The 143,752-nt window shown below is 48.4% G+C and overlaps 1 protein-coding gene across 9 annotated transcripts; it reads right to left on the bottom strand.

Annotated features, from left to right (window-relative positions):
- Window positions 1-42,145: 42,145 nt before the first annotated feature.
- ADCYAP1R1 (ADCYAP receptor type I) lies at window positions 42,146-99,072 on the bottom strand. Of its 9 annotated transcripts, none has more exons than XM_079152361.1 (17): window positions 98,461-99,072; window positions 88,220-88,340; window positions 86,609-86,714; window positions 73,351-73,458; window positions 70,995-71,015; window positions 69,902-69,943; window positions 67,439-67,548; window positions 66,805-66,902; window positions 66,242-66,374; window positions 65,270-65,423; window positions 64,876-64,936; window positions 64,234-64,303; window positions 60,513-60,604; window positions 57,632-57,715; window positions 49,944-50,073; window positions 48,299-48,340; window positions 42,146-46,827 (listed from the first exon to the last, which is right to left on the bottom strand). In XM_079152361.1, the coding sequence occupies exons 2-17, from the start codon at window positions 88,268-88,270 to the stop codon at window positions 46,639-46,641; spliced, it is 1,491 nt and encodes a 496-aa protein (XP_079008487.1). In that variant the 5' UTR covers window positions 88,271-88,340; window positions 98,461-99,072; the 3' UTR covers window positions 42,146-46,638. The 9 variants fall into 9 exon arrangements, with proteins under 9 accessions (XP_079008487.1, XP_079008488.1, XP_079008486.1 ...); XM_079152362.1 differs by lacking the exon at window positions 57,632-57,715 and adding an exon at window positions 53,135-53,215; XM_079152360.1 differs by lacking the exon at window positions 57,632-57,715 and adding an exon at window positions 53,135-53,218 and having other exon boundaries at window positions 98,461-99,071.
- Between the last annotated feature and the right edge of the window lie 44,680 nt (window positions 99,073-143,752).

The raw sequence follows: 143,752 nt of genomic DNA, 5'->3' as shown, positions 1-143,752 counted from the left end.
TGATATTAGCCATGGGCTTAGCATAAATGGCCTTTACAATGTTAAGGAATGTTCCCACGATCCCTATTTTTTCTAGTGTTTTGAGCATGATGGGGTGTTGTATTTTATCAAATGCTTTTTCTGCATCTATTGAAATAATCATGTGATTCTTGACTTTAAGTCTATTGATATGGTGAATTACATTTATTGATTTCCAGATGTTGAACCAACCTTGCATCCCTGGGATAAAACCCACTTGATCGTGGTGCACTATCTTTTTAATATATTTTTGTATGCGATTTGCTAAAATTTTATTGAGAATTTTTGCGTCAATGTTCATTAATGATATCGGTCTGAAATTTTCTTTCCTCGATTTGTCTCTGTCTGGCTTGGGTATCAGGGTAATATTGGTTTCATAGAATGAGTTTGGGAGGGTACCCTCCTCTTCTATTTCATGGAATACTTTGAGAAGTATTGGAATGAGCTCTTCTTTAAAGATTTTGTAGAACTCGGCTGAGAACCCATCTGGTCCTGGACTTTTCTTTGTTGGTAGGCTTTTGATGACCTCTTCTACTTCATTACTTGAAATTGTTCTATTTAAATTGTGTATGTCCTCCTCGTTCAATTTAGGCAATTCATATGTCTCTAGAAACCTGTTGATGTCTTCGAAATTTTCTATTTGGTTAGAATATAGATTTTCAAAATAGCTTCTAATTATGTTTTGTATTTCAATCGTGTCTGTTGTGATATTTCCTTGTTCATTCCGAATTTTGGTGATTTGGGTTTTCTCTCGTCTTCTCTTTGTTAGAGTGGCTAAGGGTTTATCAATTTTGTTTATTTTTTCAAAGAACCAACTATTTATTTTGTCAATTTTTTGTATAGTTTCTTTTGTTTCAATTTCGTTGATTTCAGCTCTGAGTTTAACTATTTCCTGTCTTCTACTACTTTTGATGTTGGTCTGTTCTTCTTTTTCTAGGGCTTTGAGCTGCAGTGTTAGATTGTTTATTTGTTGATTTTTACTTCTTTTATTGAATGCGCTCCATGAAATAAATTTCCCTCTAAGTACTGCTTTCATAGTGTCCCAAAATTTTGATATGATGTTTCTTTGTTCTCATTTACCTCTAAGAATTTTTTAATTTCCTTCCTAATATCTTCTGTTATCCATTCATTATGTAATAGCATATTGTTTAATCTCCAGGTGTTGGAGTAGCTTCTGTTTTTTACTCTTTCATTTATTTCTAACTTCAATCCATTATGATCTGATAGAATACAAGGTAGTGTCTCTATCTTCTTGTATTTGCTTACATTAGCTTTCTGGCATAATATATGGTCTATTTTAGAGAAGGATCCATGTGCTGCTGAGAAGAAAGTGTATTCGCTCTTGGTTGGATGGTATATTCTATAAATGTCCGTTAAGTCTAAATTATTGATTGTGTTATTGAGATCTATGGTTTCTTTGTTCAATTTTTGTCTGGAAGATCTGTCCAGTGGTGAGAGAGGCGTGTTAAAATCACCTAGTATTATTGTGTTATGGTCTATTTGGTTTCTGAAATTGAGAAGGATTTGTTTGACATACATGGATGAGCCACTGTTTGGGGCATAGATGTTTATGATTGTTATGTCTTGCTGATTTATGGTTCCCTTAAGCAGTATGTAATGTCCTTCTTTATCCCTTCTGACTAGTTTTGACTTGAAGTCCACATTATCTGAAATGAGGATGGATACCCCAGCTTTTTTGCTGAGTCCATGTGCATGGTATGTTTTCCCCCATCCTTTCACCTTTAGTCTATGGGTATCTCTTTCTACGAGGTGAGTCTCTTGCAGGCAACATATTGTTGGATCTTTCTTTTTGATCCAATCTGCCAATCTATGTCTTTTGATTGATGAGTTCAGGCCATTAATATTCAGGGTTATTATTGAGATATGATTAGTATTCCCGGTCATTTGGTTCATTTTATTTATTTATTTATTTATTTATTTATTATTTATTATTATTTATTTTGAGACGACTTGGTTCTTCCTTTATTTGACAATTCCTTTAGGATAGTTCCTCCCATTGCTGATTTGTTTCTTTGTTTTTCATCTCTTCCTCGTGGAATATTTTGCTGAGAATGTTCTGTAATGCTGGCTTTCTTTTTGTAAATTCTTTTAGCTTTTGTTTATCATGGAAGGATTTTATTTCATCATCAAATTTGAAGGTAAGTTTTGCTGGGTATAAGATTCTTGGTTGGCATCCATTTTCTTTCAGGGCTTGAAAAATGTTGTTCCAGGCCCTTCTCGCTTTTAGGGTCTGGATTGAAAAATCTGCTGATATCCGTATTGGTTTCCCCCTGAATGTAATTTGATTCCTCTCTCTTGCGGCCTTTAAAATTCTGTCTTTATTTTGTATGTTGGGCATTTTCATTATAATGTGCCTTGGTGTGGGTCTGTTGTAATTTTGTATATTTGGAGTCCTATAAGCCTCTTCTACTTGATCTTCCATTTCATTCTTCAGATTTGGGAAATTTTCTGATAGTATTTCATTGAATAGATTGTTCATTCCTTTGGTCTGTTTCTCTAAGCCTTCCTCAATTCCAATAATTCTTATATTTGGCCTCTTCATGATATCCCATAGTTCTTGGAGATTCTGTTCATGATTTCTTACCATCTTCTCTGTTTGTTCAACTTTGTTTTCAAGGTTAAGTATTTTATCTTCAATGTCTGATGTTCTGTCTTCCAGGTGTTCTATTCTATTGGTTATGCTTTCTATGGAGTTCTTAATTTGGTTTATTGTTTCCTTCATTTCAAGGATTTCTGTTTGGTTTTTTTTCAATATCTCTCTTTATTGAAATGATCTTTTGCTTCCTGTATTTGCTCTTTTAACTGTCGATTGGTGCGATCATTCAGTGCCTGCATTTGCTCTTGCATCTTGTCATTTGCTTCCCTGAGCATTTTAATTATGTACATTCTGAACTCCCTTTCTGTCATTTCTTCTGCCATGCTGTCGTTGGGTTTCATTGATGTAACATCTAGATTTGTTTGCAGCATTTTCTTTCCTTGTTTTCTCATATTGTTCAGGTATCAGTTGACCGCTGTGATATTGCAGATTTCCTCTATTGTCTTATAATATCCCTGAAGATTTCTATTATATCCCCTCTTAGTCTTCAGTAGCCTGAAGTCTTGGAGGAAGTTGATAATGCAGTGCTCCACAAGGGAGCTGACTCCCTAGGGGTGGTGGCCTTCTGGTGGGGTATATTCCCTGCTCGTGGGCAGAGGTACCTTCACTTGTTGATGAATGGTCATCCAAAAGGGAAGTAGGATGTGGGCTGATGCAAGACCAGTTTGGGCCTGTGTCTCTGATTTTACAGTCCTTTTGGGAAAACCTCACCCGACAGGGAGGAGTCACCCGGTGGGGAGGTCTCGCTGGTCGGTTTTCCTCCCAGAGGTTCCGTTCAATTCACAACTACTGCCTGTGCTGGGCAGCCTTCTTCTGCAATGTTCCAAGGGACCCAGACCTACCTCCTGGGCCTGGAAGCCTCACCCTTTGCAAACGAATCTCCTTAGGCTGCCTCTCCTCAGAGAAGCTGCCTGCAGTCCTGGAGCCTTCGCTCTGCCCCTCAGCTTGTCTGTGGGGCTCTTCCACCAAGAAGCCGTCTAGGACCCTGCACTGCACTTTTCGCCTGGCTATGCAGCCCCTCCTCTGAGCAGCCACCTGGAGCCCCTTACAATCGCTCCGAGTCCCAGTGACCCGCCACACGCCTTTTCCTCTGGCAGCCACCTGTTGTTCCGTGCGGTCGCTCTAAGTCCAAGTGACCCACCACGCACCTCTTTCTCCACCAGGCAGTCACCCAGAGATCTGGTGCGTCACGAGTCCCAAGAACTCACTGTGCACCTTCTTGTCCCGACTGCCACCCGTAGCCCTGGTGCAGTCACTTCGAGCCCAAGCACCCTGCCGCGCTCCTCCTCCTTCTCCAGACAACCCCCCTGTGTTCAGGAGCGGATGCTCTGGGACCAAACCACTCACCACGCTGTTCCACTGGATAGCCGCCCAGAGCCCTGGCGCAGCTGCTCCAATTCCAAGCGACGTGCCGAGCCCGTATTTCTCCTTCTCCTCTGGGCAGCCTCCTGTGTTCAGGGGTGGTCGCTTTCAGTCCAAACAGCTCACCGAGCACCTTCTCCTTTGGGCAGCCTCCCAGAGCCCGGGTGGGTTGCGCGGAGTCCAAGCGCTGTGGTGAACAGCCACCTTTCCAATGCTCCCAGTTGTCTGCGATCACTGCTCCGGCGGGGGGAGGGGCGTCTCGCCGGCAGCTCTACTTCAGAAAGTTCCCTGCTTTCGGGGCTACCGCCCCTTCCGGGACGCCTGTCCAGTGGGAAACACTCACCCGGCTGCTTTGAGTTGGTCCCAAGTCTCTCAATATCTCCTCTTCTTGTGTCCTGAGTCCACGCTGCTCCTCCGGAGAGCCGCCCGGAGCCCTGGCGCAGCTGCTCCAAGTCCAAGCGACGTGCCGAGCCGGTATTTCTCCTTCTCCTCTGGGCAGCCCCCTGTGTTCAGGGGTGGTCGCTTTCAGTCCAAACAGCTCACCAAGCACCTATTTCTTTGGGCAGCCTCCCAGAGCCCGGGTGGGTTGCGCCGAGTCCAAACGCTGTGGTGAACAGCCACCTCTCCAATGCTCCCAGCTGTCTGCGATCACTGCTCCGGCGGGGGGAGGGGCGCCTCGCCGGCAGCTCTACTTCGCAAAGATCCCTGCTTTCAGGGCTACCGCCCCGTCCGGGGCTCCTGCCCCGTCCGGGACACCTGCCCAGTGGGAGGCACTCACCCAGCTGCTTTGAGTTGGTCCCAAGTCTCTCTATATCTCCTCTTCTTGAGTCCTGAGTCCTGGAGCAACACGAAACGCAGCCACCCTCTAGTCCGCCATCTTGAATCCCCCTTTTTTTACCCTTTTTATTGATATTTGTTGATAAGCCTTTGTTCATTCTTAATACATTTTGCTCTTCCACTGGTTTGGAATTTTACACTCATTTATATTTTGAATCTCTCTTTATAAACTCCATAAATTATGCACTATTATCTATTTAACCAATATGTACTTAGACTTACAAACTTATTTATGATTCTTTTCCTTCTTGTATCTTAGACTAAAGACCTTGTAGGGTCATTTTTTTCTGCCTGAACCAATGTTCTTTTAATGGATGTCTCTTTAAGCAAATTACTTCTGTTTGGGCTTATTTGAAAATGTCTTGCAGGACAATCTTGTAGGTTGGTACTTGTTTTCTATCAACAAATTGAAACTATTCCATTACTTGCTGTCTTCTACTGTGGCTGCTGACATCTGCTGTCAATGAAATTATCTTTCTTTTGTAACTCATGTAGGTTACTGCTTAAATCTACAAAGCCTACCAAGTGGGTAATAAGCAAACAAATTTATACCATAAGATTTAAGTGAAAAAAAAAAAAAAGATTTTTAAAAAGTTGGGTGAGAAGGCAAAGAAAGTGACAGTGAATTGTATTCATATGTCATGGTCAGAAAAGATGTTATTAGCAAGAAGCTGTTTGAACTGAGACTCCCAGCAATGGGGACACCAGCTCTATAGCTCTCTGAAAGCAAGTATCCAGAGAATAGAGAATAGCCATGGCTAAGACTGAAGTGGGAGTATGTTTGGTGTCAGAGATACAGTAAGAAGGTCAACGTGGCTATAGTAAAATATACAAAGTTGAAGAGCTTGCGTACTGGGAGAAAACACCAGTGAGGAAGCACTGAATCAGAATATAAGTATCCTTGTTGGACATTATAAGGACTTGGAGAGTTTTACTGTGAGGATATTATGAACTGAACTGCTCCAAATTCATATGTGGAAGCACTAAGTTGTACTGATTTGGAGATAGGACTTCAAAAGGTAACAGGATTAAGTGAGGTCATAACAGTGGGACCCTAATCCAATATGACCCATGTCCTTCTAGTAAGAAGAAAAGACAGATGAGATTTGCATGCATGGAAAAGGCCTGTCAAGACAGTGAGAGGCAGTCATATGCGAAGCCAAAGGAAGAGGCTTGCAGAGAAACCAACACTGACCACACCCTAATCTTGGACTATCAGTTTCCTAAACAGTGAGAAAAATGAATTCTTGATGATGAAACCCCTCAATGCATGATATTTTGTTGTAGCAGCCTAAAAACCTAATACAAGGAATGACTTGATCTGACTTCATTTTTCCCTCAGTCTATTCGTCCCTGTCTTTCCTCTTAACTTATGTTAATTTACTGTATTCTTCCAGAATCTTCTTCGCTCACATCCAAAGATCTTGTATTCCTTAGAATGGTTGAGATGAATTGATTCTATGCTGTCTTCTTTTAAACAGGCATTTTAAATATTGCATAAAATTCCTGCATGCTTCTGGCATAAAGAAGCAAATTTTCCAGTTCTCAGCACTGTCGAATTTTTGCCCTTTTTTATGGTCAAATAGCCAATTTGTTCAGAATCTGCAAAGGGGCTATTATATAGATGTGCTTACTCCTTCAACCCTCTTGGAACCCTGATGAGCAGCTTTCTTAAATGAACTTGGCTATAAGAACAGGTTTGTTAAAGGTTTCTTGATGTAGCAAGGTTATGCATTTAATAGTCTTTCTAGTTTATGAAAATCTTCTAACCTACCTGGTAATGAAGCAGCAGACAAACAACATCTGGGCAGATATTTATCTTGTTAAGTTAAACATGCACCTGGCCCCTTAATTATCAACTGTAATTGACAACTTCATCATTGCAGAGCACTTTTCTGTCCATGCCACAGTGGTGCAAGTAATTAGGTAATAATTAATGATTCTTTAAGTGCACTATTTCCTGTGAGTTCAATTTTCACTCTACGTATATTTAAAGAGCAACAATTCTGTTTGTTTTACCCATATAGACAAATGTTAGAATGAATGAAAATTGCTGTACTTATCATGAATCTCTCCAAGGATCATCTATAATTATTTCCAACCGTTTTTTCAACTCCATATAGTGCTTGCTTTATTTTCCTTCACTCCATACCAAATAATCATAAAGTATAAGAGCTAATTAATTGTAGGGGCCAAATGTGTATATATTCACAAAAATTCTCATAACAATGTTTTACATTAGAAGGAAATATTTCAATATATAAGTGGCCAAGGCTGGGGAGATAGCTCAGTTGGTAGAGTGCTTGCCTTGCAAGCATAAGGCCATGGGTTTGATCCCCAGTACCGCAAAAAAAGAAGGAAAAAAAAAAAGTATTGTAAATATGTGGCCAATATTGGGAAAACAGTAAAAGAATTAGGATACATGAACCAAACAAAATAATTTGTAAACGTTTAAGGTAATAATTTCAAAGGCAGGAGAAAAAAATATGAGAAATATTTTCAAATTTCTATAGTTTGAATCTTGACTATCACCCAAAGGTACATGTGTTAAAGACTTGGCCCCAAACTTGGAAGTATTGGAAGGTTATAGAAAGTTTAAGAGGTGGAGTCTAGCAGGAGGTCTTTAGATCATTGGGGCATGCCCTGAAGAGAACAGTGGGACCATAACCTCTTTCTCTTCTTCTCTCTTTTGCTCCATAGCCATGAGTAAGAGGTTCTGTTTACCATACACTCCCACCATGATGTGCAACCTTGCCACAAACACAAAAGCAATGGAATCAGCTGATTATGAATCAGAATCTCCAAAACTATGAGCCAAAATGAAACTTTTCTCTTTATAAGTTTATTGTCTCAGGTATTTTGTTGTAGTGACAGAAAGCTAACACATACCAAGAAACCACAAAATTTTCTGGTTATAATTTTATAAAATATGTACTTTAACAAGCAATGCTCATGAATGAAAATTATTTCACAATTATTTTGCTTTTCACAGTAGAAAAGCAAAATGCATGTTTTCTTTAAAAAAAATAATTTCTTCACATTTTGAATAGCTAATGCATGCCCACAATACAGGAGCCAAAAGACACAGAAGTATATATACCAAAAAGTTAATGTTCAGCTGGGTGTGGTGGCACACACCTGTAATCCCAGCAACTCAGGAGACTGGGGCAGGAGGATCACAAGTTCTAGGCCAGGCTGGGCAACTCATCAACACCATATCTCAAAATAAAAAGGGCTGGGGACATAACTCAGCCATAACACACCCATGAATTCAATTCCCTGAAACAAAAAAATAAAAAGTTAATGCTCTTCTTAGACCTGTACCCCAGTGACCTTGTTACATTCCTTGGAAGTACTTTCTCTAGAAACTGGTAGCTTTTACTAGTTTTTATATATTATTCCAAGGATAATTTATGCATTCATAATAATATGTATACATATCCTTTTTCACACAAATGGTAGTGGTAGTGCCACACACATTACTCTACATCTCGCTTTTCTCACTCAATAAGTCTTGGAAGAGTTCCATGTCATTACACAGAAAGCTAACCTAATTATTTTTAATTGCTATGATGCTGTATTAAATGAATTTATCATAATTTATTTAACCATTCTGTATTCATGTACATTTAGATTAATTCCAATCTTTTGCTATTTGAAATAATGTTCTTCGCAATAGCCAGAACAATCCATTTAAAATGAAAATGAGATCAGACTTCTGATTTGAAGACAGCCTTATAAAAGTAGAATTTCTCCATTTACTCTCCTAGAAATCTTTGTAAGGTAAAGACAAGAATGATAGCTGTCAACACAGAAACCATGAACACTTTCTTTATAGCAGTGGCAAACGAGAAAAAAAAAATGAAAGTTATGTGAACTTACTACCAAACCCTGGGTCAAAAAAAAAAAAAAAAATGAATTTTTTACCTAATTTGATAACAAGCCCTGATTACTACTCTACACAAAGTTCTTCTAAAGAGTTAGTCTATTAAATTCGCATATACATCAAAGATTAGTAATCAGAGATGTATGTTTCTGATAATGATAGAGCAGCTGCCTCACTAAATAGAACTAGAGATGCTTAGAAATGTGTTTTTAAATATGCACTTGAAAACAATTGAAAGGTAAAAAAGCAGGAGGACTTGAACCAGGAGGATCCTGGAGAGAAGGAAGTGAGGTTGGTGTTAAGTTCATACTGCCTTCCTGATGAGGAAATGTGAAGATTCATGGTCGGTAGCTAAGAGACAGTGAGCTGAGCAAGGATTTCCCCCACGACTTGAAGGAAATAACTTGAGGACCAAACTCCCCCTCTAACAAAATTCCCAAGATTTTGGTCGAGACCCTTAAAGGGCCAGCCCTGTGGTACAAAGAATGAACCAGAAAGAGAGCATTTCTTACAAAGCTTAAAAACCTGCTTCAAAATAACTGAATATCTGATTGAATTGTTGGATTAAAATTATTGTATCCTACTTTAGCTACTTATCAGAAGCAAAATAAGCTCTTCTAGGTATAAGTAACACTATTCAGAGCATTTGTGCAATATTTTTATTTTTAAAAATAGGGTTTAAGGGGCTGGGGTTGTAGCTCATTGGTAGAGCACTTGCCTTGCACATTTGAGGCACTGAGTTCAATCCTCAGCACCACATATGAATAAATAGAGGTATTATATCCATTTATAACTAAAAAAATATTTTTTAAAAAATAGGGTGTTAGTCCAAAACTAAACTATTATAAGATCAGGGAATAAAACTAGATGGTTTAAATAAGGAGGAGTTTAAAAAAAAAAAAAAAAAAAAACAGACTCATAGGTGGTTCATATTGGTTCTAGCAAAAATGATCTTTAAAGTAAATGATTATATGATGCCAAAAATTAGATGACAAGATGATAAATTTCAGAACTGTAAATTCATAGAAAAAAAGCATTTAAAATACAAAGCTGAAATTTAAAGCTCAAAAGATATGTCTAACAGAAAACCATAGACATAAACATAGATACAGATATAAGTATGGATATTAATATAAATATACATATGGATATAGATATAGATGTACATCATTAGTAAACTAGTAAAAGTTCAGAAGGAAATATCAAAAGTGATAAGAACTGCTGTGCCCATGTGTGATGCACGCCTGTAATCCCGGCAGCTCGGGAGTCTGAGGCAGGAGGATCGTGAGTTCAAAGTCAGCCCCAGCAAAAGTGAGGAGCTAAGCAACTCAGTGAGACCCTGTCTCTAAATAAAACACAAAATAGTGCTGGGGATGTGGCTCAGTGGTCAAGTGACTCTGAGTCCAATCCCCAGTGCCCCCCTCCAAAAAAAAAGATAAGAAGAAAGGATGGAGCAAGAGACATATGAAACATAAAGTCTTTGTATAACCATAATCCAAGCAAAAATAGAGAAAGAAGGGGACTAAATCAATATCTGAAGTGATATTACACACACACAAAAAAAAATTGTCTAAACTAGTGAAACACATTGTTAAAAAGTAAACTAGAGACCAGTAATAAATTAGAATTTATTTGAACTCCTGACAATTGGGCAGCTCCAACCAGAAGTTCCTGGGGAGTCCACAGAGCGAGGAGAGAGGTAAGGCTTTTACGGGATGCACACACAGGAATGCAAAGAAAATGTTCATTGGTTACACTTATATGATGCCATATTTATTTATTCTACCCTGTTGTAAATTTTTTAGTTAACATCTTTATAAGATTGTTGACTACATGTAGTTGCTTAGACTTTAGTTCTCTTTTTAATATAGACATTTACCACAAAAATAGCTCTTTTTGTTTTTTTGTTTGTTTTATTTTTTTATGTTTGCAAGTTAAGCAAGGTTGAGGTCACTTGTGAGGCTCAGCTGGCTTTTTCCACTCAGAGATTCTTTAGCAACATTAATCACAAACTTAAGAAATACTACATACTCCACGAAGGAAAATATAAAGAAAAAACACACCTAGATTTATCATGACAAAGCTGCTGGAAAAAACATAAATGAGAAAAAGTAAGTAAGAAATAACAGCTGACTTATGAATGAAAACAATACAATCCAGAAGACAAGGGAATTACATCTTCAAAGTGCGGGAAGAAAAATAACCACTAAGCTAGAATTCTTTCTCAGCAAAAATATTCCACAAAAATAAAGATATTTCCAACAATGAAAAATGAGAAAATTCATCAGCAGTAGATCCCAAATTATATGAAATACAAAGATGCGAAGAAAATGATCCCTGAGTAATCGAGAATATGCAGAAAAGAGTGAAAAATGAAAAAGGGAACTATGAGAGTAAGTCTAAGTATATATCAAATGTATAAATCAGTAATTGAGGACAGGCATATAACATATTAACAGGCATATAACATTAAAACAAATGAGAGCTGTTTTAGCGTCCCTGCCTTAACAAAAAAAGTGGTAAAAAAACTAATTTCCGGGCTAGGGAGATAGCTCATTTGGTAGAGTGCTTGCCTCACAAGCACAAGGCCCCCTGGGTTCAATCCCCAGCACCGCAAAAAAAAAAAAAGAAAAAAAAACTAATTTCCATTATATTACTATATATACTATAATTGTTCATTAACAAATCATTACTTGCAGATAACATGAGTATGTAGAAAATTTTTTATATTATACAAGTAATGCATAATATTTAATAAATAAACATAGCTTGTTTTATGAAAAATTAATTACTCTACTAAGCAACAATTATAAAATGAAAATTTTAAATAAAACATTTCCAAAATATCAAATTTTAAATATAACATTTTCAAAATATCAGATGTCTAATATAAGATGTTCTCCCTTTATAGGAGACTATAAAACATTATTGAGAATTAATGTATCCAAAAATATATTAAGAAAATCGTGCACCACGATCAAGTGGGATTCATCCCTAGAATGCAAGGATGGTTTAACATCCGTAAATCAATAAACATAATCCATCATGTCAATAGACTTAAGGATAAGAATCATATGGTTATTTCAATTGATGTAGAAAAAGCATTCGACAAAATACAACACTCCTTCATGCTCAAACAATAGAAAAAATAGGGATAGTAGGAAGATACCCGAACATTGTAAAGGCTATTTATGCTAAGCCCATGGCCAACATCATTCTTAATGGAGAAAAACTGAAACCATTCCCTTTAAAAACAGAAACAAGACAGGGATGTCCTCTTTCACCACTTCTATTCAACATTGTCTTCGAAACTCTAGCCAGAGCAATTAGACAGACTAAAGAAATTAAAGGGATACGAATAGGAAAAGAGGAACTTAAGCTGTCACTATTTGCTGATGACATGATTCTACAGTTAGAGGATCCAAAAAACTCCTCCAGAAAACTTCTAGACCTCATAAATGAATTCAGCAAAATAGCAGGCTATAAAATCAACACACATAAATCTAAACTACAAAGCAATAGCAACAAAAACAGCATGGTATTGGCACCAAAATAGACAGGTAGATCAATGGTACAGAATAGAGGACATGGACACAAACCCAAATAAGTATAATTTTCTCATACTAGACAAAGGTGCCAAAAATATGCAATGAAGAAACGATAGCCTGTTCAACAAATGATACTGGGAAAACTGGAAATCCATATGCAGCAGAATGAAACTAAACCCCTATCTCTCACCCTGCACAAAAATCAACTCACAATGGATCAAGGATTTTGGAATCAGACCAGAGACCCTTCATCTTTTAGAAGAAAAAGTAGGTCCAAATCTTCAACATGTCGTCTTAGCATCAGACTTCCTTAACAGGACTCCCATAGCCCAAGAAATAAAAGCAAGAATCAATAACTGGGACAGATTCAAACTAAAAAGCTTTCTCTCAGCAAAGGAAACTATCAGCAATGTGATGAGAGAGCCTACAGAGTGGGAGAAAATCTTTGCCACTCATACTTCAGATAGAGCACTAATTTCCAGAATATATAAAGAACTTCAAAAACTCTACACCAAGAATACGAATAATCCAATCAAAGAATGGGCTAAGGAAATGAACAGACACTTCACAGAAGAAGATCTATAAGAGATCAACAGATATATGAAAAAATGTTCAACATCTCTAGTAATAAGAGAAATGCAAATCAAAACTACCCTAAGATTCCATCTCACCCCAATTAGAATGGCTATTTTCAAGAACACAAGCAATAATAGGTGTTGGCAAGGATGTGGGGATAAAGGTACACTCATATGTTGCTGGTGGGGCTGCAAATTAGTGCAGCCACTCTGGAAAGCAGTGTGGAGACTCCTCAGAAAGCGGGAATGGACCCACCATTTGACCCAGCTATCCCACTCCTTGGCCTATACCCAAGGACTTAAAATCAGCATACTACAGAGATACAGCCACATCAATGTTCATAGCTGCTCGATTCACAATAGCCAGACTGTGGAACCAACTTAGATGTTCTTCAATTGATGAATGAATAAAGAAACTGTGGTATATATATACAATGGAATATTACTCAGCCATAAAGAATAATAAAATTATGGCATTTGCAGGCAAGTGGATGAAATTGGAGACTATCATGCTAAGTGAGATAAGCCAATCTCAAAAAACCAAAGGATGAATGATCTCACTGATAAGCGGATGATGACACTTAATGGAGTGTGGGAGGGGGACAAGAATGGAAGAAGGAGGGACTGTATAGAGGGAAAAGAGGGGTGGGAGGAGTGGGGGAGAAGAAAAAAATAACAGAATGAATCAAACACCATTACCCTGTGTAGATATATGATTACACGAACGGCATGCCTTTATTTCATGTACAAACAGAAACAACATGTATCCCATTTGTTTACAATAAAATAAATTTTTTAAAAAGGCTAAATATAACTTAATTTCAAAATTAAAAAATATTTATAAATATATATAAATGTATATAAATAAATATATAAATTTATATAAATGATTGCTATTGTCATGTTCATGAATTGGAAGACTCAGTGTTGTTAAAGATGATAATTACCCCCATGTGGATTTATAGATGCAAAGGAATTTCAATCAAAATCCTAGTCTGCATTTTTGGGAAAATTTGCAAGTTGATTCTAGAATTTATTAAAAAACACAAAAGGGGAAAAATTCAAAACATTCAAAAATAACATTACTGGGAGACTTGTGATAGCAAGATATATAAAATGGAATTACAGTAAAATCACAATAATGTGATAAAAACACAAAGAGACTAATAGAACAATGCAATAAAACAAAAAGTCCAGAAACACATGTATGACATTTGATGTATAATAGTTGGTGACTGTGGTAAACTGAAAAATGTTCCCCCAAAGATATCAGGCCCTTATCCACGGAACTTGTGAATTGTCACCTTATATGGCAAAGTTTTCACAGTGATTAGAAACATCGAGATGAGAAGATTGGAGTATTCTGTTGGAGTATTCTGAAGTGTTGGAGTATTCTGGTCAGCTCTAAATGCCATCACGTGTGTCCTTAGAGAGGCCAAGGGAGCCTGGGAGACAACTGTCAAATGTTGCAAAACCCAAGTTGAATGAGAAAAATAAATTCAAGAGATCTATTGTGCAACATGGTGCACACAGCAGTAACACTGTATTATACTCTTAAAATTGCCAAGAGAGTAGATTTCAAGTGTTCTTACCCTACCTCCCCACACACAATTGTAAGCACATGAAGTAACACATATATTGATTAACTTGATTAGTCATCCCACAATGTATGCGTATTTCAAAAAATCATGGTGAACTTGATAAAATATGCAATTTTAATTGTCAATTAAATAAGTACATAAACTATTTGAATGAAAAATAAAGACAGAAGCAATGGAATACTACTCAGATTTAAAGAAGAATGAAATTGTGGAATTTCTGGTAAATGGATGGAGTTGGAGAATATCATGCTAAGTGAACTAAGTCAAACCCAAAAAACCAAAGACTGAATGTTTTCTCTGATAGGTAGATGCTAATTCACCATGGGGGGTGGCTAGGGAAGAATAGAGTTACTTTACATTAGGTAGAGGGAAGTAAAGGGAGGGGAGGGGGTACGGGGGGAGGAAGGATAGTAGAGTGAAACAGACATGATTACCTCATGTACATGTATGACTGCATGACCAATGTGATCTTACAATATGTACAATCAGAAAAATGAGAGATTATACTCCATTTATGTATGATCTATCAAAATATATAAATGCATTCTACTGTCAAGTACAACTAATTAGAACAAATAAAAAAAATTTAAAAATTCAGATACAAATACCCTTTGATTTAGCATTCTACTTCTAAGAATTTATACTCCAGAAATAGTACACTCACATATGTGTGAATGAATGTACAGTGTGATTATTCAGTGAGGCATCATTTATAATGGTATAAGACTGGAAAAAAAAAAAAAAAAAACCTAGTGACCATTAATAAGTGACACTTAAAAATTATCTTTTTTAAAATAAAAACTGTCTAGAAAATAAAGAACTCTTTAGTACAAAAATAAAAATGAAAATGAAGACAGAAGCAAAGAGAGATGACACAGGCAGAGGAGATGACCCAGAAGGGCTGGGGATATAGCTCAGTTGGTAGAGTGCTTGCCTTGTGTGCACAAGGCCCTGGGTTCGATCCCCAGCATGGAGGCGGGGGAAGAGGAGACGACCCAGAGAGGAGGCAGAGAATGGGATGGTGTGATTACAAGTAGGAATGCTGGAAGCAGAGAATGGATTCTCCCCTACAGCCTCTGCTCTGGAAGTGGAAGACCAATATGGGTCTTGACTTCACAACCCACGCAAGAATTAATTTGAGATGAGCCAAAAACCTCAATGTAAATAACTTGAAAAAGACAGCAAAAAGATAAAATAAGGGAACATTTTCATGAACTTTGAGTAGACTAAGTTTTCTTAAATAGAACCCAAAAAAAAAAAGAAAAGATTGATCTGTTGGACTATAACACTACGAATTGTTACTCATCAAAAGATTATTTTGAGAGTGAAGTTGGAAATCACAAATAGATGAAGACAGTATCAAATAAATACATAACCCCCAAGAGACTGATATCCAGAAAGGATTGTTTAAAACAGCTCCAAATCAATATAAGAAACACTACTGGCTTAATAGAAAATTTTGCCAGAGGATTTAGCACACGCTTGACAAAAAAAAAAAAAAGAATATTCAAATGTCCAAGTAAACATACAAAAAATTGCCCAATGTCATTACCCAACACTGGAATGCAACCAGAATGTACTACGTCAATCCACTGCACACACACAGGAAGAGCTGGGGTTGAAAATACTGATACAACTAGATGTCAGTAAGAAAATAAATCACTGCTAATGGGAGTGTGTATTTGTACAGCCACTTTACAAGTAAGAAATTCCACTCATATACATGCCCAACAAACATGTATGCATGCAAATGTACTAAAAACTGTGTATATGAGTGTTCCTATTGGTATTTTTTATGGCAGTCAAAATTAAAAACAACACAAAGGGAGTTTATACAACAATAAAATGGAACTAACTACTTACACACAGAAACATGGATCTAGGATATAATCTTGAGTAAAACAATCTCTATATAAAATAATATATATCATATATTTCTATTTGTTTAAATTTCCAGGCTGGGGTGTAGCTGAGTTGCAGAGCAAGAGCTTAGCGCATGTGAAGTCCTAGATTCAGTCCCAAGCACGGACACACACTAAAAAATTTTAAGTCAGAAAAACTCTATCTACTATGTTGAAAGTCATGATAGTAGGTTCCTCTGGGGAAAAGAGAAAGGGAGGTTACTGCCAAAGGGCACAGGCTGTTAATATTCTTTTCGATAATCAAGTGGAGACTTGTTTCAGTCAGCATTTTTGTTACTATGACCAAAAGTCCCGAGAAGAGCAATGCAGCAGAAGAAAAGTTTATTTTGGCTCATGGTTTATCCACGATCAGCCAACTCCATAGCAATGCGCCCAAGGTGAGGCGGAATTTCATGGCAGAAGGGTGTGGTAAAGAAAACTAACTCAGGACATGGCAACCAGGAAGCAAAAAGAGAACTCTGCTCACCAGGGACAAAATAGAAACCTGAAAGACACACCCCCAGTGACCAACTTCCTTCAGTCAGATCCTACCTGCCTACAAGTTACCACCCAGTAAATTCCCATCAGTGGATTCATCCACTGATTAGGTCACACTCTATCATCTAATATTTTCACCTCTGAACATTTCTGCATGGTCTCACACATGGGCCTTGGGCGACACCTCATATCTAAACTACAACATGGCCAATGACTATTCATGACTGAGCAAACCTGCATGCTTAGGATTTATGTTCTTTTTGTTATGTTCACTACATTATAATAAATACATATTATAAACATAAGGAAAAAATGAGTCCTTATGAAAGAAACAGAAGAACACACTAGACAGATAAATAGGAAAAAAAATCTTTGATCTTCTTCTCCCTCCATACATAAAAATTAATTTGAGCAATATCATAGACTTAAACATGAGACCCAGTCGATAACACTTTGACAGAAAACAGAAGAAAGTCTTTACAATCTTGAATGGGCAAATATTTCTTGAACTGGACATGAAAATCACTGTGTTAGTCAGCTTCCTATTACTATCATACCTCCTGAAATAAATCAACTTACAGGAAGGAAAGGTTTATTTTGGCTCACAGATTTGGAGATTTCAGTCCATGACTGATGATTCTTTTACCTTGGGCCTGTGGTATCAGAAGCATGTGGTGGAGGAGGCTGCTCATCTTATGGCAGCAAGAAAGCAAGGACAGAAAGGCGCTGAGGTCCTGAATGCCCCTTCAAGGGCATGCCCTAGTGCCCCAACTTCCTTTAACAGGAACCTCTTAAAGGTTCCACCCAGCCTGTGCCAATCCCTTACCACATGGGTCTTTGGGAAACACTTATGCAAACTATAGCACTGGCCATGAAAGGGAAAAAAAGAGGAAAAAATCTCAGAACAAAAGTTTGGCAAGTCATTTCAACTCATCTAATTATTCTTTTAGTGAAATAAATGGATGTGAGTACTCCTAATTTATTCCTGAAGGCTCATTACATACCAATGTATTTTCTGTGATCTGGACAAGAAGGCCTAGTCCACCCCAGTGACTGAAATGGAGCCTGCTCATTGCTGAATGTTTATAAGCCTCCAAAGTTCCCTCCATTGGCTCCCAAAGGCCCTTAGCATGCAGTCTCCAGGGCTGCCTGGCTCCGTTCACTGTCCACTGGCCCTAGGAGGGAGTCCCACCCTTGAACACGACCCCGCACACTCTGTCTGTGGTCACATCTTCCCCCAATCCTTCTCACCGTAATAGAACTTGCAGTTCCTCAAGAGGAACCTGTTCCCTCTGCTGCCTTCTCTGTCCTGGCATTTCTCAGACTCAGCCCTCATGATACTTGGGGCTGAATAACTCTGTTTGTGGGTTGTCTTGCACATTGTAGGATGTTGAGCAGGATCCTTGGCCTCTCCTTGCTAGATTCCAGCAGCAATCCCCCTTCCCTCTCCAGGTTTTAACCACCCAAAATGTCTACAGACATGGCCAAATGTCCCTTGTGAGACCACATCCCCCAGTTTGAAAAACACTGCTCCATCAAGAATTCATTGACCCATTTGCCTGACCAACTTCAAATCATCCTTCAAGTTTCCACATCTATTGTGTCCCCAAGGACGATATCAGAGGTAGTGGAATCAAATCGATGATCAGATAAAGAGCATTAATCAGAGCCAATGGAGAGGAAGGCGTGAAGGGCAGACATCAAGTCGGTTGGATTGGGTTCAGCATGAGAGTTGGGCAGGAAAAGAGGACAGACTTTAGGTTCAGAAAATAATTGGGTTAAAAGGGTATCATTGTAGTTTGGATATGGGGTGCCCCCAAAAAGCTTCTGTGTGAATGCAGGAAGCAAATGATTCCTTTAGGAATGCTGTCACCTGATCAGTGGCATCCATCATAAAAAGGATTAATACTTTGAAAGGCCTGCTGTCCTGGTGGTAACTGTGGGCACGTGGGGTAACTGGAGAAGGTGGGTCACTGGGGGCATGCCTCTGGGGATGATACCTTGTCCCTCTTGCTCCTCCATCTCTGTCTCTTAGCTTTCTTACCAGGAGCTGAGCAACTTTCCTCTGCCACGTGCTTCTGCCATGACCTCCTCACCTCCTGTCCAGAGCAATGGAGTCAGCTGACCATGGACCCCCACCTCTGAAGCCGTGAGCCCAAAATAAGCTTCTCCTCCTCTAAGTGGTTCTTGTCAGGTATTTTGGTCACAGCATGAGAGATGAGAATGGAACTATAAGAAGAGTAGATCAGAGTGGGAAAGGATGGAGAGAAGGAAGCAAGGAGTTGAGTTTTTAAGTGAAAGGTGGGATGCCTGTAGACAGCCTGGTGGGGTGCTCAAGAGATGCGAAGAGAAAGCCGCTGTTGTAGCTTTCTTGCCTACAGTAAAATCTGGGCCCTTAGAAATCTCTCCCAAGATCCTTGTGAACCGACAAACCCCCCTCACTTTACCCTATCACCACCCCACGCCAAACACACACACAAAGAAGGAAATAACTGCTGCCTGCAAAATTGCTCAAAAACTGCTGCTGAAAAGAAACTAGGTTTCTTTCTTTTTTTTTTTTAATTTTTATTTTGTTCTAATTAATTGTACTTGACAGTAGAATGCATTTATACATTTCGATAGATCATACCTAAATGGAGTGTAATCTCTCATTTTTCTGATTATACGTATTGTAGGATCGCATCCGTCATGGACTCTAGTTTTACACGGCGTGGGATGGGATGGGATGAGGATAGGGAGAGCGCACTTGGAGAGTGAGAAGGACGTGGCAGAGAGAGCAGCTGTCTTCTGAGCCTCCACTCACGCGGGGCCTGTGGGGCTGAGAAATGCGCTTTAAAACGGACAGCTGGTGCCATCTAGTGGCTATTTCTTATAACGGGCGGAACCGTTGCCTGCTGAGAGGATCAAGGGGCAGCCAGGAGAGGAAGGAGGAACTGAGCGAAGCAGGAAAACATAAACTGTTCCCCGGGGACCCAGGTTATGGACGTCCAACTTGGAACAGGGCATGTGACCAGCATGTGACTGCCCATTGGCAGTCCTCATCAGCGACAGCCCCTCTGTGGGCAGGCTGTCTTCCAGGAGCCCATCACAGCCTGAGGTCCTCCCCAACCCCCCAGGCCCTTTCCTTTCCCTGATCAGAAGATCCCTCATGTCTGGTTGATGTCGTCCCTCGTCGATGTTTTTCCCCTGATTATTAGCAGTCTTTATTACCAGTACTTGGATATTTTATTTCTTATTTGGAAATCCAACAAGCTTTTAATTAGAGAAGCAACAGGAAGCGATATTAAGCTATATTAATGCATCTGAAAACCCAGCACAGCTAAAAGAAAGATAATTGCATAAATAACAGCACTGTTGAAAATTACAAGAACAGCTTCCAGTAAATAAGTGGAAAATCCCGGAGAGGGTCAGTTGTTGTTGGTTAATATTTGTAGTAAAGCACAGCACTTAATAACACTGATGTTTCTTATCCTTGTGGGAAGAGAATAACAAGAATTGGGATTTCCACTTTAGGTCTCAATTCTGGTTCATTTTTAAGGTCCCCAAATCCTGCCGTAGTGAATTTAATGAAAACTGTTGTTAGAAATAATTCCTTTAACTGAAAGTTGGTGCAACCACTCTGGAAAGCAGTATGGAGATTCCTCAGAAAACTTGGAATGGAACCACCATTTAACCCAGTTACCCTACTCCTTGGCATATACCCAAAAGACTCTAAAGCAGCATACTATAGTGATGCAACCACATCAATGTTTTTAGCAGCTCAATTCACAATAGCTAAGCTGTGGAACCAAACTTGGTGCCCTTCACTAGATGAATAGATAAAGAAAATGTGTATATATACACACTGGAATATTACTCAACCATAAATAAGAATGAAATTATCACAATTGCCTGTAAATGGATGGAACTGGAGACTCTCATGCTAAGTGAAATAAGCCTATCCCAAAATAAAAAGGCCAAATCTTCTCTCTGATATATGAATGCTGACTCACAATAGGCAGGGTGGGGACAGGGGGGTTCTCTGGATTGGACAGGGCAGGGTGGAGGCAAGAGTGGGAGGATAGGAATGGGAAAGACAGTAGAATGAATCCGACATAACTTTCCTATGTTCGTATATGAACCCATGACCTGTGTAACTTCACATCATGTAAAACCACAAGAATGAGAAGTTATACTCCATGTATGTATGAGATGTCAAAGTGCATTCTACTGTCACATATAACGAAAAAGAACAAATTGTAAAATATTTTTTTAAAAAGAAAGATTTCCTTCACCATCAACTCCAAGAAGAGTCTGTAGGATGCTTTTCTGTCCAAGGCATGTCATAAAAATGACCATGTCTCGGGCCAGAAGATTGGTACTGAAGCTCATTGTTTGCAGCAGTGGTCAGAATCATTTTCCTCCTTTTACTCACTCCTTGAATCTGGGCTGCCTTTGCTTATTTTGCCTAACAAAAGCCAGGGGAGGACGTTGGCCATTTCCAAACCTGAACCTCAGGAAGCCATAGGCCTGCTTTACTCTGTTGGACCCCTGCTAGCTGCTGAGCAAATAACCCAGGGCTAGCCTGGTTCCTGAGCTGGCCTGGTAGAGCTTGCAAACACATGGGGAGCAGAGACAAGCCACCCTAGCCATGCACCGTGGTATAAGGAAAGCTCAGTCAAGCTCAGCAAAGTACCCACAGTCACGTAAGCGGACGCAGCAGAAAACAGGAGAATCGCCCAGCTGATCCCAGCCCAGAAGTCAGTCTTCAGAATCATGAGATAAGTAAATGATGGTTACGACTCTGAGTTTTGGGGTGGCTTGTGATATAGCAATGGCTAAAAAATACAGACTGAGTATTCCTTATCTGAAATGTGTAGGACCAGAAGTGTTTTGGATTTTAGATATGTTTTGGAATTTGTTTTTTGATTAATTTTTATTGGTGCATTATGATTGTATATAATAGCGGGATTCATTGTGACATATTCATCCATGCACCTAACTAATTGGGTCAGTTTCATTCCCTAGTATCCCCCCTTTTCCTTCCCTCCTCTCTTCCCTTGTTCCCCTTCTTCTAATCTACTGGTCTCCCTTCTATTTTCATGAGCTTCTGGCTTCCCCCATTTTTTCTTTTTTCTCTCTACCTTCCCCATATGAGAGAAAACATATGACTTTTGATTTCTGAGTTTGGCTTATTTTGCTTAACATAATGACCTCAGGCTCTATTTTTCAGCAAATGGCATAATTTCATTTTTCCTTATGGTCAAATAAAACTCCATTGTGTATACATATATTTTCTTCATCTAGTCATCTGTTTATGGATACCTAGTATGGTTCCATAACTTGGCTATTGTGAATTGTGTTGCTACAAACATGGGTGTGCATGTATCACTATAGTAAGGTGACTTTATTTTGAACAAATACCAAGGAGCGTTACAGAAGAGTCATGTGGTTATTCTATTCCCAGTCTTTGGAGAAAACTCCATACTAATTTCCAAAGTGGTTTTACTAATCTGCAGTGCCACCAACAATGTCTCAGTGTCCCTTTATCCCACATCCTCACGAGCATTTACTATTTTTTGTATTCTTTCTAACTGGAGTGAGATGACATCAGCATAATTTTGATTTGCATTTCCATGATTGTTAAAGATGTCACACATTTTTTCTCATATTGTTGACCATGTGTATTTCTTTTGAAAAATGAATGATTAGTTCATCTTCCTATTTATTAATTGGGAAGTTTGGGCATTTTTTTAAGTTCTTTATATATATTGGATATCAATCCTCTGTCAAAGGAGTAGCTAGCAAAGGTTTTCTTCCATTTTGTAGGCTGTCTCTTCACACTCTTCTCTCCTTTGCTATGTAGAAGATTTTTAATTTGATGCCATCCCATTTACAAATTTTTGGTATTATTTCCTGAATAATCCCACTGAAAAAGTCATTACATATGCCTAAATGTTGGAGTGTGGATTGTATATTTTCTTGTATCCATTGAAAAGTTTCTGGTCTAATTTCTGGGATCAATTTAGAGTTGGCTTTTATGCAGGGTGAAAGATAGGGATATGGTTTCATTTTTCTACATATGAATATCCAGTTTTTCCATCACCATTTCTCTAGTCCAAGTCTATGTTTCTACCAATTTTGATAGGGATTTCATTGAATCTATAAATTGATTTTGGTAATATGGTCATTTAACAATATTAATTATGTCTATCCATGAATATGGGAAGTCTTTCCATCTTCTAGTGTCCTCTTCAATTTCTTTCTTCAGTGCTCAGATTTATTCTGAGTCTTTTCTGTTTGAAGGCTTTCTTGAATGGAATTATTTTCCTAATTTCCTTTTCAGCAGATTCATTATTGGAGTGTAAAAAAGCTGGGGTTTTTATGTTGATTACGTATCCTGCTACTTTGCTGGATTTGTATATTAGCTCTAGGGGTCTTCTGATGGAAAATTTGCATCTTCTACATGTAGATCATCATCTGCAAAGAGTGATAATTTGACTTCTTACTTTCCTATTTGTATTCCTTTTATTTCCTTCTCTTGCCTAATTGTCGTAGCCAAAATTTTAAGTATTATATTGAATAGGAGAGGTCAGAGTGGACATCCTTGTCTCATTCCTGATTTTAGAACAAATGCTTTCAGTTTTTCCACATTAAGTATGATATTGGCTTTGGGTTTGTCATAAATGACCTTTATGATGTTGAAATTAATTTCTTCTATCCCTAGTTTCTTCTGGTTTTTATAATGATCTGTGCTGAATTTTGTCAAAGACATTTTCTGCATCTATTAAAATGATTGTGATTTTTATCCTTAATTCTATTTATGTGATGAATTATATTTATTGATTTGTGTACATTGAACCATACTTGCATCCCTGGAATTAAACCAACTTGATCATGAGGTATATCTTCTTAATGTATCATTAAATAAAATTGCTAATAGTTTATTTTATTAAGGATTTTAATATCTGTGTTCATCAAGGATATTGGTCTATACTTTTTGTTCTTTGATATGTCCTTATTGAGTTTGGTATCAGGGTCATACTGGTTTCATAAAGTGAATTTGAAAAAGTCCTCGGCCACTCCCTTCTGTTTTATAGAATATTTTGAGGAGAATTGGTATTAGTTCTTCTTTAAAATTCTGAAAGAATTCAGCTGAAAATTCTTCTGGTCCTAAGTTTTTTTTTTGTTGTTGTTGTTGTTGTGGGAAAGTTTATTATTACTGCATCAAGTTCATTGCTTGTTATTGGTCTATTTAGTTTTTCTATTTACTTTCGTTTAAATTTGGTAGGTCATATTCATTTAGAAATTTATCCATTTCTGTATTTCCCAAGTTTGAAGAGTATAAGTTTTCAAAATATTCACTAATTATCCTCTGTATTATTGTGATGTCTATATTGATACCTTTTTTTTTATCTCTAATTTTGTTAATTTGGATCTTCTCTATTTCCTTTGGTTAATTTGACTAAATATTTATTAATTTTATTTTTTCAAAGAACCAACCTTTCATTACATTGATCCTTTGTATTTTTAAACTTCTTTATTACATTAATTTAGGCTCTGATCTTAATTATCTCTTTCCTTTCACTAATTTTGGAATTGGTTTGTTCTTGTTCTTCTAGGGCCTTAAGATGTATTACTAGCTTGCTTATTATAATCATTCTGATTTTTTAATGTAGCTATAAACTTTCCTCTTAGAACCACTTTCATCGTGTCCCAGAAATCATTATATGTTGTATTTATATTCTTGTTTTAAGACATTTTTAATTTCTTCCCTGATTTTGTCTATGATCCACTAATTCTTCAAAGCAGTGTGTTTCAATCTCTGTGTATTTTGCTAGTTTTTGTAGTTTTTCTCGCTGTTGAGTTTTAAGTTCATTCTGCTATGATCTGATGAGATGCAAGGAATCTTATTAAAATATACTCTATTTTGGAGAGGGTTTCATGAACAGCTGAGAAGAAAATGAATTTGGATATCATTGGATGAAATACTCTATAGATGTCTATAAGGTCCATTTGATTGATAATATATTTCAGGTCTGAAGAGTCTTTACTGGGTTTATTCCAGGATGATAAAGGTGTATCTAAATCACCCAATATTATTGTATTGGGGTCTATCTGATTCTTTGTTGAGTGGTGTCTGTTTTACATAATTAGGTGCACCAATGTTTGGTGGGACGTAATTGTTATTGTCATTATATCTTCTTATTGGATTGTTCCCTTTACCAGCAAGAAATGACCTTCTTTGTCTCTTCTGGTTAATTGTGGTTCGAAGTCAGCTTTGTTGAATATGAGAGTAGCTACTCCTGCTTGTTTTAAGGCTTCATTTGCATGAATTATCACTTTCCATCCTGTCACTTTCAGCCTATTGCAGTCTTTGCTTGTAAAATTAGGCTCTTGCAAACACATATAATTGGGTCTTGTGTCTAAAACCATTCTTCCTATATGTGTGTTTTAATTGGAAAGTGTTACTATGGAGAGGTATTCTTTAAAACCTACCATTTCATTTCGTTCTAATGTTTGATTCAGTACTATTTCTCATTTTCTTGGCTTCTCTTCTAATAGTATTTGTCATTTCATGAGCTCTGGGATTATTTTGAATTTCTTCTCTGTGTAGTATTTCTTCAAATCTTCTCTGTAATGTTGACTTTTAGTCATCATTTTTTTTTTTTTTTTAGTTTATGCTTATATTGGAAACCTCTTATTTCTTATTGAATTTTGTAGGATAGCATTGCTGGATATAGCAATCTTGGTTGGCAGTCATCTTCCTTCATAGCCCAGAACAATATTAATATGGATTTTAAGGGTTTTGTTCAGAAAAGTAAGGAGTAATTCTAATTGACTTACCTCTAAATGTGACCTGACATTTTCTTCTGAGTCTTAAAACCTTACCCTTGTGATGTATATTAGGCATATATCACAATTATGATGTGTCATGAAGCTGTTTTCTTACTATTTTGTCTATTTGAGGTTATAAATGACTCCTGTACCTGGTGTGGAAAATTATTCATTATTAATTCCCCAAAAAGGTTAGCCTTGTCATTAGCCCATATCTCAGAACCCTCTTTGATTTCAATGATTCTTAAATTTGGTCTCTTAATGTTCCAGAGTTCTTGTGTATGCTGATCATGGCTACTTACTTTCCTTTAATTTTGTATGAATATTCAAGGTGGGCCATTTTGTCTTTCAACTCTGAGATTCTGTCTTTTATTTTGGTCTACTGTTTTAGAAAGACTTTCAACTGAATTTTTATTTGATTCATTGTGCTACTCATACCCAAGATTTCTGTTTCATTATTTTTCAGTATTTCTCTCTCTTTATTGCATTTCTCATTCATATCCTGTATTGTTATGGTTTGGACCTAAAAATGTCCCCCGAAGAGTTAATGTGTTAGGTAATATAGCAAAGTTCAGAGGTGAAAGGATTGGATTATGAGAGCTGTAAGTCATCAGTGGAGTAATCCATTTCATGGATTAATAATTTCAATGGACAACTTGGTAGTAACTGTGGGCATTTGGGTTGTGACTGGAGAAGGTAGGTCACTGGAGGCATGACCTTAACTGTATCCTTTCCCTGGCCCATTTCTTTCCCTCTCTGTCTGTCCTTCCTCTCTTCTTCCAGGCTTCCACAAGCTGACAATTTTTCTCCACCATGACCTTCTGCCTCATCTCAGAACCAGAGCCATGGAGTTGGCTGACCTCTGAAACTGTAAGTTCAAAATAATCATTTCCTCTTCTAAGTTATTTTTGTCAGGCATTTTGGTCACAGTGACAAAAAGCTGACTAACACATGTACGGATTTAATTCATTCATTTGTTTTTCTGTGTTCTCTGAGAATTCATTGATCTATTTTGTAGTCATTATTTTGAATTCTTTATCTGTTATTTCATCCACTTTGATATCTTTGTAGTCATTTGCTAGTGAGTCACGAGCCTTAGGATTCACGTCATGTTACCTTGTTTTTTTCATATTTCTTGTATGTTGAGATTTGTGCATGGGTTGGCATGAAATTTTCTCCACTTTTAATGTGAGGGTCTATTTATTGCCCAGCTTTCTCTGGTGAAGAGTTCTGAGATACCAGTTATTGTGAATTATTGAATATATTTTGAAGTGGTGTCCCCGTAAGTTTTTTGGTGATGATCAGTGAACTTTGACGTAGTATGTATTGTGTTGAGCTTGAGGAGCTCACTTTTTCTGTAGGTCTCACAAGCATGGGGTCCTTCTAGTGGGTCAATCAATTGTGTTTTATACAGCATGCATGTTTTATACAGCAACCCTCTGTGGTTGCTCTTCTAGACTTGACAGCTGTATGTTCTGAAAGAGCATGGAAGCAATCTAGGTTGAGGCCCCTCATAGGTGTGGTGTCCAATCTTATTTCTCTCTGCTGTTGCTGTGGGCGTGAATATCCCTGAATGGGACCTGAGGCTCCTCCCGATCCATTCTTACGTAGGGCCTGGTTGTCAGTTTGGTTTATTTGTTTTCCATATTCTTTGTGTTACCATATCGTGCAGTTTGAACAGGGTTATGGTGTCTGTGGAGCAAGGTGTGCTGTCTTAGCTGGGTGAGACTGTAGCTCAGCAGCACAGTATCTTCCCCACTAACTTGTAATGCTACAGGAAATCCCCAGCACCCCACAGAAAGGGGGGAAATAACAGAGAACAATAACACAACATAAAAGTAAATACCAGGAGCCAAATATGACATACGCCACACCAATAACCACAGAAACAGAAATGGTGGAGTCGGAAATTAACAACAACAATAACGAACAGCCACGAACTAGATACAGCATTGAAATGAGCACCAGGTGTCAGCTATGCTGTCCACAGTGCTAACACCACAGCACCATGAGGAGTGAGGCCTTTCATTATATAAATTGAAGAATTTAAGAAGATGGTAAAAACACATTTATTTAGAGAAAAGAAAATGGAGAAGGGAGGCAAAATAAAGTTGAGAATATTCCAGAGGTGAAAAGAGAGACAGCAGAAGAGAGGAGGCAAAAAAATCATTTCTCCTGAGCTGGTTGAAACTGTGAACAAGGATGGGTGCTCACTGCCAAAGTCAGACTGCTCTTGTTCCCATTTTTCTTGGGCTGTGCCTCCCTTAACAAGATCAAGGGCTGGGGTTATCGAACCCTTCCTCCTCCTCCTCCTCCTCCTTCTTCTTCTTCACCTTCACCTTCACCAGGGATTGAACTCAGGGGCACTCAACCACTGAGCCACATCCCCAGCCCTATTTTGTATTTTATTTAGAGACAGGGTCTCACTGAGTTGCTTAGCTCCTTGCTTTTGCTGAGGCTGGCTTTGAACTCGTTATCCTCCTGCCTCAGCCTCCAAAGCTGCTGGGATTGCCACTACACCCACCTAAACCCTTCTTATGTTGCTCACCAAACTGCTGGCTGGAGTGGCTTGTAGTCCAGGCTGGTTGAAATGATTCTCAGCTTCTTTGCTCACCTATATAAAGGTGGGATGGAATGAAAAGTATCCTCTATTGAAAGTTTTTTCTGGATGTCCTAAACCAATGCACTCCCAGGGCGAGACTGCTGCAGAGTTTTAATAGGAGTTTGCTGAGGCTAGGGTCTAGTGCAGAATGGAACTTTAGAATTTTATTGGGTGGTATCTACTCCACAGAGATTAGAGCAATACACTCCTAGAGCAGGGTAGATGCAAATCTCTCTGCTGGTCGTCTGGATCTCAGGGTCCTCCTGAGAATTTTACTGGTAGTATGGAGTAGCCAACAACCTTGGGGGATGTATAGCAGGTCTTGTGTACTCTACCACTCACAACTACAGCTTTCCAAGGTTCATCCCCCAAATGTAATCACACCTATAAAAAAATGCATAAACATGTAGGCATTTGTATAAACAGACACATAGGCATTATCAATTTCATTTTAGGAGAGTCCATTTTCCATTGCTATAGCAAAATACTTGAGCCTAGGTAACTTATAAGAAAAAAGTTTTATTTACTTCACAATTTTGGAGACTGCAAGTCCAAATAACTGGCTCTGGTGAGGGTCCCCTGGCTACATCAATCACACTGAATTACTGAGTGACATCATGGCATGAGGAGTATGTATGAGAGAGAGGTCACATGATAAGATAAACCAGATATTGGCACAAAAATAGATATATAGGCCAATAGTACACAATAAAAGACACAGAGACAAACCTGCATGTATACAGTTATCTCCTACTAGACAAAGGTACCAAAAATAATCATTGGAAAAAAGATAGCCTATTCAAAAAATAGTGCTGGGAAAAATGGAAATCCAAATGTAGCAAATTAAATTAAACCTCTATCTCTCACCCTGCACAAAAATCAACTCTAAGTGGATCAAAGACTTAGGCACTAAAGCAGAGACCCTGCACCTAACAGGAGAAAAAGTAGGCCCAAATCTTCATCATGTCAGCTTAGGACCTGACTTCTTTAACAAGACTCCTAAAGTGCAAGAAGTAAAATTAAGAATCAATAAATGGGATGGATTCAAAATAAAAAGCTTCTCAGAAAAGGAAACAATCAATAATTTGAAGAGAGAGTCTACAGAATGGGAAAAAAATCTTTACCACAGGCACCTCAGATACAGCACTAATCTCCAAGGTATACAAAGAACTCAAAAAACAACATGCACAAAAAATAACACAATAAATGGGCTAAGTAGTGCTGGCGATATTGCTCAGTTGGTAGAGTGCTTGCCTTGCATGCACAAGGCTCTGGGTTCAATCCCCAGCACCAATGAAAAATAAAACAATAAATGGGCTAAGGAACTGAACAGACCCTTCACAGAAGAAGAAATACAATTGATCAACAAACATATGAAAAAATGTTCACCATCTCTTGCAATTAGAGAAATGCAAATCAAACCTGCTGTAAGATTTCATCTAACTCCAGTCAGAATGGAAATTATCAAGAATACAAGCAATAATAAGTGTTGGCAAGGATGTAGGGAAAAAGGTACACTCATATATTGTTGGTGGGACTGCAGATTAGTGAAACCACTTTGGAAAGCAGTATGGAGATTCCTTAGAAAACTTGGAATGGAACCACCATTTGACCAAGCTATCCCACTCCTTGGATTATACCCAAAGGACTTAAAATCAACATATTACAGTAACACAGCCACATCAATATTTATAGCAGCCCAATTCACAATAGCAAAACTATGGAACCAACCTAGATGCCCTTCAACAGATGAATGGATAAAGAAAATGTGGTACATATACACGATGGAATATTACTCAGCCTTAAAGAAGAATGAACTTATGGCATTTGCAGGTAAATTGATGGAACTGGAGAACATCATGCTATGTGAAATGAGTCAATCCCAAAAAAACCAAAGGTTGAATGTTTTCTCTGATAAGCAGATGTTGATCCATAGTCGGGGATGGGTAGGGAAGAATGAAGGAACTTAGGATTAAACAGAGGGGAGCGACGGGAGGGGTGGGGTGGATGGGGAGGGAAAGGACGGTAGATTGTGAGGCAGACATTATTGCCCTATATACATATATGAAAAGAATTTTTAAAAATTATCACTGCCAAAAAATGTTAATGAAAATAAGTAAATAAATACAAATTTTAAAAAAAAAGAGGAAACCAGAGAGAATGGGGAGGAGCCAGTCTTGCTTTTTTTCTAACAACCCTTTCTTGTGGGAACTAACTGGGGATCCCACGAGAACTACATTTCTCCCTTCCAAGTGCAGTAGCCCCAGTGACTTCCCTCTAGATTCCATCTCTTAAAGTTTCCAACAATTCTCACATCAGCACAGAGGGAACCAAGCTCCCAACACATGACCCTTGGGGAGACGAACCACAGCAGAGTAAAGTGGACCCATCAGTCACAAGGAGCTACATTGTAATGCAGAAATCCACGCCCCTGTGTTAGTCTCTGTGATTGAAAAGGGCAAAAGGGTCTTTCTGGCTTAAATATCATGTGCACATTGTTCTTCACTCCAGCAGAGGGAACTAGAGCATGACAAAACTCACACAGGCTTTTTAACATTCCAACGGCAAAGTGGCCGGCTCACTGCCGTTCACAGTGCAGTAGCCAGGGCCTGTCACGGGGCCACGCCTGACTTCAGGGACCTTGGGTGGATGCCATCCCACTCTGTTCCTAGAAAGAGCAGGATATTTGGAAAAGCCCTAATGGCAAATCAGTGAGAAAGAAAGGAGGAAAGAAAGAGAAAGAGAGAAAGGGAGAAAGAGGCAAGGCAAGGTAAGGCGAGAGAAAGAGAAAGGAAGGAAGGAAGGAAGGAAGGAAGGAGGGAGGGAGGGAGGGAGGGAGGAAGGAAGGAAGGAAGGAAGGAAGGAAGGAGGAGGGAGGGAGGGAGGAAGGGAAGGAAGGAAGGAAGGAAAGGAAAGAAGGGAAGGAAGGACTAGGGAAGGGAAGGGAAGGGAGTAGTGTACGGAAGGGAAGGGATGGAGAAGGAAGGAAGGAAGGAAGGAAGGGGGGAAGGCAAAAAAAGGAAGGAAAGGAAGAAGGAAGGAAGGAAGAGGAAGGGAAGGAGGAAGGAAGGAAGGAAGGACGAAGGAAGAAGGCAGGAAGTAAGTAAGGAAGAAGGAAGGAAGAAGGGAAGGAAGGAAGGAAGAAGGAAGGAAGGAAGGAACGGAAGGAAGGAAGGAAGGAAGGAAGGAAGGAAGGAGGATAAAGAAAAGGAAATAAGGAAGCAAAGAAGGATGAATTTCTTAGAAGTGGTCATTCTTGCTTTAGGAAGTTTCCATTCCCACACAGATTAGATTGGAGAGAAATAACTCTGACTATCAGGGTTGCTGTGGGGGGCGCTGTGGACCAGGTGAATCGAAGCGTGGGTGCTATTGGATTATGGGAACAGAGGACGATTTTCCAAAAGTAGACCAGCAAGAAGATAGGTGTCTTGGTCCATCCGGGATGCCGTAACAGAACCCAGAGAGCGGTGACTACTAACTGACAAGATTCATTCTCGGTTCTGAATCTGGGCAGTCCAAAAGGAAGGCCTTGGCAGATTCAGAGCCTGCTGAACGTCCATGTCCTGGTTTACATCTTTCTGTGCCCTGCCTGTCTCTGGCCTCTTACAGGGGCACAAATCCCATTCACAAGGGCTCCTTTGTGACGTGATCACCTCCTGATAACATCACCTGGGGAATAGGTTTCTATACCAACTCTAGGGGACACGAGCACTCAGCTACTGCAGCAGGAGAGCTGGAGCATGCAGTCTCTATTTCCAGCTACTCTCTGCAGGCAGGAGCTGAGCATGGATTCCCACGTGGAAGCCACTTGCCCTGAGTTAGACACTGGGGGCTCCAGCATGAGTCTTACTATCCTGAAAGCCAGGGTGGGGGGTCTTTCAATGACACCAGACTGCCACTGGGCTGGGGGAGAGGCTGAGCAGCCCGCACGACACTAGAAAGCAGAGAGGCTTGTGGAATGGAGAGAGGACCCTGGCCTGGCCAGAGGGCAACATGAGGAATGGGAGCGAGTTGCATTTTAAAGGGCCCTCAATTCACTTATTTCCACACAGTTCTCTAACACCCGTGTGATGGAGTTTTTGTGTGTGTGCCCACATAGCATTAGGACGACGAATAAAACACACCCTGCCATGGAGAGCTTACAGGCAGAAAGGAGACTTTAGCTCCTAAGGCCAAAGGCTGCAGAAAAGAGTGTGGAATCAGAGGATTGTGCAGGATGAGTGTACCCCAGGTTCCAAAAAAGGCCCGCTTCCCCTGACCCCAGCCACAGGTACATGCTGCTGCCAAGGGCTGGCACTTGCCTCCTGTCCTGTCCTTCACACAACCTCTCTGCTTGGAATCCAGAGCCTAAACCAAAGATTTTGATGCTTTTCATGTAATTTGGAAAGCCTGAAGAATGTTCCAAGATCCTAAATGCAGTCTTTGGAAGTGTCTGAAAAATGTTTGGTGTCATGCCGTGGTTTAAAATGAGTGTCCACAACAGAAACTCAATAGAAGTTGACATTGATTGAAGTCCTAATGCTTGGAGGTAAAGAATTATTATGTTCTTACTCCCGGCGGAAAGGCTGGACTAAATCACCCGATTCCCCCAAGGGCAAGGGTTTGGAGAATTGTAAGAAAGAGACCTGATAACATTAAGTTGCTGCAATATTTTATTTCACTGAATTCATCTGAGTGGGCATGATTTGTCTTCTTGTTCCTTTCCCTCTCCACTGGAATACAAGTTCCAGGGATAAGAAGATTTTTTCACATTTGTGGCTGTGTCTCCAGGGTTTGAGAGAGCATGTGGTCTCCTGCGTGGAAGGAATGAGTATTTCTAAGGTGCCTGGATCTGGTCTTGAAGGCAGTTTTCCCTGATTCTCAACCTGGACATCATCTTTTCTGAGCCTGTTCAATGGCACATGTTTGTATCTAGATTCCCATCCCAGCAGAGACTGGCATGGAGATTCTTGAGCAAGTCACTTAGGGAGGAAATGCCCTGGGGGTGCTGTGGAAGAGTGGAGGAGGCAGAGGGCAGGAGAAAGGGCTGGGTGGAGATGTCTCAATATCCTGGCCCTGCATGGAGGGCTGGTGTGTGTGCACTGGACCACGGAGGCTGCCCTTCCCAGAGGCCAGGGCCAGGCCTGTCCTACCCATCAGTCCACTCCAATCCCATTGGTCCATCAGTCATTGACTGCAGGGCACGCTGAATGGCCAGGGAGGTGGGAGGGGTGCGCTACCCCTCAGGCTTCTGTCAGCAATCATTTGGATAAGGGGGCTAAAGTCATAGCAACCCACATATGCAGCAACCTGATGGAGAAGGGGGCTGCGCAGCACCAGCGGCATCTGCTAGGGACACTTCCCCATCTACCTTCGTCTACAGTCCTCCCCTGTATCTGCAAATCCACGGGGTACTGGTTCCGGGACCCCCATAGATACCAAACTACAGGTGCTCAAGTCCTTTATACAAAAAGGTGTAGCATTTTTATAGAACCTACACACATTCCCCTTTATACTTTAAATCATATCTAGATTACTTGCAATACCTAATAATAGTGTGTTTTATATATATGTGTGTGTGTGTGTGTGTGTGTGTGTGTGTGTGTGTGTGTGTGTGTGTGCAGTTGTTATACTGGTAATAAATGACAAGAAAAAAAAAGTCTGTACCTGTTGAGTGCAGGCACATAATGTTCTTTCTCTGTAATATTTTCCATCTGAGTTTGGTTGAATCCTCAGATACGGAACCCCTGGACATGAAGCGCTAAGTGCATGTACTAACTTCCCTACAAGCAATAAGCTCCTTGGGAGAGGTTCTTGTTTCTTTCACTCTCATATCCACATTGGATAGGTATTCTCACTGGAATGAGAACTTAGTTAATTATCTCAATGAAAAATCTAAGAAGTGAACAAACTGGTGGATATGAGTATATTGGTGTTTACAGTTAAGTGTGAAGATTCTTAGATGCACATGAACTTCCTAAGTGACCCCAAAGACGTGCTTCTTATATTTGCATATTTTCCAGAAACAAAGTTTCTATGTGGTCCGACCAAAGTGCCACTGTGAGTTTTATCAACAGGAAATGCTCAGGGTTGAATCACTACCAAATCCTCTGTGGGTCATATTTTTTCTAAAGCAACTCAAGATATGTTTCTCCTCCTGATGTTAATTATAGTAAATATTTTAGCTTGTTCTGGCCCCTTGTTATCTCATTTATGAGTCACTGTGTGGAAACAATGCTGATGGGCTGGGAGGGCTCCCTGTGACTTCCAGGAGCTGTGCACAGCTGTTGTCTTCAACTGAGTGGCCAGCAGAGGGCACTGAAGACCTGTGCTCTGATTTTTGCCCTGCAAAACTAAAGGTCAGAGAACTTGCTGGTGGAGAAACGGCCCTCAGTTCCTAGGTATATCGTATTGGCTGCTGCCTCCCTTGTCTGCCCTTCAGGTTTAATACCTGTGGCTGTGTCCTGATCTGCTTGAAGTCTTCCTCTGTCTGTAAAAATAATTGAATGAGAAGGCAGGACTCTCCCCAGGCCTCTGGCAGGGCCCACCAGGCTGCCCTCTGGCCTACAGACCTCAGGCCTTGGTATCTCCAAGAGGGCTCATGCAGCCTGGGTGTCACGCAGGCCCATGCAGACTCTTCAGCACTGAGCGTGGGGTTCCAACCAGGGTGGCCAGCTGGCCCTGGAGGTTCCAGTCAAAGCTGAGGAGAGAGGCACTCTGAGATGCAGGTCTGAAAGCTCAATGGGATGTATGAGTGGACCACAGAGGTCAGGATTTCCTTGAACTTGCTGAAAGATAAAAATCACTGCATCTTCTGCCTGCTCCTTTCCTCTGCATCTCCTTGACTCCAGTGGAAGGGCTCCTTTCTGGCAAAATTCTTTCTTGGGAGCAAATAAGGACTGGGAATGATGGATCCCTTTCAAGGCAAAAGCCTTCCTTGTTTGCAGGGCCTGATTCAGAGGCCTGAAAGCTGCGCCCTTCATCCTCTAAGAGCAGGGATGAGGACTGGTTCTCCTGGGAGAAGTCCCATGGTTTCTACCAGCCCTACAGCTGATCCCAGGCAATCTTGGAGTCAAGAGGATACTCCCAAATGAGTCGCCTCCTCCAAGCCAGCTGCACTTCTTCCCTGTGGCCAGTCCGGTAGCCTCGTTTTTAGTTCTGGAGCCACAAGGCAGGCTGGTCGGGACCTGGGCTTTAGTGAGAGAGGCCCCATATCTCTTAAATGTGCTGGGGTCTGTCCCCAAACAGCTGAAATAAATGAGGACTACAAAGTGACCAAGCCACCAGGCACAGTGGCACACACCTGTAATCCCAGCAACCCAGGAAGCTGAGGCAGGAGGATCGAAAGTTCGAGGTCAGCCTTAACAACTGAGTGAGACCCTGTCACAAAATAACAACATCAAAAGGGCTGGGGGTGGGAAAGCATTCCTGGCTTTAATTCCAAGTACTGAAAAAAAAAATGGCCAAACCTGTTTTGAGTCAGCCCTCTATATTGCCACTCTTAGATGATTTCAAGACCTGGTACTCCTGGGGAGGCCAGAATGAGTCACAGGAGAAGCCACTCTGGTTCCTACAAATACTGAGATCTAGCCCAGGCAAGAGATGACCTATAACTGAGCTTTATGTCCCAATCTTCATAAACTATTAGCAGCACTTGATTCAGATGACCATTCCCCACCTCTTGGAAGCCTGTTTGGCTTTTCTGTCACTGTATTCTCTTCTTCATCAATGTCTTGGGTTTCTGTTGTCCCCTGGCCTCTTTGTCACTTCCTCGATGGCCTCCTCTGTACCACAGAGGAGACATGACCTGCTATCTCAGGACCCCACCTCCCTGAAAGGCAGAGGGTTAAAGTGCACTCACTAGAGGCCCCTGGGTGAGGACTGTGGGGCTGGAGATGAGGAGGGGTCATGGTTCCCCAGAGGCCTTTGCAGTTTGGTGGTAGAGGGACCTGAACAGAGCTGAGAGCCCCAAGTCTAGCCGGGCAGCTCCTGTCCAAACCTGCTTCTGCACCATGGACCACTGAAGAGACCCAGGGCTGGTTCTTGGGGAGCCTTACTGCTGCAGGCAGAGATCATCTGCAGGACTTCCATGGGTCCAGTGACATTGGAATTCAACTTCAGGTAAGCTCTTGGAAGCCACCCATTTTGCCATAAATCATAGATTTTGATTAACCCTATGATTAGATTATATTTCAACTGTCTACATAGAAACTGTTGTCCACTAAAAGTGTTGTCCACGTGTAGGCAGTTAAAAAATATAGGCAAAAACTATCATGAAGTGATCAATACAAACACTGTTATTTTTCTGGAGTTTGTGATGCTTATGATAATTGTCAGCTTTTCTTATTATTAAAAAGCCCTTGTTTTATACTTAATTTGGAAGTTAAAATTTTGTATTTTTGTATTAAAGGGGGCTCCCCAAATTACATGAGTTTCAGATCACATAAAACTTAGCTTGGCCCTTGTTCATCCCAGATAAATAGGCCCATAAATGCCTCAGTAGGTGGGGTATCTCGGAACTGTCTGTGGTGCTGGACCCAAAGTTTGCCAAGCTCTCTCCATGGTACTTACTGCACAAGCCCTTGCCCAGGCGGGTAAATTGTGCCTGGAGATGAAGAGTCTAGTTAATCAACTAAGATATGGTTAATGCCATAGGAATGGATGCTTTTGCCCATGGAGAAAGGGTCTAAAGAGAAGAGGCTTAAGGAGAAACCACATGTGACTCCCAAGTATCAGGGAACCCCCAAGGACAGGGGCACAAACAAGAGTGTCAGCTCAAGGAAAACACTGACCACCAAGCCATGCCCAAGTCTAGGGCAGGGACAGAGAGGAGGAGGACCTTGTGTGAGGTAAAGGAAGTAGCTAGAATACCATGGGTTGGGGAGGGGCTCTCTGGAAGGGAGGAGAATGTGGCAGAGGGGAATGTCCTGAGAGAGCCCTGAGGGACAGAACCGACTTCTTGTTGAGTTGGTGGAAGATGAGCCCACTGAAGCTGAGGTCTCAGCCCCAAGTTACCATCCATTCAAGAGTCTGTATGAGTCAGAATAGAGACAGGTGATGGCTTTGTACAAGTCTTTTGCCTTTCATGAATATCCCTGTCTTTTGTGAATATTGGTTAGTTTTTATGTTTTGTTGTTGTTGTTTGGCAAGAGACACTCAATTCCTTTGAAAATTGGACTTGTTTGGGGCAGTAAGAAAAAGTCAGTGTCCAGTCCACTTGAAAGAGTTTAAGAATTTCATCTAACTTCACGGCTGAGCCTGGATCCCCTGAGGGTCTAGACACAGCTGTGATGGGGTCAGGTGACAACTCAGGAGCTACAAATTTACACAAGAAATGAGAAATGTTCAGAAAGGACCATGCCTGAGCCAAGATTGGAGGGCTTGGAATCAGGATCGCTAAACTTTTTTTTTTCTTTTATTTAACTGCATTGATAGTGATCATGGGTGGGGCTTCAACCCCCTCTTGCCTCACATATTCACCATCAACACCCCATCTCTTCCAAATAAATAATCTCAAGCCAGCCCATGTGTGCCTGCTCAGCCAGTGAACCTCCAAACTCCTCGCCACTTGTCATAGATTGAGTTATGTCTCCCCCAAAGACATACCAATCCTAACTCAGAGTGTCTATGAAAGGGACCTCATTTGGAAATGGGGTCTTTGCAGATGTAATTAATTAGTTGATGTTGCATTGGATTACAGTGGGTCCAAAATCAAATGTGACTATTGTCCTTGTAAAGAAAAGTAGAAGATACAGAAACAGACACATAGAGAGCAAGTCATGTGACAACACAGGAAAAGTTTAGAGTAGTGCCTCTCCAAGCCAAGGCATGTTGAGAGTGATCTGCCAGCAAATCTAGAAGTTAGGATAAAAGCACAGAACCTTTTCCTGTAGCGCCTTCAAAGTGCATGGCCCTGCCAGCATCTTCATTTCAAATTTCTAGCCTCCAGATGTCTAGAGAACAGATTTCAGTTGTCTTAAGCCACCCAGTTTGTAACTGTTTGTTAAGGCAGCCCTAAGAAACTAAGAGAGATTGCGTGTTAGTTCATGTCATGTCCGGGTGCATTTACTGCTGGTGGTTTCTCTGCCTGAGATACCTTAGGCTGTTGCAGAGGCCCACAGGAAATGGTCTAATAAGGCTGGGAGTCTTGGAGTGTTCAAGTGCACACATGTCTGCATCCCTGGCCTTCTCTGGCTGCCTGCCTATTAGAATTAGGATCTGGAATCATAACCTTGCATCTCGGATCTGGAAGGGAGGAGCCATCTCCCTGTTCATAATCAGAGCCACTGCAACATGCTCTCCACCAAGAAGGAGGCTAACATAGCTGGAAAGTCAGAAGCATCTAAATTGAGTTCACTTGGGGGTAACTGATGATCATGAATTAAAGGTCCCTCATTCTGCACCCCCCCCCCAAATTATCTCAGAGAATCCCCCAAATTAAGAGATTAATTCATGTGGTAGTCTCTGGAACACAGAATCCACTCAAGAAAATGCAGCTGTAAACAAAAGCTCAAAGGGTGAAGGGAATCAGAAAGGACATCATTATATTCTCACTCCTTGAAACTAGACTAGGTTTCAGTGGGTGGGAATAACCAAGGAACATCAAGAGGGGCTTAGGTAGCCAGGGCAAGCTGGCGGAGTGAGGAGGCCGGGAGCAGGGCCAGAACAAAGGAGCATGGAGAGGGTCTTCTGATGAGGCCAACTTCCTAGTTGATCGAAGTGCTTATGGACACAAGAGGGGGACCCAGTCGTACAGGCACTTCTGTGCTCATGTTCCTAAGTGGGGGAATCCAGTAGAAAACTGAGAACAGATGCATAAGAGGGGGCACCAGTCAATAATGGTGAGGAGCACGTGGACAGGGGAGGAGATAAGAAAGGAGGAAATCCCAGAGACCATCAAAAGAACAGGCCCAAACTACCCCACAGATTCCCAGCTCTGGGCCTCCTTCTCTTTGGAAAAGTGTATCTCTATAACTCTGTCACTTTACAATAAACCCGCTTCTTGCTTGCTGTGTCTGTGTTCTGTTCTTCAATTCTTTGCGGAGTGGAGATAATGAACCCAGCAACCCCAGACAGTAACATAACCCGTTCCCCCAGTTCTAATCAAGGGATCCTTCAAAGTCATCCTGTGGTCCGATTAGAGACTGTACCCCCTGGTTTGTCATTTCCAAGAGAGTGGAGCATACACATGCCTTTTGACCTCTGTTTTTGCACAGGTGTGAGATGAGCCCAGTGACTACCATGAGACTGTCCAATGATTTGGGGTCTGAGATTATGGCAAAAACCACTCTTTGCCAGTCATATCCACTCTCTCCTTCCAGTTTAATTAAGGGGGCACTACACTGTCTGCCTTGTAGTGAGGTGTGGCCATGTGACTAACATTGACCAAGAGATGCAAGGAGATATAAGGCTTCTTAAGAGATGATGACTAAAGAAAGAAGAGAGATAGTTTCCTTTCTCCCACTTCACTTGAGTCTACTGACACCCAGACCTCCAGGAGCCCTCTTGAACCATGAGGTGACCTTAGGACTCACATGCTAAGGATGCGAAAAGAAAGTTAGAAGTTTGCGTCCCTAGCGAGACCATAAATACAATACCAGTTCTGGATTTTCTATATCTGGACTTAATATGAGAAAAAATAAGCTGCCTTCTTTAAGCCAGTTTTAGTGGGATTTTCCTGTCATAGCTCACTGAACTTAATCCTGATTGATTCAGAGAGGGTCCAGGGAGGCAGAGATTCAAGATGTCTTGGATTCTTGGACCTGAATTTAGAGACAGTTATTTTGTTGAGATTAAATCAACATCTATAGGCTGATCGCCCCTTGGACCTTTTTGCCTCCTGATCCTAAGATATTAGCCTGAAAGCAAAGTAAATTAAAGTCCAAGCTGCTACAATGTCCGTGTTTGTTGTCAACCTCCTAGGAAGCAAATCATAGGCCAGGTCCAAGAGGCTGGGGATCAGTAATTCTGGGAGAGGGTCCAGTAATCTGTATTTTAACAGATGCTCCCTATAGGCAAGCTTTTAGGGTATCTGGCAGCCACTCCCCTAGAATATGAAATACATAAAGCATCAAAGACTACAGAGTAAGTTGCTTCCATTCCAGGACCCAAGATATAGACGTGATCTTGATTCTACTCCAGTTCCATGAACCATTCTCAAGCGGTTTTGATGCAGGCTGTAAAGCTGGAGAATGACTGAGTTCCCAAGAGGAATTACACGAATAACCAGAATAACCATGAATAACATGAGTACCCATGAATAACCAGGCATTATTACCTAGAAATAATCAGGTTCAAGGTATTCTTTAAAGGGGTTTAGGAGAAAAGAGGGCTGGAAGAGTCACTTGATGTTGAGGAGTAGATAAATGAATCAGGACTGAATTTACACGCACTAAGTAGCTTGCTCTTCATAGTCACCAAGAAACTCAAGCTTAATATGTAATTCCAGCCTCTCCACTTGATTCTTGAATGTGTCCTCTTTCTAAGAATGAAACATATGGAACCTCGATTCATCATGGTCACATCCGTGAAAATGATGTTTGTCTAAATACTAAGGAATTTCTCTGTGAAAGCAGCCAACAGAGTATGACACGCAGAGTCATAGCCTCTAAGGGTACTTTCCATTTTGGAAGCAGCTGAATGTGTCTGCTAAATGAGCCATTGGACATAGCCTGCGAATCTCCCTAATGGAGGGAAAAGCAGGTTCAGACTCAAGGAGCAGCACCTCACAGGTTACCAACTTGGGGTACCCCCACTATGCCTGGGTTCATTTGGTGAATGCCTCTCTGGTTTATCCAGTTGTAGGTCTCATATCCCATTGGGTTAGGACTCACGTTTTCATTGACTCAATTCTACAGTGGCCCATCTGGCCACCTGAGGTCTACGTTACTGCCATAGACCTCAATCAAGTCTGTTGGGGACATTAATTATTCACAGGACTTTTTAATACTATTGGAATGTTTAGGAAATCTCCAGACTTGTGAGCCAGACCTCCCCAAGGTAGAATCCAGAGAAGTATAATTCCCAGTCTTCCCTGGGTGGACCACAGGGAATCCAAGGGAGTCATGGGAACTGTTTCAGAAGTGAGCCACTGAGGAAGGAGGCTGCTTGTGGCATCCAGACCTGATTTGTTGATGAGAATGGAAGCAACACTATATACTCTGTATGCTTCGGAGATGGTGGTAATTGGGACAGCTAGTCCCCAGCATGAAAGATACATCACTGGGCTGGTTGAAAGATACATCACTGGGCTGGTTGTAGTAATAGTGGCAGCAGTTTCATCATCAGTTTGGGGTCGTAATACATGGCGTTAGATATCTTTTTTGGTGGCTCTAGCTTTCCATGAATTCTATAACCTGCCCTCTTTTTTTTTTTTTTTTAACAAATTCCTGATTTGTCAGCCAAAATTATCTGCTAGCGCTAAAACTTATGACTAATATAAAAGTGGGCACCACAGTTGTGACCATAAACAGAACTTCTAGGATTGGACACCCAGTCGGGCAGGGACTGATAGCCCTGACTATGCAGGAGGGTTAGGGGATGAGACTCCTGCAAGCAAGGGCACACTGCAGCCACCTGGGATGAAATCCTCTCTGTAAGCAAGAGATTTGAGTACCTGGTGGCCACGCCTATAGAACAATAGGAAGGACATGAAGTAGCAAAGACTACAGGGTAAGCTGTTTCCATTTCTAGGAATCCAAGATATCCAAGTTACCCTGATTCCACTTCGAGTTGCATGAAGATACTTTTGAGACCAATACTCAGCCCCGTTCTTGTACCGCTCCCTTGGGTTCCCAAAAGTCACAGGGTTTTATAGACTGTATTATTATAGGGTGATCAGTCCCTCCCCTTCCACTTCCTCTCCTTCGTGACCTCCTCTTTCATCAATTTACAGCCACCAGGAAAAAAAATGAGAAGACATTTATTGAGTCATCTACAGCAGTTTGACATCCTTAAAACCTGGACAAGGTTGTGAGCACAGCATTAATGGCAGCAGCAGTAGCAATGAGGTCTATGGGGCTCATCTTTATCATGGGAGATGAAACCCAGGCTGATCCAGTTCCCACAAAGGGGCCTGGAGTCACGTCTGGGATGCCAGGGGCTGCACGACTCCAACCCTGGCAGGCACAAAGCAACAGAACACAGACATCAGACAAGACACACATGACTGAGTGCAGACACGTTCCCAGACCTGGAGTTCAGGGAAAGGAGAAGGGATGGGCATATGGCCCACTGGAGAACTTTCCCACATCCTCGAAGGAACCCAAGAGGATAGCATGCAAATGCTCAAAACACCCACATGGTCCTCTGCCCATCCTAATCCCAAGTGCAAAAGGAATCAGTTGAAGATAAAGCTGAGACTGTGTCTACCAGAGCCCTCTGGCTTTCTCTTCATCCCCCAGTGCTGGTGGTTTTACAAATGGGGTAAAGGTAAACCCAGGAGGGCTCAATGCAGTAGATGAACAGCAAGGAGTCCCTTTCAGGGGTCTTCACCCCAGTAATGAGCCCAAACTTGGGGCATTTCTAAAGTTCTTTCACATGCAGAGGGTCTCTCGCTTCAATCTCATTCCTGGCCTGTGCAGCAGATGATTCAGTCACACTCATCCATTTCTCAGATTAGGGAGCAGAGGCCTGGAGAGGGTAATGCTGGCATCACAGAGCAGGTGGCAAAGCCCATCAGTTCTCCCTACACCAGGCTCCTTTGCTTCTCCTGCAGTCTGGAGCCCTAAACAGCTTTCTGTAGCCAGAGCCATTCTGCTGCACAAGGCGAAGTGTTTATTACATGTGGCTGCTTTGAGCGCCATGTTCTGGCTCATGTGCAGGGATGTGTATGTACTGGTGGGGCCATTTCCTCCTTCAGATTTATGCCTGGCCCACCTGTTTCCTCATCAATCCAAAGATGACATTTGATGGCAGATCTCCAAGTTTCTCCCAGTTCTAGTATTTTGTGTTTCCCCAAAGCCATAAGGGAATGAGTCAAGGTCAAATAGCAGTTCAGTGGCAAAGCGAGGAGAAGCCCAAGTCACCGCTCCTTGCTAGGGGCTCTTCCAGCTGGTTTCCATGCTGCCTGGGCTCAAGCAGTTCATATGATTCAGTGTTCACTACTTTCACTTTGGAGTGGCCATGAAAGGGATAAGGGTACTCAAAGAATTAAAAAGAGAGCCTCTTCCAGGAAGAGAAAGGGGCAGATCAAGGAGCCAGGGCCTTGGTATAAGAGCACAGATGCAGGTGTATTTCCAGCCTCAAGCCAGGCTGTGGCTCCCTGGCCTTATTTTCCCAAGGACCAGCTCACAGAAGATGGGGTTAGAGAAGGATAGACATGCCACGAATGGTCACAGGGTTCCCCCCTGAGACAGAGAATGTAGTTTGGCCCCAAGCATGATGGGAGTCATGAGGCTCACAGAGCTGGGGACCATGAGAAGACTGCTGAACCCCTAAATTCCACTTTCTGGTCCTTCACTGGCTCCATGGTAGCCTCAGCTTCCCTAACTTGTGCATCTCCTGACACTAACTTCCTGTCCCACACCTGGACAGTCATGACAGAGGGTGAGATTTCCTTATCCCAAGAGGAATTTCACCTCCCATGGGTGAGGTTTAAGATTGCATAGAACAAAAAAAACCCCTTCCCAGGAACAATCCTCAGCAGGCATAGAACCCAACAACCCTGCTCTGCTCTTCTCAAGCAGAACATTTCCCAGTTGTCTCCATCCCTCTTCGCACAGCAGGATTCCTTCTCTTTTGTGGGTCCACGCAATGATGCAGCCCTTACCTGGGGCCCATTCCAAGGAGATGGCTGGTACTTAGAATTCCAGGATGTGTTGGACTATGTAAAGATCATCTAGTCTTACTGCCCAGGCGACAGAGTTGAAAACAGAAGATCTGGGAGGGAGGGGTTTGACCCACTGCCTGTGACCCTAAACCAGAACCTTCTGGAACATTCAGAACACAGCAAGTACATCTTCTCACAAGACTGGCAAAAATCCATTCAAACAGAAAACAAACCAACAGGACCTGAAACCTCTAGGACTCCTGAGCCCAGGGCTCGGGAGCAGTGCAGTCCATGGGATTCAGGGCTGACTTGCTTTTGCTGTGTTACGATGATGTATCTATAAAGTCACAATTTATTCTTCCACAGTGACACAGCCTTGCTGGTGGGGGTGGTGACAAATGAATGGGGTCCATATGACTGCTCCTTGGTGGCTGCCACCCAGTCAGGGCAACCTGCCCAAGCCAGGTATTGAGCACTGGTGTGCACATCACGCCCAAGGCACCTATTCAAATGTCCATGACCTGAGCCTCCCCTCCATTCTACCAGCTTCCACTGTGGTGTCCAGATGGAAGGGAAAGGAGCCAGGTTTCTAAGGGAAAATAAACAGCATTCCTCCCTCACCTACACACACACCCCAAAACCTTAGATGATACACGTGATCATGCATGCCCTTTACCTGCCTTAGTTTTGAGTTGGAAAACTGCTGAACAGTACAGAGCCCAGAGAAGCATTAGAAGCCACCTCATTTCATGAATGGGGAAACTGAGGCCCAGAAGAGGGAGGATTGCATCCAGAGTCAAAGCAGTCTGAACCCAGCTGGGGCAGAATCTTGGTCTCTGAATCCCAGGCCATGGCTCCTTCCAAGCAACTCAGGATCTCCAGCAGTGACCCAAGTGCAAGATGACCAGAAGACATTTCTTGGGTAATACACCTGACTTCCCAAGCAGAGTGAGGGGATCAGGGGGTCTGGAACAGGGAGAAAGGACCACCGCACACCCCATAGCCAGTCCAAGTCAGTCAGTGTGCTGAGGAAAGTGGGGAGAGTTCCTTTCTCCCTCTGGCTTTGTCAAAGACCCAGGGACTGACTCCATTGCCAAGGACACAAGACATCTCTAAATTAGTGCCACTAGAGCCTTCTCCAGTCCCCTTGAAGGTGTCTCCAGAAACCAAGGGTCCCAAGGTTCCTTCCTCTTTATGAAACCAAGACAAAACACCACCACCCTCCACCCAAACTCCCAAGCATTTCAGAGCATGATCATGAAACCAGTCCACAAACACATAAACAGGAACAAGACCAAGAGCTGACATGGAATGAACTGGGGCACAAGGGCCAGAGCACTCTAGCACTTTCCTCAAGCTTCCCTGAACCTGGTTCTCCTCCATCTGAAATTACTGGGCGGTGGCTGTGCGATTTGCAGCTGGGGGGCCAGGATGGGCATCAGCTCCTCCCACCAGCAGCTTCTGCTAATGCATGTGTAGGCATGGTGTCCCCTCAAACACCCTAGCAGCCCACAGTGATCCAATGTCAAGGGCACACAGGGGGACGTGGTGCAGAGGTCTCAGAGTTCAGTAGTTGAGTTCAGGTCTGAAAACCTGGTGGCTGGGGGTCTTCATCACCCATGGAGGCAGGGGCTGGGGGAGCCTTGGGCCCAGGACTTGGGCACACGGAGGTGTGAGGTGCTCCAGGATTCGCTGACATCACAGGAAGGCGGCTGGTTTGACCTAGTCATGGCTTTGACTTAAGGGGAAGTAGGAAGGAGAGCTTAGGGACTCTGTGGTGGGTGTACTTGGGAGGCAGCTTCTCTGGGGCATCTACTGGAAATAGAAAGGGTAGAAGGGGAGCTACCAGATGAACCCTGCCTGTCTGGTATCAGGGTCCAAAAATGGAGAAAGTCTTCTTCCATGGGTCTCCCAAACTGTTCCACCTCCTTCCCAGGCATATGCACATTCTGGCTCTCAGCTCTTCTTGGATCAAATGAAAAGCACCAGAACTTTTCCTGACCCTCAACCCCCACCCCCAACTGAAGTCTCTGATTGAAAGACATGGAGTTGTCCCATGACCCTGGTACCCAGGGGTTGGGAACCTGGACATCAAGATGCCAGGTGAGTATCAGGGAGCCTTGGGGCTGGCCTGCACTGAAGGATCTGACCACCCCAGCTGGACCTCTGGTTGGCCTCAGGGACTGGGCTCAGACAGAAAAAGGTCCCACATTTGAAGTCAAAACTGAGGGGGCTGTTGGTGGGCATCACGCCAACCACTCCAGGCAGGGTCTCTTCAGCCTCAGCTCACAAAGCCTCATGCCTGGGCTCAGGCCATCACTGAGGCTGGCCAAGACGCAGTGCAATGGAGCTGGGCTGGCTGAAGTGAGTGGAGGAAGGGATGGGACAACTTTCCAAATTCAAGGAGTATTTACATGTCCAATCAGGGCCCAAAGGACCAGAGTGGGCAGGGCTAGTACCAAAACAGGAGGGACAATACCAGTCTGCGTCCTGCCTCCTCCTCCCCCCTTGGGGAGGAGCCAAGATGCCAGCCCAGGGCCTGCTCAAAGAGAGGGAAGAGGTGCTAATGTGCGCAGCCCCTGCCCGCAGCCCCAGCCCGTGTAGGAGGAGAGAAATCGGGGAGGGGTCTCAGGTGGCCAGGTTGTCAGCCGGGAGGCTGGACATGCGGAGTTGGGAGCTGCTCTTGCTCAGGATGGAGAGCTGGGTGCCCCCGTTCACTCCGCTGCTGGCCAGGGATGGGTGCCTGTGCTTGAAGTCCATGGTGAAGTAACGGTTCACCTTCCAGCTCCGCCATTTCCGCTTGATCTCTGCCTGCACCTGCAGGGAGCAACTGGGGCTGTTACCTCTGGGCGGACATCCTCTCCAGGCACCTGATCCTGCCCTGACCTCAGGCCTTCCCAGGCTGTCACTGCTACCTCCAGCACCCCTCCTGCTGGCCACTGCAGCCCTCCCCACTAGTCACTGCCTAGGGGAGGCCTTCGGACAACTTCCTATTATCTATGGGCCACTCTGAAAATAGCGGGATAGGTCTTTAACAAGCAGTCCCTCAGGGCACATGGATCAGCATAAGGATCCCCACTCTTGCTGACCATTCGCATTGAGCTGCACATAAGAATCACCCGGGGAGCTTTAGAAGTCCCACAGCCCAGACCACATGGACGATCATATCCCAATCACCAGGTAAGATACAGATGTTGTTAGCTTTTACAACATCCCAGGTGATTCCAGGGTGCAGTTATGGGTGGGAACCACTAAGTAGTCCACCTCTCTGGGCAAGCGCACCCCCACATAGCCCTTATTATGGTAAGTGGGGGGTCATGCCAAGTGAGCCTCAGCTTCCAACTGCCCTTGAGTCAAGTACCTCTGTACAGTGCATGAACTACAGGACTGGACGCAGCACCCTCTCCATGCCCAGCTGCCCTTCCACCGAAGGCTCCTGACAAGCTACACCTACTCCCACTTTCTGTTCTCCCAGTCACTTCCTGCAGGGCCCTCTCCGTCTCTCCTCATCTGTCCTAATCTGACCCTTGCTGTAAGTCATTCCAGGATCGCTGAGCCCAATCTTTGTGTTTCTCAGATGCAAACAGGGGAAGAGCCTGCTGAGGTCATGTTATGCAGTTAAGACCAGAGCACTGGTATAAAGCCTGTTGCCCCCTCGCCAAATCCATCCCACCCATCCAGCCCTGGCCCCAACCCAGCACCTCTGTTCTGGGTTCTCCTCAAGAGCATCACCCCAACAGGTTAGAGAGGGAGCCCCAAACCATAGGTCTGGAAATGGAGTATTACTGGAAGGTTCCAGGTCTCTCCCTGAGGTCACTTCCAAATCCTCACAGTCCTTGCTCTACCAGGGGACAGATTTGGGTGAAGCAGGGTGGCCTGCTGGGGGCAGCACTGAATGCTGGACAGCTCCTGGCAAGCAGCCCTGCCCATCGCAGCCTCTGACCTGAGGCACCCATTCCTGCACCCTGCCCTGCCGCACTGTCACCTCCTCCTCCCTGAGTTGCCTCTCACAGTGTACGTGCAGGAGCTCTGGGCTCAGCAGAGCTGCTGCCTTCTCTGGGTGGAGTTCTGTGCTCAGGCTGGGCCTCAGCTGCAAAGTGGGAAAGATCCTGGCCCAGGTGGAAGCTGTCAGGAGAACCGAGCAAGACATGACACTGGCAACTGTGTGACCAGCCCCTGCCCTAGGTCCTGGGAGCCTAGCAGAGCCCTTGTCAGGGAATCCACCCAGCTATCTGCTCCCCAGCAAGCCCACCTCCACTGCTGAGAAGCCAAGTGGCCAGGGTCTTACCTCCCCATTCAGAAAACAGTAGAGAACAGCCACCACGAAGCCCTGGGGAGAGAGGAAGAATGAACCTGAGAATGCCACGTACAGGGGTGTGTGGGAGGGGTGTGTGTCGGGGGGACATGACAACAGGAAGCAGAGAAATGCCAAGACCTGGATAGGGGGCCCCACCCCGGGATCTGGGATAGGACAGGATGTGTTCTGCTCAACCAAGATGAGCAGTCAGGAAGCCAAGTGGATGGTGGGCCAGTCCCCACCAGCACACCCTGGCTTTGAATCTCATGTGCCCTTGGTAGAATCTTTCCCATTGCCTTTTTATCATTTTTTTTTTTCAGGGAGTGGGGATTGAACTGAGGGATGTGCTACCAATGAGCAGCATCCCCAGCCCTTTTTTAGTTTTTATTTTGAGACAGGGTCTCACTGAGTTGCTTAGGGCCTTGCTAAGTTGCTGAGGCTGGCTTTGAACGTGCAGTCTTCCTGCTTCAGCCTCCTGAGTCCCTGGGATTACACACTCTTCCCTGCTTTATATAGGGAGCCTTTCCTGAATGTCCCAGAATGTTCTCTGGGCTCTCCAACTAGATGGCAGGCTCCTGCTCTCAGGAGCCCTCCAGGACACAATGGACGTGCGGTGTTCTCTTTAACTGTCACTCTCTCCCCACCCTCCTCCCAATACTCCTTATCATGGCGAAGCCAAACACTGTGTGAAGCAAGCCCTTGGCACAGAGCATGGGTTTAGCCATTCTACATGTATGCCAAACAAAGCAAGCACATTCTCCTGAATGCTGCAAACCAATGTCTTGCAATCCCTGCGCCCTAAGTTGTCATTTGAAGTTGTCACCGGAATGATGGCTGGAATACATCAGCAAGTAAAAGGATGGGAGCCCTGGGTTCTGATTCCTGGTTCTGAACTTTTTTGTCTAGGAAACTCTGTCCCAGTCTGAGCAGGTTCAGAAGCTGAATCAGGAAAAGTGGGCTTGAATGAGAATGGGAGATGCCAGTCCGATGTACAGAATATCGTTCTGACCATCAAGCTCAAATGCTAATTTAAGCAAAGAGCTGAGGGACAGACACTCTACCCCAGCACACCCCAGGGAGCCACCCCTCCCCTTATGGACCTACTGCTACTGCCTGCTCACACTAGGACCACGGCCCCATCCCTCCTCCCTCCGCACGTGGACTCATGACCCCACTGCTCCCTGCATCCCTGGCTCACTTGGGTATGCACCTATGTGCTTGTGTCCCTGCCCAGCTCACTCAGCTTCTGTGGCCAGATCCTGTGCTAGGGACCCCTGTGCCAGAGACCCTGGCATGAGTAAGACAGAACTTCAGCCCTCCAGGGGTACAGGGTCTAGAAGGTTGAAATCAGGATTTGAACACAGGGCTCTCAAAGCCATCTACCCTGCAGCCCAGGCTGAAGGACAGCTGTCATCTCAGATTGCCCAGTGTTGGCATGGCATAGGATACTCAGTCATAGTGATGCCCAGATATTGGTGTGTCTTCCTAGACCAATAGCCAGTGCTTTCACAGAGCGCTTCTATTCTAGTACTTATTTCAGAGACAGAAACACTGAGACCAGAAGGTGAGGTTAAAAGGGTTCCAGAACTATGCCTGGGTCTGGGGAGTTCTTCCGTCCACATGTGCCATGCCTTACCTGGAAGGAGCCCAGCCCCAGCTCAAACACCAGTCTTTCCCTCTTGCTGACGTTCTCTGGGGAGAAGGCGAATACAGTGTAGTGGATTCCAAACAGCGGGATGAGCAGCAGGGTGGACCGGGCCAGCCGTCTGTGGAGAGAAAGGAACACATCTGCTCCAGGGGCTGCCAAGTATTGAGACCAGAGCCACAGAGGACCCAGTTCCAGCCCCTGGCTCTCCCTCAGGTCTCTGTCCACAGATCTGCTCAGCATTGTATCAGTGTGAGGGACCTGGGAAAGAGGTAACTGACCAGTGACAAGGCTTCCGTGACTCCCTGAGCTTTGTGGGGGAGCTTAGTCTGTAAGACACCCAGTCAGTATCCTGCAGAGCCACTAAAAATGTACACACAATTCATAGGACCCCCTGAGTGACGTGTAAAACCCTTGGGGGTAAATAAAGTCAAAGCAAAACACAGGATGGGGACAAAGCATAGCTTCTCCTGTTCTGGAAGAAACTCTGTGCCCCAAGAGCTGCTCCTGAAGGTGACAGAGTTTCTGTGTTTCTGAGTCTGGGCTGAGCTGAGGACATTCTCAGAAAGCAATAGGAGTGCTGAACACAGGGAGAGAGGGCACTGGCTAGACCACAGAGGGATTCTAGAAAGGACCTACAGACTCTGGGCATAAACCATCTCTACCCAGGCAGGAGGAAGCTGCTGCCCAGGAAACTGGATAAAGGGAGAGGATGTTGGCTCCAAGGTGGGATAGGCAGGAGAGCCGCCAGGCTTCCTGTGGCCCACTCTCCCCAGGACTCCCAGCCCACCACTGGCTCCCAGGTCAAGAGTGGGGTGGTGCCCTGCTTCAGGGTGCAGGGGCTTAGAGACCCAGGATGAGTACACCAGGCAGCTGTGCTCTCTAGGGAGGGAATTCTCCCAGGGGCTCTCCCAGAGCAGGACCCCATCTCCACCTGCTCCAGCATACTGTCCCTGTGGGCCCCCCCCAAGAGTCCAGTCCTGCCCTGCAGATGTGATCTGCCCCTCAGCGGCACCCAGCATGGAGGGTCAGACCATGCTCTTCCCACGAGGCTGGTCCACAAAAGCGGACAGGAAGTTTAGGGGTGCCTGTTTGATTTGGGGCAATTGTACCGTCTGCCTCTCCGTCTTCCCCATCCCCGCCTCTCTGGGAAAGAATGTTCTATTGAATGCAGAGGCTCCGAATTTCTGGAAATTGAAACCATGAAATCTGAACAAGGTCTTGGTATCTTAGCTTCTGTAAGAAGGCAGGAGGGAGAAGAAAGGAAAGGAAGAGAACAAGACACACCAAGGGAGGAAGAGGAGGAGCCTGAGAAGACTTGCAGGAGGAGGAAGCTCAGCCCAGAAAGGAAGAGACCGAGGGAGTATGGGGCCCCCACCTACCTCCTTCCTGCCCACGGCCTGTTCTGCAGACCCTGAGGGGCCTTAAACCAGAGCAGGGCCAACCAGATCTGAGCAGTCCCTGCTGGGAGCCCAGATGCAGCCCTAGCAGCCTGTCCTTTCAGCCTTCCTCTTATCTGCCCACCTCTGACACAGGGTGGCTCCTTGTTTGTCTGTCATGTCCTATAGCAACCACATCTGGGCTTGGACCTCACGCCCAGAAATGCCTGCTCCATGAAGGAATCAACAGGCCACACAGGCACAGAGCCCAGAGTCCTTAAAACCAGACGTCTGGACACACGGGTGTTGCTCATCTCTGAGTGCCCGGGGCCTGGCACCAGAAGGCACCAGAGGCTGTCTGTAGACAGATTAAGAAGAGCAGAGGAAAGCAGCTGGAAATGCACATGGGGGGCCGCACTGGGGCTCCATGGTGGTCCTGCCTAACGGGCTTACTTTGAATGCCTGTTGAAGGAGCTCCGGAAGGGAAGCAGCCCTGACACAGGACCGGGGTGCCTGCCTCCCTCCCTCCTGCCTTCCCCTCCTGCAAACAGACAGTTTCCAGGAAATTGGCTTTGTCGTCTGAAAAGAGCCCTGAAAACCAAGATGTCAAACCTCTCCAGCATCAATGGTGGTATGAGATGGCTCGTTCGGAGTGGGAGAAAGAGCAACCTTTCATGCAGGGGCCAGGCCCTTCCCAGGCCCAGGACAGAAGTGGTAGCTGCACTGAGGGTATCCCATGGGACAGGCCATGGGTAGCTTCCCTCCCCAGCAACCCTGCAGCAGCCTCTGTAGGGTCAGGGTCTTCAGGCAGGGACCCACGTGGCGCCAGGGGACCTTTAGGCAGACAGGGCATTGAGGACAGCAGAGAAGACCTCTAAAGCCCAGTGCGGGGGGGGCGGGGGTCAGATCTTGTGGGCCGCTGACCTGCCTGGAGGCTCTGGAATGGGAACTTATGATGTGACCCTCACACTAGGGTCTGATTACCCAGAAAGACCGTGACACAGGGTGTAGGCCTCGGTCCTCCTGCCCTGAGGAGACTTCCATAGGCAGGAGAGTCCTAAAATGCCAAGAAGAACCTCCAGTGATTAGAGCTGTACAAATGGTGGGGGGCTACTGAGGAGGCAGTGGCACCCCCAGTCCATGCAGACATCCAAACTGAGGCTGACCGCTCAGAGTCAACCTAAGGCGTGATGCTGAGGACTCCCTGGGTTCAAATCCTCACCCTGACAATTACGTGGCCTCGAGTGAGTCACTTCCCCTCTCTGTGCTTCAGATTTCTCATCTCTAAAATGGGGAAAATACAAGGACCCACCTCATAGAGTGGTTGTGAAGACAAGTGACAAGTGACCAACATCAAGTGCTCTGAATCGGGGAGTGAGGGTCCCCTCCTGTGTGCAGGGGTTTGGCCCCTATGAACTCAAGTTCTAACCCTTAGAAATAATTCTGCAATTGCAAAGACTAAAGCCCAGAGAAGTGGGGGATTTGGGGAAGGTCAGACACGGGGCAGCAACAGAATCTGCAGAGCTTCCCCCTCAGCACCAGCCAAGCCTCAGGATGTTCCTACAATGGTCGCACCTCCATCCCCACACCCTGCCCTCCCACCTCAGGACCACAAGACTACAGAAAACTCACAAAACACTTGGACAGACGTCAACATGCAACAGCCGGGGATCAGGGTCAGGCTGGAGACACCAGGTGTCTCTCCATTCTCCAACCCGGCAAGACGTAAGCTCGAGGCAGCGGCGGCATGCGTCCCCCTCCCCTCCAAGACACCCGGCCACAGCCACGGCCACGCACACTTACAGAGTAATGGTGGACAGTTCTGACATCTTGCAAGAGTGCTGCTGAGCCCGCTGTGGCTTGCAGTAGCATTTCTGCACGCAGCTGCTGGGTGTGACAAGATTAGCACTTCTGTCAGCTGGGGGCACCGGGCAATGAAGAAACTGAGGAGGGACTTAAGGAGGGAGGGCAGAGGAACAGAAGGGGTGGAGGAGGGCCAAGACACTCATGAGGAGGAGAAGGAGGAAGCTGAGGGCCAAGACTCCGTCAGCTCTGGACAAAGAAATGCACATACATACGTGTAGGTATGTGCTTGGTTGCACACACACTTGTGAGCACTCACTGGGATCACTGACAGGCAGATGGTCTTAGAGGGAAGGTGTGTGTTCAGAAGGTGGGGACTGGGCTAGGCTGAGGCAGGGAGCCCAAGGCTGCCTCTAGGCTCAGCCCCAGGCTCAGCACACAGTCTGCTGGAGGTCACCCAGCGAGACAGACAGCTAGAAACTCACACCATGGGCCTCATAACATGCTCCCTGGTGTGGGCAGAGTAGTTCTGAGCTTGGCTATAAGTGTCACCTTAGGTGTCCCCTGGTCATCCCCTCTACCCCCTCTCTCCTCCAGCCTAGGCCTTCCTCTCAGTGTCAAGAGTACTATCTACAGAAGACCTAGGTCAGGCTGAAAGGACTGCTAATCAGTGTAGTATAGACCTGCACTGTCCACTCTGATCGTCACTACCCATATGTGACTAGTTGGATTAAACTCAATTAAAATCAAATCGAATTTAAAATCTACCTCCTCCATTGTCCTAGCCACATCCTAAGAGCTCAAGGGTCACATGTAGCCAGGGGTGACCATGCAGACAGCACAGACACCAGGTATTCCCCTTGCCGTGGAGAGGTCTCCTGGATGGTGCTGGACTAGACTTCTTAATGAGAATTCAGTGGGCAAGGGCTGAAGACTAAGAGAACAGCTTTTGGGCACTGCCCCATGTCCTACAGAAACAGGTGACTTTAAGAAGGTGGGCCCAGGACTGGGGATATAGCTCAGTTGGTAGAGTGCTTGCCTCACAAGCACAAGGCCCTGGGTTCAAACCCCAGCACCTCAAAAAAAAAAAAAAAAAAAAAAAGAAGGTGGGCCCAGGAACCAGTCTAGCTCTATGGCCTGCAGGGGGAGGCACAGGTCTCTGGGGACACTTCTCTCTCTTTCATTCCTTCCTGATGATGCCTGAGTGGGCACAAGCCATGGATGTTTGTTCTCCTTTCAGAGATGGGTCAACAGCTGTGTCCTCTCACACCACAGGAGTAGCTCCTTCAAAACCCTTCCCAGGTGCCACATTCATGGTCTTGAGACCCCTATACTAGCTGGTGAACTGATAATTTAGGAGTGGATCAGATGTCCATGAAGACAGATATTCAGGAGAGATTAGACCCTTTGCATTCACTGATATGCTCTTTTTGACTCCACCTCTTTGAGTGTAAGTCTGGACACCTGACATGTAGGGAAATGCCATTCTGCGGAGGCAAGAATGTCTATCATACGTTTCTGATGGATTATTACTCAGTCAGAAAGAAGAATGAAATTATGCCATTTGCTGGTTAATGGATGGAACTTGGAGACTGTCATGCTAAGCAAAATAAGCCAATCCCAAAAAACCAAAGATTGAATGTTCTCTCTGATATGTGGATGCTAACACACAATGGGTGCGGGGTAGAATAGGAGTTCACTGGATTAGACAAAGAGGAATGAGGGGAAGGAAGGGGGATGGGACTAGGAGAGACAGTAGAATGAATCTGACATAACTTTCCTACATTTACATATGCATACACAACCGGTATGACTCCACATCACGTACAACCACAAGAGTGGGATCCTAAATGGAATAAGTTATACTCCATGTATGTATGATATATCAAAATACACTCTACTATCATGTACAGCTAAAAATAACAAATAAAAATAAAGAATGTGTGTCATACACTTCAAAGGTGAGACCAACCCCAACCTGCCCACCTTTTGTGCCTCTCTGGGCTTGAGGTTCTCATTTTATAAATGGCCTCTTTCTCTTCCCACTACCTGTGAGTTGGGTACGGTGGGCCCATTTTGCAGAAGAGAAATGTGAGGTGTGTTTTGATGCTTTGCTACTGAAGGTGGTCCCCAGACCAGCAGCAACAGGACCCACTTGAGAACTTCTTAGAAATGCAGACTCTTGGGGCCACCCTGATCTGCTTCAACTCAGAATCTGCATTTTAACAAGAGCTCCCAGCTATTCATGTGTCTAAGTTTTTCATGTGACCTCAATGAATCTCAAAGGTCTCCATTACATATATACAAGAAGACAGATGCAAACAAGGATGTTTTTCTCAATAATCAAGAGGGTTTATTAGGGCATATAGGAATAGTAGCTATTCTATCCTTATCTTCCTTGCATGGACAGAAAGGCTGACCAGTCTCCCTTATGGCCAGTGGCCTCCAGCTAGGGTGGGCCACAGAAACCAAGGCCAGGAGCCAGAAACCTACCCACAGCGGCTGTGCCTGAACCAACGCCTTCACCCTGAATTCTAAGCTTAGGCCATTCTCCTTTGAGACCCCTCCTTCTTTAGTTCCAAAAGTGTCCCTGATCTTCCTGGATTCTAGATATTTCTACAGTAAGTGCAGCCTCCTGTGACTATTTGAAAGATTTTGAAAGTATGCTAAAGACTTTCGCGATGAGTTATCTGGGCCATGGGGTTCTGATGAGGGAAGAGGAGGGCAGATCCACAAGCAGCAAGGGGGACGGGGGTGGTGACACCAGGAGGTTTCTCAGGGGAAGTGGATCTCGAGAAAGAGGGTAAGAGGCCCCTCGCCCCAAACACTGCCCTTCCCCAGACCTTCAAGGGCTGTGCAAACAGACTCACTGAAAAGAAGCAAGAGGCTGGCCAGAGCAGGGGCGTGAGAAAGAAAGAGAAGGCAGAATCTCAGGACAATTAGTGAAAAGGGAAAAGGAATTTCATTAAAAGGAAGAGATAAGGCTAGGCAGACTGATGACATCAATTCCGAGTTGACCCCAGGGAGGATAAGAAACTCAGATGAGGGTGCTGGGCGGAGCTGCCTGGAGCGCAGCAGACGTCTGAATAGGAGGGCCGGAGACCCCTGCTGCAGGTACAGGACCCATTCTGCAAGTCAGGATCCCTTGGCTTTTAGACCAGACCCTGCCATGGCTTTGCTGTGTGCCTGCTGGAAGGTCGAAGCCATCCTGGGTCTCAGTATTCACATCTATCACCCAGGGATCCAGCAAAGGGTTTCTATGGTATCCAAACTCTAAGAGCATTTCAGTGACCTTTGTTCAGAGGGTTGACTGGACTGTGGCCCCAGAAAACACCCAGGATGCTAGACAGAGAACCTTTGCAGGCAGCACCCCATCTTCTTCACCTCTGTGATCCTAGGGATCAGTGTGGTGCTGGGCCCTTGGGGATCTCCAGAAAGTGGTGGTCTGAGCGAGATATAACTCTGTGGGTCTCTTCTGATGCTAAGGTGCTGTGTACACCAGCACTCTGCCCAGTCCAAAGGAAGTGCCCTCCAGCACACTGACCCCCAACTCCACAGATCTTGGAAGCTTTCCTGCCCACTACCATCTCCTCCCCCAAGAAAGGACAGGTCAAGCTCCCTGTTCTCTGTGCTCCCTGCCAGCATGGAGAGGTGCTAGATGGGATCAGGCACTCAAACTCAAAGCTTTGTTCAACCACTGATTTGTTGGGAGATCATAGGTTTTATCGGTTTCTTTCTTCCGGTGTCAGTTTCTGCATAGGCAAAATGAGGGTAACAGTGCCCTGCTGGCCAACCTCTAAAAGGAACTGTAAGGAGGGGCACTTCCAGGCAGAACAGGGGTGCTGTGGAGTGGAAGATGGAGCCCCACATGAACCGGAAGCCTCTGGATGTGGGCAAAGGTCCTGGACTGAGCTTCCTGACTGCACAGCTGCCTTGCCACAGCAGAATCTATGTTGGGAGGGGCACACTGTCTTCTCTGACGGGGCTGAGGAAGCCCCAAGAGGGATGCACATAAGCTTTCCCACCCCTACCCCACACCCAAGATGTAGCTTCCAGTGCCCTTCTTCAGTCTGGAGGCCACTGGGAATGCAGTCAGGCCATGCCAGGGGGGTTCTGAGGCTCTCCCTGTACAGTGGGTGTCTGCTTTGGAAACCTCACCCCTCCCTTTCTGGAACCAGGTAAACTCAGAGCTACAGCCAAAGGTAGGCTGATCCTGCCTGCGGAATACTCAGCACTAACTCCTGCTTGAGAGCAAGCCAACCATGGGCCCATGCTGAGCCCTGACCCAGGCCCTGACTCCATCCCTGGCCATTGCCAAACCCTGATCCCAGCCATTCATTCTACCAGAAGCATCAGGTAGGAGTGTGGATGGCTCAGCACCACCGGCCCCTGCAGGGGCCCCACAGTCCAACAGGTCCTTCTGAGGCTGGGTCAGGAGCGCCATCTTGGTCTACGGAGGACAAACCCTTATCATCTGAGCAGCTGGAACCAACCTACAGGAAAGGGAGTGAATGCTGGTCTGAGGGCACAGGCAGGGGGTCCTCTCGGGTTTTCTTGGGGACTCCCAGGTTTAAATTAGTTCTGGAAACAGAGGAAAAAACCAGAGAGCTGTTGTGGGCAGATATGAAGTGGTTTTACAGCCCAGCATATAATTCTGGTGCCCCAGAGGATCAGGCACAGCCCTGGAATCTCCCTCTCCCACCAAGCCCTGTCTTCTCCACCTCCCCCAAGCTTCTCCCCACCTCCCCATGCAATCACCTCCCCGCTCAGAGCCAGAACCTCTTCCACACCCTCTGGGCTGGGGACACTTTTACACAAGGTTGGAGCCCACCAGGAGCCTCTTCTTCCAGGAAACCTCATTGTATCTGCTTATTGGACACCACCTTCCCGTCTGCAGATCCTCGAGGACAGGAATGGCCTGGAGCAAGGAGCCTGCCTGCGCTGTAGATACAGCTTCACTCCTTCCCTGCAGAACTCATGACATTGCACTGGAAACTAATTCCCTCGGCTCTAAGATGGGAATTCTGTTTACCAATTGTTTACTTACCCACCAGATGTGCTGGGTGTTTGTGAGCATGAAATGTTGACTTGCACGGTCAACCTGCAAGTGCTTTAAAGTGCTCTGCAGTTCTTAGCAGCATAGTCACTGGTTTATTGCTCATGTTCATGGAAAGGGTGTCCTCCATCCTGGGAACACTCCACCACGTTGTTGAAGTCAATGGGATCAAAGTGATTCCCTGTCTAGCATCAGCCCGCCCACCTGGATCACAGCCCTCATCCCCCTGAGTTTTTCATCTGTGGGGCTTGCAACTAGCAGAGGTTTGGCTTTCTCTAAAAAAGGGATTTTTTCAGTTGGCAAGGAGATGCTTTTCACTATAGAAGAAAAGCAATGAGCTGTTTCTTCAAATGTCTTGGATTAACAATTAAGCCATGTATTAATTGCAGGTGGTTCTCACCCATGCATTTATGCTAGGACAGGACTCCATACCTTCTACTGTGTGGACAATTTGAGAAACCTTGGCCCATGCTTCTTTCCCATCAGACTCTGGGGGCTCTTGCTGTCTAGGCCCGGATGTTTGAGTCAGCAAAGAGTTCAGAGCATCCTTGCTTAGGCTGAACTGAACCTCTATGTGTATCCCTGCCCAGGCAGAATGAGGGGAAGCTGGAAGGAACCCCACCCCTGGCCCACAAAGAAGAGGTTCTAGAGGCCTTAGAAGAAGAAACAGATCCTACCAGGAAAGGTAAGAGATGAAATGGCTGAAGCTCATATGAGAATGAGGCTGACTTAGCTCCCGGCCTAGCTACCGCAGGCTTCTAATACCAGAGGTAACTGTGAGTGGGTGAACCAATGCCTAACCAAGCAGGAGAAACTAAGGCCACACGAGGATAAGCTTTCTAACACCACGGGGAGGTGAGGGGAGCAGCAGGGCCCTATTTTGTGACGCCTGAAATAAAGGTAGGAAGGATGTCTCCAGGGCAGGTTGGGTAGTGGCAAAGGGCTGGCCCCACCAGATTTTAAGGCTTATATCAATGAATAATTTTCTACTATGTAATATAGTCACATATAAGTAAAAGTTGGCAAAAACTTATAAAAACATGAAAAAAATTACAGAAAAAAAATTCTATTGGCAAAGAAAACATGGTGAACAACCCAAGCCGTGGGCTAGTCCCCAGCCCCCCGGGAAAGGGCTTCCCCAAGGGGAAATACCAGGGTGGACAGACACACAAGCCAAGAACAAGCTCCACCTCTTCCAGGAAGTTCCCAAGAAACCTTCAAGAAGGATCTGGGACTTGGCCCCGGAGAATCTCTCCCTCTGCCTCTTTCCAGGAGAATGCTGAGGTGCTGGGAGCCCTCTGCTGAGGTCTCTCTGCTTCCACTCTTTTTCCCCTGGCAGTGGTCAAGGCTGTGATCTAAGGCTGGGGTCTCTGGTGAAGGCAGTACTGGTAGGAGCCACAGCTCCTCCTAAACTGCTTGTTCCTGAAGGAACCAAGGGAACAACACTCTTGGCCTCCACTGAGTCCACCCGTCAACTGCAGGGGACCACTGACCTTTCTTTTCAGCATCAAACTGTACCCCCACCTCACAGCCCCAGCTGGTCATGCTCCATTCACAAAGGTCAGAGGTGGCAGATGCCGTATCTGATTTCACATAGGGCAAGGCTGGTAGAAAGGTCAAACAGTGCCAGCAGGAATATGCTCTTAGGGACATGACTATAAAAATAGTAGTAGGAAACCAAATGGCCATGAAAGTAGGAAAGTCTTGTGCTCAATGGAAAGAGCTACACTTGAACCCAATAAGCAGGACAGATATCCCTCTGCTCAGGAAGGAGGGAAGTGAGGAAGTAGGAGCAGGTAGATGCAGAGCAGAGCTGCCCTGAGGGAAGGCGAAGGAGAGAAAGAATCCCCCTTCCAACACCCAGGCCAATGAGAATGTCCACCTGTGTCACCATGGGCACTGAGCAATTTCTACATGTTGGACTACGGGTTGAGCCTACCAGGCAGTAGTGTATCCAATGATGCTCACAAGCTTCCCACAGAACCAGCATCCCCAAAGGAAACCCAGCTTCTGAACAACCAAGTCCCTAAGTACCCTAGGGAATCTGGTGTTTTCCACTTTAGCTTTTCTAGTGTCACACGGGCTCTGTCAGTCTCTTTTTCCTCTTATATGTAATGACATGCAAATTAGGAGCTCCTGGGTTGGCTGAAGTTTAGGAGGGCAACTATATTTTAAAGGTCATGTTTCAATCAGGAAGAAATTTTGCAAATGTCCATATGATGTACCCTATCAGCCAAGCCCAAGCCTTCTCCTGCTAGTGACTGAGTGTCAGGCCTGTGTGGCTGTTGGAAATGGCTGTGGTATCCACATGATGGTACTTACAAGTAGATGCTGGATTCGTTGCCTCCCATGTCTGGAGACTGCAGCTTCTGCACAAGGATGACAATGATGCCAATGAAAAGCACAAAGTTAACCTGAGGACCAAAGAAAAGGTAGACAGAAATTACTCTGGGCAAAACTTTGTTCACCCCTGCCTCTGTCCAGGCCTTTCCCCCACTAGTACCCTTCCCCAGCTAGTCCAGACCCCTACTAGACTTCTAATCCAAGATGGCGGCAGGAGAGCGCTAATGCATCTCCTTAATCCCCCACAGTACCAACTGAAATGAAGGAAAAGATATGAGAAACAGAATTCCATAAGAGTACTGGAAAATAGGAAAGAGTATCATAAGTAAGTCGAGAAAGTGAGCAATTTCTGGAAGAGAAAGAGAAACTAAGACCAGGGTGATGGAAAAGCTACAACTTAGAGAGAAGAGGCAACCGCAGAGGTGAGAGCTGTTCTCTGGAAAAATTCCAAGATGAGAGTCATGGAATATGAGGAATCTGTGAGGCAAGCCATAAGCCTTGCTAATTACAGGGCTGCCTGGGAACAGCAATAGCAGTATTTGCCTTCAGATAAAGATCTGGGACAAATGCTTTCTAAACAAAGTGGGAAGCTCTGTGTACGTGAGAAAGGAGGAGGAAGGAGAGCAAATAAATAGAATTGAGGTGCCAGAGGACTGCTCAGGGATGTCTTTGAGATATAGCCAAAGCAGCCTTGGAGGAAAAAACAGGGGGCCTGAAGTTAGTGTATTTAAAAAAAAAAAAATCATAGTTACTGAAAACGAATTAAGCATTCAAATCAAAAGCAAGGAAAAGATTATCACCAATTGAACTTATATAAGAAGGAATTTTATACAGGTAAAAGTCATAAGAGAAATTAGAAAAAATAGGAGATTTGATTGACAAAAATAACTTTCTGTTTTTGTCTTCTTCGTTTTTATAGATCAACTGGAATGATAAAGCACACACCATACTCTGTCCATCTTGTTCTCTGCTACATGCCTGCTGTCTAATCAGTGCCTGGAATTTGCTCAGCAAATATCTCTAACTACATGTGTTAGTCAACCCAAAAGGAGAAAATACAGTTAGACCAATTTAAAGGTGAGAAAGAGCATAAGGCAAGATGTGCAGAATATTTTAAATCATGAGAGAATACCAAATGAAATGAGGAAATAAAAATTAACAAACACAACCTAAAAAGAGATAGAAAATCTGAGTAATCATCTCAGAAGAAATTTAAAAAGTAGTCAAGGTGTATGCATTAAAAGGCTTTAGGCTCAGAAAATTTTTATGAACTTCTATGGAAGATGTAATTGACGTGCTACTTAGTTGTTTCAAAGCAAACAAAACCTCATAGATTATCTATGAGACTAACAAAATCCTGCTACAAAAGCCAGACAAGTACAGAAAACACTTGCTGGGCACACAGACACAGAAGACCACAGAACTTACAGAGAGCAAGGCAAAAGTTTAAATAAAATATTAACAGAATTTAATAGTGTATGAAATGATTAAATGAACAAACAGATCATGACCCACAGGTTTCAACCTAGGAATGCAAAAAAAAAAAAAATTAATGTTTGTTATAACAACAAATTATGACAAGCTTCCATTAACCCCCGTTAACTGGTGAATGGTTTGGTCACAGAAACATCAACAAAGGTAGGGGAAATACCGGAAATGATATCTTGCTCATAGAGGGCAATCTGATGTCTATGAAAATGTTAAATGCACACACCCTTTGTCCCAGAAATTCCACTCCTCGAGTTTTACTCTAAAGGCATATTCACATATGGTCAAAGAAAGGCACAAATATATATTCCTTGTTCATAATGAAGAAAGATTGGAATACTTTCAATGTCCATCACTGTGGGTATGATCACCTCAATGTCTCCAAAATGCATTTGATAAAATTCAACATCTATGCTTGAGATTTTAAAAATTCATGCTAAAAAAAGCCAGGATAACTCCAGTTCAGTGCAGGATAATTGCCAAAAGCTAGAGAAAACATCATCCTGTACAGAACAAGGAATAAGAGGGACACATACTGGAAAGGATGGACAAAACTATTTTCATTTGCAGATTATGTAATTTCTACCTAGAAAATCCACATGAACCAACAGAAAAGGCACAAGAACTGACAAAAGAGCTCAGAAATGTAACTAAGAAAAAAATGCACAAAAGACAATAGCTTCCCTACGTACCATCAGTAAACCCATCAGAAAGTAGAAAGAATGATTCCTAGATCAATAAAAGTTCAAACTGGAAAACGCCTTAGAGGTAAACAACAACAAAGAAGAAATCTAAAAACGTCCACCAAAATATCTCTATGTCAAAGACTGAATAGAATCATATCACACTCTTGGAGAGGAAGACTCCATTTTTTAAGAAAATGAATTCTCCAAATTAGCCTATAAATTCGATGTGATTCCTACACAGATCTCAAACAGACTTTTTAAATTTTATATTTTGCAACTTGTCAAGGATATTCAAAAGTCAACCTGAATATAAATGGGCGGGCTGGGGTTGTAGCTCAGTGGTAGAGTGCTTGCCTAGCACATGCGAAGTACTGGGTTCGATCCTCAGCACCACAGAAAAATAAATAAAATAAAGGTATTGTGTCCATCTACAACTAAAAAAAATTTTTTTTTAAAAAGAGTAAATGGGCAAGAAATTTTTGAAGAAAAACAGAATAAGGAAGGAGAAATCTGCATATCAAATACCAAAACATGCTGCAAGGTTTCAGTAATGAACAATAGGACATCTGCCTTGGGAATAAACAAAGAGATTAGTAGCATAAAAGTGAAAGTCTGGATCCAAAAATAACATTTCAATAAAAAGGATGCAATAAAAAGAATTGAGAACGTGGAATGTACATCCATTAGAAAGACAAAATTAAATATCATTTCAGACTAGACAAAAAATTAAATTTCAGCTGGATTAAAGGTGTACACATAACAGTACAATTCACAAAAATGTTACAAAACAATTAAGTATATTTTTATATTTTAGGTTAGGAAAGGACTCCTTAAACAAGAAATAGTAAAGACAAGAATTTATAAAGACAAAGCCTGAGGATTCCACTGCAGAGCAGTTATGCTGTCTTAGAAACACAACTCATATAACAAATGAAGGGTTATTGTCCTTCAAACAGTAAGAAATACAATTTAGATAGATAGGAATATGCAGAATGAAAAACAAATTATTATTAAATGTTCATAAAAATTGGCCAATTAACTAGCAATATGGAGAAACTTATGTTAGGTCAGTGAGTTTACCATTATCCTCCATAACAATGTGTAAAAACTTAGATGATTGATATTGTAAGTGCAGAAAATGACACAGGGAAATGAACCGCCCTTCCAGAGGAGGTGTGAATTAGTAAGGGGTTTTTGCAAAACAATTTGAGACCTGAAATTTTAGATGTACACCCTTTTTGACCCAATAATCCCACTTCTAGAGGTGTAGTCTAAAGAAATATTTACAAATGTTTAAAATTATGCACAAAAACTATTCCTGGTAGCATCTTTCATAATAAAAAACAAATGCAGTAAGACACATGTGCACCCCTAGGGGAACATAATTTGTGTGCCTGAATATAATGCAGCCACGGCAAAGATGGAGGCTAATTTGTGTGGTGACTCTTTTATGTCCCCTTCTTGTTCACGTGCCTTTCTGCCCAGGCCCTGTCTCTTCTCTTCCTCTTTGTTCCAAGGACACTCACCATGATCGAGCCAACCACAGGACCTTTGATCACCCACCACAGAGCTGTGCTGTCATTCATATCCCAGCAGCTGAAAGATAGTCAGAGAGAAAGGAGATCACGACCAGAGGTGAGTCCAGATGCCTGCAGGACACTGCCCTGGCTAGCTGAGGGTCTGGCTTTTACTCCCCTGCAGCTCCTGAAGAGGGATCAGCTAGAAGTCAAGTTCTGGTCATAGGAATACCTGTCTTTTGAGCCTTGCTCTTTCCCTCTGCATCCCTGTCAAGACAGGGATTGGAGCCAGAGAGCTGGGGTCACCAGTGGGCTCCTGGGAAAGGTCTCCCCTTCAGACCCAGAGCTCTTGAGGCCTAAGCTCACCATCAATGTTCTTCCTACCCTCCCCAAAAGGAACACAAACTCTCAGAGCTAGGCCCAGAGCAAAGAAGGTTCAGGAAACCTTGCCCATTCCCTTGCTGGGCTGCTGGCTGAGATGTGGCCCACCTGCATGGGGTCAGGGCTCAGGTGGCACCTGGGGCTGGGCTTCAGTCTGTGCCCGGCATTGGATGGTTGGTTGGGAAAGTTCCTGTGAAGTCGCTAGACACTGAGGACCCATCTGTAGGTGTCTATTCTTGCTCTGGCCCTGACTCTTGGGCACATACTCACCCTGTGTCATCAAAGTAGATCCTCAGGGTAGCCCACACGGTCACACACACAGTTGGGGTCCCTGGAGAACAAGAAAAAGAGGCCCATGACAGCAGGAGGGCCAGTATGTACAGTGTTCCCTCAGACATGGGGCTCCAAGAGGCCACCACACCTCTCACGCTTGGAGTTCTTGGGGACTCTTACAGTCCCTCACACCCAGGCTTCCTGGGAGGTCAACATCTCCCCCTGACCTCAGACCATCTTGTCTCTCAGGAGGACTCCTGGGCAGTACTTCTTCCTTAAACAGGGGGTTTCCCACAGGCAGGAAGAGAAAGATGGTTACTCAGCCTCGGGCAGGACCAAGGACACACCGGCTAGGAGGCCTGAGTGCGTCCAGGCCCAGTCGGGGACCTACCCCAGCCAATGATGGTGTACCAGTAGAAGTATCTCCTCTCAGGGAAGAAAGTCTCCACCAGCAGTGTGAAGAGGTACAGGCCCTCGATGAACAGCCAGAAGTAGTTGGACACAACACAGTAGTGGAAGAAAACCATGACGGCCTTGCATGCCACCTACAGGAAGAGCCACCAGGCAGAGCAAGTCACATTCCCTCTCCTGCCCCCATGTAAACCCCTGAAACCTAGGGGAGTCCGGAGGACCTTCGCTCCAGCATGCTGGGGCTCGAACATTCCCAGGATCTAGGACAGTCAACACTCCTGAATGGTGCTGAGATCTGTAGCATCCTATGATTCTAAGTCGAAAATGTCTGTACTGGCAGGAAAAGGACAGGCAGACACAGTCTACCAGGCTCATCTGCCCCCTCTGCAACTCCCCTCACAAGGAAGATGAACAGGAGGAAGCAGCCAGAGGGCCTCCACAGGGGGCTCCTGGCAAAATGGGACTTGGATCCCTCCCAGGTGGAGGGAATGCTCGCCCTGGCCCCAGACATCGCTTCTCACAGAAAATCTTCAAGTGTGCCCTCCCAGTCCAGGGCTGGACTCCAGACCATTCTTCCCACCTTGGCGTACTTGCAGATCACCTCCTCCAAATGCCCGGGGCACGAGGAGACATACGGAAAGACCCCTAGCCAATCAGCACTGGGGCTTTGGCACAGCTGGTTAAGTGGCCAGGGCCCACAGAAGCCCTCTTGGGACTCAATTTCCTCCAGAGACAGCTGACTTGAGGGAAGTCAATTGCTCTGAGGGACTAAAGATAATTTGGCTAGAAGTGACACCAGTGACATGTTGATTCCTGGGCTTCCATGTGAATGGGGGACAGTGCCTTCATTCCAGGAACCCGCTCGGCCTTCAAGGTCTCAGGCAGGGAGAGCAAGTCCCAGATGATGCGGGGAGGGGACTTCCTGGCAGCAGGGGCCTCCAAGCTCACTCACGGTGGAGATGAAGCAGTGGTTGCTGTCCTGCTCAGCATAGAGGATCCAGTCTTTGATGAAGACGGAAATCGCCCTCAGCATGAACGACACAAACAGGTTCATGTGAATGAAGTTTCGGGTGCAGTGCAGCTTCCTGCAGGGGCAGGCCAGGGGAGGAGAAGAGGACTTGACCCCAAGCAGGCAACCCCAAAGCACTTCACACCCTCCACTCTGGGCTCTGCCCTGGACCTGCTCCTGGTATTGTCTCAGCGGTATTGCCACCCAGGCTACCTGCTTCTTCCCACCTCTCTGATCCTGACTTCTAGGCCCTTAACACACGTCCGGGTTTCTCCTCCATATGACCTCTCTATCTAGGCCAGGAAGATGAAAGTGAGGAGTGCAGGCCTCTGGCCCAGCTTCTGCCTGACTGTGTGGCTCTGGTCAAGTCAGTTGCCCTCTCTGGGGCCAGGCTTCCCATCTGCTTCCAAGGGGCCTTCCAAGGCTGACATGTGGAAGGAGGGATTGGGAGGCACTACTCTCAGCAGAGGTGAGTTGTACGGGCTCCAATGTCACTGGAGTCTCACCGGAAGCGACACAGGATGACCATGGCAGTGGTGAGGGTGACGAGGGAGGTGCTGTAGCCGACAGTGTAGAGGGCCTTCACTGACAGGTAGTAATAATCCTGGAGCAGGACACAGGACACACAGGGATCCACATGGGGCAGGCCCTACCCATCCCCCACCCCCTGACCTGCCAGTCTCCCCAGCCACAGTCCGTCCACCACACACCTCTGGGCCTAGCTTCTCCCAGGCTCCTCCTAGCCCTCTGACTTCCACCTCCTCTATGCCCAGCCCTTGCCCAGCATGCACCAGGCCCTGGGTTCCAGCCCAAGCACCTGCTCAAAGCAAGAGCACTAACCAGTCAGTACAGATGGACCCTGTAGTCAGGAGTGGAAGATGGGATGGGGAGGGTCCTGTGGGGCCCAGCATTAACCTCTCAGGTGCTGGGTCCCAGGCAAGACAGTGTCTTAAGTGTCTTAGAAAAGTTACCAGGGCTATGGGGACAGGAAGTAGGGGCTGGAGGATCAGGCAGCATGGCAGCTGCTTCTCAGCCACAGCAGCTGGCTTGGGTACACAGTAGGTGCTCAAGAATGCTATTAGAGACCTGTCTTTTCCCCTGCCCCACCACTTCTATGCCTGACAGGACATAGACACTCACCTGGTCCCCAGTCTCAGAATCATAGTCCTCAAAGCCACAAGCATCAAAGTAATGAGGGAAGGGCTCGGACCAGCCGTACTCCGTGCAGTTCCGGCTAACCACTCCCATGTCTGCAGAGAAGAGAACACTCAGTGAGGCACAGAATGACTTCAGAGAGCCCCAAGATTCAGATGCAAACATTACCGTGTAAGTAGGAACCAGAAACCCATGTGTCCACTGGGAGGCATGGGACAGAGGTCCAAGGAATCAGTGACAGCCGATGGCCCGCAGCTCAGCCTTTACTAAGAGCCATGGAGCTGGAGCAAGTTATCTCTTAACCAAGGGTAAGGGGACTGAGCCTGCGAGTCTGGCAGCCCTGCCGCTCTCCTTGTGGAATATTCCCAAATGCTTGCCAGGAAATGGTCGGGGCCCTGGATCAGTACTTTTCAAAGGTCCATGTGCAGAAGAACCGTCCTGAGACTGATCACAAATGCAGATTCCAGTCCCCGAAGCCTCAGGGATTCTCAGCAGGACATCTGAGTATGTCCAGGAATCACCTCAGGTGACTAGAGTTGTGTCCCGAGCCCACACTACAGGTGGCATTTTCCCTAGCAGCTGACATTCCACATCAATGGGACATCTTGCTTAATTAACAAGGACCAGACCTCCACTGAACTAGCATAGGACCTTATTAAGATATATGCTCCAGTTTGGTTTTTGGTTAAGTTTTGTCTTTCAGGGTTTGCTGGTCTATTTCCTGTCACTTCGTTTTTCTTTTGATTGACTTTAAGGCGGTCTTGTGTGATACTCAGGGGAGCAGAGTGAGGCACAGCCGTGGAGCCATTTGCTAGCTACAAAGAAGCATTCAGCCTGGTTTTCACCCTTCGTGGGGCTGTTTTAGCCTCTCAAGGCTGCTTGGTTCATTTCTTTCTCCCATCACCTCCCCTCTGTGAGGGACAGCCACAGATGATCAGGGAAGGTAAGCAGACCCTTCCTCCAGTCAACACCTCGATGTGGCCCCAGATAGACATCAGCCCCCAGAATGGGTTCCTGGGAGTTACTTGGCCTCTTAGTACACATGGGGATGGTTCTTCCTTTCATAGGACTCAGCGACCAGGAGCACAGGGCACATACTGCTGGACAGAATCCTCCCCTCTGTGACCTGAGCCACCTGTGGGGAGCTAGGAAGGAGACAAGGCAAGCAGTGGGTCAAGGAGACACATGGTAGGAGGTGGAGGCCGAGAGGGGAGGCTCCTCTACCGTTCCAGCCTCCATCCTTGCTGGCAGAACTGGAAGATGGAAGGCCAGTCCTCTTCAGCCAGGAGTCAAGACTCTTTCCTGGGACTTGGAGACATGGGGTAAAGGGCCCTGCCCGGAAGGTGAGTTCTGCCCAGCAGCGGGGACGGGGAGTCTGGTCTCTGTCACCTTTATCACTTCTCTAGTGCTGAGTTCTGTGGACAGGCTGGGGAGGAGCCTGGCAAGCCCAGGCAAAGCCAAAGAGCTCATTTAAATCCCACAGTGTGGTGCCAAGCTCTTCCTTCCTCCATCAGATCTGCTCGGGCTGCCATGTGCAATCCCTTCCAAGTCCCTCTAAATACTTCTTGAGAAAGTCCGACTGCCCCAGGGGAGGCAGTGCCTTGCCTAAGCCCCTACCCTCATCTGGGCTTCCTCTCCTCCCTACTCTGCCTCCTCAAGGTGGTGGGAAGAGGAAAGGGAAGCAGTTTTGAAAAACAATTTTTTATAAAAGTGTCCTGGAGAGAAAAGTCATTTCCTTTCTTTTATTTTCTTCCTTTTTTTTTTTCTTTTTATAGCCTAATGTAGGAAAGTATAAACCTTTTTGTTCCAGAACTGTTCCATGAATATTGTTCTGATAGAAATCTCTGAAAGAGCGCTCTCCAGAGAGTCAGAACCCCGCAGTGACAGTGCCCACATCAGTAGGCTGCTTTGCCCCAGTAGCTTCATAAGAGCCCAGAATTTTAGAACAGAGGTTCCTGAGTGGGTGCCTCCCCACACCAGACCATAAAACACACCTGGACATCTGGCTAGCAATTCCCATGCTCATCCTGAGGCTGAGTAAATCAGAGACTCTGAGAGTGAGGCCCTAGAATCTGTGTTTTAACCAGCCCAGGAGATGACTGGGATGTGCAACTTTAAATTAGGGTTGAAAACCTCTAGTCTACATACTGGAGTTCAAAACTATCAGGAACCATCTACTACAGGGGTTCTTTGCTTAGAATCCACAAAGGAGCTTCAAGAGATCTGCAGCTCCTGGGAAATTGTAGGTACCATGTTCTGCCTTTGCACCTAAGTGCAGTTTGCCCATGGAGACAAGCTGTACCTGTATCTCGAAAGTGACCAACCAGTCTTAGAGATCACAGAGCCACAGAGGGCAGAGCCCAGCCTGCAATGGGACTCTCAAAGCTCCCATGTCAGCAGACGCCCTCCGGTCAGCCAGCCCATGGTGGGTCCCAGCCTGTCCCTTACCTGAGAGACCCAAGGAGTTACTGCCAGCAAAATCAAACTCTCCTGTAAAACACAGATGTGGGCATGTGTCAAAATGCCTGGTTGATTAACTTGCCACGTTACCACTATCTACCTTCCCTGATATGCCTGGTCTGGAGGGCCTGGGGGCGGGGTCAAGAGGCAGCATCAGGCACAGCGGCTGCACACCCTTCTGACTCACCACACCTTCTGACACCCATCTCATTGGTTTTGCATTTCTTGGATGCTCAGGATGGTCCATGACTCAGCCACCCACCCCCACCCCAAGGAAACAGGAAATGGGCCCTGCGCTGTCAGGAGGCTGGGAGGGACTCCTGGAGAGTGGAGAGGAAGGAGAAGGAATGGAAAAGGGCAAAAAAACAGCAACATGGGTCCAGGACTTGGAGTTTCTTTGGTGCTCATCTCAGTCTCCAGACACCACTCTTCATCAAAGGGAACCCAGAACTCCAAAGACTTCATCCCCAGAATTTTACTCCTTCTCTCCTTACTCTTTATTCCCATTTCCACCCTCTCCTTATGCCCGAATCCCATGCTAGCCTAGCAATGAACCCACATTTTTCTCCCTATTTCTCAAAATCCTGTTTCCAAGCAGACATGCCATCTCCTCCAGGAAGCCTCCCATGATCTCACTGCTCTGCCCACGTGCTACATCATTAGGTCTCTTCTGTTCTCTGTACATTCCTGTACATTCCAACTTCTCAGCAACTAGGGATGTCAGCACCTGGAAGGACTCACTCACAGGTTCAGGCCCGCGTGTACATGTGCACATGCTTAGGCACACACATGGGCTTGCTTTCTACCTTCTCCATTGGTGAATCTAGTCTTTCCAAACAAGTTCCTGAGGGCCTGGAAGCCAAGGGCTGTGTTCTCCATCGCTGCCACCTTCAGGGTGGCTGAACTAGGGTGTGGGGAGGGGAGAAGGAGAGAAGAACCTGGTCCCTGAGGAGCCTGCCATTCCACCCCAACTCAGTGCTGATCCCAGCAGACAGAGCCTGGGATCTTCTGAGGCTAGGCTCTGCTACATACACAGATGGACAGATGGACAGCGGTCTGTCCTCACCAAGGTTCCTCTTACCGATGGTTTCCGTCTCCCAGACTGCAACAGAAAGAGAGAGAAAGAGAGAAAGAAAGAAAATGCAGAGGTAAGCGGGGGTCTGCAGTGGGGGTCTGCTCTCACTGATCACTTCCTCTTCCTCCCCACCCCCAAACTCTGGAAAGAGTTCTGCAGGGGGTGCAGGAGCAGGACTAGAAGCTGGGCACCAGCAGGCAGGGGAGACTTCTCCCTCCACCTCCAGAACAGAAATGCGCAGAGGCATCGGGAGGAGGAGAGAGGGTGGGGCTCCTACATGTCCAACATCTCCAAGGTCCTGCATGGCCGCACTACCACTGGAGCTTCCTGGGAACCGAGAAGGCAAAGGAGACACCCAACCCACACTTCTAAGCGGAAAGGCAAGCCCCACCAATCAAGGCTGTGAAGAGAGGTGCTGAAAGGCCCTGCCTTAATGAACCATTAGGAATGGGGTGTCACCTCACCACCCCACTGCTGAGGGAGGGAAGCCGGAGGAAAGTGTATCTCCAGGAAATCTCACTTGACTACAGATTCTTTTTGCCTTTTGTAGCAAGAAGCGTTCTTGGCATGGAATCTGATCCAGAGTAGATGTTCAGGAAACTTTAAATAAATGACTGAATGGAAGCCATACATGCATGGGGGAAGTGACTAAGTTGGTTTCTAAAGGAATGAATGAGGAACAGGGCTGAATCACAGGCTGCCACTGTGCCTCGAAACCCTCCATTCACCGTACTCCTCACTCTAGCCCGCCCTGCCAGTCTCCTCCACCAATATTCACTCTCTGGCCTGCTCTGGGTCACTCAAAGTCCCGAAGCCCTTGGGATGGGTAATTCACCCACCACCCTCCTTCTGCGCTGGCAGAGGTCTGGAGGTGTGAGGGATGTGGGACAAAGCAAAGTGGGGGTATGTGGTAGATAGACCCTATCTTCTTGGAATGGGAGCCAGGGATGAGACCTGGGACTCCAACATGTGCCACTACCTCTCTTTGCCACCTCCTGCAAATCTCTTGCCCTCCAGGATGCTGGAGTGTGAGGCTAGAAATTGAATTTGCTTTTTACCTCTCACACAGAACAGGACACCCCCAGTGGAGATGCAGCCATTAGGGTTTACTTTTTTTTTTTTTTTTTTTTTGTACCAGGGATTGAACCCAGGGATGCTCAACCACTGAGCCACTTCCCCAGCCTTTATTTTTATTTTTTGAGACAAGATTTTGCTAAATTGCTTAGGGCCTCGTTAAATTACTGAGGCTGGCTTTGAACTCACGATCCTCCTGCCTCAGCCTCCCAAGCCACTTGGGCCTTGTCTTGTTTCCCTGCCCCATGTCTTGGTATCCTGCATCACAGAGCTCAGCTACTGTGTCTACGGCACAAGGTAGACACAATCTGGGGCCCCCAGAGTTCCCCACAGAATTTCAATGGCCCCAGAGATCTCAAACTCAGGCATGCCCAAAACTGACTTCCTTGTGACCCCCACTCAGCCAACCTTCCCTGGCAGGGAGTGTGCCATCATGTACCCATGCCCACACTGGCGTCCATAAGTCACGGACTACACTGTTTCCACTGTGCCTAGGGTCCTCTCCTGGGCAGCCCAGGAGTCCCTGGAGGCCAGGACACCCATCTTTGTCCTCTCCTGAGCCCTCAGAACTGCCTAAGGGCAGCGAGGGCTGAGAAAATGCTTTGCTTAGCAGACATGGGGGCCTGCCTGCTGTGAGGCCTGGCCACCGGGCCCATATCGAGTGGCCTGCGAGTGTGGACGTGGGTGGGTGTCATGAGCCTGACTGCATTCGTCACACTCCCACTCGGCCTGAGGGTGTCCAATTGCAGATCCCTGTCCACGCATCCCTCGGACCTCTGAGAATCTCTGTGGCTGTGTGACAGCAATGACAACATCAGCTAACATTTACCACTGAAAATTCAGGATGTGCCAAGTCCTGCACTACATAATGATCCACATGTGTGACCTCACTTTAGCCTCAGAGACACCCTGTGAGGGAGCCCCATGCCATATTCCCACCTGGCAGACCAGGAACTTAGGGGAGAGGAGTGAACTGCTTTGCTCAAGGTTCTTAGGAGGGTGAGAGACAGAGCTGGCATCCACCTCACACCCCAAAGCCCGGCTTGCTGCCAGCCACGCCGAGGCACACCCAGGTGTCCCTGGGTACTGAGTGCCATGTTGCAGGAGAGCTCGCAAGTCCCTCCAAGTGCATGAGGGGCTGTGGTTCCATCAACACCCCCATCGCATGCTCTGGAGCAAAGATATCTGCTCACAGGGTGGCCAGTCCTTGGTGCTTGTCTTTGGGAGCCTGGGCTGAGTCCAGAGAGCAGGTTAGACTGGTGTGGCCTAAAGACTGGGCTCTACCCACCTTGGTCTGGGTTGAAGATCCGGAAGACATCGGGGCAGCTGACAAGGACCATCTCACCTACATGGGCGGGCTTCCAGCAGGTGATATTGTCCCACATACCTGGGCAGCCTGGGGGAAGAGAACCATAATGAGCATGGGTCCAGTCACACACACACGCACACACACAAATACCACGTGTGCCCACACACTATTCACACAGCACGCACAACCAGCTAAACATGTGCACGCACACACATGTGTGACCTCACTTTAGCCTCAGAGACACCCTGTGAGGGAGCCCCATGCCATATCCCACAACACACGCTCTGATGTGCATGTACACGTGTACAGCACACACGCCACACACGTACACTCACACCTGTATTACCCACCACCACACAGACACAGAGGCTCACGAGCCAGGCTCTTGCTGAGGGTGGTGGGAGCAGCTGAAGTGGGAAGCGGACTTCCTGTCTGAGGCAAGGCTCAGGCCTGTACCTGAAAACCCCTCAAAGAGATGAGGTGCAAGCCTCTGCAGGTGGTCCTGGGATGGAAAGGGGGCCTCACCTGTCCCCTAGTCCTGCAGGATGGTGCAGAGGGAAGAAGCACCAGGCCAGGACAGGACCCCTAAGAAAGAGACTGCTGGGAGTCTCCAGCAGCCCCGCCCACACAACCTGGTCCAGCCTCCCTGCCTCTTCCAGCAGCCTCACCAGTGCCAGCCAGCACTGTGTGGTCTGGCCTCAGCTCTGCCCTTCAGTGGGGGTTGCCCGCCCTAGAGGTGGGGCTGGAAGTACTTGCAGGGCAGGCCTGGATGGAGCCTGCAGTTGGCATCCAGCTGGCACCTGGAGGAGGAGCACAAATTCTCAGATGGGAAGGGAAAGCCACCCAGGCAGAAGGCTGCGTGTGCAGGCTGGAACTGTGAAAGGACTTGGAGCCTTGGAGTGGGAAGAGAAGGAGGAGGCAGGGACCACTGTGGGGAGGCCAGCACCATGTCACAGGGTCAGGCTGACGGAGAGGGTGGCAAGGAGGCGCCGAGAAGTGTTTAGGGATCCTGAGAATCTGGTGACTCACAGGACGTGAGTTGTGAGGAAGAGGAATGGGGTTTTTGGATTTGGGGAGCTCAGGAGCCCCGCTGTCCCCTCTGCCTACTGTATACTCTCTCTCCTTCCAGCCACTGCCAGCCTCCTGTTCATTATCTCCGTCCCTCCTCTATTCTGAGCAGATCTCACCAATGTCAATGGTGACCTATTTGCTGCCAAATTCAAAGGACAATTTCAGCACTTTGCTGGCTGCCCTGCCCTAGCCACCTGCCATCATTCCAGATGAGTTCCCTCCACTCAGGTTCTTAACAGAATGACACGCCCAGTCCTCTGTTTCCAGCCACTCCCCAAGGGCTGAGCCCATGGCCACCTACCTTGCTGGACATTCCCACCTTGGGGGACCCAAGACCACTCAAAAGCAGAAGGAGCAGTCCTTGCCTCTCCTCAGCACCATCCAGCCCCAAAAGCCTGGGAGCCGCACCCCACCTCCTTCCACCTCCTTCTTTGTGGTCTGTAACAAATCGTGCTGAATTTCCCTCCAGAGGATTATGGAGTCCGTCACCCTTCCCTGGGACCACAGTTAGAGCCTCCTCTTGCCTCTCCACCCACCCCACACAGCTATGACTGTACGTTTTTCAAAATGAGTATCCAGCTAGGTTGCACACACCCCACCAGCAGTTAAAAGCTTTCCGTGCTCTTAGCACCCCAATTCTTCAGCCGAGTCCCACGGTCCCACTGTTTGCCTGAACTCCAGCATAAAGGAAGTGATGAGAAAAGGAAGTGAAGTAAGAAGGTCACAGAGGGGGCCAGCCTGGGGATCTTCACGGGCATCTACAGGGTACACCAAGGAAGTACACCGAGATGCAGTTAGGCAGTGTGCCAAGGTGCAGTGGGGTGGCAGAAGCACAGCACGTCACACTGCAGAGTAGTGTCAGGAAAGAAACCTAGTCTGCAGAGAGTCCCTGGGCCACAGAGACAGCTTCCATGTCACATCAGGGAGGCAAGTGGCCTCCAGCATTCCACTTCACTGGGTTGCTAGGAGGACTAATGAGTTCCTACATGGAAAGTTCTACAAATAGCACCAGGCTCACTCCCTGCAGGCCCACTGTTGTCATTAGCATCAATTTCATTGTTGCAATTAGGTGTCCCTGTACAGGTGCTAGGTAGGGGAGGGGACTTGGAGCAGGCCTCATGAGGCCATGGTCTCTGTCAGGGTCCATGCTGTTGGGTGCCATTAGGACCCAGAGATATCTATGGCTTTTAAGTGCAGAAAACCTCGTCTCCCAGAATTTAGACCTTCCTATTTTAGAATTCACACCCTGTGACATTGACCGATAGCATTCTGCTCATGGAATGACAGAGTCTAGGAGCTGGGACTACTGTAGAAAGTTGAGTACAGTACACCAAGAGGGCAAGGACACTGAGGGCTCCATGAGAGGAGCCAGCCCTGGTTCCCAGGAATAGGCTGTTGTCAGTGACGCCTGTCTACCCACTACAGCAGGACATCTAGCCAGCACACCGTTGGCTGTGACATTATGTCCTTGAAAGAGACCCAACAGCCCATCCTTGGCCACCACAGCCTGTGTTGACCGTGAAGCAGCCATGGAGCGTGACCATGTCTGGCCCACGCCCTGGGGGCCCCAGCCAACAGATGTTCCCGTAATGTGGAGCGTTAAGCCCTGGCACAGCCAGCTGGTGCTGCCAGCTGACGCTGCTAAGGTTGGGGGCGGGGGCAACTTCAGGACAGCGAGCAGAGATGTGAGGGCAGAGGGGCAAGGAGGGAAGTAAGAGCCAGGTAGGTGGCATGAGGGGTGACAGGGGCTCCTGGGCTGGAGGTGTGGTGGCAGGGCAGGGGTGCATTCTCCTGATGATCACTTAGAGTGCCTTCCATGTGCCAGGGACCACCTAGGCACCAGGATACAGGACTGAAGAAAACAGACAAAGCTGTGAAGTTTACATTTGAGGGCAGAGCCAGGGAAGGGTGGGGTCTTCTGCACTGGAAGTCTCAGACTTGTGTTCTGGCCACCTCTGTCATGGTTCACATTCCTGATGTGCCCATCAAGGGCCTTGTGTCCCTTGAGACTCCCAAATCTGAGTGACCAGAGCTCAAATCGGGAACAGAGATTCCCCAAGGACTTGCTGGTGCCTCAGGGATGGTTGGTACAGGCAGAAGCTGCCCTCCAAGGGGCCCTGGCCAAGGCTCCCAACCCAACCCCACCACATGACCTGGGAAGGCTAAGGATCCCTGTACCATAACTCGCCAAGTCTTCATGGTGCCTTCATCTGTCCCCATCCTGGCTTCCCTCCAGAGTCCTAGGGGCAACTCCTGTGGCACCAGAGTAGATAGAAACCCTAAAACGAGACCTGGTGACCCAGGCCCTAATCCCAGTGTCTGGTTTGGTGGACATCCTTGAGCCATAGGGAACTCACGACCTTGGAGCTGAGGAGAGCAGGAGGGGGCTTTTGAGAGGGCCTTAGGTTTCTCCAGCTGAGGACAGCAAGGTATTTTCCTGCCACTCACATAAAATGCGACCAGTTTCCACATTCCCATTCATTTCACACTCCAGTCTCTCAACACATCTTAGGTTGATGGGTCTGGAAGCTCAAGGATGCCTTTTCTCCTTTCTCCTCTCCCTCCTACTTTTATCCTATCTTTTTTTCTCTTCTCCCTGTTCTATTCCCGTCCCCCTTATGATCCATATGTAAGAAATACAAGTCAGACTCTGCAGAACAGTACAGGAGGGAAGAGAAAGGATCTTCCTCTGCTTCACAGAACTCAGAGTCTGCTGGATCATGCTAATGGTTTTGGAGGTTATGCTAAATGCTAAAATGCTGCCAGGTGGTATCTTAGTTTCCTATTACTGCTAAAAGTTTGTAAGCAAACTTACTCTCTTCAAATGGCACAACGTATTAGTTCTGGAGGTAAGAGGTCTGAAAAGGGTCTCAATGGGCTGAAGTTAAGGTGTCCGCAGGTCTGCACTTTTGAAGGTCCTAAAAGGGGAATCTTTCAACTTTTCCAGATCCTAGAGGCCACCTGCATTTCTTGGCCTAAGGTCCCCTTCCCTTATCTTCAAAGTCAGAAGCTTAGCATTCTCAAATCTCTCTCCCTTTCTGACCCTCTTGTCTTCTTTCACTTAGAAGGACTTATACTGTCTCTGCTCAAATAAGCTGGGATAATCTCCCCATCTCAAGACCCTTAACATAACTGCATATCCAAATTTGCATCCCTTTGCCATGTAAAGTCACATTCACACAGCTCTGGGGATTAGGATGTGCCTTCTGTCTCTGGGCAGTGGCAGAGTCCTTATTCTGCCTACCAGAGAGGTTTTAAAACAAGCATTCACTCGATCTCATTCGGTGGTGTGTGGAGACAATACATTTCAAGAGCCGAAAGAAGACATGAAAGACATGTCAGAATCCAGGGGAGGGATGAAGGAGTTTGACATGCAGGGATGGCAGCAGAGATGGAGAAGAGTCCTGTGTAGGGCAGTGTGGAGACAGGAATGACAGGTCCTGGTGACAGACCGGCTGGCCATGGTGCCAGAGATGATTAGTGCTCACCCATATCTATACGTGACTTATCACATTCTGAGTTCTGAGCCATGGCAAGTGGCAGGAAGGGATGAACTAGTCTCTAAAATGCCCCTCACTGGCTTCCGCAGCCTTTGTCTCTCTTCCTTCTCTGTAGGACCCTTGGATGTCACATGCAGCGTTCACATGAGGGTGGCAGTTTTCCCATTTGGGAGGTGTCTGAATCACTGATAAACTACCAGGGCTCCACCTCCACTCTGCTGGCCACACTGGCCTGTAACATATTCAAGCAAGAAATGTCACTGTGCTATATCTCTGAGACTGTGAGGTTGATTTGTCACTGCTGCTTGGTCTACGCTATCCTGAGTCACACAGGGAAGGGGAGAGAGGTACCGTGATGTCACCCAGGTTTCTGGCTTGGGTTGTCTGGATGGATGGATGAATGGATGAACTGACAGATAGACAGTTGGAAGGATGAATGAATATGCTATTTACCACAGTGGGAAGGGCTGGGCAAGCAGCAGATGGAGGGGAAATTTTTTTTTTTTTTTTTTTTTTTTGAGACCAGATCTTGCTGAGTTGCCCAGGTTGGCCTTGAACTTGCAGCCCTCCTGCCTCAGACTTCCTAGGAGCTGCAATTACAGACCTGTGCCACCATGCCTGGCTGTAGGAGGAATTAGGCAAGTTGGAAATAAAGACTTTGGTCTGGTATATGTTTAGTTTGAGAGGCGCTAACAGCAGAGTGGAGACAGATATCAAACAGGTGGTTAATAAATCTGGGGTTGCTGGGTGTGGTGTCTCAAGCCTGTAATCCCAGTGGCTCAGGAGGCTGAGGCAGGAGGATTACAGGTTCAAAGCCAGCCTTAGCAACTTAGCCAGACCCTGTCTCTAAATAAAATATTTAAAAGGGGCTGGGGAATGTGGCTCAGTGCTTAAGTGCCCCTGGGTTCAATCACCAGTACCAAAAATTTTTTTTAAAAGTCTGGGTGCCACAGCAGTCAGAATTGGATATAAGGACTGGGTGGGGTCAGCAGGGATGCTATTTAGGCCATGAACTGGATGGTTCAGCAAGACAGTGGAGCTCAGAGAAGAAAGAGGGAGAATATCCTGGCTCCGACAGAAGAGGGAATGCCAACGTTTAGAAGAGGAGCTGGCAGGGAAGACTGAGGAGGGAAACCAGGACAGGAAAGCGCCACGGCAGCCAGGAAAGCATGTTGCAGGGAGAAAACAGTCAAGTGCAGCCAGCATCCAGTCTCCTCCCCTTCTTCCTCCTCCAGAGAAGGCCAAGCATCAAGAGACCTCTCCACTTCCCGCAGACTTCCCTTTCCACCTCTCCTATCATCCCGTAACTCTAAGCCAGCCCCGCCCCAATGCCTCCTGGCTTGATCTGCGCAGGCCCCGCTGTGGAACTTGGTCAGAGGAATTTGGGCAGTGGGCAGCCAGCGATTCTGCACACTCTCTGAAATGTTCCTACCTAGGACATGCTACAAGTAGCCAAGGGATGGCAGTGACTCGTGACAGCAGGAGGGATAGAGACCACTTAGGCAGGTCAGACTGAGAGAGAGTACAAGAGCTATTAGCCTTCAGCTGGAACAAAATAAGGAGCTAATCTCAGGTTGTCATGGCAATGATTTTGTCCAGTTCCAGATAGTGTTCAGAACTCCTAAGACCAGGGATGCCAGAGCAACAGACAAAGCCGTGGTCCTTCCCTTAAAAAGGCACCGCAGGTATTGTGAGAACGAGGCCCCCATCTGAGCGTATAATTCAAAGATTAAAATATGATTCAATTTACTGAAATTCACTTTATAGCCAAGGCTTCAGTTCCATACAATGAGGACTGCCCCCCCGCTCCACAAGAGGTGAGTACTGGAGGGGAGAGGAAGGACCAGACACAGCCCTCCCCCTTGGAAGTCAGAGGTTCTCAAAGTGTGACCCCAGGCCAGCAACACCACTTGAAAACTAGGAATAAGAAATGCAGGGGATGGGCGTCAATAATCTGCATTTAACAAACCTCCAGGGGAGTCTGTTATATGCTCGAGTTCCGGAACGACCCAGCTAGGAAGACATAGGTCTGGACAGAAATGGAGCCCTTTGTCAGATTTGGCATTGAGCCCTACAGGGAGCCCTATTTTCCTCAGAGCAGAGCAAGAGAACCTGCAGACACCTGTTTCCCCATGCCTGGTGCCTGCTCATCCTTGAGCAACTTCAAGGATCAGACCACAAGCTCATTCTGCTTCAAGGATGGAGAAGCCCTGGTCTGGTGCTGAAGTGGTTCCCTCCTCCAGGCCTCTCCCCTTCTGATGAAGGTGGAGGAGCTGATATGAGGCACCTGGCATTCTGGACAGGGTTCAGAAGACCCTCTTCCATCTGCTCCAGCATGTGGGGTCCCGTGCAGAACTATACCTGCACAACCCCGCCAGGAGGCAGGGATGGCTTCCAGGCTGACGGGAATCAGTAGCCCTGGGAAGAGGAGGTGCTGGCTGTCCCTGGGTTGGCGGGTTGCCCCAGGACAGCAGCGGGAACAAAGCGCCTCCCAGCAGGTGCTGCCTGAGGGCTGCAGGGCCCCGGGCACTATGTGGTGGAGCAGCAGTTCCCACGCACAGCAGTCCTCTCTCCGCCTCTTCTGGCCACAAGAGCACTGCCGCAGAATGGCACCCCCTGGCTGGGGTGGCAGACCTGGATACTGGCCCAGAGTTGGCTCTAACCCTGGTGAGACTCGCCAGTTGACTACCACCTCTGGCCTCAGCGGCTCTGTGTCACATGACAGAGCTGGGCTAGGGTTGGTTCAAATCTCATTCAGCATCCAGGAGTTTGGAATGAGATGAAGACCTCTCCCTTCTTCTCCAGAAACTCCTTCAAGACGTGTAGAGGATGTTAAAAAAAAATCCAGTCAGAGAGCAAGTTGCTTCTTCTGTCCGTGGCCACCTCCCTGCCTGTATCTTTGGCTTCTCCAGTTGCCTGCAGAGCTCTGGTGGCCTCCACTCTGAAGGTCACCATACACATTACCATCCCATGTTCTCTCTGGGACAGTGGTTCCAGAATGAGCAAAGAGCCAGAGCTTGAGGGAGTGCAGATGGCTTCCCAGAAACCCCCTACCCGCAATCAAACAGTGCCACACGCCCACCCCTCACCTCTAACACACCAGGGCCAACTGATCTACTTTACTAGACCTAAAAGACGATAGGGAGAAACTCAATGTACATAAGCATATGAAAACCATGTACAGCCACATACTACATCACAGTGTTTATGTCAGTGATGAACACACACACCACAGTGGCTCCGTAATATTACAATGGAGCTGAAAACTCCAAAGGCTGAGTAACGTCACAGTCACTGCACTGTATGTAACACAGTGCATGACTCCTGCATTCGTGGTAAAACAAACCTGCACCACCAGTCGTTTAAAAATATGCGGGAAGGAATGATAGTGGAGTGAAACAGACATTATTACCTCATGTATGTACAGACTGCATGACCAATGTGATCCTACGATATGTATAATCAGAAAAATGAGAGATTACACTCCATTTATATATGATCTATCAAAATGTATAAATGCATTCTACTGTCATGTACAACAAATTAGAACAAAAAAATTAAAAAAAATTTAAATTAAAAAAACAAATAAAGGTCTGGGGATGTGACTCAGTGGTTAAGCATTCCTGGATTCAATCCCCAGTATATATGTATATATATGAATAAAAAAAGAACAAGAAGTGGCCATATAATTTGAATTGGACAATACAATATGGGAAGAAGTGACATGATGCTTCCGGGCAGAGGCTGTGAGATTCAGAACATGGTTTGCTATGTCCCCTTTCCTGCTGTAGTGGCCATGCATGTTCAAGATGGTGACTGCTCCATCCACCTAAATCCTGGACTGAGTGAGCCCCCAGCTGACATGCAGTAGAAGCAGAGCATGAGTGATAAGTAAAATGTTGCTATGCTAAAAAAAATGTATAACTCATGCCATGATGTACAGTACAAAGTACTTGATGACAGACAGCTATGCTGCTGGTTTTCATACTCACCACACTATAATTTGCACCATTTTAGATTGTACCTCTACTTATCAAAGTTTACTGTAAAACTGTATGCCACTCTCTGCAGCCTCATGCGTCTTACAGTCACAGCATCTCCTGGTGGAGACAAGGGGCCATGTGGAGGGACTGGCCTGTAGCACCCAGGCTGTGCAAGTGCACCATGAGGCACCACCCACCACCAAATCACAGATGAAGCAGTTCTAAGAGGGTTTCACTATTGCCCATGGATTCTCAACCCTGGATCCTCTTCAGAATCACCGAGAGGATTTTAACACATACCAACGTGGAGGACCCTGTACAAATGCTAATGATTCTGGGCTGGGGAGGGCCTGGACATCAGCATCTTTCAATGTCCCAGGGAGCTATCATGGACTGCACCATGCCCAGGGGTCACTGCTCATATTGCACAAGTGTGTTTAATTTGGAGCCACAAAGCCCAGCTCCAGCCAAGGACACTCCTAGGAGCAGGCTTGAGGCTCCTATGAGGCTCAGGGTAAAATTAAGGCCTTGCTTGGCAGCTGACAGTGGGATAACACTGTCCTTGAACTTAAGCCCTGCAAAGGAACCCAGAGGCTGCCTGTTCTAAAGCCCCAAGAGGGTCCTGCAACCTCAGTCTGCAGAGACAAGCTTTTCAGACCACAGAGCAGATGCAAGCTCCTTCTAGGTCAGCCTTCCCCAACAGGTCTCCCTTTGTCCTGCTCCCTGCCCTTCTCCTTCCCAAGCAGGTCACCGGAAGCTGAGAACCTGCACTATTCTGGTTCTTGGAAAAATGAACGCCCTCCAGCCCTCACTAGCTAAGAAAAGTGCAGGCCTGGGGCACACACCCAAGGCCTGCCTCTCCCAGCTCCACTCTCCAGTCTCACTTCAACTTCCTCTGCTGCCATCTAACCTTTCCCTCCAACAAGAAGGAGAGAAGGGCGGGTACCTCCTCATTCCTGAGCTGCAGTGCAGTGCAGTGGCAGAGAGGGTGGCTCTGGAACCATCCAAATGCACACGGTTCCACCTTCTGTGTGGGCTCAGTTGGTAGCAGGCAAGGAACTAAAGGCTCTGTCAGAGCAGCCTCATCTGTACTACACCAGTAGAAACTGTCCAGCCCAGAGGTGGTACAGTTTACATGAGCGTATGCTGTGTACATGGAGAAGCCACGGACTGGCTTGAAGTACTGGTTGTGATGCTCCCTGCCACCTGCCACTCACCTCTTTCCCTTCCCACCTTCACTCAGGCCATCCCCACCTGGCTCACTGGCCCGCCTTTCTTCCTTTCCTCCTTTCCTCCTTCCCTAAGAGGTCCAAGCAAGCCCCCAGCTCCCCACTGCTCTTCCAGAAAGCCTTTGTGGACTATTCCAAGTGGCATGCCTACAGAAGTCTCCACATGTCACAACCCTGGAAGCCCTCATGCTGCGACATGACCACTTGTAATAACCTTTGTCTCTGCTGAGAACTTAGTAAACCCACCACCATCCTTTGCCCTTTCCACTGACTTTGTCATTTAACACAATAATCCTATGTGGTAGGTATTATTTTTTCCTCCATTTTGCAGACAAGAAAATTAAGGCATTTAGTGCCCTTCTAAGGTCCCACAGCTGATGATCTGGGAACAAGTGCTAGGTTCCAAGCATGTGTGTCCTAGTGGCTGCCTGGGTTCAAGGTCCACCTCTATCCCTTAATGGACTGCATCCATAAGCAAGGTGCATAACCTCCTTTGATGCCTCAGCTTCCTTATGTATAAAACGGGCGCTCATAGATCCAGCCCCCTAAGTTGCTTTGGTGATTGAATAAAGCACTCACACGGTACCTGAAATACAGTAAGCCTGTATAAAGTATTTGGCCATTAACATGATCCATTCCACCCTCCTCATTTTAGAAAAGGAGATTGTAAAGCCCAGAGTCACAGTGTCAGTGGTCTCACTGGGCCCTCAGGGTCCCCCTCTTTACTGATAGCTGTTCTTTCCTTCTGCTTAATTCACTCTCAGCCCTATCCTATGAAGTCCTGCCCTCTGACTCAAGGGAGGGCAGAGATAGGGAAGAGATGTGAGACTCTCCTCTCCTCTAGCAGGTCATGGGAGGGCAAAGCCTTCTCTCTCTCTCTCTCCAACCCTCCTTCCTTCAGAAGATATCTATGTCCTTACCTCCTGAAGAACTCTTCACTCCCTGCCCCCTCTAGGCCTAGGCTGCCCATCCCTACATTCACCTACCCAATGAGAAATTACTTCTCCCCTGAATTCCCAGCACACTGGCTCCAGCTCTCCCCACTGACTCTGACCTCTCTGAACCTGACCTCAGGGCTATCATGTTTTTGCATTCCCCTGACCCTGGCCTTGCCTCACTCCACCCAGGCCAGACATCTAAGAACCCAACTCTTCCTGTGAGTTCAATAGGGGAAGGAAAGGTGAATGAATAGGGAGAGAAGGAGCCAGAGAGTGGATGAACGAACGACCCAGGGGCGGGTGTGTGTGTGAGTGAGTGTCCTCCACAGGCTTCAGGTCCCCACCCAATTCAGGTCTGGGAGTGATCTGTGCCATCCCTGCTTCACAGGGTCCCTGAGGAGGGCCCAATGAAGTCCTGGGGAAGCTGTAGGGATGCCAGCCCAGTGGGGGCCGGCCACAGCTGTTCCACTACCTCCACCTCCAGTGGAAATGGACATGAAATGTGCAGACACCCACTCCCTGGGACAACCAGCCCTGGGACTGGCTCACCCCGCACCCCACACAGGGCTGCAAAGAGGGGACTCAGTTCCCCCAGAGGTCAGGCACCTACCTCCTGGCCTCTTGTCCCGATGGCCCCCTGGCCAGGAATGTTCTCTTGTTCACCCACTCTCAATTCTCAGCTGTGGTCAAATGCCCACCCATCCCTGGGGCCTAGCTCAGGGGTTCTCAGCTTCAGCTTCTCACTAGAAGTTTCTGAATCTGACAGAGACTGCATGAGGCTCTGACTGAATCTGCTGGATCACGGTTTGAACACATTCTTCTAAAAGCTCTCCTGGCAATCCTGGCATACAGCCAGGTTTGAAGCCAAGGATCTAGGTTCAATGTCACCTTCCCCATCAGCCCCTCCCCATCTCCTCACAGAGGACTTACCTCTTGATCCTGCCCTGAGCACACTTGCCGTGAGACCTCCCCAACACTAGTCAGCTTGTCCTGGGACAGTGTCTGTCCCTTCATCTCGCTCTCTTGCTTCAGCCAGGTCATCCCTGTGGGCAAGCCTATCTTGTCCTCTCTCAGTCCAGGGTCCAACAGATGGGTATAATTAAATGGCACCCAGCTCTCCCCGTGGTCCCTGCCTCCACCCCACCCCTAACCTCTACTCTTGCCAGCTGGATGCTTGTGCTGTTCCACCCTGAGACATGTATGCAGGAACAACGGCCCTGGGCTGGGAGGCAGGACACCTGAAATCCAGACCCAGCCATGTGGTCTGAGCATGGGCTGTCCTCAGCGTCCACTTCTCCATCTCACAGATGAGAGATTTGGACTGGATATTTTTCAGATGGTCTTTGAGTTTTCTCCAACTGTACCCATCTGGAAGAGGGTCCCATCTGGCCCCCTTCTATAGTGTCCCTAGTTGGTGGGGCCAAGCATCCACCTTTGCGCTCAGTCAGGGCTACGCAGTGTCCGCTGGCTGTTGGGGCACGCAGGCTCAGCCAGGAGCAGCGCCTTCCCAGTCCGTCTGCACCTAGAAGCAGCTTGCTGAGGAGTTGGGCCCAGCGGGACTGCTACATTTAACTGGACTGGAGATTAATAAAGACTTCAAACAGATGATGCTCAGAAGAGCTGGGCAGATCCAGAGGGAAAAGCGCATCCCTCTGGTCTGAGCAGAGAGCCCCACCTCGGGCAGACACGCAGCCAGCCCTCCAGCAACGGAGTCATGAGCAAGGCTGGAGAGGCCCCTGGAATGCCCCAGCCCCCGAAAGCCCTCAGACAGGAGCAGAGGGCGCCTTCACCTCTCTGGGCCCAGTGGGCCCATCTGCACAGCAGGGGAGTTGGAAGGAGAGGGTGACATGGAACCACTGGGGCTCATCAGGGCTGCACCTATTCCCTGGGACATGTGAAAGGTTGGGAGGCACATTTTTAGTTATCCTTGGGATCAGGGGTGTTGTGGACATTTAAGAGGAGAAGCTAAGGTTGCTAAATATCCTGCAGTATGTGGCTGAATCAAGCACAGGGCACGGTATCCCTCCCCAGATGTGGCCACCCCTACGCCAGACAGTCTTTGGGACTGGGGAGCTTGCTGTCTTTTCCCCTGGCTTCTGATGGAATGAGCAGAGGAGACAGGAAATGACCCTATGCTCTGCCCTAAGCTGACCAGGTGCTCCACAGCCCAGCTGCCAGCAACAGCTGCGTCCCTGCTGCCACCAGGCCCCTGTGGCCTGCTAACAAGCTCTCTGACAGACGCTGCCCAACACACTACCAGCTCTATCAAGCCTCCAGGTGAGAGAAGGTGGCCACACCTGGCCACCCCAAACAGCTCTGAGCCACCCAGGGCAGACTGACCCTGAGCAAGGCAACCCCCAAGTCACTGCCCCGAGTAGATGTAGGACACCACCTCCCAGAGACTTGCACCCTTTGCCACCCTGGGCAAGGTGGAGCTAAGGCCAGGAAGCTGGTGCTAAAGGCCAGCCTGCATGTTCTGGGAACACCACGCCCCCTCTCCCTGCCACCCGGCTCACCTGGGGAGGAATCGTTCAAGCCCAGCAGGTCGTTGGCCCTCTGGATCTTCTCCAGGCACATGGCCTGCTCCTTCTTGAAGATGCAGTCAGAGTGCATGGTGGTGGCCTGCAGGGGACACATGGTATGGGTGGGGGAAGGTCCACCTACGAGACCTCCAGTCTAAATCCCAGGGGAGTGTCCTGGGGGGAATGAAGAACAGAAGCAGGAAGAAGAGAGTGGCAGAAAGACCTAAGGGACAGCAGGGGGATATCCTCTTAGTCATGTGAGCCATGAGGGCTCTCTTCAGTCAGCAATTCAATGCCTGGTCTTGGACAGATACCACTCCCCTCCTGGGCCTCAGTTTCCACATCTTACAATAATTTTAGCAATCTCATATGTAGCACTTTACTAAGTACATACTTTATTCTGAGCTCTGTGTGTGTGTGTGTGTGTGTGTGTGTGTGTGTGTGTGTGTGTAGTACACATATCTCAGGAGCACTAGGAAGTAAGTACTATATTTTTGATCATTTTCCATATGTGAAAATAATTAGGAAGATAAGAAGTTATTTGCTCAGAATCACATGGCTTAGTAGACGTCAAGTCGGGATCTGAACCCAGATGGTCTGGCTCCAGAGACCACAAGGATCCAGCTGTACTTGAGGAGCAAGCAAGAGGTGGAAGAGGGCTCAGGGTCTCTCTCCTCCTGGCTCCTGAAGAAGGGGCGCCCCCTAGCTGCTGCAGGTGATGGAGCAGCGGCTGCAGGCAGCGAGGCCTGCTCACTACTCTCCTTTACTGAGAGGGAAAACTGAGGCTCAGAGGAGTTAAGGAAGTGCAGCGCAAGGTCAGGCAGTGGTTGCTGGCAGATCTGGATTCTAGCTCGGTATCAAGTAACTTCACAGCCATGTATGCTATCATGACAGCTGCCTCTGCATGCTGTCACTTCAACTCAACCCCCAGGCAGGATGGTTTCCCAGGGGACCATCAGTGTGTGTAGAAGCAGTTGCCAGACATCTAAGCTGCCAAGGGCCAAGTTCAGGGACACTTCCAATCCTGAATGCTCACAGATGTGCAGGCAGCTTCCCCAGAGAGGGATGCACTCATCTGTGGTCACACAGGGAAGCAGGACAGAGACAGGACTGGCATCCAGGGCTCTGAGCACAGCCTCATCTACTGCCAGTCCAGGTCGAATGACGAGGCCGGTACCTAGGAAGCCTCCTCTTCCCACTCTCTGTCCTCATCTTTGCTCAGCAAAGACATGAGCAGAGAGTAGGCTTCTGAATTCAAATCTGGCCAGGCCTCCCAGGCTGGAGAGTAGATCAAAAGAGCCTCCTGCAGACCTAACCAGGACGCATGCATCCAGCTGAGCAGGCTGTGTACTGCACAACTCCGCATACCACTATCACAATAAATTTGAAATTTTGTAACAAATTCAGGTCCAATCAGTCCAGCCTCCTAAGGAAGGGCACCTCTCTAATTCACACAAAGGTGCTAGATGGTCCCGTGAGGTGTTGAAAGAGATACCAGTCAGGTGAACAGCTTGGCTGAGGGCACAGAAAGACAAAGCTTCTCTGGGGGAAGCCTCAGGTGAGCCTGAGCTGCAGATTCGTGGAGGGGAGGGTCCCAGGCCTTACCACAGGCAGCAGGAGGAGTGCAGCCAGGGAGACCTGCAGGATGCTGGCCATGGTGCTCCTCAGCCGGCACTGCTGGCCTCCCACGCCAGCAGCGGCTGGTCAGCCCCAAGGGGTCCACAGGCTAGGGAGGAAGGAAAGGCGTGAGTCCTGGGTTGTTCCCCGACCCATCTGCAGCATGATCCCCAGTCCCCAATGCTAAGCCCCTGCGTCCATCCTATTCTTCCCTTTCCCACAAACGTGTGTGGCCAGGGTCTACATCCTCTAGATGCTGAGGATACAGTGGGGTAGGGGCTGGCTCAGCCCCACCAGTCTACGGGACTGTCCGGAGTGATCTGCAGCAAACCAGCTGTCTCCCCACACCTTGGCATGCTCCCTTTCCTCCAAAACAAATGGACAGGTTTGACTGGCACGGGCAGGCCCACCTAGAGGTGACACTTCCCTCTCCCCTGCTCCAGAGCATGTGATTAAGCTGGCATCTAAGGAGCACGACAGACAGCAATGTGAGCCTCGAGTGCAGCATCCGTGCACAAGGGCTTGGCATGCCACCCCTCCAACTCTCTTGCCCTTCCTGAGTGCAGACAAGGATGCCAGCTGAGGGTGTGGGGAGCCACGTTTTGAAAGGAGCCAGGACCACTGAGGAATCTTGTGGAGCTAAGTCACCCTCCAGCCAGGATGGCCTACTTAGACGCAGACTGCTCTGAGAGAAATAAACTTCCATCTGATTTATTCTCCTAAAGACCTATTTGTTCCAGCCACCGAAGTTGGCGCCCTAACAAATATACCTTCCTTTTGCCCTATGTCACCCCACTTTGTCCTCAAGATACAGGGACACAGAAAGCCCAATGACTGCTAGAGGGTGTGCTCAAGCCTCAGAGCTGGAGGAGCTCCAAGAAGACAGGCGTGCGAAGACTGGGGCCCTGGAAGGGACCAGAGAGGTTGCAGGGAGTTGAGTGAGGAGCTGCAGAGGCCCAGTTCGCTGCCGGCAGAGCACACTCTGCTTCCGAAACCGATGACGAACACGTACAGCCTGCAACCCAGCAACTCCACATCTGGGAAATATTTGTAGTTGAACCAAAAGAAGGCTATGCAAGGCTATTTACTACAGCATCATTTAAAATAGCATCTGCGACAAAAAAAAGGGGACAGAGCAGCAGCCACCCCGCACACCCTGCTAACAGGCCCTGGCAGGGGCACACAATGGAATACCACATCGTCAGCTTAAAATGATCATTACTGTTATTATTATATTGCTATAAAAAAGATTGAGTAGGCCCAAATTAGGGGCACTGCTTGGCACGTGTCTGGCTGGGCCAGGAGGGGCTGGGGCAAGCACTCCTCCTGCATTGCAACCATGAGGCCTCGCAAGTGCATGCCCAGTGGGCACAGCTGCCGGGACCCCTGGTCCCCTGTGTCCCAGCTCTCTGCCTACTCCATCTCCCCCCATCTCTTCGGGCATCCCCTACAGCCTCTCCAAGCTCAAGCTAGTGATCAGTAAGCACCTGGAGGAGGAATAAAAACTGTTGCAGGAAGGGGCCCCCATGTTATCTCCGCCCAGGGACACGGAGGGAGACCTTGGGGACCCCAGGAGTTACTCTGAGAAGCTCAGGGGGCTGCAGCAGTGCTGATGGCAGGTCAGGGAGGGTGGAAAGCCCTGGCCCCAGCACTTGCAGACACCAAGGATGGGCTACATCAGACACTGGAACTTCCCTCTCTGTACCCTTTCCCAGTTTCCTACATAGCCCTGGTGGCTACAGGCTGCCTCTGACATGGCCCTGGGGGGCTCCTTAAAGGGCACTGTCACCTCCACCTGCCCTGGGAAGTGCAAAACCCTGCTTAAAGAGAGATGGCCTCCTGCCCTTCCTGGCTGGGACAGAGCAGTGCCTGAGCCCAGTGATCCTCCGCAGGAGCTGGAGTCCATCTCCCTCCTGGACAGCAGACAGGGGAGAAGAAGATCCTGAAAGGCAGAAGCCTCTGAGATCAGGGGCTGACTTCCCTGGACTTTGGACAATCTCAGGTCAAAAACAGGGAAACAGAGCTCCTTGTCCTTAGAGATACCCTGAGCCAGCAATAGCACTGCCCACTCTAGCATGGGACTGCCCCCCAGTGGTGGCCCGTGCCTCCTCCCTCAGCCTGATGGCTCAGCGGCATTAGTGTGAAACCTGGGCTGCCCACTGGAGTCACCAGCAGAGCTTCAGAGCCTCTCTGCAGGCCAGCCGGGGCCAGCACTGTGCAGAGTTAGAATTGCAAAGGTTCGTCTTCACCTTTGTCAGAACCCAGGAAGTGTGCACACAAGAGCTGAGGCTTGAGGGCTCCAGCAGGGGGCAGATGGCAGCAGGGGCAGGTGCGGGCTGGCTTCTCTCCAAAACTCTCTGATCCACACGCTTGTGCACCCACACACAAATACACAGAAACTGGTCCACGGAGATGAGCGTGAAGACATGTCAACCTCACAGACACAAAGAGATATTGATCCCCAGAGTTCCCACTTGAAAGTATCAATACAAACTCCCAAGAAGGGACACACACGGCAGCAATTCCTTCCAAGACCAGCAGACAATGCAGCACACGCATTCTTTCACAGCAGCAGACACACACTCGGAGAACCAAGGCACGTTCAGAGGCAAGCAGCAGAGCCTGGGACATTCAGACACATCTGTCAGGCCATGTATGTTGATGCACGTGCTCTGTCTGCAGAGCCATCCAGACACATCAAGGCAACGAGACACACATGAATGAGATATGGGTGCAGGTACAGGCGCACGTGAGCACGTGCACACGTGCAGGAGGCCCTGGCCTGCAGGTTTGCCTGCTCTGCAGGCAGCTCCTCCATCATAGCTTCAGTGGACTGAAAACAAGCCGGAGAAGAGGCCCCGGCCGAGCCCTTGCCCAGCAGTCTGCACTACCCTCAGGCTGCTCAAGCCACTGAGAGTCAGCAGAGGTGTCCCAGTACAGCAGCACTGGGTGAAGGGGCTGGGGGCTCCTGGCACAGCGCCTCCTCTGGAACCAGACCCAGGGTTCTCGACTCCCAGGGTTGCGCTCCCCTGTGCCCCTGCCCGTCCCCTGTACAGCTGGGCATGCACTGCCCAGCAAAGATGGGGAGTGAGGACCTGGGGACTCCAAGGCCTTTATTTCCCAATCACCTACCTCTGGGGACCTCAGGATCACTTTCCACAGCCTTTCCAGCATGCTGATACCCTCAGTCCCTCCAGGCACTTCTGTCCCTGCCCATACCCTGCACTGGCCCTGATGGACAGAGCCCAGAATCTGCAGTCTGAGGTCACATGTCCAGGCACTTGTGTGGCTCCTCTGCCGGAGGACGGCCTTCTGAGGCCCCCAGGTGCCACCCTATCAGCTGCTCCTCCTCCACCCATCCCCACTGCCTCTTCCTCAGGTGACCTACTCTGTAAGGGCCAAGACACCACAGCTGTAAGGATGGCCATCAGGTTCCTGGACCCAACCACATAAAATGTCTCAGGATGCTCTGGTCACCCACATCCCATGACCTTGCTCTTGGGTCCAGGCTCTGGGAGGCAGTGGGCTTTGAAGACAAACTCTGCCTCCCGACATTTAATGGGACAGACAGGGGAACTATATTTGCTAGAGATTTTTGCCTCAGGACCTTAGGCAAGTGGCTCGACCTTTCTGTGCCTCCCTGTGAACATCTGCAAAATGGGAGTGCTAGTAGTGCCTGTCTCATGGGTACAGCTTCAAGGCCTCAACCGTTTACATAAACTGCAGAGTGCGCCAGAGCCTGGCACCCAGTGGGTGCTGTCCATGTTAGCTGTACTATGGCCTCGCCGCTTCCGGCCCAGGCTTTTCCCACCCTGGCGTCTCTCTCCACCCCCAGCAGGGGTGTACCTTTATTTGACAATGACTAATATTTATTAAACACTCAGTATGTGCGAGGCTCTCTTCCAAGTAATAAATGTGCATTAACTCCTTCAACTTCCTGAAACTTACTAAGTAGTTCCTGGCACCAACCTCATCTATAGAGGAGGTGACCAAGGGAGGCTGTGGGACTCCCCCAAGGTCACCCTGCATGTTCACAGTAGACTGGGAAAGTGAGTCCAAGCAGCCTGGCTCTGGAGGCTGTGCATCCTGGGCTTCTGCTGCTCTGCTTTGGGCAAAAGGAACATTAGCTCAGAGTCTCCCGCTGCCCCATTGTGACGCTGCCACACCCTCGGGGCTGGCCAGGCCCCCTGTTACCCCGGCCCTCAGCTATGCCCTGCCCGCCCACCTGTATCTGGTTGCCTCCTTGGGAAGAGTTAATGATCAACACAGCATTTCGGGCCTGAAACAGACCTTAAAGGCCACCTACCCATGGTACCCGTGGGGAACTGAGGTCAGAGAAGGGGAGACACTTTCCAAGGTCACACAGTGTGGTACCCTGGAGGTTGGCCTGGCATAAATGGGATGTGTAACAGATAACTGAGCTTGAGATGAGTTTGAGGGGCCCAATGGCTCCATCTCCCCTTCAACTGGGGTTAGCCTGCCCTCCTCAGGCCCCCTAAGCCCAGTGCCTGAGCCCAGAACTGAGAGCAGCAGCAGCAGCCGCTGTGTCCTGTGAGCCGCGGCTCAGGCAGCGGTGGCCCAGCACACGGAAGACGCGTCATCAGTCAGCACACGAGCCAGCGGTGACTCACTGGGCGCTGCTCTCACATCTGAGCGGGAGGGGACTCAGAGACCCTCCAGTCGCCCCCTCACTGCACCAGACACAGTGGGCACCCTCAGCAGCACCCCAGCTGAGGGTCTAGCTCCTGGCACGGGTCGCCCGTCCCATTCTGGCAGCTGGTCCCGGAACTCAGAGGGAAGCTCTGGTGTCTCCGGGCATCCTTCCAGCCAGCCCTGAGTAGCACACGTTCTTCTGCCCTACAGATGCCCCTACACAGGTGTGAGGTCAGCACCATCCTCTCCCTCTCCTCTGGCCACACAGCCCAGGGTCCTTAGTCTGCACTGCTTAAGGCAAGGGTCATGTGAGTCACCTCCTGTTGGCATCCTCTGGCTCAGCATCCGTTCCTTTCACAGAGCAGTAAGTGCCAAGCTTAGACACCACACAGACAAAGATGGCCAGGAAAAGAACATCACTCACCTCCCCTGCTCTCCACATGCTGCCTTTATTAATGAGACCAAAACAGGACCCACCCCCACTTCCTCCTCTCCCTCCTAGGATTGGGAAGAGAGGGAAGGCACAAAAAAGGAAACACTGCCCCTTACCCATTCCCCTCAAAAGGAGGGACCAAAGTTGCTCCAGGGGAGGAAGGCGAGTTCTAACACCTCTTTCCTCCTCAGTAGGCCAGAGCTGATGAAAGCCAAGCCCTGAGAGAGGGGCTTCCTGGCAATGCCAAGATGAGTCGCTCACACTGATTCTCCTCTTTGGTCACCAAATCATCCTTTCAGAGCTGCTCAGGTTCTGTCCACGTGTCACAGGAACCAGGCCACCAGACAGACCCCAGCAATGATTCCACCCACACCCTACATGTCACACAGGCTTGAGTGGGAACAGGACTCAGGTCAGGAAGGGCCAGGCTGGGCACACATGTGCACTTTGGCAGCATCGTCCCCTTCCACCAGGGAGGGTGGGGGACCTCAAGAGGCTTTTACAAGGTCATGCTGCAAAGTCCTTCCCCTCACCCCACCCCCCCCAAAAAAAAAATGTCCTGTGAGGAACCCCTTCCACAACGGAGAGTACAGGATTGCCTCCGGTCCTGGAGGATCAGGGGGCGCTGCCGGATCCCAGGCCAGGCTAGAGGAAGGACCAAAAGGAGGCAGAAGACAAGGGCTGGGGGAGAGAGGAAAGGGAAGAGAGGTATGGAAGAGTGGGTGGCAGGAGCAGGAGCGAGAGGGGAACAGGAAGCGGAGAGAGCCAGCGGTGCTGCTGGGAGATCATGCTGATTGAGGGCCTCCAGGCAGGGGGCGTGGCTTAGGATGGGAGTGGTGACCTGCCCCATGGACTAAGGTACCTTTACTCTGCACTGACGCCAAGGGTGTGAGGCCAGCTCTATTGCATGCGCTCCTGGCACCTGCACACACAAGATGTGTGCCCAGAAAGCGCACGAGTGCCTGCTGGGTGGCCCAGGAAGGTGACCACAGTGTCTGGATAGGGCCAAACATCAGCAGATGGGAAGCTGGGGGGGAAGGTGGGAGCTGGAAGCTAGCGGGTTGGAACGCAGGCAGGGATGGGCCCTGGAGAGGTCTAGCCGGGGAGCAGGGAGCTCTGCTTGACCCCTAGGGAAGAGCCTTCCAAAGGCTGGTGAGCAGGGCAGAGCAGGGGGTGCAGGTGGACCCCCTCCTGAGGCCCTTTCTGGATCAGGGTAGAGATGATGGGCAGCTGGAACAGAAAGGAGAAACAGAATCCAGAGACTCAGAAAAACACAGAAAGTCTCCCTGGCCCACCTTGGGGGTGGTGGCAGGAAAGAAATGTCCCAAAGGGACAGCAAGGGGAGGAAGAAAAAGAAAGCAGTGCAGGTTCACTACACAGTCTAATAACTGAGAGGCTGGGAGATTCCAAGACGCCTACACAGGAGCAGTACATTTTACTCTCGGCCCACCCTCTGCAGTGCCCATTTCTCAGGAGGAAAGGTGAGGCCAGCCAGGGCCATGCATGGAGTCTGGAGAGCCAGGAAGAGCATGCCCAGCTACTCCTCAAGGCCAACCTCACCTCCTACACCACCTCCTGTATAGCCCACCCTGGCTGTACCTACCCCCCTCCAATCTCACCCTCCTCCAAGAACTTCCAATCCTGGGATGCCCAGGCTGCTTCACGTCTTGTCACATTCAATGTGAGACTCAAAATAGTAGCTGAAAACAAGGGGCATGCCAGCTTCCAGGGTGGTATCCCTCCCAGCGGGGGTGGACACAGACATGGCCACAGACCTGGCCAAAGAGGGCACACAGGAAAAGGGGCTCACCTTAGGAACCATTTGGGGATCAGGTGAGATCAATTAGTTTTTCGTGAATGTTGTCTCCAGGTATCCTCAGAGTCGAGATTTACTGTTTGGATGCACTGGGGGCTGGTCCAGGCAGGACCTCTCCGGGGCCTGATCCAGTGTGTGGACGGGCTCCTGTGAGCTCCATGGAGACTGGGGTGAAGCACCAAGGTGCCCACAGTCATCCTGAGCTCCCGGCACCGACTGCCGGCCTTCCTCCTATCATGACCCTTTCTCTTTTCTAACTGTTGCTCCAGGAGTCAGCAAACCCTTCCGGCCTGTTGGAACCAGCCTGTCACCTGCTGTCAGTGAACCAAGAATGGTTTGTACATTTCTAAATGGTCAGAAAAAATTAAAACCAGCACCCTTCAGGACACATGCAAATTGCCCCAAACTGAAATATTCAGTGTCCACAAATGAAGTTTATCAGAGCGTAACCTCTATGCTTTGTTTTTGTTTACAAATCTTTGATGGTTGTCTATGGCTGTTGTCCGGCTACGACAGACAAAAGAAATCACTGCAACAGGGAATAATGACCCTGAAGTCTAAAATATTTACTGTATTTACAGAAAAGGCTGCTGACCCTCGTTCTAGGTTCATGCAGCACACAAAGTACACGCCTGCATGTGAGCGCACAAGTGCGCACACACACGCACGCACACAAGCATGCACACACACACACACACACACACACACCCCACACACACACACACACTTTCTCCATTCAATTCAACTGCATCTGGACCTTCCTTGAGGAAGGCTTTTGTGATCATTGGGCAAATGCCTGAGTCCCCAGGTTTGCCCAGGTCTGTGTGAGGACTCTCCCTGTTCATCTCTCTTACTCTATTTTGTCCCAGCTCCCTGGTAGGTGTCATAGGAAGCCTACATGCCTCCCCGGCTGTGTGTCACTCCCTCCCTGTGTGTCACTGTGGAGGTGGCTGTCACCGTGTGCCTCTGACGGCATCCAGAGCTCAGTACAAACACATCACAGCTGGGGAGTGTCCAACCTCCATGTGGCCAGGCAGCTGGACCACTGTTCAGACCTCCTAGATTCTTCTATTCAGAGGTGTGAGGGGGTCTTGAGGCCTGTAGTCCTTTCAGGGCAGAAAGCCCCACGTAATTCCCATCTGGGGCATTCCATCTCTGCTCTCAGGCCTCTCCAGGACAGGAAATTCACCGTCAGCCCTGGTGTCAGCTCCACGGTGAGGGGCTCTCAGGCAAGCAAAGCCCTCCTGGCACAAGTGGAGCTGGTGCACTACACTTGGCACACCTTGGTCCTGCCCTGTGGCAGGCAGCACAGGGTGTCCTCCACTTAATCAATGCCAGCCCTTGCTCAGCGAAATGTCCATCCCAGGGAGGCCAGCAACCTGGGACACTCAAGCCTAGCCACCTCCCCAGGAGGAAAGCACCTTGTGGCCGTAGCTGCGGTCTTTCCTAGCCCCTCCCACATGCATTGACCTATAAACACCCTTTGTATGTACACATCAACACAAATTTAGTAAGTGTCCCAACATGGGAGCATGGCGGAGAGAGGTGGCCATACGAAAATGAATGGGTCCCAAAATCTTTCTGCAATCAATCCCCTGCCGGCCTGAACCTTGCACAAAACAGGACTTTAACGTGTGCTTGCCTGGGTCAGTCCTTAACATGCAGGAAAGGGGCCTCCCAGAGTGTCCCCACAGACACCCCCTCACTGCACTCAGAGGCAGACTCCCAGGGGTCTTGTCGCAGACCCCCCATTACTGATGAGCCAGTTCTGATGGCAGAAGAAGGAAGGAACCGCATCTGCCTCCTGGTCACACCACGCACACTTGTTGATGGATTCTTTGGAGGATCTGGCTCAGGGCCCACCCCAGTGAGTTCTGTCTAGTTTTTGTAATGTTCAAATTCCTGCTTGTGCCCAGACTGATGCTCCTGCCTGCTCTCTCCAAGGTCAGTGCGGAGCTGGAACCCCACACTCAGCTTGGGATTGTGTGCTCCACTCCCCTGATGCACCCTACACCAAACTCAGATGTGGCCTGGGGAGAAAACCTAGGTGCTGCTGCCGCCCTGGCCCTCAAGGCTCACACAATTTCTCATCTCCTTCAGAAGCCCACAGCCACCAAGAGCCTCTAGCTGACCTTCAGGGTATCAGTCTGCCTCTGGCCAACTGCAGTCCCAGCAAATTGCCCTCCACATACTGTGGTTAGTCCCTTTCAAACCCCCCCTCCCCCCACTCCAGGGCTGCACACAGGAAAAGCCAAATGCTATCTTGTTTTTGTCTTTGTTGGGGGCGGGGGGCTTGTTGTACACACCGGGAGGCTGGGGGAGGTAAAGAAAGGGAATCTGACGCACCTGCACTGAAAGACGGAAATGGTCTGAAAAATTAGCAGGTCTCCAACACCCCACCCCCAGAATCTTCCAAAGGGGGCCTAAGCTCCTTTCAGGGGTCCCCCTCCCCAGCTCCACATGTGAAATGCCATCACCTTCCCGCCGAGCTTCTTCCTGAAGGTCTAGCTCCATTCACTGGCACCCGGGTCCATTCTGAGTCCCCAATCCGCTCCGGATCCAGCTGAGGATGTATCCCGCACTCCCGCAGCTGCTGCAGGTGCCTGGGCCTTTAAGGCTGCCGGCAGGGGTCTTGGGTGGGCCCACTTCAGCCCGAGGAGGCCCAGCGTTTGTCCCATAGGCCCAGTTGGGCGTTTCCTTGCGGGACCACCAAAGCCCTGGCATTCCTAACCCCATCCTCTGGTGCCGCGGGAAACCGAGGGACTACTAAGCTCTTTCGAACGATTCCGAGTGTACCCCCACAGGGAGACATTCTACACTGGCCCCCACCCCACCCCTTTCCAGCACACCACCTGCCCACCCCTCAAACCCCGCGCTGACTGCGGCACCTAGCCCCAGGGGACCCTCCAGCATGGCCTTTGGAATCCGCGGAGGCGCGTCCCTCGGCCTTGGGGTAAGGAAGACAGGTCCCTTGGGGACCCTCTGGCCTCAGTGTCATCCCTGCCCCTGATTGCCTCTTGGGACGCGAAGTGGCAAGGCCGACCCCCACCCCAGTGAACGGCAGGGATGGGTCCCCCAAGCAACGGCCCCAGACACTAGGAGGCGGGTGAGACTAACGCGCAGGAAGCAAGCGGCGGCGGGAGAGCTTCGCCGATTCCGAAGCTTTGCCCCGCGCTGGCCCGCGCCGCTTCTCCGTCGGTGGAGGACGCGGCTTGGGGAGACCGCCGAGCTGGAGGAGGGGGTCCCGGGGCCCTGCTCCACGAAGGTTCTGGGGCTGGAAGAGGGCTGCCGCGAGTGGAGGGGCAGGGGCGGCGGGGCGGCCCTTACCTGCTCACTGCGGGGCCTGGCGGTGGGGCCGCGGGGCCGGGGGCTACGGGTGCTCCGGGTCCTCACGGACAGGCTCCGCCAAGAGGGCGCGCAGCCTGCGAGTCCGCGCCCCGCGCCGCCGGGGGATGCGGAGCGTGTGAGCCGAGGAGCGCGCGCGCCGAGCCGAGTCTCCGCGTCCGTGTGGCCGCGGGCGGCCGGGGTCCGTGTGTCCCTGCGCGGCGGCGTGTGCGTGTGCGCACGCGGGGACCGCGCTCGCTTTGGAGCCGCCGCCGCCGCGGCCGTCAGTCACCGCCCGGTGCAGGAGCGCGGTGCCCCGCGCCTGCCTTCGCCGCCCCGCGCCGCCCTGCCGCCCAGCGGGGCTCTGTCTTGCGGGAGAGGCGCCGCCTCCGCCGCGAAGCCAGGCGGGGGACCGGAGGGAGGCGACCGACCACCGCCTCCCTCCGCGGAGCTCCCAGGCTGGGGATGGGGTGCAGACCAATGAGCTCCCGGGGCGGGGTTAGGCCGAGGGGAGTCGGTGCCAAGAGCGAAGGGGACCCTGCCAGCCTCACAGACCTAGCTGGAGCTGAGGCACCCGGACCAGCCTGTCCCCGGGCGCAAATGCGGAGGTGACAGCCTCCATCCCATCCCACAACCGCCCCCACCCCAAAAAAAAAAGAACTGCCGCGGAGCTTCCGGGACTGAGTGGGGCCTTCCCCTTCTCGCCTCCCTCCTTTCCACCCTCTGCATGACACCCAGAGGGAAAAAGCCCTTTTCTCCTTACTCTGTCCTCCGAGCATGTTTTAGACCCTCCTTGGGCTCTTCTCTGACCCCACAATCCCTGGCCTAACAAGGAGTCGGGGTTAGCTAGTTTTGTGGTACCTATCTGGATGTCCTCAAATGTAATGCTCTGGAAAAAGTTTTATGACCAGAAAAGGGGTCGGGATGCTTACACCACAGAGGTGTCTTTAAATCAATCAGAATGCCTGCCTGCCAGCTCTGTGAGCTTGGGGAAGTGACTTGACCTCTCTGAACCCCAAGTTCTTCATATGCACAAGGAAATGTTAGTATATACTCCCAGGTTCTTGACAACAACAGTAAATTATAATAGTACATGCATCCCAGAGTAGTTTTCATTGGTTTCATTTGTTCACTGATGCTGAATAAATTGCTATTGCTACTGTTATTGTAGTCCTGTTCGACCTAATACACATGAGCAAACTGAGGCTTAATCTGGAGAACTAAAAAGGTCAAGTTGGCACAGCCAGTTGTAGAGGGGCCAAAACCTAACAAAGCCCCCGTACTTCCAGATAAGTACTTATTGTCTGCCCCATCCCTGGGCCCGCAGGGTTGTTCCTACCTGCATCTGATCTTAGTTTTTGGTCACTACCCCAGGCTATGCATCCTGAGAGCTCCCTCCCTAACTCAGGCCTCAGTTCTGTAACCAGGTCTGTCCTTACCCGGTTCAGGTATGTTCTTGGCCAGACTTCCTGTGTGCCCAAATCCTGAGTGTGGTCACCTAACTGAGGACCCCAAGGAAGAAAAAAGACATGAGAATTCGCTTGAGGGCCTCAGACTAATTGAGGACTGGAGGATAGAAATAAGGCCATACAGAAACCTGGGGGAGCAATCTGAGGTTCCAGAAAGATGCATGGGGTTTCCTATATGCAGGCAGCAAGTTGATGGTTTTTCTTTACCCCATCAACACTGGCCCAGTCTGCCACACCACACTGTCTGGATAGCTCATGTTCCTTTCAGTCCAAGGAAGTTTCCTGGAGGAAGAATGTGTCGGTTGTCTCTGTATCAAGACAAGAAGGTCAGGAGCTGTGCCACAGTCAGATTCACAGGCAGGATCTCCCTCTGGAACTCAGCTGCACCCCTTCTTAACCCCACATTCTAGGAGTCTGCTTCCATAGTCGCCTCCAGCTCAGATGCTGGGAAGATCAAATGAGGTTCCTTGTGTGAGTGTTCTATAAACTGTGCAATGTGCAGGGAAGGCAAAGCTGTAGGAGTCTGAATCGGGAAGGAAGCACAGAGCACAGGATGCTGGGACAGGGAATGTGTGGACAGGTGGAGATCCCGATAACCCACACAGGCTAGCTTACCCTGGAAATGTATGGTCCCTTGACTTTGAAGTTCTGCCTTCAGTTCCTGATTTATTTCCTGTTCCATATGCTCAGTTCTCCAGGTCCCACCCTGGGCTCCAGATCCCCTGCTTTCTGTTGTTACCAGATGCACCCATCCTGGGTGTGGGCTGTGAGCAGGTGGACATGGTGCCCACCTTGCGCACACTTCCTCTCTGCCTGGGCAGCCAATCCTGCAGGGGAGGAGCCTTTGCTTACACCTGTTCCCTTCACCTCTTCTGCCTTTGCCTCAGGACCCATGGCCAGAATGTGAGCCCTAGATGACCATAGCTAGAGATCACCCAGGGCTCTGGCGCTATTCGTGTCCTGTCTGAAGGAGCTCAGTGAGGGGGCAGAAGCATTGCTCACACACCCTGAGTCCAGCCAAAAGGGTTCTTTTTTCTGGTTGATTCATCTGGTGGGGGACCTCTCAAATTCTCTCCAAGGTGCTGGACAACATACCCACACTTGTCCACTTGGATTCTAGCCATAGCCTACCTGGTAGCATCAGCCTGGGTCAGGCATGGAAAGACACTTCAACTCTGAACCCAGGAGGGTTGCCTGGCCCCTTCCCTGCAAATAGGGCACCTGAGCCCAGAGTGGCAACAGGACTAAACCAGGGTGGCACAGGTGACTCTAGGCACTATACTGTACATCCTGGTACCTAGGTAAGTGTCATCCCACCTTGTGAGCTCCCGCACATCCTTCTGGAAGCCCATGTCGGGCTTTTGTGTCCTGTACTATTTATCCTACGCTCTGCCTTTCTGAGGCATTTGAAACTGAATTCCCCAAATGATCTCAGCTCTCCGCACGCAGGAGTTAAACCAATTCTGTTTCCCCAGACCGGGCCTCCCCAGGGACAGGGTCTGCCTCTTCCTGCCTCCCACCCTCTCATCCCACCTCAAGTTCTAACGGACAACCTAAGCTAGCCAGGCCACTATCCCCACTCTACCTTCCAGGCTTTGGGAATAGAGGGGGCAAGGGACCACTCCTGGGAATAGTCTCTTCCTTGAGGTCCCTTCAAACTTCCTTTCCTCCCCTAGGAAGAGAACTAAGGGTCTCCACACCCACTTTTCCCTACCCTGAAGTGCTCACTGCCTTGCCCCCTTCTTCCAGCCAGCCACCCAGCCAGCCAGGCGGGCAGCAGCTGAAAAATATGGGTTTTAATTCAATTTTCAGAGACGTGACTGAGGGAGATGGATGCCAGGCCACCCTACCCAGCATTCATCTCTCCAGAGCAGCAGTTCCCTGGGTGACTCCTGAGCCCCCAGCCTAGTCCAGCCCTGGTGCTGCTCAGGCAGGGCCAGAACCTGGGAGCACACAGGTGTGTTCCATGGTAGAGAGCTGACACGTACAAAACGCTCATCACACCTTGGGCCAGTGCTTCTTTCAATCCTGGTGCTGTCAAAGTTACGAGTTTTTGAAAATTATCCCTGCCCAGGCCTTACTACCAGAAATAATTTTTAAAAATTGATTTGTGGAGCGGACCAGAGCAAAGTATTTTTTAAAGCCACACAGAGGGTTCTAATGTGCAGCCAGAATGATTGGCAGCACTGCCAGAGCCCTCTACTCCATGTTGATGTGCTCATCCACCTAGATCACTTTCCTGGTTGCACCCTGTCCTCAGGGTGGGACACCCTGAGAAAGCAAGGGAATAGAGGCTAGATCTCTGCCTAGTTCTGGGATTTGTAAGCTGTGTTCCAGCAGTTTTAGAAGTCCACGAAGCTGCCTCGGAAGATGGCTGGGTTAGAGGAGTCTAGGAGAGCCATCTCCAGAGATGCTGGGGCTCACCAGAGGATGAACTGGAGCCCTCCCCATCCCCACCCACCCCAGAACCTGATCATGGACTAGGCCGAGTGAGGGAAAAGGATCATCAGGAGCAGAGCAGGCAGGAGCCCAGGGCAAAGGATCAAGAGCCCTAAATTTAAACAGTAGGGCTGACCACTTAGCCCCCATTTCATGGAAGCAGAAAATGAGGCTGAGACCAGAAATGATGTATTCATTTGCAAGGCTCACTATTGGCCAAGCAGGGGTCACATTCAGGTCTTGGGGCTTTTTATCCTATGCTTTCTTAAACCCTAACTCTTAGGAAAGATGGTTGCACACTTCTGGGAAGTTGAAAACTGGGTGCATTGTAAGTGGGACAGTGAAAGAAGTAATTCCTTGAAGTATAGGGCTAAGACTCTTATGAAGATCAAATGCCCCAGGTCCTTCTCCTGGGTACATAGATATTCAAATGCATCCCCTGCACCGCCCCCCCAGATGAGCATCTGCCCAAGTACACATTTTTACTGCTACACCTGCATATCCTTTGCACACACATGTGCATTCCCACGCAACGTGCATGACCAGAGGGATGTTCACATAGGGTCCAAGTATGCACGTACACACACACACACACACACACACACACACACACACACACACACAAGGGGTCCATGCACATATCTGCATTCTGAAAGCATATCTCTTCTAGCAGGATAGAGATGTTTTCTCTCCTGCGGGATCTCAGGCAGGCAGGGTCTGTCTGCATAGCTTTATCACTGTCAGGCAGCTCTTGTCAGACAGTGAGTGACATTTCCCATTCACCTTCTGTAGTGCCCTCCCCAGGGACTTAGCTGTTTACTCACAGGAGCGTCCTGTGCTTCAGGGGAGCCTGGTTGAAGGAGAATGCAGTATTTTCATTCTCACCCCACTGCCTCTCTCTCCACAGGACTTTCTTTTCTTATCTCTACCCCAACCCCTCCTCCTTCTTCTGCATGTCCTGGAGTTTGTGCAGAGTATTCTGCTGCAGAAAGGACCCCTCCTGGCCATCCACTAACAGGCCACCTTGTGTGTGTTTAAAAACTATTTTGCAAACCTGCTGGGGCAGGTTTACTGCCTCTAGTCTGATTCTAGCTCCTTTCATGGCAGAAGCCTGCACCCCCACTCCCTGCCCCCTCCTCCCAGGTGCCACAGTCAATGCCAGGTCCCACTTACAGCTTCCCAGAGCCTGGTTTGACTGCTTTGAAAATCACAGTGTGCCCCAGCCCCACACAAGCCCTGGCTTTACCAAGGGGCCTCAACAAGCACGGAGGTGTGGAAATTACAGATAATTCGTGTGGGAGGAGGCGGCCTGCATGAGGCACGGAGACAGCCGTTCCCAGAAAAGCAGCTCAGGATAATACAGGGCCTGTGACAGGCTGAGCCCTGACTTGGTGTCGTGCAAACGATGCTAATAATTATATTAAAAGTAGGGCAAATAGAACCTTCTTTGACGACCAACTTTGGGAGCAGGTTGGCAGCTGATGAAACAATGCTTTGCCATGGCTGATGGGAGAATTGTCTGCAGGAAATTCACAGGGACACATGGGCTCTAGGCCCTGAGCAGGAGTTGGCAAGGTGACTTGGGCTGGCAGGATGGGCTGACCCCAGGTCTTGCATACATTCAAGGGTTCGTTTTCTATTGCTGTACAAGTTACTGCAAACTCAGTGGCTTTAAACACTTCCTGGTTTGAAGTACCTTGTTTATCTCACAGTTTAGGAGTCTGACTGGAATTTTCCTCTTAGGGTCTTCTAAGGCTGCAATCTAAGCATCATCTGGGCCTGGGGTCTCATCTGACCTCTCCCAAAGTCATTGGCAGAATTCAGTTCCTTGTGATTGTAGGACTGGGGCCTCAACTTTTAGAAGGCAACCACCATGCAATGCCCTATTGCCCTATCACCACAGGAAGGGATTCTGCGGTGTCTGTGTCCTTGATTTCTAGACCCTCTTTCAAAGGGCTCACCTGATTAGTCCAGGCCCCCTCAGGATAACCTCCTTGTGCATAAATTTAAAATCAACTCATTAGCGATCATAACAGCATCTGCTCCTCCCCTTCGCCGTATAACTGGACCATCAGGGGAGGAAAATCCCACCATATTATATATCCTACCTACATTCAAGAGCAGCAGCTTGTATGGACTTATACACCAGGGGGCAGGAATCTTAGAATTCATCTACCACAATCCAGTCTTCTAGAGGCTGGAATGTGAGGCTGAGGTAGGGCTGGGGCAGCCCACTGACAGAAGCTCCCCAGGATCAGAGCCTACATCCATTCTTACTCCTTCTTCAGTACTTAGCATGAAGCCTGTGCTCAGGAATTTTTTTTTTTTTTTTTTTTTTTTTTTTTTTTTTTTTTTTTTTTGGTGCTGGGGATTGAACCCAGGGCCTTGTGTTTGCAAGGCAAGGATTCTACCAACTGAGCTATATCCCCAGCCCTCAGGAAAATTTTTTTGATTGAATAAGAGAGGCCCCATATCTTCACTGTGCCCTTGTCGGGGAAACCAAGGTCAGGAAGAGGAAAAGAACTATTTAGAGTCATTCTAAGCCACAGATGACAAGCAACGAATGATACATGGTTCAATTTACTGAGCACTTACTGCACATGCCTGACTCCATGCTTAATTAGTGTATTTCTTGTCTCCTCATCTCACCATCAAGTTGCATGATTAGAGATTATGATTATTCCAGGTTTACAGATGGAAAAGCCAAGTCTCAGAGAGGTGAAGTAATTTGATGCAGCTAGCTCATCGACTTGACTCCATGTCCCCGATGCTCCCTCTTTTCTCAGAGATGCCTGTGTCCACAGGCAGGACAGCCTGAGAGGCAGGTGTGCAGGGAGAATCGGATGCTCTCAGCTGCCTTCCCCCCTCCAGTGCCTTTGCCTACCCATGGCAGGAATTTAGCCCTCACTGTTTTGCACTGGGATGGGCCACCCACAAGGGGGAGAGGTATTTCTAATTCTTCATAATTAGCTAGACTAGTCCTGTCACCAGGGAATTGTCTCTTTTAGCTCTCTCTTTGTATTCTGAAGACACTTCTTCAGAACAGGGGAGACCTATCAGCAGTATCCAGGGAGAAGAGAACTCAGAGGAATGCGAGTGAAGTGGACAGAGTGGCCTTTGCATGACAGCCACAAGCATCTCCCAGAGGCTGCTGCCCCACCAGGTCCCTGTGGAAAGCCTGCCTCTAGCCCCCAAGCATAGATGACACTGGTCCCCATTAATGGAAGAAAAGCCCAGTCCCTCCCTGAGGGACACATCTACTCCAACACCCCTTCCCCAAGTACACACATGCATCTCCCCTCATCTCCTTGAACGCTGTGTCAGTGCCTGCCCTGTGTGAGCTGGCACCCTATCACCCTCCACTCCCTCACCCTGTAGTAGGAAAAGGGGTCACACAAATACTGGAGCTAGACTGCTAGTTCAAATCCTGGCACTGCTTCTGTGCCTCAGTCTCCTCATCTCTAAAGTGGAGCTAATAAAAGCATCTACTCTTTAAGATTATAATGAAATTGAAAGATAGATAGATAATAACTACTTGAAATACAATGAAGTAATGATTATTCATTATTTGTCTTTTTCTTCATAAAACAGCACTTTCTGACACATTGCATAGAATCTTCCCTAGGGGAAGGCAAGCTGCGAGGGATCCAGGTCTTTCTTTGCTCCTTGCTCCATCTTCAACACATAGGGCAGATGGATAGTGTTTGTTGAACCAGTGAATGAATTTCATCTTCCGTTTCTATACTCTACAAAAAATGCATTTTTTTTTTTTTTTTTTTTTTGGTACTGGGGATTGAACCCAGAGGCGCTTAACCACTGAGATACATCCTCAGCCCTTTTTAAATATTTTATTTAGAGACGGTCTTGGCTGGCTTTGAACTCGCAATCTTCCTGCTTCTTCCTCCGGAGCTGCTGGGATTATAGGCGTGAGACACCACACCTGGCTGAAATATAAAGAGAATAAAAATGCAGCTTCCATGTTCCCATCATTTCTTAACCCTTGTCACCTCCACAGTCGCAGACTCTATTTCTGGGTGACAGATTCCTCTAGAATATAGTAACCAAACACTAGAATATAATCCATAATATAGAGATCCATGCGATAAGACTCTGGAATTCTAGGATGCATGGCTTCCTAGAATGGATTCCAGGACTTGGAGAATTGCAGAATAAAACTCTGCAATCTTCTAGTGATCTGAGGATTGCTGATAGGACCTAAAAATCTTAGAAAGGAAGCCTGGAATTTCGGAAGAGACTCTTGGAATCAGATAATCAGGAAAAAATCTGGTGAGACCAGCTGGCTCCCTTTCACTGCCTTCCCCCGCCCAGCAATAAAAAGGCAAGTGGTGCTCGTGTGTGCTCAGAGCCCAGGGCAGAGTGGGGGCCAGGACTTCGGTGGGAAAGGGCTTCCCTGTGAGGGTTGCTAGGCACTGGCTGAGCTGGGCAGGAGAGGACAATGAGCTGAGCCTGGTTGGGGTAGGTAGGGCTGAGGGTTGCATCTTAATCAGGACTCCGGGGCAGGAAGGGAGGGAGCGCTTCAGGGCGGCATGCAGGGAGGTGGGTATAGCCAGCTTAATCCCATTACAGCTGCTCATCCAGCTGCCAGGACTGGCAGGACACCAGACCCAGGCCCTACCCTCTCTTCTTCTGATTGTAGGCTCAGGCAGCAGAGGGCTTTGGACTCAGGTTTTCCATCTCATTTTGAAGTCCCTTCCCTAGAGAAGGAGAATGACCATGCCTTGAGCCCCAGGGAACTCAGGGCTGAAAGGGACAATGGTGGTAAGGTGACAGGAGGGTGGAGGAATCCCTGTAAGAAATGGATCAACACAAACCAAAATGATGGTACTTGGTAAGACATTTGGGGTATAAGACCCCCCAAGAGCTGATTCAACCCAGCCAGTGCTGTGAGCCAGCCCAAACCCTGAACACAGCCCTGTCTGACCTCTAACCTTGACCTCAGGTCAGTCTCGGCTTGGGCCACAGACTGACCTCTAATCCTAACTCAGAACAGAGCCTGGGTCCCAGCACGGACTCCTCCATACACACTTCAGAGAGCATCTGCGACTCTCTGCTTCCACAGATCTCTGGAAACAGGATACTCCTTAAAAATTACAAAAGACTAAGAGGTTTCCTTAGACTGGTCCGAATGAGTCCCTGACCCATGTTAGCTTCTAAAAGCTACAATGGCCTGTGCTTCTCATGTCCCTCAGCAAGCTGGCTCATCTCTGCTCTGGTGTGCAAAGGTCTTCTGTTCCAGAAGTATCTCTGTGCTAAAGGTCCACCCCAAGCATTTTCCAGTATGGGAAAGAGAATCTGGAAGGAGGTTGGTGGACCAGATGTTGACCTGACCCCAAGTCAAGATATAGGTGATGGGGACAGAGTCCACAATATTGGAGGTGGCGATGTCAAACATGGCAAGAGATGCAGAGGTGGCCCTAGAGCTGTGGGAATGGAGAGGTGACCTTGACGGTTTGGATAAATGGAGAGGGAAATGCAGAGGAAAACCTAGTCATAGCCACATACCACAAGCCAGTCTCCCAATTTCTCTTTTCTTCCCTCATTGCTTTTCCTTCATGAGCTTGGAGCCTGTCGAGGAAAACTCTGTAACAATGCAAATAACACATCAGCCTGAGTCTGTGCATCTCTCGCTTCTCCCTTTAACATCTCCAAGGTGGAGGGAAGGCTGCCTTTTTTTTTCTGTCAGAGGGCTGGAGGCCTCCTTTTGGGACACCTAACTGTCTAACATACATGCTCATTCCCATAATTTCAAGGGGGTCCTCTCTGGGAAGGACAGATTAACACAAATACCTCTCAGAGGTCTCCTGCAACTGGAGAAGGGAGAAGCCCCAGTTCACATTCCAGGAGCTATGATCGTTGAGCCACAAAGGGGCATTGGGGCAGCCTCACTCGGCCCATAGGGCTGTAGAATGTAAGAGTCACCAGGAAAGACCCTCAACTCCCTCAGCAATCTTCCTTGTCCTGTGCCTCACCCAAATCTCTCCACTCTGACTCATTTTCTTAAAGTGAGAAGTGTGAATTTGTAGTAAAGAAAGCTCTGAACTGACAGCAAAGAGACTTTCATGCTAAGGTGGTACACAACACTGCTCTGCCTGGTACTCCGGCCTCATCACATCACTCCATATTCACTTCTGAAGGAGGGCAGTGATATAGGCACATAGGACTAGACACCGATCCTTTATTGCCAGGCTGTCCTTGGCAATATAAAGCATTTAGCATCCTCAGTCTAGACTCTGGTTTTAAATGCTAGTGGCATTGCCCAGTCACAGTGACATGCCCAAGCATCCCCATGCATTTCCAATGTGGCCTGCCTGTATGACCTTGAGAACTCTTCTGAGAGACTCTCTGTGTAGAGTTGCAAAGAGAGTGGCCTTAACCCACTTCAGCAATCTTGAGTCTCCCACCCACCTCCAAATAATAGGAGACGGCTTAGAAAGCATGTGTTGGGATCCCCCAAGGAAGGCAGGTAGGAAGGGGCACTTTCCCTCTAAAATTGGGCACAATGCCAGAAACTTCCAAATGACTACCTTCTTGGCAGCCTTGACCCATGACAACCTTGGGCCAGTTAGAAAATCTAGTGTCATTGATTCAAGAAGAATCCCCAGAGGTTCAGATCCTCACAGCCAACAGCTTCTATACCCCAGGCAGCTTCACAGGCACCTCCTGCCAGCATTTCCAACACTCAACATAGGATCTGCTGCACTCTGAGGCCCTCTTGTCCCACCTCCATGAATGGTCTCACATTCATCACCTTGGTGAACCAGTGTTATGTTTTGGATCTGAGGTGTCACCCAAAAGCGCCTGTGTTCATTCTGGAATGTTCATAGGGCAATGATCCATGATTGGATTGTGACAGCTATCACCTAATCAGTCCATCCTAGTTCGAATGACTGACCAGGTGGTAACTGTGGGCAGGTGAGGTGTGATTGGAGGAAATGGGTTGCTAAGGTGTGCCCTTGGGATTTGTTTCTTGTCTCCCTGCCTCTTCCTTCCATCTCTCACTCTGCTTCCTGGGCCCCATGAGTGGATAGCAGTTCTCCAACACCTTGCCTTTCCACCATGATGTTCAGCCTCTCCTCGGGCCCAGGGTAACGGAGTTGGCTCACCATGGACTGCAACCTGTAAAACCAGGAGCCAAACTAAACTTTTCCTTCCCCAAGTTGTTCTCATTAGGTATTTTGGTCACAGCAACAAAAACCTGACCGACACGACCAGGAACCTGAGAGTCTCTCTTTATACTTTGCCAGTCCTCATAATTCACCAGGACAAACAACTTTCAGTGAGAATTTCCTGTGGGCTAGCCCCAGTGCCAGGCACAGGGATTCCAGGGACCCTGCCCACCTGGAGCTCACAGTCATGTAAGTTACACAGAATTGAAGCAATGAGCACAAAAATAATGTGGTACAACCTGCATATTGAAACACGTGGGGTGCCATATGTCTATGTAATAGGGCATCCTGGTCCCACCCAGGAGTTCAGGAAGGAGTTCCAGAAAAAGGTTAGTTAATCTGAAGTCTGAAGGACAAGTGGAGGGAACTGGAGTGGGTGAGGTGGTGTTAGTGGTGAGGCCACTGAAGCAAAGGAAGAAGCAAGAGCAAAGGCCATGAACAGAGTGGGGGCACCATGCCCGCAACACACTGGACTCAGTCCAGGTGGCTGGGGACAGACAGCCAGGGAGAGAGGCTACGACAGAGGCCAGCAGGCCAGGTCCAATGATGCAGCTCTTGGGGACTCAAACAGGTTAGGGGCTCAGAGCAGTGGGAATCTGCTAAGCAGAGGATCCATGTCTCATTCACATTTTTAAAAATATCACCCAGGATACAAAACCAGGTTAGAGGATTCAGGGAACCAGTTAGGAGGCTCACAGTGTAGACTAACAGAATGGCAGAGAGGGAGGGAGAAATGGAGGACCATCTTAGTAGGTAAAGCCAACAGGACTCCATGTCGTCCCACAGCCCCTGAGTCCAGGTGTGAGCATGTGACTGAATTCCAGTCAATAGGATGTGAGCAGGAGCCATGGGAGCCACATCCAGCGTGTGACCTTGAGGGGAGGGACATGGCTTCTCCTTTTGTTCCCCTGCATCCCCACTGGCAGGAAAGGAGCCAGGGCAACTATACTGGACAGAGAGAAGAAAGCTTCCTTTGCTCTTAAGGAGAGCAAAGTCATGTGATTTAGAAGGAGCCAGGTTGCCAAAGATGATGGAACTCCACACAGACCTGAATTGGCTACTTAAGCTTTCACATGAGGAAGAAGTCCATTTCTATTTTGTTTGGATTCTGCTATTTCAGGTCCTTCTGTCACAGATGCTAAAGTAAATCCTCACAGTGATGGATTAGAGGTGAAGAGTATAAGAAAGAGGCAAAGCTGGCGGACTCTCCCGTCGACACCAGGGTTACACCCCTGGGCAAAGCGCATGGTGGCCATGTTCACTGAGACAGGAGTCCTGGAAGGAGGAAGAGGCTTTAAATAGACTATGGACTTGAGTTGGGTTTGAGGTGCCCTAAGGAGAACACAAGAAGAGATGTCAAGGGAACAGGTGGGGAGCTCAGAAGGGAGATGGGTGTTGGAAGATCACGTGATCAGAGAGTGACTCAGGGCTTCTCAACACGGATTGCGCAAGAGGATTTTTAAAAAATCGTGCTACCTGGGCCCAACCGCAGAGATTCTGATTTACCAGATTTGGGATGGGGACTTTCTTTTTTTTCTTTTTTTAAACTTCCCAAATGATTCTAACATACAGCATGGTGATTCTCACCACAGTGTGGTTGGAGATTTTAAATTGCAGGAGTGGTTGGGACGGTCTGGAGAGTACACATAGGGTGAGAAAAGAGTCCGCCTCAGGTCCCACTGACTGAAGTCCCCCTCCCTGACCCTGCTGAGAAATAAAAGAGAGCAGATGACCCTCAGCAACTGCCCCACCATCACTATTGCAGTCTATTATGGTTTGGATGTGAGGTGTTCCCCAGAAGCTCACATGTGAGACAATGTAGGAAGGTTCAGAGGAGAAATGATTGGTTATGAGATCCTTAATGCAATCAGTGGCTTAACCTCTGATGGGATTAACTGAGTGGTAGTTGAAGGCAAATGGGGTGTGGCTGGAGGAGGTGGGCATTGGGGGAGAGGCTTTGGGGGATATATTTTGTATCTGGTAAGTGGAATCTCTTCCTGCTTAATACTCTTCATGTGAACTGCTGCCCTCCACCACACTCTTCCACCATGTTGTCCTGCCTTACCTTGAGCCCCAAGGAATGGAGCCAGCAGTCTCTGGATTGAGACCTCTGAAATTGCGAGCCCCCAAATAAACTTTTCCTCCTCTACAGATGTCCTTCAATCACAGTGGCAAAAAAGAGCTAAATAAAACAAGTCCCCATAAGGAACGCGGTGAGGAAAGCCAAGCAGGAGGCACAGTAACCCAGCTGGGTCAGGGCTGTCACCCAGTGTTGGGTGACAACCCTGGCTGGCCTCCTTCCTGGGACTGCTGCAGTCCACTTGGCCACTGGTGAATTTCTCTGGCCTTCACAGCTGATTCAGCCACAGGTTGCCAGCACCTGGTTCCTCTAGCCCTCCTGAGAAGGAGCCCCTGCCTGGGGAAGGCTATGAGTCTCTGTCACTGCAGTTGGGGGACTGTCTGCTAGTGCCAGGCCAGCCTGCATGGTAAGCACACCACAGCACTCTCGAGGGTGTCCACCATTTTCTTTCTTCACATTTTTTTACCCAGACCTCAGTTTGCTCATCAATAAAATGGAACAGCAATACTCAACCCCCGCAAGACAGTGGGGAGTTTGTGAGCAACAAAGTGGTCTCAATGAAATAACAAGTGTGCATGAAACACATGTGCTTGGACACATCTCTGCTGTTCTCCAGGATAGGGTGGGAGGACGAATGAGGGAGGGAGTCAGAGAGATGAAGGCCTATATGGTCCCTGCTGTTCTTGAGCAATTTAGAGAAGAATCTATCAGACACAAGCAAAAGGCTGGAAGGGAAAAGTTCACATTTAGGTGAAGAGGAGCCCACAGTTTGTCAGGGTAGAAATCAGTGGGAATAAGAGGCCTCCAGAAGTTCCCCCAGAAGGATACCCGCAAAGTGTCAGCCAGATACTCCCATGCCAGGTGCCCCTAGGCATGTTACCAAGAGCCTTTCTAAGCTTGTTCTTCAGTTAATAGTAAATGTGGGCTACTTTTGCTATAAACACAGTTGCCATCTTCAAAGGACTGTGAACATGAGAAAGGCCTGATCTAGCAGGTGTTTGATGTTCACTGGGTCCTCTCCTTCCTTTAAGGTTGAATCAAGTAAACTTCAAGTGTGGATGGGCCACCAAGGCTTTGCAACCATGGGATGTCACACAATGCTGTGGGCTGCGGGGAGGGGCTCTGTGAGCCAGATCTGGGTGACCATCTGCCAGCGTGAGAAGTTGGTTAGCCACCTAGATTGCTGGGATCAGATGTGGAAGTTCCAAAACAGGGCTGGGAAGAACTGCCTGACAAAAGGAAAGTTTCAGAGAGAGTGAGGTCCATGGTGCGGGTGGGGCAGACAAAGGAGAGCCTACTAGAAAATGTTTCTTGGATGGATCATGCTGTGGTCTGAATGTGCCCCCCACCCACTGCCCACAGGCTGCTGTGAACTCATATGATGAAACTTACTGACCTGTGTGATATGTTAAGAGGTAGACTTTTAGGAGGGGATTAAGTCATGACAGTGGAGATGTCCTGGGTGGGATTAGTGGCCTTAAAAATGAGTGCTCTGGTCCTTTAGCGCTTCCGTCTACCACCACATGATGATGCAGTGACAGGTGCCTTCTGGAAGCAGGAAGCAGCCCTCGCAGACATCAAATCTCCTGATGCCTTCATCTTGGACTTCCCAGCCTGTGAAACTGTGAGAAATACATTTGTATGATTTATAAATGACTGTCTCAGGTGGTTTGTTATAGCAGCACACATGGACTAAGACAGGTAGGGAGACACATATGGATAGAATTCTGGAGCCCATGTGTCCAGGACTAGGAGACTAGGCAGGCTTGGGCACTTGAAAGCTAAGCTCCTACCCTGATGCACCCTAGTTCTCTAGCTCCCCATCTTGTAGTGTTCACTCCCTGGAAACAGATTTGGGATGCTGGGTTTGTTGTCTCTGTTCAGCAAAGAACAGGACACAGAGATAGCAAGCAAGAAGCAGGTTTATTGCACAGGTGACAGAGATACAAGATAGAATTCTCTGGACAGAAGGGATCCCAGAGCAGGGAATCCAGTGAGGGAGTTTGTGTCTGTTTTTTTGAGAGTCTCTGGAATTTCCTTCTTTCCTTATCTCCTCCCCTGTCCACACACTCCCTACTATTATTGACTGGTGCCCCCTGTGTCCATGCATCTGTTTTTATTTGTCCATTGGGTCTCCCACTTAGGAGCACCCTACAGAAGTGTCTGTCTGATTGTGTCCCCCACTTGTGTCCACGAGCACTCTTGTCATCCAGGAAGTCGACCTCATCAGAAGATCCTCTCCATGTTCCTTTGCTCTGACTCTGCCCCCGACCTCCTCACTCGCCATCTTGTCCAGGCTGCCTGAGCCCTTTTACATCTCTCTCAGGTTGACTCCTCTTGTTCTATGGAGTTTGTTTTCTTACTGCCCAAATTGTGACCACCACCCAGAGTCCTGAGTTGGAGAGTTCCCCCGAGGCTGGATGCAACCTCAGCTCCTGATCCCACATGGGACATGCTAACATGACTCTAGCAACTTGAAGAGATCATTGTGCCAAGCCACTGCTCTTAGCATCCTTCCTCAGCACCTGGCTGCCATCTTGGTGGTCACATTTCCACCTCTGTGTGTACAGCCTCACCACTCTGTTGAAGTGCCCTTGATGAGGTCTTAAAGTCCTCAAAGAGAAGAGATGCCAGCCTGAGCCCATTGATGGCACAGGCTTCCAGACATCTGGGCCAGTGAGATTATTTGCTGGGCTGCTGTCTGAGCCTCGTGTCTGAGCAGTTGTTGTTCCTGAAAGGTAAGAAGGAGGCAGCTTCTGCCTGTGTAATTAGGTCCCTAAACACTATTAGTTGAGGCTTCTGAAAATTCTGGGAACATAGTTGGAGCTTCATTAATGTTGTTAAATAAATTATACCTGGAAGGGACCTTAACCACCCTCTGATCCGACCGCTCTCATTTTGTAAACAGAGAATAATTTTGAACTTGCTGGCACTAAAACACATTATAGGTGATTCTCTCTTATCCCTGCAGAAAGTCCTCCCTTTGGCACATTATCCTCAGAATCTCAAAGCTTGGCAAGATGTGCTTTGGCAGGACAACTCCTAGCTGGCCCTCAACTCATCCACTCTAAGGGTCAGCCTTGGACAGTGACCTGAAGGTCGTCTCCTGCCAAGGACACCCTGGTGGCCCCATGGCATGCACTGTGAATGGTGGAATCTGAGACAGAGCCCTTTCTTGTTAACAACGTCCCCCTGGCCTGCCCCCGCAGGTGTGACTGATGACCAGAAGATTCCAGGCACTCAGCAGAAGCCGAAGCAATCAGATTGAAGAAATCCATGAAAAAGAATGGATTTTCTTACTGTGCACAGAGTCTTTAATTTCCTGTGTTTGCCCCCAAAGGGCTTTTTCATCGACAAAGCACTTGGTTCTGTGGGCAGAGCGGTTGAAGAGAAGCTGCTGATGGAGAGATTAGTGACCAGGGACAGACGGGCCTGGGTGAGCTGGGCTGGCAGTTCTGATGAGGGACTGGGAGCCAAACCCAGGCCAGGCCAGGAGTGGGGTGTCCTGAACTGCTAAGAATGGGCAGACTAGGAGCAGAAGCCAGGCCAAGTTGCACCTGTGAACACATCACCAAACCAGAAAGGGCTGCTATCTTGCAGACAGAGACCTTGCAAATCAGCCCAGAGAGACAATTAGGGAGTTAGGGATAGGACCAATGGGAAGATTTGGGAGACTGAGGTGGCAGGACACAAGAAGCTGAAATGGGAGTTTCTACATTCTATCCCTATGTGTCCTCATTTCCAAATCTATCCGAGCCCAGAGCTGAACTTGTCAGGAGGAGAAACTTCTCCCAGAGTATAAGGAAGTAGGAGTGGTCTAGGGAGAAGGGATTGACAGGTTTAAGAGAGGGTGGGGGGAAAAGGATTTTCTGTCTTCAACTATAAAGAGGGCGTCTTCTGAGTTTAGCTTCAGGCAGAACTTTAAGCAGACTTACGGAAGGCCTTCCTGGCTGCCATGTGAATGGCTATCTGGGTTCCCTGCCCACACCTCAGGGCCTTCTTCTCACCTTAGCTGGGGCCACTTGGCATAGCCCCTCCCTGGCTGTCAGGAATGGAGATGCCCTACTCTGGGGACCCTTGAAGCTGGCCAGATAATCTGCCCCGGGCCAATGAGCTCTCTTGCCATCTTGCTCCAACCTGCCCGAGGCTCGCAGGCAGCTTGGTGAGTCTGCACACACACACGCCCGCCTCACAGGGTATCTTCTCCCTCTGCCTGGTTGTCTTTGAGTTCTCTGGCTCCTTCCTCAGCCCCCAACTCCCAAACCCATTCCTTCCCCATGATTCACCCTCTGAACACTGGTGCACCCCAGTGCTTCAACCTGAATGGCCTCTTCAACATCTACTCTCACCCTTTGTGGCTTTAAATCTAGGTCCTGAAGGTCCCCAAATGTCTGCCTCCACCTTGTTGTCTCTCTGCAAATCTCGCTACCTTCTTGACATCTCAAGTTGGGTGTCCATAGTCATCTCCCAGTTAGCAGGACCCACACAGAACTCCTGAGCTCCGTCTCCAAGCCCGTGCCTCCCCCGCCTTCCCCATCTCAGTGAATGGCCTCCCTCTCCACGTAGCTAGTCACATCAGAATCCTTCTGTGCATTCTGATTCCTTTTCTTCCCTTACACTTCCCCGGACTCACTCCCTTCGTGAGTTCTGTGAAGCCAGTGCAGATTCTGAATCATCTCACCCTTTCATTTCTACCATTTCCATCATTGCCAAAACTTCATCCTCAAGGGAGGTGATTAAGCACTCTGACTCTGGAGCCAGTTCTATACTTATTACCTGTGTGGCCTCAAGCAAGCTAATTAACCTCTCTGGGCTGCAGCCTCCTCATATATAAAGAGTGGATAATAGCAATATATCCCTTATGAAGTCTTTGTGAAAATTAAGTGATATATGTAAAACCAAACAATGCTTGTGAGGTAGGATAGAAGAAATAAGAAATAGAAAGGAGACATAAATGAAGGAGAAGGAAATGAATTTTTGATTTAAAATTCTATATTCTTTTCCATGTCTCCTCACTCCCTAAGTCAGTCTCCTTCCCAGGCCTATTACTCCTAAATTCCTGGAAAATCTGTAAATCTGCCTGCACACTGTGAATTAACCCCTAATAAATAGATTGAGTAAAAAGAGATATGACATTTTTTAAAAACTTGTAATTTAGGAAAGTTTCCAGTACCGTGTACCGATCCAATAAAGAAGACCACGTCAGCCCAAGGACACAGAGACTGACCAAACCACCGGACCCATGTTGAAATCACCACACTGATATCATTCCAGCATACTGTCCCATGCCCACCTCTCCCCAAGTTCTCTTTAAAAGAGTCGGGAACCCCCAGAATGCACCTCTTCCTCTCAAAATGGCCCAACATTCTCCCTTGAATGCTTATTCCTTGCTTTACCCCAAAATGCATCTCTCCTGAGACCAGCTGCATTCTCCCTTGAATATGTATCTACTTTCCAAAATAAACCTCTGTCTCTGCCTCTAACTAGCGCATGATGAAATTCTTTTCCATCATGTATGCTAAGAATCCAGCTGGTCCTGAGTTGAGTTCCCCCTCCTCTCTGAGAACTCTTTGGACCCTTTCTCGTAGACATCTCTTCTCCTGTGATACTTGGACATAGGAACCTGAATAATCCAGATTATCACCGTCTGACTCAGTTCTGTTCAACAGAACCACAATGCAATCCATGAGTGGGAGTCATATATGCAAATTCAAAGTTTCTAGTAGCCACATTACAAAGAGAAACAAGTTAATTTTAATGATATATTTTATTTAACCTACTATATTCAAAATATTATCCTTTCTAAATGTCACCAATATAAATTATGAATGAGATATTTTGCATTCCTTTTACTGTGTCAAGTCTGAAATCCAGGGTGTAGTTTTCATTCACAGTGGCTCTCCACTAGCCACATTTCAAATGTTTGAAGCCCACGTGTGGCCTGTGACCACTGCATTAAACAGCACAGGTCAAAATAACCTCCACGTTCCCTTCTTCCTCTACAGCTGAATTTCTCAACTCCTGCACCATTGGCTCTGGGGAAAATGGTGGAGAAAGAATTTGAGCTCAGAGTACATGTGGGAAGAACTAGATACAGGAGCATATCACCCTGGGTTATTCACAAAGAACAAGGGTCAGCTCTGGGGACACCAACATTTACAGCATGATTTCTGAAACTCAGCGCTATTGACATTTGGGGTCAAATAATACTTCACTGGGGAAGAAGGCAGTGCCGTGCACTGGAGAATCATCCGTGGCCTCTACCCCTCAGTTGCCAAAAGCACCCCCACATTCTGTTGACATTGCCAAATACAATTCAGGGGAGGCAGACCCAGTTGAGAATCATTGTTTGAAAGTCTCTGCTGTGAATTTCCTCTGATGGCATCTCACCACATGAAGGACAGAGTTCAGACTCCTTCACCGTGGCTGAGATCTGGCCCCTGCCCAGGGCATCCTCTCCTGCCTCCTCCACCCACCACCAGCTCCAGTCCTCACAGCCTCCTTGTTCAGTTCCTGGACAGACCAGTTTCATTCTCTTGATGCAGACTTCACCTGGCTGTTCCTTGACTTGCTGTACTCTTCCCCTTGACCTTCACTCTGCTGGTGCCTTCTTATCATTCAGGTCTCAGCTTACAGCCCTGTGGGCCTTGCCAGTCACTTCCCCCTCCCCTGAATTTAACACTGCTCTTCAGTCACCATGCATTCCTGGGTCATCAGTCTCTGCATACTCACTCATCTTTTTCTAGTCTCTTCCCTCTAAAACAGAAGCCCCAGAACCACAGGGACCTAACTTGGTGCATTTTCTTTCCATCATCCAAAATAGTGCCAGGCCCAGGATAGGTGACTTCAGTTGGTATTCATGGAAAGAACCCATGCCCTTTCAGTTCCAACCTCTGGGTCTCAGGCTCAAGGTCAACAAAGCTCTTCCCATACAACTATGCCAGGAATCTCCCTTGAATTTTCCCGTATCTGGTGAAAGAGTCACTGCCTCTCCAATTTCTGCTTGGCAGGCTGTTATGGACAGCAATTCAGGTTCAATGACACCCTGTGGAGGTGTGAGTGACTGAAATCCGTGCTCTGCAGGGCCATGTCTGCCAAGAGAGGGCATCTTTCTAATTCACACTAAGGGGCCGTGGAGGATGACAGCATCCTTGCTGATGTGACTACCTGGTGGTGCAGGCCCCCTAGACCCAAGGGATTTCCCCTCCACAGCAGGGACCCCCATTGGCGTCATAGGCCTGGTTGTGCACCCATGGGACCCAGCGGGGAGCAGGATCTTTGCTTTGGATCTGGAACTCTGCTGGAGATGGGACAGCAATTCCTTCCCCTGTCATTGAGCCACCCACCTATTCACAGGCAGAAGCACAGTGCCCAGAGCTGCCTCCTCTCTGCTTGGTCCTCCTTTGACACCCTTCCCAGGGGCAATTCCAGCTTCTGACTCTCTAACACAGGGAAGGAATCAGGGCCCTCATGCAGAAGTGACTGATTTAAGACAGCCCTTCCCACCCTCCAGAGCCTGCCAATCCTGGGACAGTCAGGGAGAGCAAGGCCAGCCCGATGGAAGGATGCTTACCAGCAGCATGAAGGAAGGAGCAGGAGGTGGCTTCTGACCTTGGAACAATTGGTCCTGGAGACATTTTTAATAAATGCCCTCAAGACGTACACTCTCCAAAGAGCTGCAGAGGCAGTTTGGGCAGCTGTCCAATGGTCATTAGCCATCTGAAAGCTGTCCCTTTCACAAGCCTCTGACATATAGCCTGGGCTTTTGTCTCAAGTCGTTAGTCTAAAGGATTGAGGACCTGACCCCTTCCACCTTGACAGATGGGGAAACTGAGGTCTATGGCTGTACAACTCCAAAGAGAGTGTTCTGGAAAGCAGGGGTCACTGTGAGGGCAAAGTTGGTTACATGGGGTGGGAGGAGTGCTGCTGAGGCCTCAGAGCTACTTTCCCAGGCCCCCCTGGCCCTAGCATCCCTCCTCTGCCAACTCAGCCTTTGTCTGATTTGCTCTCTGCGACAGCTGGGGAGGCTGGGCCTCACCCTGGCTCCTGCCATCAGCCATCTCTGTGTGGCACTAAAGATGTGCTTGGGCGCCAGGCCCTGGCAGCAGGCTTGGCAGGCAGCTCTGTGTTGCCAGGGAGACCAGGGAGGAGGACGGCTACTCCACATGGCTACTGAGGGCCAGATGGCCAGAGGGGGTGGTGGTCCAGAGGTGTCTTTCTTAGGGACCACTACATCATGTACACACTGCTGGGGTCTCACAGATATCAAAAAAATGTGGGTGCAAAAAAATGAGTGGAGAGGGGTGGAGGGCCTGGGAGGGGTGGAGGTGGGTAGAGAATTGCTGAGGACAGAGCCAGAGGCCCAGTCTCCTCCCTGGGCTCTGACGGCCTCTGGAGCTGCATCCAGGGACACACAGGCAAAAGAGCAGGTCTCTGTGGCCTGGTCTCAGTCCCCACCTGGGCCCCTCTGGGGAACTGAATTTCCCCTTGGAACTACCTCAGGTGCCATTAAATGTCCCTATTAAACCTCACTCTTAGGAGTAGCCACGCACCGTTCATGTGGCCCTGAATCCCAGGAGACTCCAGGTGTGGATGCATGGGGAGCCTGAGAGGTGGAAGCTGGACTGGGTGCTGGGTCTTGGTTGGGGACCCAGATATGCAGCAAGACCTATGGCCAGAGAACTGCCCAGGCCCTCAAAATGGGCAGTCCACACCTTGGTTCCACAGGAGGGAAACAAAGTATTTTGGGTAGGACAAAGGCACAAGCTCCTCAGAAAGGCTCTTTCTGGCTTGGTCTTATCTTCTTGAAGTTGGGGAAGGGAAGAAGAGAACACACACAGGTCCTCGCTGAGACCTCCAGAGACCAGCCTATGAGGGAACCCACTATTCTCTGAGTGGATAGGGCGGGAAAGATTCTAAAATCTCCATACCTCAGCCCTGCCAGGGGCAGGATGCAAACTTTCCTGTCAAGTGATTAGAAATGCTGAACAGGCCCAGGGCCCTGGGTCCTGGCCTCAGAGCAGGACAGTCCTCCAAGGACCCCAAGACTGGCTGGGGACTCTGCCCCTTTCCCCAGTCCATGAGTCAGTGAGAAGTTCATACACAGGCCTGAGGAGGGCTGAAGTATGAGGCTGGGATACTGGGGGCTGGAGAAGCCAGGCGGTGGGGACAGTAAGGGCTATGGAAGCCTTCCCAGAGAAAGGGAGGCAGAGAGACAGCTAGGCCACCCCCTTCTGTAGAAGGTCTGGAAATACCCAGCACAGCCCAAGGCCTGAATCCTGAGAGCCTCTTCCTGTGGAGCCGGGGAAGGCTGGCTTGCTGCTCTTCAGCTCTGACACTCAGGCATAAATTAAATCAGGAGAGTAGCTGGACTGGTTCTCAGGGTTCACGTAACTGAGCTAAATTGCTCCGTAACCCATTCCGTGGCTCAAACGGAAATCCCCACCTGCTCCAGGTTGTCACACAGGCAGCATCTGCTCCTGAGAGAGAGCGAGAGCTGGGAGCTGCCTGCAGCCCGGGGCCTCCCACCCTCAGCCCCCGCCTGCTGCCTGAGCTGTCAGCCCAACTCGCAAACAGGCTGATTATCCCCATCTGGGGAAAACAAAACATGTCAGCCCCTGGGAAGAGGCCTGGCTCCTTAGTGAGAAGCCATCTGAGGAGCGCTCCCAGCAATGATCTGCTGTAGGAAGTGAATGGCGATCTCCGGTTTCTTAGCATGACTCTCTCCTCCGCCAGTATCACCTGCTCCCAGAAGCCTTCAGGGCCACGGCTGGCCCTGCTCAGGCTCCCTGCTGGCTTCCCTGAACCTCAAAGAACCTGCTGTGAGATTTCAGGCAATATTCCCCATGCAACTCAGAGCTTTGATCTCTGTTTCAAAATTGCACTCTTGGTCTCAAGGTTCACGGCTCTGCAGGAATTCTGGACATGGTTCTAGGCAAGGAGACATGGGGACTCCCCTAGGAAGAACGCTGTTCCTCCTGGAATGGGGTGGCCCAGCGGGGAGGTCAGCATGCAGCAAGCCACAGATCCAGCACACCTCTGTTGGCAAAGAAAAAATTATGACTCCAACCTCATGCCCCTCATGGTTTCCTGCCCCTGGGTTGCCCATGGATTCTCTCTGCCTGGAATGCCCTTCGATCTATTTGGCATGCCTATATTTCCTCTATCTTACTGTATTTCAAACCCCAATGGAAAACAAACCCCTTGCCAACTGGGTGACCCTTTCGAGTCCACCTGGCATGGTGTTCATTTGAGGGAACATCTTTAACCTGCTCTCCCCACCCTGTCATGTCTGCCTGCCCCAGGACGCAGTCCAGGGACCAGAAGCAGCTCATATCCAGGAAACATGTGAACAAGGAAAGCAAAAGTCTCCTCTCCCCTGCCTGGCTTCTCTCACCGCAGGAGCTGCTACCTCCAAATTTCCCCCCAACTCCAAGGAGGAGTTTGTCATGATACTTCCCTGCCTGTCCTCTTATGGAGGGAAACTAAAGTTTCCTGAATAGTACATTCCAGGTAATATTTTACATCTACCTCATCTAGTACTCATAGCAGCAAGTCATATTTGGTGGAATGCTGCCTACTTTAGAGATGCAAAAACTGAGGCTCAGACAAGATCCAGACCTTCCAAAGTCCTAGGTGGCAGAATGAGGATCTGAGTCCCAAGTCTCTTGTATTGTGGGCCAGGTACCTCTCCTCTGCAACAGTCCACCCATTCAACCAGGGTTTCAAGGACTAACCTTCAAGAAAGGAGGGCTGCCTCTGGCAGGGCCCTCACACCACGGATCCCCTCCAGAGTAGACCCTCCACCCAAGGGTGTTGTGACCTGGCCATCGTCATCAGCTAACTATTTTATCATCACATAGCAAATGAAGAAACTGAGGCACAGCGAGGATAGCAAACTTGCTGAAGATCATGACCAGAACACAATAGTCTGTCTTCTTATAGCACACAGGCTGGGAGACAGGAAATGAGGATCACCTGCTTGCACCCTGCAGCTGGCCAGAATGCCCCACCCCCATGTGACACAAGGCCTGCCAGCTCTCCTCCCCACCCTGCCTGCAGCTCTGAGGGTGGGAACACGGGACTACTACAGGAGGAGTCCTGTCCCCAGCCCCTTGTTCTAACAGCGACCTTGTCAAAACAGGGGGCCAGATTCATTCTCTTCATGTTATTTCTTCTGCCAAAGAGAAGAGACCAGAGTTGAGCAAAAGGGAGCAGGATGAGTTTACATACGCTCTTACACTGTTTCCTCTGCCTGCTTCCAAAGCAGATGGAAGGTGGTTTAGAATATTGAAACGCATAATGAGGACAATAAAATTATTCTTTAAAACAGAGCTGTTGGAATCCAATCAGCAGGCAGGAAGATGGAGTTCTATCAGGCAGCTGGGAGGAACCAGGCTTGGATACAGAAAACTGGGTTTATGTCCCTGGCTGCGCGGCAGGCACCCTTGTGGAAGCCACTCCTCCTTCTCCAGTCTCTGTGCCTGTCTGTACCACAGGCAGGTCAAAGGCAGGGAGTGAAGTCCCTGGATGGTTTTTCAAACCATGCGAGCGGGAGCCCTAGGGGTTAATCAAGGACACACCAGTGGCTGTCATGGGTGGACAGGGAGGATGGGGCCAATTAGTGGGCCCCAGACCCACCACCCACACTGCAATCAGATTGACTCTACTTTGATCTGTTGTAGTTAAGCTTCTGAGTAAGATTCTAGCCCTGCTGCTAAAGATGTTTAGAACCGCACTGGACAGCACACTTTCTGCAGTTTAAAGCCCTTGGCTTTCTTCATGCTGACAGTCAGCCACCCTTGGTAAACCTCTGTTCTGGCAGAGCCTAACATTCCTGATCTCAGAAGGACATTTGAGCCCAGGGCTGGGATACCAGTACCTCCCTCTTGGGGAGAGAGTGATAGATCAGGAACTCCCAGCTGGTGAGGTGGCTATAATGGAAGCCAGGCCCCATTTTCTCTCAAGATTTGTGCACTGGTCTAGGGAGCCAGGCTTGGGAGCGTCAGGAGCCCTGTGGGCTTCCTCACCCACCTCTGCGCTGTGGGCAAGCACAGACTCCTGGAGCAATCAGGAAGGCAGATGGCCCAGGTGAGCTCTCGATAGTCCAGGCCCACCAGCTGTAAGAGATCCAGCCACTGCCCAGACTGCCCAGAGCCCCCTGCCTAGACCCAGACCCCCTGCCAGACTCTGTTATCAGCAACTCACTGTAAGGATGCTAACTGCCTCCATCAGTCATGGGCATGGCTGTGGGCACTGATCTTTGACCACTGTGGTGGGATAGGTGGCACAGAGCCTCCCACACTTCCCCAGCTTGTGCCCCTCTGGGCCAAGACGATGGTGGTGGCGAAGTCTAGTCCCAGCCTGGGCCTCCCACTAAAAGTCTAACTCCCAAGCCCAGGCATCAAATACCCACGTTCAGGAGGTCTGAACTGCAGCATTCAACTAGGTTCCATCCTACACCTTTGCACCCTGAAAAAACAGAGTCCTGGGTCCCAGGAGGAGGTCCAAAAAATGGTGACACACTTGGATCTGTGATGCTCTCACCTTCCAGTTCTGAAGGTGGGAGCAAGAGAGATAAGGGGGAAGGTGGGCAGAGGACGACCCAGGACAAACGGCTTGGGAGAGGGTAGAGAGGCTGCAGAGGCAGCTTCACCTTCCCAGGAAACAAGAAGAGTCTCCCTTGGCTTTGGGACAGTAGGGCACCCCACATTCTTTTCCTGGACAGCTTTGAGACTCCTGCCTACCCCGGGGGTACTAGTGGTGGCAGGCCTGACTTGGCTTTTGGGATCTGGACTTCTCCATTAGTGGATCCCATTCTGTGCTCCTGGGTCTGCCAGCCCCATGACTCTTCCCACTCCCACTCCAGCCCCTCCAGACACCCACATCCTCCCCTTCTGTCTCCCACTCAATAAGCGTTGTCCTCAGGGTGGGGCAATTTTATTAGTAGCTCCTAGGCAGCACCGAGACTGGGGACTGAGCCCAATTCCTGTGGGAAGGACACTAAGTGGTTGGAGATGTCCCCCAGGGAGTTCGGATGCCCCCTCACCCCCATGCCCACACAAGCAAGCACCATTCTCCTCTACCCTCTCCCTGATGGATTTAAGCACCATCTGTGTGTCAGCAGGCCCAAAATGCTCATCCAAGCCTCACCTCTATGCCTCCTCCAACATCTTCAAAGATCACTTCATTCCGTCAGAGCTCACCTGGCCTAAACTACACCTTCTATTTTTCTCAGGGGAAACAACTTCTAGTGGTCCTGGGCATGATTTCTAGCATGTCTCACTGGGGTAAGGCATCTTGCAGATGAGAGACCTGGGGCCCAGCTGGACCCCTGGCCTCCACCCCTCTCCATTTGTCTGCCTGGCATGAACAGCTGCCTCTGAGGCCCTTCTAGGCCAACATTCCTTGATTCAGTAGCTGCTTTCTCCCTCCCCTCCTGCCCATCGCACCATGCATCACCCCCCTTCCAAACTGTAGGATGTAAGTGCCAGGCCATTTTAGTCCAATTTTCTCTTCAAGCAGACAGGAGATTGTGGCATTAAGATCTGGTCCCTGCTGTTCAAAATCAGCGAGAAGTAAAAAGTGGTTATGGGGTTGTGGGGAAGGAACTGAGCCTGTCCCCTGTCTTCCTCTGTCCCAACCCCTCAATACCCCCTAGCTCCCTTCCCAGAGCCCAAATTGAAGGGGGCCTCCCGGAACACAGAAAGTTCCAGCTCCCCCAGTCAGTCAGAACTGTGTTTCCTTGACCTTAGTTTCCTCATCTGTACTATGGGCATTAACACCTCCTTCAGAGAATTAGAGGAAGAACGGGAACATCTTCAAAAGCCAAGAAGGCAGCCAGTCATTGGAAGCTGTTCCTGTCCCATAACATCCAGCTTGAGACCTTCACCTTCCTTGGCAGGCAGCCTGAGCCAGGATCATTCTCTCCATGCATGAGGGGATGGGTGTGTAGAAGTTAGGGTTTACCTATTGTCTGTCTCAGCCTGCATTCAGGGAGCCCCACGTGACAATAGCACATATTTATGGAGGTGCCCCAGGCTTGGTACCCTACTTGGGTCATTCCAACCTCCCATCACCACCCTGGGATGGTTCTGTTATTATCCTTGGTTCACACTGGGCAAACTGGGGTGAGAATACATAAACTACCTGTCCAAGAGTCTCACGGTGAGCAGCAGGCAGGGACTTGGGCCCCCCAAATCTGATCCCCCATACACGCTGGGCCGTACTCCCTCAAGGACCACCCAGCCCCCACCCTGCCCATTCCAAGGATCTGACTTGAGGACAGAGGACGTGAGCCCGAGTGGCCTTGCTCAGCCTTGCCCTGGGGTTTGGACTGGAGCCCAAGTGGAAATCAAGCAGTTCATGGTCTCACCCAGTTTCAGAGGAGGTGGACCTGATTGGTGACCCGGGAAGTCACTCCTGAAGGAGTCACTTTAGCATGCGCTGCAAACAGGAAGATTCTGTTTGGTCAGGTGGAGGGATGAGCGACGGAAAAGGAGAGCTTCCTCCATCCTTGTTCCAGTCTTTGTTCTTATTTTTCCATATCCCCATCCCTCCTTTTCCCTGCTTACCACCTTGTACCACCAGGATCTGCCTCTGGCTCTCTCCTTCCCATCTGCTTGTCCCCAAGTCTCTGTGTAACTACCTGCCCCTTCGCACCCCATCCCAGCTCCCCTGGTGCAGGATTCGAAGGGGGCTGGCCTGGTGCAGAGACGCCCCACTGTGGCAGGCAGAGCTTTATCTTGAGCATCCTCCCCCTCTCCTTCAGAGAAGCAGACAAGCCCCTGCTGGCCAGAAGCAAGATTGATAGGGAGCCTCTCGCAGCCCGGCCCTCTGCTACCTTCTCCCTGCCCCAGTATTTGGCCCTTCACTCAGCAAAACATTAATGCAGTGTCTGTTTTGTGCCAGGTACGAGGTCGTGGGTCAGGAGTTGAGATGAAAAGAATGTGGCCTGTGCCCTGGGTGCAAAGGAGGGTGTGGGCACAGAGGTCCTTTTCCCACAGTGTGTGAAGGGCTGCCCCAGAGGCTCTAGCAGGCCTGAGGGATCCCGAGGAGTGGGCCTGCTCTCTGGAAATCATGGAGAGGTGTCAAGGGAACCCTGATCTGATCCATTTCATCACAGTGTGACTTCCCGCCCTTAATGACATTGGTGCTGAGGCTTGAAGGGGAAGCAGGGACTCTGGGTGACTGCCATCCCCCTGCCCAAAGCCATATGGGTATCCCACCAGTATGTCCATCAGCAGGGCCTAGGGCTGAGTGACAGGGCCGTGTCAGGAGGTGGAGGATGAGGACAAGAATGTCCAGCGGTGTACCCCTTTCCTACGTCCCCCAGGTGTCCTCACCCTCACCATGGCCAGCTGTTCCTCCTGCAAGTGCTGTTGGCACTGGGCGGGGGGCACAGACATGCATGTGAGGACAGGACATTCTGCCTCCTCCCGGCTCATCAAGGGGCAGGAAGCAGGAAACCACAGGAGCTGAGAGGGGACCCCTGGCAGGAAGAGGAACTCCAAGGACTCTGGTGGGGACATGGACTCAGAGTCCTAGGCAGCTCAGAGGTGGCTTTGCTCTTCGACTTTGGGCCCAGGGGTGAGTCAGGCACAATATCTCGTTTGCCTCCCGCCCCTCAAAGGACCCGGCTGCTCCCTGCCTTCCTTACACAAGACTTCACTTTAAGGTGAGGCCTACTAAGGCCAAAGGCGGTCCACAGGGTTTTGACATGGTCACACAGTCGGCAAGCCACCAGGGCACAGCGCATCTGACACATCCAGTGTTTCCAAAGGCCCTGTGGCTGGGAGTTGTCTGTGACTGGGCTCTACTGCCTGTGATGGATGCCACCTCCTTCCCCAGGGGGTCAGAACAGAGAGGTCTCCACTGGGCTCTGCAGTGGAGTAACAGATTTTACCCACCTGCCAGACCTAGAGGGTGCAAAGTCAGTTCCAGAAGATTCTTTCTCTTCTTGCCAGTCCTGCAACCCCATTCCTACCCAGGAGGGATCAGGAAGCAGCTGTAAAGCTAAAGGAGGGGAGAAGGTCAAAGAGGACAAAGAAGTCAGCATGTCCCCACCCCACTTCAGGTTCCAGACCCAAGTGAACAAGGGAAAAGGTGTGCTGTTAAATGGATTTCAGTGTTTTAATTACCCTCCTGCTTGTGGCCTAGGAGTGAAGAGAAGAGAGAGCATACCTGAGTGCCCATCTAATAACGCAGGCAGAGTTCTCCAACAATACATGCTAAAATGCAATTTTACCATGCAACAAACCCTGCTTATTCCAGAGTCCATGCCAATACCTGTGAGCTAAAATTATTATCATACCTCAGTCCTCTTAATCCTCTCTTATTGTGTGCTTTAGGATCCTGTGCATTCTTGAGTAGTCCTTTAGCTTGTCTGCCCTGGGTACCTCCAGCTGCATCCTTAGCACTAACCTACTCCATGTCTTTGGCCAGGCAAATGTCTAAGCCATCAGAGTCTAGTTTCCACATATGCAGGAATATAAAGCAAATGGGGTCATTTCTAAAGGTGGGACACAGGAAACTGGATCAAAGACTGGACTAAGTAGAAAGAGAAAAGTCGGGAAATTCACATAATCTGGAGTCTGGCTTTTTCTAAACGGTCTGACAATCTGGCCTTGAGCCTTGAGCTGGCATGGTCACGCAGTCATCAGCAGCTCTGTCCATCAGAACGAAAGCCTCCCCTTGGCCACAGTCCTCCCCACTCCCCGTCGCCTCCCATCCCTGACACCAGTTGCCACTGATCACTGGGCTTGTGCTTCATTTTAGTAGAAAATGATTTCTCTCTCACTGTAAATTACTCTCATAAACTGGAAATAGCACTGGAGCAAGAGAGGATGTGTGAAAAAAAAAAAAAAAAAGCCACTTTGACGGTCAAGTGTGAAGCATGTTTGAGGATCCTGTGCCCGACCCTGTGCTCTTATTAGGCTTCCCGGCCTGAGGCTTCTGGAGGTTAATTTCCACGGTCCAGGGCCACTTGGAGGACTTCTGGTCCCTCTTGCTGCTCCCTGCTGTCCCAGCAGGACAGAGGCCCCCCGTCTTCAGATGCTTCTCCAGGGACTCTCCTCAGCCCTTTCTCACCCACATTAACACAACCTTCTCCAGACCAGAGCCTCAGGCGGCTGCCAGGAGGCCCCTGTGAGGCGCAGAAGTCAGGGTGGAGCTGGGCTTGGCAGGGAAGGTGTGGGCCGGGCACCACGGGCGTCCTGGGTGAGGGAGCTTTTCCCTGGACCTTCAGCCTCAGTCCTCTGCAGACCCCCACTTGGAGAACCAGCTGAGAGTGGAATAAATTCAACCCCCTCGGGCCCTCTCCCTCCTTCCCTCTGCTGGAGTTGCCATGGCAACCAGAGTTCACCCTTCATGCCAAAAACACAGCAAAGCAACGGGAAGACTCCACCCTCCTCTAGGAGGGAAGGGGAACGAGGGCCAGGCATTAGGACCACGGCACACGGGGAGGGGACAGGCTGCCCCTTGTCCCACATCCCCCAATAGAAGTGCAATACTGCGAACTTGGGAACTGAGCACTGGACCAGAGGCAAAGGGTACGTGGGACCTGAGATTCTGCAGGGGCTTCATTGTCCTCCCTGAGGCCGCAGTTCCTTTCCACCAGATGCACCCCCCCACACACAGCTGTCCGGGCAGTGTCCCTATATATTCATCTAGTCTGTCACTTTTCAGGGGTGGCAGGCAGAACATAGGTGGAAGGGGGTTCCGTGGCCCAGGGGACCAGCGTTAGTCCTGAACCACATGATTCCCCAGAGCCCAAGCTTCCTAGCTTTGCCTGGCTCCTGCTGTGTGACCTCAGACAAGCATGTCCCTCTCTGGTACTCTGAACCCTCCCATGCTACTCCCTGCACCCTCTTCCTCCATCAGGAACCGGGTGGAGGAGGCATCAGGGTCTCATTCACATTTAGGCATTCGTGACTGATAAGGCTTCAACCACCTGTGGAGCAGGTCTCTGATAGTGACATTTCAAGTCTCCTAGAGCCAGGTTGGGTGTTGGGGAGTATTTCCCATCTTCTGGAACCCCACAAGTGAAGAAGGGAGGGGACACAGACTCCTTGAGCAACCCTGGACACGGCCCATCTTGACCACAGCACAGTAACTGCCTGCATGCTCAGCCTGTTGGCTCAGGGACCAGCATCCTCCAGCAACTTGCCCTCTGGCCCATCCTTTTAGGGGGAAAGGGCTGAGCATCTTTGAGGGACGGAGACACTGGGAGGAAGGTCAAGGTCGTTGGGCAATGGGGGAAGGCCAGCCTCAGGGACTTCCTGTTTGCATACCTGAACAGGAAACTAGTCCTAGCTCCAACCTGGCTCCCATTAACAAATTACTTCCTTCTCTTGCCTCAGCCTTCTCCCCTGGAGAAGTGGACTGGACAGTCATGGAGAGCATGGTGTGTGTGATGCCCTGAAGACTGGAAGCTCTGAAGGGACAGGACACCTTACTGTCGCCTTTGTGCCCAGAGCTTCAATTCAAAGGTGTGTAATGAAGAAAGAAAGGGCCTGGGTGTGCAGGTGGTGAGTAGAGGCAGACATGCCTGGTCCTGAGCCGGGCAGGTGCCCAAGGCCCAGCCAGCAGAGAAGACCAAAGAGCTGCCTGCCTGTGTCCCTCCCGTCCCTGTGCCCCTGCTGCCTGTTTGGGGAAGGAAGTGGAGCAGACTGAAAGAAGCCACTAAATCCTGTGTCCGTCCCTGAGGCCCATGTGGGGCTCCAGCTGCCCTCTGACTAATGGGGAGGTCACAGGTGAACTGTCTATTATGGTCTTGGGCACCCCATGCTAGGATGGGATCTCCTCAGAAGCTCTGCATGAGAGTAACAAGGCGGGGAGTGTGGTGGGGCACTTGTCCCTGAACTGAAGGCAGCTGAGCAAGATGGCTTCCAGAGAAGGTGACAGCAGAGCTGAGGCCAGCGTGAGGTCTTGGGACGGCAGAAGGCTGGGCAGCAGCTTGCAGGTGGTGACAGTCTGTGGAGAAAAGGCCTAGGCGATGGGAGCTGGGGAGGACACAGGAAGGACACGTGTGTTCTGTGATAGTGCACATGTGTGTGTGCGTGTGTGCTCGTGATTGGGGAAGGCAAGGAATGAAAGGCACAGGCCCCTCAAACCTTTGCAGAGGGCAGATGAGGAAGGGGTTAGGGGAAGCAGGGTGACCAGCAAAGAGGCTGCAGTTGTCCAGAGTAGAGAGGACCCCCCCCAGCACCCCGATGCTCTTCTACCCTGCAGGTCTCTCCTGATATCTACTTAGTGATCACGTGTGCCAGACACACACGTCTTGGCAGGTTTAATCTGTACAGCAATGAGCTAGTATTGTTTCCATACACACTTTATAGATGAGAAAGGTGAGACCCAAAAGAGGGAGGGACTCTGGTTCCATGCCCAGACAGCCACCCCAAAGCCTCTGGTCTTTAACATCCTCTGCTCCTGTGTCGTGCCCACTCAGCACAAGCCACTTGTGTGTTGAGATCAAGTGAAACCTGGTCCCAGCAAGAGCCCAGGCCAGACACGCTGAAGCCTAACCTCCGACAGGTTGGGGCGGTGGGAACAGTGGGCAGCGGGAGGCTGGGGCGTTGGGGAAGCGATGTCTGTTTTAGAGACCTGGGCGTGGAGTGAGGCCGCAGCGGGGGTGCTGGTGAGGCAAGCTGGTCCCCACTAGGGTGGTTCTACCTCTCTGAGCATCTCTCTGAGGCCTAGGTGACATGTAAGAGTTGGCTCGTGCATGGGGACAGGTTTCTCCACCCAATCCCTCCGCCCTGGATCTGTCCTTCCTGGGTCTCAGTCAGAGCTGTGATGGGAAGATGGTGAAGGCAGAGAGGGACCAGGAAGGGGCAGTGGCCAGCCCATCAAAGGCAGCAGAAGAAGTGCCATGGCTCACCCAGACTCCTCTTCTCCTTAGGGTCTGCAGTGATCGACAGACTTGGGTCCCCCAAGACCAGAACAGAGAGACTTACAAGGATTTCTCACTAATCCCTAGGATTTCAGAGCCTGGCCCTCTTCAGATGAAGGGCTCACTGACCCCTGCCCAAATCAGACCAACTTCACTCATTCAGGCATTGATTCATTCATTTAGTGAGTATTTAGAATTCGATGAGTTAGAACGTTAATCTATAACTTACATAATTCTACATGAAACACATTTATATAAAATCATGCATTAATTATAACATTAGTTTATGAATTCAACAAACCTGCATGCATTTTACATCAGTGCTGGGCTGGACGGGGGAGGCAGGGAGGTGGGTGCACGTCCCTGGGCAGGACGGCCATCACCAGACTTATAGAGCAGGCAGCCCAGTCTGGGAAGGCAGGACAGGTGACAACAGGTGAGGACCTCGAAGCGAGATGGAGACAACAGAGTTGGGAACCTCCTCGAACTAGGTGAGGCAGGTGGAGGACAGAGTCAAGGGAGGACAGAGTCAAGGGAGGGAGGCAGAAGACAGAAGAGATGGGGAAGAAACAGGGAAAGGAGCCTAAGTCTAAGGTTCATGGAGAAGTCAGTATGACAAGCAATGTTTTGAGTGTTGAGTCCTCAGGGTAAGAAACAAGAGATAGGCAGGGAGCAGTGGCGCATGCCTATAATCCCAGTCAATCAGGAGGCTGAGACAGGAGGATCGTGAGTTCGAAGACCAGCCTCAGAAATTTAGTGAGGCCCTAAGCAATTCAGCGAGACTCTGTCTCTAAATAAAATACAAAATAGGACTGAGGATGTGGCTCAGTGATTGAGCTCCACTGGGTTCAATCTTTGGTACAAAAAAGAAGAAGGAGGAGGAGGAGGAGGAGGAGGAGGAGGAGGAGGAGGAGGAGGAGGGAGGGGAGGGGAGGGGAGGGGAGGGGAGGGGAGGAGGGCTGGCCCCTTGTCCACAGGGTGAGTGGCAGGGGTTTCACTATTGGAGGAAGATCAGCCTAAGGTCTGATGGATGCAGCAGCCCGTGGTCCATACTAGGGAGTGTGTTTAGGGTGCAGCTGAGAGTAGTGATCTGAGCTCCAGGGAGGGGTCCAGGCTAGAGGGGAGGATCAGATGTCAGCATGGAGGGGTACCAGGGGGTTCATGCTGACCCATCAGATGAACTTCAAAAGACTTCTCAGAGTGACATTTATATTCCCTACACTTAGACAACAGACAATGGCAGAGAAATCTGAGAGAGAACAATAGGAAAGAGAAACAAGCTAAGTGACTGGCGTTGGGGGAGGTCATTGGAAGCCAATTCTGGTTCTTTTGTGGGGGGCAGGGCCGGGTACCCAGGATTGAACTCAGGGGCACTCAACCACTGAGCCACATCCCCAGCCCTTTTTTGTATTTTATTTAGAGACAGAGTCTCACTGAGTTGCTTAGTGCCTTGCTTTTGCTGAGGCTGACTTTGAACTTGTGATCCTCCTGCCTCAGCCTCCCCAGTAACTGGGATTACAGGTGTGCACCACCTGCTTTGATGCCTCAAGGACTCAGGACACAGAGGTTCTAGGTCCCTCTGGAAGAAGAGTGAGACTGAACACACAGGCATGCATGGTGCATGTCATTTTGAAAAGGAGTTAGATCTATCCCCTGGTCCCCAGATCCCCCTCTCGCCTAGCTAAGCATAGAAAATTTACTCTCAGAAGAAATTAACTCAGAGAGGTCAGATTTTGGTGAGACTCTGGGACTATGGATTGGGGGTAGGGGAGAATTACCACACTGAAAATGGGGATTAGGCACAGAACAATGGGACTCCAGCCTCCCTCTGCCACTCCACTAGCAGAAGGCAAACCTAGCAAAAGGAATTTACAGACCTCCTGTCTGGAAGAACTAAGCAGACTCAGAGGAAAACTCTGGAGATAGTGCATTTGAACTTGCCACCTGGTCACCCCAGGTAACCCATTGAGCACAAGGGCTGTCTATGCACAGACTCTTCTGTCAGATGTTGGTGCCTCTGCCTTAAATATGGACTCCTGACAAGAGCCCCCAGATAGTTTAGCAATGCCTCCAACATGAAGGACATGGGACAAGCAGAGGAAAGTGACAGAGGTATTAGAGAAAGAGAAGTTGAGGAAATAGACAAATAGTGAGAAAAAGCTCAAATCTAGCTAAATTCTCAGAAAATTAATGAAGTACACAATATATGTAGGGAGGCAGAATGCTATTTTAAAAAGGAATACCCAGAAAATAAGCAAAAGTTCTTGGAAAGTGTAAAGAAAAATATTATAGCTTAAACTAAAAATGTAATTGAAAGGCTGAAAGTTAAGTTGAAAACATCTTTGAAAAACAGATGAAGTAAGTTAAAAGAGAGAAAAGATATGAGATGGAAATGCCAGATCATATCATAAAGCCTAACATCTTACTAACAGGAGTTCCAAAAACTGAGAGCAGGGCGAATGGAGAGAAGAACTTTTCCAGAGAGGATACAAGATTTTCTAGAATTCAAGGACATGAGTCTGTACTTCGAGAGGACCACCAATCTGAACAAATCATAGAAGATCCATGCCAAGCTATCATGAAATTCAGAAAATCAGGGACAGAAAAAATTTAAAATAAGGGAAAAACTGATCATGTACTAAGGGAAAGACTTAGAATGGCATCAGATTGAACAGCAACAAGGGATACTCAAAGACAATTGAGCTTCTCTCAAAATCTTTGAGAGAAACTTATTTGTAGCCTAGAATGCCATACCTAACCAAACTATCCACCAAGAAGTAAAAACAAAGCAGAAATAAAAGATAAATTGAATACATATTCAATCATACAAGAACTCACAAAATTCACCTCCTGCATAGTTTTCAAAAGTTCCTGTAGAATGTGCTAGAACAGAACAAGGAAAATAAACAAGAAATAAGAAGTCATTGGACCAAGGTCACAGTGGAGTCAACCAATAAGGGAGAAGAAAATCCTCAGGAAGATGGGAAGGACAGTTCTAGGAAAATCTCTAGATGTGGAGAGCAACCTTTTCAAGTGGGAATAGGAATGATAAAGGGCATATGTAAAAAAATAATAATAATAAAGAAGGAAAGAAAGAAGGTAGGAAGGAAAAGAATAGAAGAGAAAAATGAGAAGAAAAACTTGAGCTGATAGATTATCTGAGGGGGATGGCAGGATTAGGTTTTGTTGTAAAGTTTGGAAAGAATTTGTGGTAGGTACATAAAAAACAAAGGAAAGAAAGAAAGAAAGAAAGAAAGAAAGAAAGAAAGAAAGAAAGAAAGAAAGAAAGAAAGAAAGAAAGAAAGAAAGAAAGAAGGAAGGAAGGAAGGAAGGAAGGAAGGAAGGAAGGAAGGAAGGAAGGAAGGAAGGAAGGAAGGAAGGAAGGAAGGAAGGAAGGAAGGAAACTAATAACTATAGGGGAGAAAAAGTCCTATAGATTTTACTTCTAAAACATTTCTTGGGTGCCTCTCCTCCACTCTTCCTGCACTCTGAAAGAGCAGTGTGCCCCACTCAGGTATGTTGCTGGATTCATCTCAGGCAACCCGAAGATAAACAAAATCTGACAGTTGGATGTCCCCTGACAAAAAGGCAGGCTTATCTGAAGTCCATCAGAAAGCCAGCCCTGCCCAGCCACCTGGCGCTTCCAGTCAGTATCTTTAATGGGCAGTCCAGATCCTCAGATGTTCAAAAAAATTCTCCAACATCAAAGACTGAGGTCCAAACAAAAACTGCCAAAAAGGCCAAATATTGTGGTTTAGATATGAGGTGTCTCCCCAAAGCCCACGAATGAGACAATGCAAAAATATTCAGAAGTAAAATAATCAGATTATGAGAATTGCAACGTAATCAGTGGGTTGATCCACTTGAATGGATTAACTGGGTGGTAACTGTAGGCAGGTAGGATGTGCCTGGAGGAAGTGGGTCACTGGAGGTATGACTTTGGGGGTTTATATCTTTTCTCTGGTGAATGGAGCACTCTCTCTCTCCCTCTCTCTCTCTCTCTCTCTCTCTCTCTCTCTCCCTCTCTCTCTCTCTCTCTCTCTCCCTCTCTCTCTCTCTCTCTCCCTCTCTCTCTCTCTCTTTCCCTCTCTCTCTCTCTCCCCCCCCCCCTCTCTCTCTCCCTCTCTCCCCCCGCCCCTCTCTGATTCCTGGTTGCCTTGTCCTGAGCTGTTTTCCACCATGCCCTTCTGCCATGATGTTCTGCCTCACTTTGGGCCCAGAGCTGAGTCCACTGACCATGGAGTGAACCTCTGAAACTGTGAGTCAAAATAGACATGTTCTCTAAGTTCTTCTTATCAGGTCTTTTGGTCACAGTGACAAAAAAGCTGACTGAAACATCAAAGAAGCTAGAGGCGATGCTAGGAATAGATGATAAAATCAACAACAATAATGACAACTGTGATAAACATTTTTTTTTTTTTTTTTTTTTTTTGCAGTGCCAGAGATGGAACCTAGGGCCCCACTCATGCTAGGCAAGCGCGCTACCACTGAGTTACCTTCTCAGCCCAACATTTATTTTTCCCTACAGTTGTGAGGATTGACCCCAGGGTACTCAAGCACTGAACAATACTTCCCAGTCCTTTGTATTTCTATTTTGAGACACGGTCTTGCTAACTTGCGGTCCTCTTGTCTTAGCTTCCTAAGCCCCTGGGATTTTAGTTGTGTGTGTGTACCACCACACCTGGCCAGCCCAATATTTTCTTAATACAATATATAAATAGATATAGATATATAGCATCCAAGCACAAGGAAGCTTTAAAGAAGAATCAGAGAATAAAAATTAGCTCTTGGCAATTTGAGGAATTCAAATAAAAACTACCCTAAGATTTATTCTCACTCCAGGCAGAATGGCAATTACCAAGAATAAATATTGGTGAAGATGTGGGGGAAAAGGAACACTCATACATTGCTGGTGGGACTACAAATTGGTGCAACCATTATGAAAAGCAGTATGGCGATTCCTCAGAAAACTTGGAATGGAAGCACCAGTTGACCTAGCTATTCCACACCTTGGTTTATACCCAAAGGACTTAAATTCAGCATACTACAATGACACAGCCACATCAATGTTTATAGTAGCTCAATTCACAATAGCTAAGCTATGGAACCAACCTAGATGCCCTTCAATAGATGAATGTATAAAAAAAGATGTGGTATGTAAGCACAAAAAGGAATATTACTCAACCTTAAAGAAGAATGAAACTATGACATTTGCCTGTAAATGGATGGAGCTGGAGAATATCATGTTAAATGAAATAAGCCAGTCCCAAAAAGCCAAAGGCTGAATGTTCTCTCTGATATGAGAATGCTAATTCACCTTAAGGGCAGGGGACTAGGGAAGAATAGAGGGTACTTTGGATTAGACAGAGGGGAGTGAAAAGAGGGGAGGGGGTCTGGGAGTAGGAATGAATCAGACACTATTATCTTATGTGCATATATTATCACACAACCAGTGTGATTCTACACCACGTGCAACCAGAAGAATGAGAAGTTATACTCCATATACGTATGATGTGTCAAAGTACATTCTGCTGTCATGCATAACTAATTAGATCAAATTTTAAAAATTAAAATTAATGAGTTCTTGGAAATTAAAACAAACCAACAACAAAAAGAGTAATAATCAATTTTAAGAAAGTTTCAAAGAAATTACCCACAGAGCTTACCAGAACACATAGACTCGGCTTCTAGACTAAAAGGACCCATTCACTGCCCAGCACAGTGGGTGAAGGAGGTCTGTGTACAAGCACAGGGATTATAATGAGGAGGACTTTGACACTTCCAAATGGACAAAGCAGCTCACGGGAACCAGGAGTCAGAGTGGCATCAGGGCTGAGCCCAGCTCAGAGGTGGAGCACCTGCTCAGCACACTCAAGGTCATGGGTTCCAGCCAGAGCACTGAGGAGGAAAGGGAGGGAGGGAGGAGGGAAGAAGGGAGGGAGAGAGGAAGGGGGGAAGGATGGGAGGGAGAAAAAAGGGAAGGAAAGGAGGGAGGAAGGGAGGGAGGAAGGGGAAGGAAGGAAGGAGAGAAAGAAAGGAGGAAAGGAGCAAGGTAGGTAGAGAGGAAGGGAGGGAAGGAGGAGGGGGAGGAAGGAGAGGGGAGGGAGGGAGGAGAGGGGAGGGGGGAGGGGGGAGGGAGGAGGGGGGACTGAGGGAGGAAGGAGGGGGGACTGAGGGAGGGAGGAGGGGGGAGGGGGGAGGGAGGAAGGCATACTCTCTAGCAGCTCTGGTGTAAGAAGTTAACAGGCAGCACTTTCAAAACTCCGAGGGAGTGTTTCCACCCTAGATATCTGTGCTCTGGACATCCATCAGTCAAGTGTGACACATTTCAGATGTAAAAATACTGCAAATGTTGTTTCCCCTGTCCTCTTGAAGGAGGCTTGCTGCCCAAACAAGGGAATAAACCCAGAAGGAGAAAGAAGAGAGACCTGGGACGCGAGGCACCAAACACCCAAGGCCTGTGAAGGTGACTTTCAGGATGCCAGTGAGCATCCTGAGATCACGTTTGAGTGTCAGGACCCACGAACCAGGAATCCAGATTACACCAAGGGAATCCAGTCAATGAATGAAACGGATGTCTTGGATTGAATGGAGACTATTATTGACAGGCGAAGGGCAGAGACACAGAGCATGAGAAGAAATATTAATAAATGTAACACATCGCGGGGAAAGGTGGTCATTCACTTTAGAAAAAGGAAGAGCTGCATAAACACGAATTCACAGTCATAAGACACATCGAGAGTCGTTTTTGTTCAACATCAACAAATTTAGAAAGTTGAGAGGATGGAGGCAGGGGGCAGGAAGGAGACGGGAGGTTTAAGGTTTTTTCACCACGGCAGGAAGTCAAATGCTTGGGTCCCAGATAGACGGATTGATTAATTAGCCATGTAAGCATCTATTTAAAAAAAAAAAAAAAAACAGCATGAAATAGGGTTTCAGGCATCTACCCACCAGGGTCTTGGGACCGAGGGTCTGGGGAGGATTTGCAGGGAGGAGAGGGCCTCCTATACTGTGAGTTTGGGGAGTCCCTGGCATTTGGTCCCTCGGCAGTCAAGGCACCCTCCCACCCTGGCCCTGGTGGGCGCTGGCGTCTTTGCTGGGGGTCTGCAGGGGCCAGGGCAGGGGCACAGCCATTGCTCTGAAGCCTCCTGGGGTCAGGAGTCAGAAGTCAGGGCAGCCCTGGGCTTCTGGAGACCTTCTGGGAAGGACCAGCAGCAGCCCGACTTTGGTGGCTTCCTCTGCTTCCTGGGGGCAGTCTCAGGGTGAAATGACTCTGCCGTCCCTGCCCTGAGCTGGGAAACTTCTACGGAGGGGAGAAAAAACAAGACATCAGCACAACCTTCTCTTTCTGGAAAAGCCATCCAAGTAGTCCCTTGACACGGAACCCTTCCATCTTCAGAGGCAATAAATTAAATGCCTGCTCATTGCTTGAAGAGCTGATGCTCATAATGGTCCACCCTGGTTTGAGGGGAAGTTTGCGATCCAGTAGGGCTGAATTTTGTGTGATAGCTAAATATCACTTACCACTTGCCAGATGCTAAGCTGGGGCTTTGAGAGGGTTGTCCAGTGGCTTCTCTTGTCATCTCATAAGACAAGGAAACTGATGCCCAGAGAGGTTGGATAGCTTGCTGAAGGTCACACAGCTGGCAGAGGATAGAACTGGAATTGGTACCCTATCACCCTGACCCACATCCTAGGAAGTTGCTCATCATTCTGACTATAGGAACAGAAATTTCTAGAATCCAGATCAGAATCAGAAAATCAGGTCCTAAGATGGAGTCATGCATGAGCCTGGGTAAGTCTGCCTTTCCACTCACCATCCCTGGGTCTCAATTGCCTCTCTTGAACAGGAGGGACTGGGCAGCTGTGCTGGCCATTCTGTCCCTGACTTGCTGGGAGCCTGTGTCTGGAACTATCTAGGCTGGTGTCTCCAGCAGTCACATGCATGTTGTTGTTTGTTCTGAAAATGGAAAGGCCATGGACGGGAGGGGTCTGCAGGTCATGTCAGCAGACTTGGCCCCAAATACTACAGGAAAAGGCAGTGAGGATACTCCAGATCAGTGCCTCAGAAGCCACTTACATTACCTTCAGCATCTCCTAATCAGGGGACTCTGTGGCTACGCAAGCCCAGAGGGGAACCTGGCTGAGTAGATAGAGAAGGGGCAGGACAGACCCCACTTTCAGTGTGGAGAGGGAGCAGCCTCGGTGAGTCCAGCTGGGGTGGGGTCAGGGAGAGCAGGCTTGACCAGAGGGGCCTTACAGGGCAGGGCCCGGAGGGATGGGGCCCCGGGGAAGCTCCCAGGGCTCAGGAGAGAGGAGCCCCATTGAGTGCCAAATCTATGTCTTATTCTGAGTCAGGAGAAAAAAGGAAGGGAGGAAAAGGCTGCCTGAGATCCAGTCGGGGAGGAGAAATGGTTCCTCCAGCCTGCGAGGGGCAGGGCAGGAGGGATGAACTGAGAAACTGAGGGGCAGGGAAGCTGGACTGGGGAGCACGGCCAGGCTGGGGAGCTCGGGGCCACCAATGGTCTTGCAAGTGGAGCTCAGAGGTCCTGGGAGCTGAGTGTGATGGCCAGGAGGGAGCTGCAGCCCTCCCTCTGGGAGACCAAGTAGCTCACCATGTTTTCCAGACCATCTGGGCATCCTGAAAGCAGTGAGCGCCCATAAGCAGCAGTCAGGCCCAGGCCTCCAGGGGCCAGGGTCTGCCGACCAGGGCTTTCCTGACATGTCCTCCTTTCTCTGTGGCCAGGGGTGAGGTTGGTATCTTAGTCTGAGACCCTACCCCTTCTGGGAGGATGGAAGAGGACCCTGAGCCTGTTAATGGTGAGGCCACCGTCCCCTGCCTCCTGTGGGGACACACAGGGGTCACCGTGTTTCACGTACTGTTCCTCGCCGGACTAGATATCAAGATGCATGCCCTCTGTCACCACTATTGCCTATGTGGCCACCAAACAGAAAGACTAGGTGGTCATCACAAAGGGGCATGGTATATAGGTTCGGTGGGGCCCTTTGGTGACTTTGCTCAGAGACTCCGGCACTCCTTGGGTAAGATGAAGGTTTATCTGAATCTCCCCTCCCTGGCAGTCCCAGCTCTGGGGGATCCCAGGAGCCCTCACAGTCTTCACTGGGGGCTAGCAGCACTCGGCCAGACTTCATTCAGGGAACTTCAGGACTCCAGGTGACAGGAGAGGCTCAGGAGAGAAATGACTGGCCCTGCAGAAATGGATGTGCTGTCAAGGTCAGGGCCGCAGACCTAACTCCTTCCGACCTTGTGACCTGCCTGAAATGGCAAGGTCCCCACCTCCTGCCCTGCCTCCCTGTTCCTCCTTCCGGTCTCCTTCCTTTCATCTTGGTTCCCCAATTACTCAGAGCTGCAGGAGGCCTGCCAGGGAAGAAATTAGAGCTACACATCAGCTATTCTATATTTACCACCTGATGGCTGAGGAGGATCCATCTTCTGTACAATTAAATGAAAAGAGTTTTAATATCGGCAGGCAAAGGACTCGAGCAACAATGGAGAATTAGGTTAGAGCCAGTAATTGGATTAGTGCCCAACTGCAAGTGAAATGAGGACTCGGACACGGGAGGGTTATCCTTCTCCTGGTGACAGGCCCTGCCTTGGCAGAGGGCGGGGAGGGTCTGGGCTGGGGTGAGCCAGGCTGGATGCCTGAGCCCAGCCCCTCCCTGAGGACCAAAGTCTGGGAGGGACAACATTTCCCAGAATCCTCCGTGGAAGAGAAAGACCTCAGCCAGGTGTAGTGGACAAATGGACACGGGGGTCCTCATGGATGTGCCCCGAAGCCCCACAGCCAGACGTAGCTGCCACACTCCTAACTGCGAGCTAGAGGTCACCAGCAACCCCCATCCATCTGTCTTTCCCTAGTGCAGGCCCTCTTGGCCTTTCCCCAGGGTTGCTCCAGTCACCCACTGACTCTTTTCTCTCTCACCTTCCGTCCAACCTGTGAACATAGACCAGTCAGTCCTCCCTGAGCCAGACGCCTTCCCTGAAGAGGGAAGATGGGAACCCATAAGGTCCCAGGGAATAGAAACCAAAAGTCCAGCAAAGACCCCCATAGTTGTGAAGGGCACAGACACATATTGGTCCCTTCCTTATTTTCTTTTCGATTTTGCACTGAGCTGCTTTCTTTAGATTTATGTGAAATGTGTGAATGCCTCTAGCTCTGCTAGGTGTTTGTTTGGGGTCAAGTTCCAGCACTGCCTAGGAGAGGTGGCATATACATATCACGTTTCTGACTGCTATCTACCGTCACTAGGCCACCACTGATGCCCGGGCATAGCAAACTCAGATCCTGTGCTGGAAACTAGGACACGTCCTTCCCACCTCTAGGGCCTCCTGGAGGTGAGTGTCTTGTCTCCCACTGAACAACCCCAGGAAGCCCCCAGTCCAACCTGCCCCATGAAAGCAGGCAAGCCCCTGCCTGCTAAGGTGGGCCTCCAGAAGAGAAGACTCCACGGCCAGCTGTGCCTCTTCTGGTCACCTTCTTCCTTCTCACTGACAGCAAGTTCTTCCTTCCTCTTGCTTAAATCTCCTGGGAAATGTCCAAGTTTGCTGGAATTATTTCAAAAGAAGACAGGAATCAGCTGGTGATTACCAGAGAACACCAGCCATCTTCCCCAACTCCCAAATCTAATAGCCCCGAGTATGAACAAGGAATCCTGGATTGGTATCCCTGTTGCAGAGCGCAAAACTGGTTCAGAAGGCAAAATGGCCACCAGAGAAGTAGGTATTAGAGTGACACTGTCCTGGGACTCTCTGATTCCAAGATCAACATACTTTGACCCTAGTGTCTGTCTCTTTCCTGGCAGAATACCCAGGCAATGGGGGTCTCCATGTGATCTCAAATTGTCCAAGCCTAACACAAAGGATAATGCCATACTGAAATAGCTTTACCCTTGTATGAGTTAACTCGGGCTGCTATAACAAGTGCCAAAACAGACAGGGAGTCTTACACAACAGAAATCCATTTCCTCACACTTCTGGAGTCCAGGAGTTCAAGATCAAGGTATTGGCAGGGTTGTCTGTGCTGAGGCCTCTCGTTGGCTTGAACACAGGCATTTTCTGTTTCTTCACATGGCTTTCCTTCTTGTCCATTTGTATCCTAATCTCCTTATAAGGACACCAGTCATATTGGATTACAGCCTACCCTAATGAGCTCCTTTTACCTTAATTGCCTCTTTAAAGGTCTCACATCAGGCTGGGAGCGTAGCTCATGGGTAGAGTGTTTGCCTAGCATGTGTGAGGCCCTGGATTCAATCCCCAGGCCCCAGGGGGCAGGAGGCAGGGGGGTCCTTCAACATATGAATCTGGGGGGACCTAAGTAAGCCCATGACACCTCCCATCCTCAAGTTGCCACCCCAGTAGTAGAGGCAGGGGGTCATCTCACTGTAGGGGTATAAGTTGTCACAACCTGCTTCTCCCTCAGACCTGACTCTCCTTCTGGAAGCCTCCCCGCTCTGCCAGGCACATTCTCCTTCCTGCCTCTCACCCCCCACCCCTGCCCCTCACGGGGGTTCCTGTGGGAGAGCTGAATGCCCCGAAGGGAGCCTACAGAGAGTGTGGACAGGGGCTGCCCTGAGAGGACAGAGGCAAGACTGGATGAGAAGGGTCTTGTGGTGCAGCTGGGGAGGGGCCAGGCTGCCAAGCCCTGGAAGCCATGTTTGGGCTTTTGGAGCAGGAAGAGGCCCAGGAGGCCTCCCTCTGGATCTATTTGTCCTCCTTGCTCCACCCCTGCCCAAAGGAGCCTTGGCCCAGGCCTCCTCTGTGGGAGAAGATGGCTAACAGATGTTCTAGCTGTTCCCAAGTGCTCCTCAGCCTCCACGTCCTGAACGGGGTCAAAGGGCATCCCTGTGATTTCCTGGTGGAGCAAAACCATGGCTAACTGCAGGCCGGTGGATGATGATGTTTCCCCTGCGCCTCGTCCCACTTCTGTTTCGAATCCCTTTTCCCTGCACATCTGTCTTTATTGCCTTGATCTTCTGCCCTTCTGGCCGTGGGCCTTGCAGCTGGGAGAGACTTCCTAATGGGTAGTGAGGGGTCAGCGTCGGGGACCGCTCAAGTCTTTTGTGGTCTGATATTTTTGCTTGTTTTCAGCAGTGTATTCCCAGCTCCTGAAACAGTTCATCGTACAACAGAGAGTCCATAAAAATTTTCAAATAAGTGAATGGCAAAGATGAGTAAACTTTGCTGCAGGTCCCCGGTGGGCATGGAGGG

Source organism: Sciurus vulgaris (genome assembly GCF_902686455.1).
Source record: "Sciurus vulgaris genome assembly, chromosome: 8".
In the NCBI taxonomy this organism is placed as follows: Eukaryota; Metazoa; Chordata; class Mammalia; order Rodentia; family Sciuridae; genus Sciurus; species Sciurus vulgaris.
Note: the sequence above shows the minus strand (reverse complement) of the source record. Positions and strands in the feature narration are given on the sequence as shown.

Bases quoted from the DNA above. Each gene is read 5' to 3' on its own strand.
- ADCYAP1R1 (XM_079152361.1), bottom strand. From the start codon at position 88,270: ATGGCCAGCATCCTGCAGGTCTCCCTGGCTGCACTCCTCCTGCTGCCT. The intron at 66,903-67,438 runs GTGAGTGTCTAT...GTCCTGCTCCAG, and splicing joins ATTCTGAGACTGGGGACCAG to GATTATTACTACCTGTCAGT. The intron at 64,937-65,269 runs GTAGGTCCCCGA...CTTGTTCTCCAG, and splicing joins GTACACCATCATTGGCTGGG to GGACCCCAACTGTGTGTGTG.